Source organism: Macaca mulatta, chromosome 1, assembly GCF_049350105.2.
Source record: "Macaca mulatta isolate MMU2019108-1 chromosome 1, T2T-MMU8v2.0, whole genome shotgun sequence".
NCBI lineage: Eukaryota > Metazoa > Chordata > Mammalia > Primates > Cercopithecidae > Macaca > Macaca mulatta.
In genome coordinates, this window is record NC_133406.1 from 76,065,819 (window position 1) to 76,209,997 (window position 144,179).

General features: G+C 40.7%; 1 protein-coding gene across 3 annotated transcripts; it reads left to right on the forward strand.

The window, feature by feature from the left end:
- Positions 1 to 6,182: 6,182 nt before the first annotated feature.
- On the forward strand, positions 6,183 to 102,682 carry TGFB2 (transforming growth factor beta 2). 3 transcript variants are annotated; one of them, XR_001439574.3, is made up of 8 exons: positions 6,183 to 7,915; positions 23,437 to 23,520; positions 64,453 to 64,616; positions 92,406 to 92,538; positions 92,662 to 92,772; positions 94,401 to 94,463; positions 95,965 to 96,118; positions 99,888 to 102,682. XR_001439574.3 is itself a non-coding variant. In XM_015114984.3 (8 exons), the coding sequence occupies exons 1-8, from the start codon at positions 7,570 to 7,572 to the stop codon at positions 100,044 to 100,046; spliced, it is 1,329 nt and encodes a 442-aa protein (XP_014970470.1). In that variant the 5' UTR covers positions 6,183 to 7,569; the 3' UTR covers positions 100,047 to 102,682.
- Positions 102,683 to 144,179: the final 41,497 nt, after the last annotated feature.

Here is a 144,179-nt window from a genome sequence, read left to right on the forward strand (position 1 = left end):
GCAGTAACAACAAATCAATGCAAAACTATAAATTAATGAATAACAGTACAAAGTTGTAAGACATACCACAGCTTCCCTCTAGGTGGCATGATTTCAGCTATCATTGAATCAACTGATAAAAATGTTTTTTCCCTACAACCACATGTATGTAGTTTCTGAACAATCAGTATAAGTGTGACATTGATTAGATTTAATTGTTACAACTGGTTAAATAACCAGATTGACCTTATAATAGTCTACTGTTTAATGATCTTAAGTAACTTAAAATTATAAGACAAAGTCCTCTTAAAGAAACAAATACAAAACACTTGTTATCTCCAATAACCCAGCAGCCAAAATTATTTGTCTCCTCAGGTCACAATGACATACCCATTTCTGGATTTATTTATTTGGCAGATATTTATTTCTTATGGTAGATAGCTTGTTATTTGCTTGGAACAGTAAAGATACTGCCTTTTTACTTAAAAGGACTCATATAGATATAACAAATCTAAAGAGAAACCACAAATTATAGGATTCTTGATTACAAAAAATTTCACATTAACAGGAAACAGTCCCTTCAATTATGTGCAGGTAACTTTCCTGGTGTCCTGGTTTTATGAAGCAGTTACTGTGTGCTAAACAAGAAGGATCAACATGTGAAAAGTCATTATTATGTGACCTGCAAACACCAAACAAACAGAAACACTGTTCTTTTTTTTTTCTTTACTGGCACTAAAATGGGAAAGGGGCCCAAACTCATTTTTAGCTTTGAGATTATTTTTCTGTTGTTGATTTTCAAAAATTTAAAAATTAATTTCTCTGGCTATACACACAATACATAACATGCTTGTTAATCCCATTTTTGTTGTATTTATCTTCTTCCTTTCTTTGTGGGAGACTGCTTTCATGGAGCTCAAAAGAGCTTGACCAAGCACCTCTGGGGGTTCATTTTTGTGTCAGTGCAGGTTTGTATCAATGCTAAAATTGTGCAAGTAGCATTTTCAAAATGTATCTTGGATGGTGATTTTTAGAATATGCTGCATAGAGAAAGGGGAAAAAAAAGTCTTGGAAGTATGCAAAATACAGTATCACCATTGTAACCGAAAAAAGGTGAAAGACTAACAGATGTATTCTTACAGATTTAAAGTGGCTTCATTTTAAATAAGGTAATTATCTGAACAGTCCTGGTTTACCCCTATTGTCTTAATGTAGAGCGTTAATAAGAGACTTTAATCGTGAATGCTTAACTGAACTTTGGTAGTCATTTAACATTTTATTCACCAAAAGTGTATTTTCTTGTCATTTCCTCCTATAATTACTGGGGGCAAAATACTATAATATTTAAAATGTGCTCAATGACTGGCATCCTCTTTACCCCAAAAAATGTTTGGATTTGTGTGATAAATAATGTCGTTTCCCTAGTTATGAGAACTTTATTTTCTACTAAGGTTTAAAATAATCATCAGTGAGAGTTTGTGGTCTGTAGTCTCCAGTTTTATAAATTATAACCATCTATATAGCTGTGCTTTTAAAAATACTTATATACTTAGGCTTTTAAAAATACTTATTTACTATTTTTTTCCACTATCATAAACTACACTGAGGTTTTCCTTTTTTATGCAATTACTATTGACCCTTGGTTTTTATTTATTTATTTATTTATTTATTTATTTATTTATTTATTTTTTAATTGCAGGCTAATCGAGGCAGCAGAAGGGCAAAGTTGTTTGAAATGTAGGTTGGTAATTTTGGTAGTGGAAATTTAGACATTTGGAATTTTACCCAATCTATGAAGCCCACTGAGATGACGACAGACACATAAATTCATTTAAAGACCATGTATCTTTAAAAAAAAAAAACTTTTGTTATACTCATATTAATTATGAGAATACAGTCATATTTTTCTTTATCACTCACCTTCTCTTTTTTTTTCTCATCTTTCATTTTTATTTTTAGTTGGCTAAAACACTCTCTCCATTTCTCCCCAGCAACCTCATTCTGGCTTCTTGCTTTGTGAAGTCTGTCTGTGAACTTCTGTGGTGATAGAGTAAATGAAGTAGGAGTAGAGATTCTGTAAAGGTGAGTGTCAAGTACTGCCCTAAAAAATATGGAAAATTCTGCTGCTGGTTTCTTTTTGTCAACATTAGGATTTTGTTAAGCCCTGATCCATAGTGTTATGCTGTGTGCCAACTATTACCATATGTTCTTTTATTTATATCAGTCACTAAATGCTATCTTACTGGATGAATTTCACTAGGGGCAGGAAACCAGAGGCTGCAGCTACAGGGATGACATAGCGCAGGCCACTTTGAGACCGCCTCCCCAAGAAAGACTTTCCTGGAGAGCTAAAATTGTAGAGATATGAGTGGCCCAAAAGCCACAAGCAGTAATCAATCAACTAATCATAATTCCAAAGGATGAGATAATGTTCCCATAGTGTATCATTAGTGTGATGAGTTTATCTCTTTAAGGCCTCACAACCTGCTGATATACTGTGGTTTTTCTTGGTCCTATCTCTTTATTTTTTACCACATCTGATCTCTTTAAACCCACTCTGTTTCCATTTTCCTCCCTTCCCATTGTTTCCTCCTTTTTCCTTAACACTTCTTCCTTAGATTAATCTTTAAATACAAATGGAAATAATAATCGGATTATTTTTCATGAGGAAACCACCTTTCCATTTCACTATTCACAAATAGAATAATGAAATAAAGCTGTTTACAGAAATGCATATAGAAGATCAGACAAAAATGATATAGACCAAACATTGTTCTTGAATAGTGGTATCAAATGTAAAATTATGAATAAAATCTTAAAAGACTTTTGGTGTATTTTCATATTAAAGGGTTATTTTGCATTTATCAAGTATCACTGTTTGGGGGAAAATGTAATCAATTACAGTCGTTCAATATATTTCTTTTTTCCGCCTCCTGATTTTTCATGCTTGAAACCATCCTGGAAAGCTTCCAGAATTGTTACAAATGAAGTTATGCTTTGGTCAGTGTTAGTAAGGGCCTATGATCCATAGGCGTAAAACTCCAGGACAGGGATGAGTAGTTTTGTTTTCTTCAGCCTCTTGTAGAAATTCCACATTACTTAACTGAATAGACCCATTGATGAGTGGAGAATGGCTAAGAATGGAAACAGCTCCACTCTCTACCTCTGTAATTTCGAAACAAAAAATTCCATTTGAGGGCATTAATAAGAGACTTTAATCGTGAACGCTTAACTGAACTTTGATAGTCATTTAGCATTTTATTCACCAAAAGGGAATTTTCTTGTCCTTTCCTCCTATAATTACTGGGGGCAAAATACCGTACTATTTAAAATGTGCTTACAGAAACTACTAGGAGGCAGAACTAGAAGCAAATTCTTCTTGGGTTCTTCCCTGGCTTTTCAGAGAGAGAGAGAGAGAGAGAGAGAGAGAGAGAGAGAGAAGGCCAGATATTTTTATTATAAATTCCCTGACAGAAATAAAGACATGATAAGATAAGAAACTCACAGAGTCAGTAACTTGTTCAGGATCACAAAGCCAGAAAGTGACAGAAATCTGAACCCAAGAAACCATGACTGGAGCCTGCTCTTTAAACCACTGTACTCTCCTGCCTCCTTGAAGTAATCAAGATGGTGTATATCATTTAAATACCATTTTACCATGAAGACTGTGGAGACCCTGGCACATAAGACCTCCATAAATTTAGTGAATGTTTTGCCTCTTAAATATAGAGATGAAAAAACATTATAATAGTTATTTAATAGAAGAAAGGATTCATTTACAGTTACCAGGGATACAGCTCTAGCAATCTTGCCTGTTAGGTCTTCAAAGAACTGATCATTTGAGAGGTGGAAAGGGGCTCCTCCTCTCCTGCTATACTCACTTACTGCACTTACCCATTCCAGCAGCTTCTACCAATACCTCCCGTCTTACCCTCCTGGGCTTTGGGGAAATTAAAGTAGCCTTTTATGAGTAAGTCAGGGGTCTCAGGTCTAAGGAGCTGTTAAGCTGTTAAGTGAGCAATAGGTACTCAATAAACTAAGTATTATGAACAAAACTGTATATGTCTATGTAAGGAAGAGGGGTGGCCATCAGAATTTATGGTTTAGATGCCGTTTTCCTAGAAGTGATGTAAATGGACTCTTGCTACTCTATCTGCACTCTAATCTGAATCTACTTAAGGTGCATCAGTATCTGTACCAAGAAGGTTGTCTGTAAACATGAAAGATGCTCACTGGCTTGTGGGGAAGCTGAACCTATATCCTCAGCAAAATATGGTGATAGCTAACTCAGGTAACCAGCCATATTCCACAGCAGCATCTTCACTCAGTAGCTCTGGTTTGGAGCTCCTGCTCTGTGTCTATAATGGCCACAGATGTAGGAATATTCACTTTTTGTCCAATCTGTAGAGCTAGCCTACTGCAGTTCTCAAACTGATCTCAGAGGGAGGACTTAACTGGATGAAACTACTAGGCTGACAGTAGCACCTCTTGATTATCTTTTCCTTGGGCTATTGGGATGGTAGCTGGTTTCTAACTCCTTTCAAGTTGCTTCAATTCAAAACTGGTGTCAAGGAAAGGAACCTGCTGGTGCTGATTTATACATAATTTTTAGAATTATTCAGAAATGGTGAGTTGGACCAATTATTTTATTCCAGAGTTTTTCAATGTGTGATAATGGAAAAAATTCTGTATTCAAGGGAGTTCGGAAAATGCTGGGTTAAAAGAGTGAAAAGGTCTTCTCTTCTACACGAGTTTCAGAGCCTTTAACATGAAAATGTTCCGGAATGAGGAATCTAAGAGGACAGGAGAGTACCCAGTATCTCCCAGACTTGTTTGACCCCAGAATTCCTGTTTGTCAGAACATATTCTGGGACCACTGTTTCTCACAAGTACATAGTAGGTAAGAACATAGTGGATCCTGACTGCAAAAATCCAGCTCTACCACTTACTGTGGTCTCGAACAAAGTACTTAACTTCTTTGTACCTGTCTCCTCATCTGCCAAATATGGATAATAATACCTACTTTATAGGTTTATTGTGAAGATTAAATGACCATACACAACACACATCAAATTACTAAGTGTAGGATATGTTAGCTATTATTATTTTATTTATTCAATGCTCTACTAATAATCTAGGCCCCATATACATCTAAAGTATAAATTTCAAAAGTGATAGAAAGTTCTTTGTGACTTTTCTGAACTAGGGAACATCTGAATTGGGAATAGTATAGAGATCTTGGGTTTGGGGGTAAATTCAACAGAGTTTCCAATTTAAATCATCTGTCTAGTCAGTATGGCTGCAGAGTCATGCCGAAATGAAAATGTTGACTTTGAGTAACTAAAGGTAAAATAAAAGAAAAAGGGAAAGTGGAACAGTGGTAAGAGTTTTTCTTGTATTCATCTAATTTAGACTTGGTTGAAATTGAAAATGTCAAGTTATGAATAGTGTAGAACAGTAGACATCAAACACTAAAATTCCAGCTTCCTGGATTAATGCTGTGGAAAGAATGAAGTTGGTTGATAATGTTTAGCCTAGCAAGAAGGTGAAGAGAAAGCCATACAAGAAGTGGCTTAGGCAGCAAATGATAAAGGTGACCATTCAAGTCAGTGAAACAGACAAATATACCTTATTCTTTAGGTAAAATTGATGGATCTCTGTTTTCCAGCAGTTCATAAACAGAGGGCTATATTGTAAACAACAAACTAACAAAATAAACTCTAGGATGGCAACCTGTTAAGGCATCCCAGAAAATTAGAGGTAGGACATGAATTTAAAAGATTGGAAGGTATGTCTTCAGGACTGGCCTGGCCCTGAGTAGACTGGTGCTCCCTCCCACAGGGGTGTGTGTGCACACATAATACAGGAGGAAAGCCTTCCATTCTAGGGCAAGTGATTCAGTTTGGGAGGCTGTGACTGAGTTCCACTAAGTAAAAACGGGAAACTTGATTGTCCTTCAACAGACCTGTCCAAAATGACTAGAAAGTAAATACCGTAAATCACTATTGTCAGGGCGCACATTCCACCGCCTTCCTCCCTTCCCCACAGCGGTCCTCATTTCCACACCCCCTCAACGGTTAGGGGAGAGCTCGTGGTCTAAGTAACGAGAGGACTTCTGACTGTAATCCTAGCACGTCACTTTGTTGAAGGCAGACACGTGGTTCAGAGAGAACTTATAAATCTCTCCTCTCCGGCAAGATCGTGATGTTATCTGCTGGCAGCAGAAGGTTCGCTCCGAGCGGAGCTCCAGAAGCTCCTGACAAGAGAGAGACAGATAGAGATAGAAAGAGAAAGACAGCAGAGCGAGAGCGCAAGTGAAAGAGGCAGGGGAGGTGGATGGAGAATATCAGCCTAACGGTCTAGGGAGTCATCCAGGAACAAACTGAGGGGGCTGCTCGGCTGCAGACAGGAGGAGGCAGAGAGGGTCTATTTTAGGGTGGCAAGTGCCTACCTACCCTAAGCGAGCAATTCCACGTTGGGGAGAAGGCAGGAGAGGTTGGGAAAGGGTGGAAGTCCAAGGGAGCCCCTGCGCAACCCCCTCAGGAATAAAACTCCCCAGCCAGGGTGTCGCAAGGGCTGCCATTGTGATCCGCAGGGGGTGAACGGAACCGCGACGGCCGATCGTCTGTGGCTGGGTTGGCGTTTGGAGCAAGAGAAGGAGGAGCAGGAGAAGGAGGGAGCTGGAGGCTGGAAGCGTTTGCAAGCGGCGGCGGCAGCAACGTGGAGTAACCAAGCGGGTCAGCGCGCGCCCGCCCGGGTGTAGGCCACGGCGCGCAGCTCCCGGAGCAGGATCCGCGCCGCCTCTGCAGCCTCTGCGGCCCCTGCGGCACCCGACCGAGTCCCGAGCGCCGTGCGAAGCGCACCCTCCTCCCCGCGGCGCGCCGGGCTCGCCCCCAGCGCGCGCACACGCGCGCACACACACACACACACGCACACACGTGTGCGCTTCTCTGCTCCGGAGCTGCTGCTGCTCCTGCTCTCAGCGCCGCAGTGGAAGGCAGGGCCGAACCGCTCCTTCTTTAAATATATAAATTTCAGCCCAGGTCAGCCTCTGCGGCCCCCCTCACCGCGCTCCCGGCGCCCCTCCCGTCAGTTCGCCAGCTGCCAGCCCCGGGACCTTTTTTCATCTCTTCCCTTTTGGCCGGAGGAGCAGAGTTCAGATCCGCCACTCCGCACCCGAGACTGACACACTGAACTCCATTTCCTCCTCTTAAATTTATTTCTACTTAATAGCCACTCGTCTCTTTTTTTTTTCCCCATCTCGTTGCTCCAAGAATTTTTTTTTTTCTTACTCTCCAAAGTCAGGGTTCCCTCTGCCCGTCCCGTATTAGTATTTCCACTTTTGGAACTACTAGCCTTTTTTTTTTTTTTTTTTTTTTTTTTTTTTTTTTTTTTTAAGGAATTCAAGCAAGATACGTTTTTCTATTGGGCATTGATTAGATTGCTTGCAAAAGTGTCGCATCAAAAACAAAACAAAACAAACAAACAAACAAAAAAAACCCAACTCTCCTTGATCTATACTTTGAGAATTGTTGATTTTTTTTTCTTCTGACTTTTAAAAACAACTTTTTTTTTCCACCTTTTTAAAAAATGCACTACTGTGTGCTGAGCGCTTTTCTGATCCTGCATCTGGTCACGGTCGCGCTCAGCCTGTCTACCTGCAGCACACTCGATATGGACCAGTTCATGCGCAAGAGGATCGAGGCGATCCGCGGGCAGATCCTGAGCAAGCTGAAGCTCACCAGTCCCCCAGAAGACTATCCTGAGCCCGAGGAAGTCCCCCCGGAGGTGATTTCCATCTACAACAGCACCAGGGACTTGCTCCAGGAGAAGGCGAGCCGGAGAGCGGCCGCCTGCGAGCGCGAGAGGAGCGACGAGGAGTACTACGCCAAGGAGGTTTACAAAATAGACATGCCGCCCTTCTTCCCCTCCGAAAGTAAGTACTCATTTTGACTTCCATCCCCCGAGGTTTAGCGCTGCCCGGAGCTCTCAAAAACGCAGCAGCTCCCGGAATCGCCCTTCCCTCTCGCGGTTCCCGTTCGCTTTTTTCCCGTTCTCCTGTCCTTCGCCCCATCCACCTCCTTTCCAGTTGTATGCCTGAGGCCACTAGGCTTTAAAATGTTTACTTTGTACTTTATTTTCTCCATCTTTCCCTTCCCCCTAACAATTCAGCGCTTTAAAAGGCGTTATTCTCTTTTTCTCTTCACTGAAGTTCTTTAGTCCGCCACCAGCTAGGAGTCAGCCCCACTCTGTCAAACTGAGGTGCTCCCAGGGGCAGAGTTAAACTGGGGAATCTTGGTAGGTTTGTTTTCTTTGCTCCGATTGGCGTGGACCGCGCCGAACTGGTGCACGAAGGGTTAAAAAAAAAAAAGTGTCTCAAAGCTAGCCTCTCCGGAAAGCGCCCCCTTTCCGTGCTGACCTATCAACTGGTTCCCCAAGTCTTCTCTATTGTCTCTAACTCCCCTAAAAATGTCAGCATCGCCGAGACAAAACTCGGTTTGGAGACCCCTCGAGAAACCTACCTGGAAACCCTCAGTCCTTGATGTGTCGTTTGCTATCACTAGGTGTTTCATTACCCAAAGGCAAAATCCTATAACCACGTTCCCTTTTCGCTTCACCTGGAGTGTAGAAAGGACAACTCCGTTTCTGACTGTTTTAAAAGGTTTTAGTTCACGTTATTTTTCAGAATACACTCAAACCTGCCTTCTTCAGATCTCCAGTGTAGCAGATCTTTTTTCTTACGGGTCTCTTATCCTGCTCTTGCCTTTTCGTAGGCTTCCTGCACTTACTTCAATGCATTCCTAAAACTCAGAGTAGATGATAGCCGTTTTTTTTTTTTTTGCAAACTGGCTTCTCTGAGAACAGTGTCCTCAAAACCAGCTGGCATACGGTAGCAATAGGAGTGAAATGATTTATTGTAGAGGAAAGGAAGAGACAGTGTAGAATTATTTCAGAGTGAAAAAGAGAGAGAGAGAGAGAAGAAAGAAAAGAAAAGAGGCAGCATCATTCACTGATACCTGAGAGGGTTAAATACCAGGAAGAAGAAAAAGCAAAGTAGGGGCGGTGGGGGGTGGGGGGAACCTCTTCAACATTTGTGTATTCCAAATCGCAAGTCATAAACTTTTCATTGGTTGCTCATTTCTCTCCTCCCCTTTCCATGCCCTATATACTTGCTGGCTGCCTTTGCAAAGTCTCTGTGTCTTGCCTAAATAGATAATACAGCCATCTTGGTAATTTTATCTTAAAGGTTCTAATTGCAGGGTGGTGCTTTTCTTTTTTAATATTTATTTTTAATTTGGCAAGTGCTAGCTATGTGACCTGCCATGTCTTGTACTTGATGGTCTCGGAAGTCAGCCCATGTATCTAACCCCAGTCTTCCTAGTGACCTTTATTTTGCTGCAGCTTCTCTTGTTCTTGTTCAATAGCAGAACAGATGCAGAGAATTCTGGCAAGCAGGATGATTTTATTATTGTAATTATGGCGCTATCCATAACAGTGGTGATAAATACACTCCACCCCTGGGTATCCCCTTTGAGAAGTAAAGTTTTCTATCTGGGGTGGAGCCAAGGAGATATTAGTAAAGAAAGTTCATTAATTAGTCCAGAACCATTGAGACAAACAAGGAGTTGAGTCAGTTTGCTTTCTCTAGCACATGCATTGGTTCTACTGGTATTTGGGCAGAGCGGAGAGTATGTTATGTAGAACCTGAATAGCTCATCTTTCAATGTTTATATGCAAGAGGTCTAATAAACTCCCAGTGCTTTTATAACACAGAAAGGAGCTCTGATCTCATTACTGAATAGGTGTGGAGAGAGCAGGTAACCCAAGAGGGCATTAGTTCTTTGTTCTCTCAAACACACTTCAGTCTGAGGAGCTGAGATGGTCTAACCCGGGGTCATGATCATCAACAAACTGGAAAAATTTCTAGATTATTAGGAGGATTTCAGAGTATGGCATTTAACATCAATGTGTGGATTCTCCTCTCCATTTCACCCCAGCCACCAAATAAATGAAAACCTCCGATACATCCAGGATAAATAAAATATGCTGCCAGTTTTCATACAAAGAAAACAGGCTTTAAAAAGTCTGTATTCTGTGTGGAAGTTTAGGAGCAGAAAGCCATATTAATAGCAGGTTCGATACTACTGTGCAAGGACTGGATAATTTTATAGAAAATAGGTTAACTGATTTTCCAGCACTTTCTAGTTATACTGGAATATAGCAAACCTTTCCAAAAAAGAAAAAAGAAAAAAACGTATTTTTAAAAAGCAAATTGAAAGTACAGTATTGGCTTATATACTAGCTTTCCCTCTTTAGGACTTTTCTGCCTAACTTTTAACTCAGCTGTCACTGAAGTGGCTGTGGGGAGGGAGTGTGCCTGCCATTCCTTGCAGTGAATCTGGCGAGGGTCATAAGCCCCAGAGATGAAGGCATGGGAAAGATCACTGGTTCATTTTTTACCACCAACTTATTAGCGTTCAGGGAGTGACTTCAGCTCAAGTATTACAAATATGCTCTAATTATACTCAATGAGCTATATATCATTACAGATTGCTGATAGCCCTTTGTGGGACATTTTATAAAGTTCAGACTACATATTTTTAGCAATGTGGAGATTTAAAAGTAAAAATATAAGAGATATTGTATATGCCCTCAGGCATATTTTGTCTTAAATATTATCCTTGGCCAAGTGTACTATATAAATACAGTAAATATGAATAGAACTGGCCAGGTGCCAATCTCCTAGGATGAATTTTAGTCAAGAATGTATTTATGGGCTATAAATAATACTGTGTCAACATTTAAAGAAGGAGTCTGATTAGTTTTGAATTTATTCGTATTGATCTTTTCACGTGCTGTTAGTTTAAGACTCAAAGTGGAGTTATGCTAAGGTTTACCGATAGTTTGCCCACTGGGAATTAGTGGACCTCTAGTAGTTTAACAATCCATTTGAAGTTCGAGGCACATCTATTCGAAAGATGCTGCACAAGGTTTTAGAAACTTAGAAACGGTGATTCAGTTATACACAGGAAGAATTCAAATAATTGACATGTAAAAATCTGTAGAGAGTTGGACAATCAAAAAGAGGAAGAGACACAAAGTTTCATTGTCTTTCTTTTCTCTCCCCTTTTCACTGTAACCAGTCAGCACATGTTGTGGTTCTAACCCTGGTGATTTCGTACTGCCGCCATCCCCCCACCTCTACTCCCACTGGAACATTTGGCAATGTCCGGAGACACTTTGGGTTGTCATGACTGGAGGTGGAGGGGTGCTACTGGTATTTAGTGGGTCAGCCAGGGATGTTTCTAACCATCCTATAATGCACAGGGCAATGCCCCCTCCCAACACCAAAGAATTATCCTGGCCACCATGTCAGTAATGCCCCTGTTGAGGAGCCCTGGTATTTGTTTGGGGTTACTGAATTCTGTTAACAGTACCATTTAGAAAATAATAACAAAAATAAAATATCTTTATGATCAAAGGATATTCAAATGAGAATACTGAATAGGAGGATAGTCAGACACTTATCTTAATTAAATGGAGTGTGGATTAGACCATTGTATATGGTATGTACTTTATTTTTTGTGGTCTTAAATTAGAGACATCAAAACTTCCCATTTATTTAGCTTAAATGATGGTGTTGAGCTATCCATTACTAGCTTCAGTCAGCAGCAGTGTGATGTTAGAACAGAGAAAAAAGAAGTGAGGTATTATCATGGATTCTCCTTGCAAGGGAAATAAGCAGTTTGTGTTAATAAAGAGTGGAATCTCCAAGCTAGGCAACGGAAGAAAGTAAATAATCATCTCGATTTATTCTACCATTTTGAAGTAGGTACAATGAAAATATACAGCCTGAAAAATCGCAATGAGATTTCCTTTGTAGTTGTTTCACATGAATGTTAAACATTTAACATGAAGCAATCTCCTTTTCTATTTCCTCTGTAATTTTCCAAGTTAAATTGTGGAATGTAGAATGAATACCAATGACACTATGGTTTTGGGGAATGTGACTTAGCATTCAATTCATGAATATGTCTTTCTATATACAAGTTGCTGGGCTGTTGGCCAGTTGCCCAATGAAGGGAAATGTTAGCCATTGCTGGAACATAGTGGTATTTTTGCTTTATGTAGTAAGCATTTTTACTATTTTATTTTTTAGGATTCCCTGTGTGTGTGTTTGTATGTGGGTGTAAGAGAAACAGAAAGAAAAAGGAGCATATCAAAGACAGACTTGAACTCCTTGACTTCCAGAATGATTGAGTTATTAATACACAACAGACCAAACTTTAATTCTCCCTTTTTTATTGCATCGTTGCTTGTACTAACTCTAGTGCCTAATTGTGGTTACATTTAAGTTAGGCCACATGCTCCTCCTTCAGGATTTCCTCTTTTTTTACTTTTCAAAGACTAGAAAAACCTCTCAAAGAAGTATACTATTTATAACTAAAGCAGTTGGGTTGTCTGTGTTGCCAAGTGAGGCCAGCCAGCTTTATGCCTCTCCTGAGAAGACCCCACCCGATGAAAGAGGGGCTTTGCAGAGGTTGAGGGGCAGGTGGGGACCTCTCCACCTCACAGAAGGAAGGGGTTGGGGGAGGCCACTGTGTCTCCACAGCAACCCCTGTGGTCTACTCGAGGAGTTGCACTTTTTGAATGACGACTTCTCCCTGGAGAAAAGATGGTGATGTAACCTAGTCGCAGCATCTTTCATATAAAGATATGAAAGAATGACAGATCATTTTTCCTAGAGGAAACTGAGATGTGAAAAAAGGGCTAATGACTCACTGTTGAACCCACATCACATCTGGGTTAGAACCAAGGAGGTCACTGACTTGTAGTCCTTTGCCCAGAGATTACAACACACTTTAGGCTGCATATTTAGAAGGTTCGAGAAATTAGAGTGGAGGCTCCTGGACCTGGGAGAAGTGTGCAGGGTCACCACTGGAGTGGGACTCTGGCCCACTGCCACTCCAGCCCGCCTCCCCCTGCCCCTCACCCACTTCACCCCGCCCTGTTATAGGTTCAGGAGTAAGGTGAGCAGCGAGCGAGAGACTGCATGGAAGAGCTCTGGAAATAGCCCTTTCTGCTATCTTGATGTAGCATTTCCGGTACTGATGGGCTCCCGGAGAGAGGATTTGGATTTGCCCTATATGCTTGCTCTATTTAGGCAGCGCTTCTGCTCAAGGGTGTATTCCATTTTGCAGATTCTGCACAGCTTGATGAAATGTGGCTCTGCAAGATAAACAAATGTCCATTGTCATTTTGAAGGCATATATGTGCTTTCATTTTAAAAGATATCCTTTAAACAATGATAGTTTTTAACCTGGGAATTCAATGTTCTCCAGGTATTTTATTTTAGATTTAATAATATTTTAGGGAATTCTTTGATGGGTTTGTTTAGACTGAAAAGTTTGCTTCTGTCATTTGTTTAGAATAAATTTGCATCATGCTACAACCACAAGCTGCTTTTGATGGTTGGTTGTTTTGTTTCTTTTCTAAGCGCTGATATCCAGAACTGGGTGTTTAACTGTACCACACTCTCACCACTACCTTACTTCCTGAATTGGCTTGGTGGTCTTGACTCGGAATAAAACTGCCCCTTGGCCTTTTCCCCACCATCTCCTAATTGCCTTCTTTTCCTTCACTGTGAGGGAATGTCTGCATGCATGGGTGGTCGAGTGCTCACACATCATATGCCCTGAGTTTGTGGGAGATAGCACCCCCTTTACTTAACCAGGCCTCAGTTTCTTCCCTTGTAAAGATGAAGAAAGTAACACTCGCCTTCTAGGATTGTAAAGGATTGATGATGACATATGTGAAGAAACACCTAGTGCAGCTGCTTCTGGCATGGAGTAGGCCTTCTTTGCCTGGTAGCAATTCTCTGAGTCTCCAATGCCTTTGACTTTAGGGTGTACTGTTATTTTATGTGCCGCTAAGAAAAAAATATCACTCCAGTGAACATGCCATTGATTTTAAGAGAGGGTCTGGATTTTAGAGAGATGAAAATGTGATTATAAGCAATGCCTCGGACATCCCTTCCATTAACCTGGGATGTCTTGGAACCTCCAGCTCATTCTTTCCTTTGCGATAGTTCCACTCAGTGGATCTCTTTCCTTTGCTCACTCAGATTGTTCCTTAGGTGGCCTCTGCCACTTCAGGGCAGGGATGGGGTGGGGCTGGAAACACAGCACATAGGGTTGGTAATTCACCATGTCTGGCACTATCTAGTTCTCCTATGAGAAGGCCTTCAAGTCTAACTTACCTGTATTCTTATAGAACTTAGCATATTGTGTTTGATCAAGGAATGTTTGACCAATGAATGAGCATTTCCTTTAGAGAATAAGATTGAACTACAGGAAGAAGAAGAATCTGTGAGTTCAAAGAGGTGTCAGGGTCAGGAGATGTGGAGAGATAAAATGTTCTGACCTTCATTATCAGGGAAAATGTGTCTGATGGGTCATGTCACTATGCTAAAGAGCACAGGGCTTCTCATAACCATATCTTTTCTGTTTCCAACTCTCAGATAATAATGAAGGTGGTAATAATGATGATTAAAGCTAACCTTTATTGAGGACTTCTTATAGGCGAAGCATAGCTAACCTTTATTAAAGACTTATAGGCCAAGCATAGTTTTAAATATTTTACATGTATGTACTCTTTAATACTCACAAGCAATCCTATGAGGTTAATACTCATATTGTCCTTTTGACAGCTGAGGAAATGGAAATAGCTATTTCTATTAGTCATGTGTTATGGAAATTAGACTTTCAGCCACCACAGGTAATAGAAGACCTAATACAGAGCCCAGGAAATAGAGAACATGACCTTTCTTGCCATCTTGATAAATGATGTAATACATCCATGAGAGAATGGTGACTCTCCTCTGTTAACAAGAATTACATTCACAAGCTCTGAGAAAATATACCTGTGAAGCACACAAACTAGGCTTTTTTTTTCTTGCATCTAACACATTCAACTTTTATTTCTGCACTTAATTGATGCAAAAAGTGTGATTTATTAAGCCTTTGGTTGTTTCTGTTTGTTTGTTTGTGAGACAGAGCCTTGCTCCGTCACCCAGGCTGGAGTGCAGTGACACGATCTCAGCTAACTGCAACCTCTGCATCCCGGGTCCAAGCGATTCTCCTGCCTCAGCCTCCCAAGTAGCTGGGATTACAGGCATGCGCCACCATGCCCAGCTAATTTTTGTATTTTTAGTCAAGATGGGGTTTCACCATGTTGGCCAGGCTGGTCTCGAACTCCTGATCTCAAGTGATCCATCCGTCTCGGTTTCCCAAAGTGCTGGGATTATATACCTGAGCCACCACGCCCAGCCTTGGTTTTGTTTTTGAACTGCAATCATTTTCCTCACAAAAATTTTGATAAATTTTATTGATAGGGCACTCCTATTTATTGATAGGGCATTCCTATTTCAGAGAATTAATTTATTTGAGAAGGCAAGATGATGTACAATGAATGTGGACTTTGGAGCTAGACAGACCCATTAAATAAAGAAAGGAGAATAAATAAAAGGGAATTGTACCAAAGGAATCTCAGAGGCTGAAAAGGAAGCGGTAACATCAAAGACAAGAAATCCTACTCCAGGCCTGTGGCAATTGTTAAAGAGTGGTCCTGTTTTGGTTAGCAACTTGGCTCTCTCAGTGCAAGTTATTAAAATTGCCTCATTGATATTTAAGTTGCTTCCTACTGAATTCAGATCTTGGGTCTGCAGTTGTTGGCTTTGCAGCTGGATTTGCAACCCCTTCACTTAGCCCAGCCTCAGTTTCTTCATTTGTAAAGAAGAACATTGACTTTCTAGGGGTTGTAAAGGATGATGTGTGTGAAAAAGCACCTGGTGCAGCTGCTTCTGGCCTTCTTTGCACAGCAGCTAGTATTCATCGAATCTCATTGACTTTAAAATGCACCACTATTTCATGTGCCACTAACAAAGAAATATCACTTCCCATTTAACTATTAGTTATGACATTAACTAAATATCACTGCCAATTAACTTAGCCATTGATTACAAGAGAGAATCTGGATTTTAGAGATAATAGAATATGCAAAATATATAGAATCAGTGAAATCACATAAATGCTTGTGAAATGAAAGAATAGCGGTCTGTGTGCGCATGGTATAGAGTGCTGTAGCAGGAGTACATGGAAAATGAAATTAAGTGGAGGCATGACATCTGCCCTCAGAAATGTTTTCTAGTTAATGAATGTTAGGAGCCCATCTGTGGAATCAAGAACAGGAGATCCACATAGTATATACTCTTCCCAGCCAGAGTCTTGGAATCAAGATTTTTTTGTTTTTATTTTATTTTTGACATCTCAAGATTTGCCATTTGTTTCACAGGGTATATAAAATTTTAGAGGATTTTTTTTTTTTTTTGAGGCAGTCTCACTCTGTTGCCCAGGCTGGAGTAAGTGGCACAGACATGACTCACTGAAGCCGCCATCTCCTGGGCTCTAGTGATCCTCCTGTCTCAGCCTCTAGAATAGCTGGGACCACAGGCATGCACTACCATGCCTGGCTAATTTTTTCAATTTTTTGTAGAGTCAGGGTCTCCTCATGTTGCTCAGGCTGGTCTTGAACTCTTGGCCTGAAGCAATCCTCCTGCCTCTGCCTCCTAAAGTGCTGGGATCACAGATGTAAGCCACCACACCCAACCGGGAAAAATTGTTTAAACTCTTTGAACTGATCTCTGAAGGTGCGTATGAGTCACATAGTACTTGCCTGTTTGTTTTCCTGGATCCCAAAGTCCAAAATCAAAGAACAGAGGGGATGTTGCCTATAAAAGGCTGATATACAGATGGGACTTCTGTGTAATGCACTTCTGGGGCTGATTTCGCTTCTTCTCACAGGTGCCTTGTCTCTCATCACCTCCACCAGTTGAAAAGAAGCCAGGACATTTGGAGTCAAGGCTGTGGCAGGTCAGGCAGCTGTGGTTACACTCACGTAGACCTCATTTCACCTCTGCAACCAAGCACTGGCCACAGCCACCTCTTAGCTGTCAGACAATTCATTTTAAAGGAGGCTTTAGCAATAGTATGACATTATAGTGTAGAAATCTAAAAAAGGAAGCCTGGTGCAGTGGCTCACACCCGTAATCCCAGCACTTTGGGAGGCCAAGATGGGTGGATCACCTGGGTCAGGAGTTTGAAACCAGTCTGGCCAATATGGTGAAACCCCATCTCTACTTAAAATACAAAAATTAGCTGGGCATGGTGGCAGGCACCTATTATTCCAGCTACTCGGGAGGCTGAGGCAGGAGAATTGCTTGAACCTGGGAGGCAGAGGTTGCAGTGAGCCGAGATCGTGCCACTACACTCCAGCCTGGGAGACAAGAGCTAGACTTCATCTGAAAAAAAAAAAAAAAAAAAAAAAAGAAATCTCAAAGAGGAAGCTGGATGAGATGAAGGGGAGGGGCTGGCCAACAGTCACTGCAGAGGGTTTGAGGAGTAGAAATGATATCAGAGAGGGGAAGCCACACTAAGGCCTTGGATAGTTATTCACAGTGCAACATGTTCTCTCAGTGCGTTAGCATCCTGGCTTTCCTGGGGCAACCCAGTAACACCACTTCACTGGTGTGGAAAAACATTGCTGTCCAAGAGGAACTGAATTCACTGGCTTTAGTGTCTGTTAGGAGGGAAAGCCTCATCGTGCTGAGAAAGCGATCCTTCCTGGGCCGGGACCATCCCTTCATTCTCTCAAATGAAGGCTTGGATTTGTTACTGCCTGATAAGTCAGAAATGTTTGGCTTAGATGTTCTCTTAACCACAATGACTTGAGGAACTTAAGGCAAATGGAAAATGCTTCCTGGATATTGTGAAGTCCAAACCTTCTGGAAATAGTTTGAATACATTTCCATCCCTCCACAGGCAGCTGTTTTTCTCTCACACTAGCGTGTTCCACTAACGTGTCACTGTCCCTCAGGCCTTCCAAGCTACCTATATGTCAGTAATTATGAAACAGGTTATTTCTGAAGAAGAGACGCTGCGTTTCTGAAGAAAAAGTCACGAAGCAGCTATTTAAGAATAACGCTGGTCTTTCAGAGTTGTTGTTTCAGGAAGTACCATAGCATCTTTTCGGTCTTCTGAAAGAAAAAGAAAAACGTTGTGACTGTGACTTTGGCTCGGTTCATTTTCCTTTTCTTATCTAACCCACACCACACTGATAAATGCCACATCTGTCTTGACAAGCTAGTTTGCAAATAACTATTCATTCATAATTTTAGACTGTTGTAAAAATCCTTATTTGTTACTTCATCTTGTGAGCAAGAATGCAAAATTTGGTTTTGAGAAAGATACTAAAATGACCGCAGGTCCACTGGTCTTTGCAAATCTCTCTATCTGAAAAAGATGACTGTGTACTTTTTAGTGGGTTTTCAGAGCACTAAAATATTTATTGTTGCCAAAACATAAATGGGAATTTTCTGGGAAATATAATTTAATTTTAAAGTTTTGGATTCATTCCAGTGTTGGTAATGTCAATGCTTTTTAGACCAAGTTTATCAGGGATTTTTCTGTTTACACCAGATGTAGCAGTAAATTCGTCGTTTCTTCTATTTCGGTTTTAAAAAATATGATCATTTATTTCCCTATCTATTGGCTTAATCTCATTTTCACTTATTTTCACTTTTGCTTTGACATCTTATGGCAATATGACTGAAGTTGTTTCTATTTCCTTTATAGTGAACTCTTTTTTGTTATTTTTTTTTGAGACAGAGTCTCACTCTGTCACTCAGGCTGGAGTGCAGTGGTGCGATCTCAGCTCACTGCAAGCTCTGTCTCCTGGGTTCATGCCATTTTCCTGCCTTGGCCTCCCGAGCAGCTGGGATTACAGGCACCCGCCGCCATGCCCAGCTAATTTTTTTTGGTAGAGACGGGGTTTCAACGTGTTAGCCAGGATGGTCTCGATCTCCTGACCTCGTGATCTGCCCACCTTGGCCTCCCAAAATGCTGGGATTACAGGCGTGAGCCACCCTGCCCGGCAGTGACCTCTTGTAATAAAACTGCTGGCTTAGAAACTCCAAAAAAGTGTGAATGACTTATTCTGATTCTACTTTAGAAGGAGAAAGAAACAATCACAGACCGAGGACTTTTCTGTGCAAAGGATGGGTGGTTTGGTCAAGGAACAGTCCCCCCGGAGGTCAGTCAGGGCTTTCTGTGGGAAAACATTTCTACATTCAAGTTCATCCTTGGCATTTTGGGCTCTGCAGGTTAAAGAGAGGGAGACAGAGAAAGGAGTGATCCAAACCTTCTGACTCCTACCTGGAAGTAGCCAAGCAGAAGCAAAGTTGAATAATAGCCATGACCTCAGGCTCTGAAGCAGCAAGTTCCACCTTCAGATGTGTCTGTTAAACTTCACCACCCTGGGTTGCTTGTACCTGTCTTCACTGTTTTCTATCTGAGATATCTTGAGGCATTTTAAAAACATTAAGTTGTTTTGAATAATAATTTAGTCACTCATTTGTATCTCTTCATAGTATTAAGCCTTAGGTTATTATGTGTGTTAACTCCAGTCACTGATCAGATCTCTAAGTCCTGAACTGCCACAGTTCCACCTGCTAAACATACACTTTTCTTCTATGTAGAATGAGGTGACTTGTCCTGGAGAGAGAGGTATTTCAGAAGAATTCCACTGTCAGAAAATATCGCCATCAATAATGAAACTATGTGTAAAGTCATGTCTAATTTATTAACTGTCACAAGTACTCAGATTATAGAAAGAGGGTCTTGATCCAAGCTGACCCTGAAGTGTTATACATTTGGATCAGTTTTCCCTTTCTCAGTAACATTTGCTGAGAATTCTCTAAGAGTAGAAACTCATTGTAGTTCAGTGTTGGGAAGAATAATTGTACCTACTTACAGAGTTGCTATATCACAAGAGAGATGCATTGTTTGTTTGTGTGGAGAGGCTGGAGGGATTAGGGCAGGAGTTTATTTGATAGGGAGTTTAGTTGTACATTTGTAAGACATCTAATTTTGCTTAAGATACCATTGCAGTAAGAATGGTTTATCTCTATCCTATAGACACTCACACTACACAAAACCACTACCTACTCAGAACAAATAGCCCTTATGAGGGAATAATTTTTCCTTGATTCACCTGATTGGATTATTTTGAGGTCAAATGAGGTTTTTTGAAAGGCCTTGCTAACCTGTAAGGCACAATAACCTGTACCAGGGTTCTCAAATTTTACCATGCAAAATAATTACTGATGTACCTTTATAAGTGTAGATTCCCAAACCTTTGTCACCCATCCCAATTCAGATTATAATTCATTCATTTTAAGGTGGGCTCCGGAATGCATCTCGATAAGAAGGCTAGGTAATTTTTGTGCAGTTAGTTCAGAAACATACTCTGGAAACACTGTGTATTTTTGTTTTGTTGCTTTATTTCTTAGCTGTGTCATCGCAGGCAAAAATAAACCCCAACATTTTTATAGTTAATTAACTTCATAGTCATTTAATTACATTGTAAATTACCCATGCAAAGTTTTAATTCTAGGACTCTTTCTATTTTATGACTTGTGTTACTCATAGTCCCCCGTCATAAATTAGTGAGTGCCTGTGTTCTTCTAAAAATATTATGTTTCTCACATGGACACAGTGAGGGGAACAACACACACTGGGATCTGTCAGTGGGGAGCGGGGAGGGAGAGCATCAAGATTAATTGCTAATGCATGCAGGGCTTAATACCTAGGTGATGGGGTTGATAGGTGCATGGTACACATTTACTTATGTTGCAAACCTGCACGTCCTGCACATGGATCCCAGAACTTAAAATAAAATAAAATAAAATTTAAAATAAAAAAGTTATGTTTGTAAGACTATACATGCCTCAGATTTTGAGAATTGTTTATATTTCTTTGTTACAAAGCCTTTTTGCATATATCCAAAGCCTCACTGTTCTAAACAGAGTGTATCCATACCTCAGTGCTGCTTCAATGATGTAGATTATTGAAAACTGATTTTTTTTTTTCTTTTTTTGAGATGGAATCTTACTCTGTCGCCCAGAATGGAGTGCAGTGGTGTGATCTCGGCTTACTGCAACCTCTGCCTCCTGGGTTCAAGCAATTCTTCTGCCTCAGTCTCCTGAGTAACTGGGACTACAGGCACATGGCACCACACCCAGTTCATTTTTGTATTTTTAGTAGAGAGGGAGTTTCACCATATTGGCCAGGCTGGTCTCGAACTCCTGACCTCGTGATCTGCCCGCCTCGGCCTCCCAAAGTGCTGGGATTACAGGTGTGAGCCACCGTGCCCAGCCTGAAAACTGATTATTTTAAAACTAAGGTTTACTTTCTGTGGACTGAACAATTATTAGCATCCTTACATCTCTATCTCATTCATGGTCTTAACCTCTAAGGCATTGGATCAGCACTGGAGCTCCCTGTCCTCCCGCCTTGCTTAAAAACAAAAAAGAAAGGAAAGAAAAGAAGGGATTTTAGTACTGCTTTATAGCGAGTGAAAGTAAACCAAAGGTGCGTGCTTGAGAACTGCAGGCTGGAAACTGCAAGTGACAATAATTACCTCACGTTATTCCCACACAGACTTCCTATGACCTGGATGACCTTGGGATCTGAATTCTGTTTAATAGAATTGTCCCTCTTCTGCACCACGGCGTACACTGGCCTGAAGAAGGTGCTGTTTCCCAGGAAAAGCACTTAAATCCCCCCAAGAAATGCATAGGGCCATAGTTTCGAAGAAAAAGTATTGCTAACCAAGTGACTTACTCTGCATATTCTGCCTTTCTCTGGTTGTATTCTTTGAGATTTTTATTTAAGATAACTTTCAGCATATCTTTTTAAAGGTCAGATATGAATGAGAAAACTTTGTTTGACTTGTTAATCTTGTGACAAACAGTTTATATGCAGTGTAGCTTCCTGTCTTTGCTGACTGGTTATTTGAGGGAATTTTCTTCCTGTAAGACTGTGGAGAAGCCTCTAAAAATAAACAGCATGGTTTCTTATTGGTGGGAACATATGTGAGCAGATGTCAGCTGGAAGCAGCATATGGTGGCAACATGATAGCAGTATGTGCTTATAGAATCCCCACTGTTGGGTCTCCGTCTTCCATGCCACACTGGCCAGTCAGAGCCCCATATCTCAGTTCAAGAGTATTCCACCTAGAAGGTGTAATCCACACATTTGTGAAAAATCTGCCACTGGGATCTTGATAGTGGGCTGAATATTGGACATGGTAAGTTCCAGAGTATGGAAAAAGTCCCTGTTATCCATTTAAAAATTGAGTGATAAGAGGCACACATATAGAAAAAAAAATAAATAAATAAATAAAAATCAAGAGAAGAGTCCACAAAGCCTTTGTCTTGTGTTGAAAGAAGTTTTCAAGTCAGATCTGAATAGTGGCAGTGTTACTTCTAGAAGACGTGCCCTATAAAAATGGAAGGTGCAGGGACTCAATGCATGTAAGGAGCCAGGAAAGAATGACATTCATGCCAGGTCCTGAAAGGCAGTCAGGGCTTCTTTTGTCACACAAGTTTGACAACTGCTCATATTCCTTGACCACCGTTTATTTGTCAGTCTGTTTTAAATATATCATCTCATTTCAAGTTTATAAAAACCCTCAGGGGTAGGGTTATGTCTGCCTCATCTTACAGACTTCTCCATGGATTCACAGGAAATCAGTGACAGAACAGGGGTTTGAATTCACATCTTCTTCTGCAAAAATTCTATATTTTTATTGACCCTACCACCAATAGAAAAACTTTTGAACACTCAGCAATATTTTCTCTTCAATTTGAGGTATTTTGGGGGGAGAGAGGATGTGCTTTCTTTTCTAAGAATTTGGTGGACAAAATACAAATTGGGTTGCTCTTACTTTAAAGAAAGCAAAGTTCAGATTTTCCGGATGTAATAACTATCGTGGAAGATGTGTTTAGTCCGTTTCAGAGAGCTCTGGCTTTTTAAACTGTAGGTAAGTAGCCCCAAACCAATATTCACTTGTAGTTTTGACTGATTCAAGAAGGAATTTTCACATGCAGCTTAGAAATGATGACAGGTGGTTTTAAGAACACTGAATCTAGGCCAGCCAAATGAAAACCAAAGTTTTATTCTTAATAGGTAGGCTGTCTTTTGTCAAAGGAGGTCAAAGCCTGTCTTATTCATCTTTAATATAAATCAAGGTATTTATTTTACCGTTTCAGTTGTAAATTGTATGCTGTTATTTTAACATTAGAACATGCTAAAGGGAAAACTGAATTCAGGAGTCTGACTGCTGGTTAAGGGATGCCAGAAGATCTGGAACTAGAATCTGGAATCCTCCTTAGATCCTCAGTGTCTAATCCCCTGGCCCTAGGTAGCAGGGACTTTGTATCTGGGGAAATGATAAGAACATTCAATGAGTCCCTCTTCTACTTGAATCTTTGTATAGTTCTGTGCCAGGCATCTCTTCAGTAAAATAGCTAATGACTGTGCTTTTTAAAACTCCTAGCTGTCTGCCCAGTTGTTACAACACCCTCTGGCTCAGTGGGCAGCTTGTGCTCCAGACAGTCCCAGGTGCTCTGTGGGTACCTTGGTGAGTACACTTGTCTGCTTTATTCCTCGTTTGACATAGTTATATCAAATCCATCTTTAGTGTTTGTCTTCTGTGGGGAACTTGCCAGAGGCAAGATGAGATTCTGAAATGCAGCCTTGTAGTTAAGCGATCACTAAGGTGCCTAGAATTTTTTTTAGTAAGAGTTTACATGAGAAAAACTGATGAATAACTTTGAAGTAGTACAATGACTATATTTCAGCATGTAAAAGAATGACTTGTGGGGATGAGATCTGTGTTCTAGGGGTCACAGAGTGATTTGTCATACACCTTTCCTGATCCCCATGGAGGCCACTTTCTGGAGGGTTGGACAGCATGGCCTGAATGTCAAGAGGATGTTCTTTTTTAATATCTTATTTGTATCCGTGTTCTTGTTCTTGACACGTAGTAGTTGCTCAATTAATGTTTCTTGTCCTGAACCAAAGTTGAAAGGAGATTTTCTCTCCTTTAAGGTTCTAGAGCAAGCTTGTCCAACTCTCGGCCTGCATGCAGCCCAGGATGGCCTTGAATGCGGCCCAACACAAATTTGTAAACTTTCTTAAGAAATTATGGGTTTTTTTTTTTTTTTTGCAATTGTTTTAAAGCTTATCAGCTATCGTTGGTGTTGGTCTGTTTTATGTGTGGCCCAAGACAATTCGTCTTTCTCCAGTGTGGCCCAGGGAAGCCGAAAGATTGGATGCCCCTGCTCTAGAGGGAGACCTGTGGGGGAGTTACGCTGCGATTATCTGTGGCCTTTGTACTGACATGTCTGGGTTGCATGAGGAAATGGATTGTCGTGGGTAAGGCCCTCAGCTAACGGGACCTGTGAGCTTGCCACTTGCTCAAACCGCTTAACCCTGACCCTCAGAGCAGACGCAAGCTCCCCAGAGCCAGCACCAGGTGTTAGGCTGAGGGGTACAAAAGCCAGAGGTCTTCACCCCTTTCTCATTGGGAACACTGATTCATTCAGCCATTTATTGAATGCTTACTATATACTGGACAATGAGTCCACAGCAAACAATAGAGCTTGGGCGATCCCGACACTCAAGGAATTCAGTGGCTAAAGTTATCACTGAACCATGCTCAGGAAAAAAGGAAACAGACTTGCAATCGTGGCATTGGTTCACTGCATATTTTTGAGGCCCTGAGAAGGTTTGGATTATGTTGATTCTAAATGTGGGTGGAGGTCCCGGCTAGAGACAAAAGAAATGTTTTTATTATCCTAGGAAAAGCCTAGGTCACTGGATACCCTATTCTGCAATGTATCATGCCTACACATTGTTGCTTAGAAATCAGTATAGTTTATTTACAGTGGCCTAAGCTGGGGTTTCTTCAAAAAGAACTCATTCTGTTGAGAATATACATTGATTTTAGTACAGAAAGCCTCAAAGTGGCTAGAAGCTGCAATGTGAATAAAAAGAGTGAAAAGTTTAATCATGCCTTTAAAGCTCCCTTTTGTGAGTCATTATGTTTTGTTTTTATACTCTAAATTCTAATTTTATTTCACTAGCTAAACCAAGGAGTTAAACATCTGACTCCCACCCCCCCACCCCCGCTAACTGGCTATTTGGAAAGGAAAACAGGAGGAATTGAGAGAAGGAAAACATTTGTTGAATACCCACTATGTCCCTGGTACTTAAGACACATCATCCTAATTTTCCCCACATTGGTTGGTCAGGGAGGGCCGGAATGACGATCCCCATTTTTTAGGAAATTGTGGTTTGGAGAGGTAAACACCTTGTCTTTGGTCACAGAGCTGGCTAGTGACAGAGCCAAAATCTGAATTCAGGTCTGGCCTGGATGCCACCATACCACAGAGACCCCAGACTTCTCCCCCTTTCTTTGGCTTTTCCTTTGGAATCCTGTCCTGTTAATTTTGTAACTTTCTTGCCTACTACTTGGGACTAATTTCCTTTTCATCTTTTCCTCCCATAGTAAACAAAGTGAGAGGCCTACCCTGGTGTTTTGGGCAGTTTTTCTTCTCAGACACTCCTCACTTGGGGTTATTTTCGGTCACTTAATTTCTGCGAGCTTCTCTCTTCCTTTGGTGAAAACACATTGGAAACCCACCCTGCTCCTCAGCGAGTCAGGGAAAATCAGGAGTGTCTGAGGGTGTGGAAGGGGAGATGGGGCGCAAGCTCCACATAGATTCCCATACAGTGGGAGGCTTTTCCACTTTGCCCAGCACGCAGGCTCTGGAAGAACCCTGCAGACCCCTTTCAGACTTTCATGCAAGGCTGCCGAGCAGTGGGGCTCTGCATTTTTTTTGTCTCTGTTCTTAGAAATAGTAATTGAGTAAAAATGTAAGTGAGCGTATGCCAGGGGGCAGGCATCCAGGGTCAGGGTGAATTTCTCCATGCTGAGTGTGATTCTGAACACTCGTTAAGTGAAGTTGGCCTGTGCCAAGCAGCTCCAGGGCCATCCCTGTCACCTTGCGTGAACCGCCTCTCCATTCCAAGGAGATGTTGGGAGCGGCTGAAGGGAGCGTGAGGCCTGTGGCGCCTCTTGCTTTTCTCACTCTCTAACCTGGGTGTTGTTGATAACGACGTGTTCTGACACTGACAATTGGACTGGCAGCTCTGATGCTGCATCAGCTTTAAATTAAATACCCTGGAGGAGAAAATAGTCCATGCTCCTCACAGCCCATGTGACTGCGAAATAATTTTTCTCTTTTCAAGCTTATTATCCCCAGTAATATTGGTTAAGATGCGGTTAGCTTGCCTAAAGGTTTTTTCCTATTAAGACATAACAGTAGAGATAAGTTTCTCTATGAAGGAATGGATTAATAGTCATGAAGGCAAATATAATTTTTTTTAAAAAAGTATTTACTGAGTAAGAGGCTTTTAAGTAACTTGGTTAAGATTTAAAGGTGGTGTTTCTCTCTCTCTCTCTCTCTTTTTTAGAGACAGAGACAAGGTCTTTCTCTCTGTAGTCCAGGCTGGAGTGTGATAGCATGATTATAGCTCACTGTAACCTCTAACTCCTGGGCTCAAGCAATCCTCCCACCCCAGTCGCCTGAGTAGCTAGGACTACAAGTGTGCACCACCACACTGGCTAATTAAAAAAAAAAAAAATTTTTTTTTTTTTTCAGAGATGGGGTCTTGCTATATTACCTAGGCTGGGCTCAAACTTCTGACCTCACGCAATCCTCCTGCCTCAGCCTTCTGAAGTGCAGGGATTATAAGACATGAGCCACTGTGCCTGACCTGAGGTGGTGTTTCTTAAAGTGTGATCTGCATTTCTGTCTCCTGGGACATCCATTAGATTCCTTGGCCCCATTTCAGAGCTGCCGAGTCAGAATCACTGGGGTGGGTGGAGCTGAGAACTCTGCACATTTTAAACAGGCACTGCAGGTGCTTCTGACCTCACTAAAGTTTGCAGCTGCTCAAGTCAAAGGATGCTCTGATTATGCACATCTGTTTACTCAGTCCTACCACATGGATGGATTCAGATCCAGTGGACTCTCTGTTTGATCAGCTGGTCCTTCAAGTGTGACCCTGAACCTACAGCCCCTGTGGAGTTTTTGCCATGTGCTTTTCATTTTCCCAAATGCATGCAAATATTGAGGTAGTTATTAATAGTATCACACATACCCTCTGCTCACTGTTCTTCACAGAGGAACGAGTATGCAAGGAAGTAAATTAATCATGTGGGTGGATGTTGGATGCCTAGTTTGGAAGTTATGTATGGGAGTGAATTTCTGCACTCAAATGCCTTCAACTGGGCAACTGTGGAGTGGGGAAGGGACTTTCAAAGCTAGTGTTTAATGCATAAGTGACACATATCATGTATAAGATAATGTGTAATTCCCCGAGGTAGCATTTGGCCAAAGCGCTGCTGACCTCTTGATGGCCTGAATCCTGTTCTGAGACATTCCATGGGGTAAGGACCTAGCAAACAATGGAATGTAAACTTTACTATCTCAGCCAAACTCAGCTTTGGGTAACTGCAGGGTTCTCTTTCCAAATGGTGTTTTGTTCAACCAGAGGCATTACAGCAGGCAAGAATCTTACCAACCTATTAAGAAGCAAAGTTAATGATAAATCACCTGGTATTTTCTTTGTGCAACCCTGTGCTTCCTGGTATTCTGATGTTTTTGAACCACCTAATACTTTGAAGCCAACTGTACAGTATGGATATTCTATAACTACTGTAGATTTTTTGGCTATTGAACTATTTACAGAAATATCCAGTTCTCGTATGTGGTCTGCATCACTAAATAGCCCACATCGCTATTGAAGTGTGAGAAGAATGACATGATAGTATTCATTTTACTTCCCACATAAGTCTTCAGTTAAAAGAGCTGTACATTAACTACAAATATAGATATAATTTTAAGATAAATGTCAAATGCATATAGAGACCATTGGAAGAGAAAGGTGAAGAGAGGACATTCATTTTTTTCTTCTTCTTTTTGAGATGGAGTCTCGCTCCTCACTCTGTCGCCAGGCTAGAAGGCAGTGGCCCATCTCAGCTTACTGCAACCTCTGCCTCCTGGGTTCAAGCAATTCTCCTGCCTCAGCCTCCTGAGTAGCTGGGACTACAGGTGCATGCCACCACGCCCAGCTAATTTTTGTATTTTTAGTAGTGACAGGGTTTCATCTTCTTGGCCAGGATGGTATCAATCTCTTGACTTTGTGATCCTCCCGCCTCTGCCTCCCAAAGTGCCGGAATCACAGGCATAAGCCACCGTGCCTGGCCGAAGAGAGGACATTCTTATGATATATTAGTTCATTCAACTGTATTTATTGTATTTTATTTTATTTTGAGATGGAGTTTCACTCTAGTTGCCCAGGCTGGAGTACAGCGGCGTGATCTCTGCTCACTACGACCTCCACCACCCGGGTTCAAGCAATTCTCCTGCCTCAACCTCCCGAGTAGCTGGGATTACAGGCACACACCACCACACCCGGCTAATTTTTCTATTTTTAGTAGAGATGGGGTTTCACCGTTGTGGCCCCACTGGTCTCAAACTCCTGAACTCAGGTGATCCACCCTCTTTGGCCTCCCAAAATGCTGGGATTACAGTCATGAGCAACCGTGCCCAGCCTATTCAGCTGTATTTATTGAGTATTTACTTGTGTCAGATAGCAGTCTAGCTGCTAGTGAATTGAATAGCAAAAATCCTTGTCCTTGGGGAGCTTATATTCTGGTGGCATAAGATAGATAATTAATAATAAAGATGAAATAAGAATTTAGAATTGGATAAATGTTTTGCAGGGGAAGTAGAGCTTGGTCATGGGGATAAGGAAATGAGGTGCAATTTTATATAAGCTGGGCATGGATGTGTTTGTTAAGAAGGCAGTGCGTGTAAGCAGACACTTGAAGGAGGTTAGAGAGTAATCTGGGACTAGCTAGGGAAGGGCATTCTATTCTGTTCTATTCTGACAGATGGAATAGCTGGTTCTGTTGTGGCATGTTCAAGGATTGTGAAAAGGATCCTAGGGAGAGATTAGAGAGATAACGAGGGGTAAGTGATATGGGGCCTTGTAGGCCATCATCAAGTTTGTGGCTTTTCCTCTGACTAAAATGGAGAGAAGAGTGGTTTTAGCCAAAGGGCCATGTGGCTGTTAAGAATGTTATGTCAGGCCGGGTGCGGTGGCTCACGCCTATAATCCCAGCACTTTGGGAGGCCGAGGCAGGTGGATCACGAGATCAAGAGATCGAGACCATCCTGGCCAACATGGTGAAACCGTCTCTACTAAAAATACAAAAATTAGCTGGGCGTGGTGGCATGCGTCTATATTCCTAGCTACTCAGGAGGCTGAGACAGGAGAATCACTTGAACTCCGGAGGTGGAGGTTGCAGTAAGCCAAGATCATGCCACTTCACTCCAGCCTGGGCAACAGAGCAAGGCTCCGTCTCAGAAAAAAAAAAAAAAAAAGAAAAAGAATGGTATGTTGAATGGCCAAGGTGGAAGTAGGAAATTCAGTGAGGAGGTCTTTGTGGTGCATCAGGATGGCACTTTGCAACTGCATTTCTATAGCAAGAATCTCAAACAGATGTGCCTTATGCTGAGTTTTTTCTTTAGCAAATAGTTTGATAGGCAGGCTACAGTGGATTTTGTATTTAGGAAATATGTTTCTGTTTGATGGTTTTTAGTTAATAGTCCTTAGTTATTGGCAACTCACCCCCTTCCTTTCTGAGGAGAAGTCAGTTCTGCAGCCTTCTGTGTGTGAAAATAATCCCTTGGGTCTCCCAACTTGTGCTCACGCATGTGGGATGGCAGCTACTGGAGTTCATACTTGCGGTGAGGCCTAGTCATGGCCTTCTTTGACATGATGGCCAGGGACATGTGACACTGCACCCATAGCTGACCATACTTTGGCCTAGGAGAATGTCAGACTACCTTTTCCGGTGTGAAATAGAAAGTCAAGCTTGGAAGGATCCTTCTTTGGATCTGTCCAGCTGTGCTCTGTGCATGTAATAGAAGGGCTTTTGCCTAAACGTTGAAATGAGGTCATAAGCCAGAGAATTTGTGAAACTATGTCTCTTATCAGTCAAAAAGAATTTCTGTTGGACTCAAGTTTGCTTTCTAATTCTTAAGTTTTGAACAGGAAGACTTCACACTGGGTTGTTGATTTTATTTCTTCATCCATCTGTACAAGAAACATCAATTAAGCCTACTGTGTGCCAGGTGATAGATATAAGAAAACTGCATAGATCCTGTCCTCAGGGAACCTGCATTTAGTGAGGAAGTCAGGTGGACCAAACCAACCAAACAGAAACAAAAAGCCAACCCTGTGGTTAATTACAAGGAAAGCATCTTAGGGGCCAGAAAAAGAATTGTGCAACTTGGCCTAGTGGTGAAGGAAGCCTTATTGGGGGAGATGATATTTACCTCTTGAAAGATGACCTTTGAGATTGTAGTTTGGTAGTCATCAAGCAGCAATAGAAAACTGTTTATGTTTTCTGGAAGGAGATTTGCCCCTTCATGTAATTTCTTTCTCTTTGAGTTTGCATGACTACTATCTTAATGAGTCATGAAAACCAAGAAATGCTTAGTGTGGTCTTTGAAAAAATTGATATATTCTTACAAGGGAACAACTTTGAAATACTGAGACTAGAGAATAGGACAATATGGTTACATCAAGTATTTGTTATTCAAAGTTGATATATTAAGAAGACATAATGGACCTATTGTATATAAACATCCATGTGATGATGTGGTATACTGGGACTCTGGAATCTGGCATTGTTTTATAAGCTCAGGTTCACTATCTAGAGCTTTTCTCTCAATCTCAGTGAGCGATAAACAGCACAGGTTTCTCCCATGTTCATGTAGATGGCCTTGTGGGATGGCTGTGGCTCTGTTCCATGAACTCTTTATTCCAGGACCAGGGCTTAGGGAGCAGCCCCTAACCCGGGCATGCTGACCTTATGGCAGAACCAGGAGATGTGGCAGTTGTCTTTACCCACATTCCATTGGCCAAAGCAGGTCACATGACCACACATGATTTCAGTAGAGTAGGAATTGGGTACAAGGGAGAGAGGCTGTGGGGATGGGCCCAGGGGAGAGGGACAGCCAGCATTTTGAACAAATGATACAGTCTACCACAGTGTCTGTAGAGGTGGAGGAGTTGGGGAACAGAGAGAGGTTTTGCCCACTTTAAAAAAACTTTCTGGCTGGGTGTGGTAGCTCACACCTGTAATCCCAGCTCTTTGTGAGGCCCTGTGGGAGGAACACTTGAGCCCGGGAGTTTGAGACCAGCCTGGGCAACATGATGAAACCCCATCTTTACCAAAAATATAAAAAATAGCTGGGCCTAATGTGGCACGTGCCTGTGGTCCCAGCTATTCAGGAGACTGAGTTGGGAGGGTCACTTGATCCCGGGAGGTGGAAGTTGCAGTGAGCCGAGATCACACCACTGCATTCCAGCCTGGGTGACAGAGGGGAGACCCTGTCTCAAAAAAATAAAATAAAATAAAAATAAATAAATAAATAAATTTAAAAACAGAAAAGAAAAACTCTATTTTGTGGATATGACATGATTGGATCCACACTATTGCTGTATCTGTGAGAATATGGGGCACTTTATTGAAATATGAATATGTACTACATACTTGGTTGGTTTTATAAGACATGCATATTATTTCCCTCAATTTTCATTAATGCCATTCTCCTCCAATCAAGATAAGTTTATCTATTTTAAAAGGCCCCGTTGGCAGTACCAGGTTTCTAAAGCAAGTCCTGATACATTATATGGAGTTTATGTATGTCTGGCAAACTCTGAAACTCAGGCTTACCTCCAAAGCATGCAGGGATATCTTTTAGCCTTAGGTCCTAGATTGTCACTCTGGTCCTGGTATGTCTAGCAGTGTCTAATAGATGTTGTCCACAATAAGATTTCAGGCTGAGTTTCCATGAGGGTCTGTAGATGTTTAGCTGTTTGCCAGAAGGAGCGTGGCTTTCCTGTTTCTTATCTCTCTTGTGAGAGTTCAATGCCATCTTAAACATTGTGTACCGTGTAGTTCCCTAGAACCCCATCTATAACTTGAATCTTAGTCTCTTGAGAATGACCCACCAGGTTGATTGTTTAGAGTCATGCTCCTACCTGTTGTTTCCAGTGAGCAAACTGGAAAGTAACCCTACCTGGCACGGGGCATCTGCTGTGGAACCCTCAGCACAGTGACAGTGATCTGCTCTGACCGCCCCTGAGCGTGCTAGGTAGGTCAGTGCTTGCAAGTTCATAAATAATTATCCCCACAGCCTATTCTTAGTAGCAACAGATGCTGAGCTTTTCCAGCCTGTTCTCGGGGTCAGTGGTGGGAAAGAGAAGAAAAAAAATGAAAGCATTGTTTTGCACATGGCTGGACATCTGTATTTCTGAATTGCCCTGTTGTGTGTATGATGCAACTGCTGGAGCTGTTTTGCTGAATGTGAACTTTGTCGACCGACTGGAGTCTAAATTGGTTTTGGATCCCTCTGAAATCTAAATGGTCAGACCATATTTTTCTAATATTCAGCTGGATTGTATCTTTGCTCTGAAGTGGAGCTGACTTCGTATGTGTTCACAGTGGCAGCAGGGGTTGCTTCTCTGTTTTCCTGGTCTGTGTTGCTTGTTTTCCCAAGACTGCTGCGTACCTTGTCCATTGTCTATACTCAGGAGACCAGGAAAGTAACTCCCTGTGGAACTGTGGTCACTGGGACTTCAAGGATCATTAACTCTAGTGTTATTGTTAGGAAGAGAGCAGATTGTTTTTCAGAAATGAAACAGGTGAAGCACCAAGAATAGCAAACCTACTACATGGTGCACTGGTACCATGGCAAAGACTTGGACTTGGGATATCCAGGCACCTAGGTTCTTTGTTGGGACCTTCGACAGTCAAGGCTGATGTTTCTGTTTGGTAGCTGTAGTGCAGACATTCTCAACTTCACTATGTATCAGAATCACCTGGGGAGCACTCAACATATTACTTACATTACTCAGGCCAGAGTCCACCTCCAGAAATTCTGACTCCGTTGGTCTGGAGTGGGACTTGGTGTCTTTAGTTTTGAAAAGTTTCCCGGCTGGGCACAGTGGCTCACGCCTATAATCCCAGCACTTTGGGAGAATGAAGCGGGCGGATCACCTGAGGTCGGGAGTTCAAGACCAGCCTGACCACCATGGAGAAACCCCGTCTCTACTAAAAATACAAAAAATTAGTTAGGCCTGGTGGCACATCCCTGTAGTCCCAGCTACTTGGGAGGCTGAGGTAGGAGAATTGCTTGAATGTGGGAGGCGGAGGTTGCAGTGAGATCACGCCACTGCCCTCTACCCTGGGCCATAAGAGCAAAACTCTGTCTCAAAAAAAAAGTTTCTAAGGAGATTCTAATGTGCAACTGGAGTTGAGAACCTGTATTTTGGGGGCTTACAAAGCTTTTAATAAAACTGTGTGGCTCTGTCTAGATATCCATGTTATGTTTGAATGAATTTCTGCATGAAGAAAAGACATCTATTTGGGTGATGATGTTGATGGATAGGGGCAGTGGATCCTGTCTTTTATAACAATATGATTAGTAATAATAATACCTTTCAGTTATGGAATAGTTTTATTAGGCTCTGGGCTAATCTCCATATTAGCACTATATATAAACGCTATTATTATTCTAAGTTTTATAAATAAGGAAACTGAGGTTTTGTAACACCATGTTTAATTTCCTTATGATCACACAGCCGTCTGACTCCAAAGCTCATCTTATTCATCACTCCTCCAATATGATAAATTTACATTTAAATAAGGAAAATGTGGATTAAAGAATGAGAAGTCTAAAAAGGAGAATCCTCTGAGTGAGAACCATATGCATCTGTATGTGTCAGGGAATCATTCTCTTCTGATGAAAGGAAAAAAAGATATGTCTGGATGTGTTTCTTTTTTTCTCTTACATACAGTATTTTTTTTCCTAAGAACCTGTGAAAGTTCAAGGCAGGCAGTGGAACACAAGGGCTTGCATACTGGTATTGGAATTAAGCAGTGGTCTCTGAACTTAGTTCATGCATGCTCTTCATGTTCCCCATTAGAAGAATGAAAATAGCTTCTTATATGAATTTATATGGAGGATGAGTGTGTCTTTACAGTTATTTTCTTGTCTAGGCTGGGTGATAATTAGAGTGGGCAACATAAACTCCAGTGTTTTCATTTTGTTCCCTGAATAGGACAACTGTTTTGTTGTTGCTTTTGTTGTTGGCAGAGTACATACATCTTACTTAAATGACTGTGTTAATTCTCTAATGCCTGTTAAAAGATTAGAATAGTACCCGCACCTATCAATAGGCAGGATCCTGGAAATTCCATAGCCAATTCCTGATAGGCCCCATACTTATGAAGGAATGTTGCAGTTGAGGCATCCAATAAATATTTATTAACTGAGAGAGTGAATGAATTTTTGCATATGTGTACCATAACAGAAATAGCATCCTGCGTATAGCTAAGGACTTCTTGGGAAATGAGAGTGATTTTAGTCAATTGCTATGCTCCCAGTTTCTCCACAGGGCCCCTGTGTTCTGCTAACCAACTCCTAATTGCCTACCAGAAGCAGCTTTCTGTACACTAAACATAGCAATATTAGTAGGCTTTTAAAAAATCTTATCATCCCAAGCTTCTGTTTATATCTCTCAGCCTTGATGAAAGGAAGCTGACTTTTGCTTTACTCTAAGTAGCATTCTTCATATTACAAGTTAGAAAAAGTTCTGTTGTCCCCAGGGCACATAAGGAACAGGAGAGAAGTTGCTTGCCAGCCCATGTGAAAGATGAGAAGCCCAACTTGGATGCATTCATGTCCCCTGCTACAGGGACACCTGGATGAGACCCTACTCCCTCTGTGAGTTCAAACTGCTGTCACCGGAGTTATAAAGGGACATTTAGGCTTGTGTTCTTGGGTCTGTAGCCAGACAGCACAAGTATTTTTAGGGCTCTTTTTGTCTCAATCTGATTTCTGCTTGAAACTTTAACACACGCAGACTTCACTGAAATACTTTTAAACTACTCTCTGGGCAGTGTAGGAGGGGTTGGATTAGTACTACAGCCTTTAAACAGTTCAAAAAAAATTTTTTTTTATTGCTAAATATCCAACAGGCTGAACGGAGGAAATTCAAGTCTAACCCTGGAGGGACCCCTGTTTAGTCATCTGTCTAGACAGACGAGTTCATATAATGGGCCTCTCTGTTTCTTTCGCTTTGTATAACAGACGGTGGTCCCTTCCTTTAAACTTTGTGAAGATGTCAACCTTTGGTTCTTTTTATCCCAACCTGCTGTTGATAAGGCAAGAAAGTGACTCACACATGAGCCAACAATGACTCTTGAGTGTGACAGTCAGTCTTACAATCGAGTAGAAATAAAACATACGCTTTGCATACAGGGGACCTGGGTAAAATCCTGACTGTAACATCGGGGAAGTCAGTTACCCTTTCTGAACTTTATTTCTTCTTCTTTTTTTTTTTTTTTCCTAAAATGAGAGTTAATTAAAAAAAAAAAAAGACAAAAAACTCAACGTTACTTCTTAATGGTTCTTCAAAAGAAGAAATTATCTAACATATAAAAATGTTTTTCACATGGTAGAGGCTGAGTAAATGGTCATTCATTCAGTCAGTCATTTTAAGGTGATCATTGAAGCTTTTAACATTTTTGCTTTCTTATTCTGAAAACCATAGAAAAAATAGAAATTCTAGCCCATATTTTAAATTTCATGTCAGCATACATTGAGAACAGCCAGTGCTTTTTTTTCAAAGTCTAGAAAAGAAGAAAAGTGGTACCAATTTCTGTGAGAGGAAGATAATATTGGAGATAGTATTTTAAAATACGGGATATCAGGAGAGGAGGGAGAGCATCAGGAAGAATAGCTAATGGATACTGGCCTTAATACCTAGGTGATGGGATGATCTGTACAACAAACCACCATGGCACATGTTTACCTATGTAACAAACCTGCACATCCTGCACATGTACCCCTGAACGTAAGAAGTTGAAGCAAAAATATGGGATATGAATAATTTATATTCGTAAGTTGAATGTATAGAATCAAAGGGAGGAATGGTGGTTGCCAGGGGCTGTGGCAAGGGGGAAATGAGGAGTTACTAATAAATGGGGTAAACTTTCAGTTGAGCAAGATGAATAAGATCTAGAGAGCTGTTGCGCAACGTTGTACCCACGGTCAACAATAATAGATTGCACACTTAAAAATGTGTTAAGTGCGTACATCTCCCATTAAGTGTTCTTACACAATAGAATTAAAAATATTGTTAGAAGTGAATAAGGCAGAATGACATTCTTTATCTTGTTAGGAGGGCTGGAACGTCAGACCTTGCATGAAAGGACAACGTGTGTTAGTAACTATTTCTACAACTAGGCGGAACGTCAGCCACCTCACTTCCTTGTCATCTCACTTTAAGCTCTGCCTGGATGGTTCCTGAAAACAATGACCTATAAAATTTTGTTTTATTCTATTTAATTCAGTTATAATTCACCAGGCATATACTGCCTTAAGAATTTGGTGCCTGAATCATGCAAATGAATAAAAAATGAGATAGGTAGGGATGAGGCCCTCTTGGAAGAGGCATCACCAACAGGTCAGAGAGTACTAGGACCATACAACCTAGGTTTAAGTGGAGGCGTTACTGTTTCTAGTCCCATAGCACAGGGCAAGTTCCCTCTTTAAGCCTCAGTTTCTTATCCCCCACCTAAGTGGGATAAATCCAGGTGTGTACCTGACAGCTGGTGTGCTCCCAATAGCTAGCAACATTGTTTTTGCTGTTATGTTTATTCTTTTTATTGTTATTACTATATTATCCCTGCCCTCAAGTAACTTATAGCCTATTTGTGGAGAGCCATTTGTACACACTACCCTGCACAAAGCAAAAAATTAAAAAACTGCTGAATGGCATTTACAAGCAAAGTTCAATCTGAACACATAGGAAGATGGTTGGTTAATGAAACCAGCTTTGTTTATTTTGAGACACGGTCTTGCTCTGTTGCCCAGGCTGGAGTGCAGTGGTATAATTACAGCTCACTGTAGCCTTGACCTCCTGGATTCAAGTGACTCTCCCACCTCAGCCTAGGAGGTTAGCTGGGACTACAGATGATGCCACCATACCTGGCTAATTAAAAAAAAAATTTTTTTTTATAGAGATGAGATCTCGCTTTGTTAACTGGGCTGGTCTCAAACTCCTGGGCTCAAGGGATCCTCCTAAAGTGCTGGGATTGCAGGCGTGAGCCACTGTGCCCAGCTGAAACCAACTTTTAGGAGAAGCAGTCCCTAGCATACCTAGATCAATGTGTATTTCTTAAGTGCTTAGCCACAGCCTTAACATGAAAGGCAAAGAGAAAAATCAGCCTCCTCTTCAGCTGGTAGAGGACAGAAGCAAAACATAGATATCTATGTTGATAGCCTAACTTTTCACATTTTGTAGTATAGTTCATGACATTCTCAGACACTGAAATTCCATTAGAACCCAGTGCTTTACGTGGCTTTGAATATGGTATGTGTGAGTCATGTCTCTTTCAATACAACTGCAATCAATAAAAACCCCAGTAAAATGTGGTTAACCACAAGGGCATCCCTCCCCACCAGCTCCACCCCCAAATCAGCACTATGATTCATTCAATTTAGTCCTTCTCTCCCTAATATACTTTACATTGGGAGATACTTATGCTTTCTCAAGCATAAAAAACAGAAATCCTACTCTTCTGCTGGTCGCCTGCCCCTCTATTGTGCCGCCTTGCCCCACCCCTAACCCCTAGGAAGCCCAGTCGTGGCCTATACTCTGGGTAGCTGTGGCTGGGGGGAAACTCTGCCCAGTTTCATGGGGAAGCAGGACAGATGCTTCCAAAGGATGCAGTCTGAGGTCCCAGAATGCCTTACTGAGAAAAAAGTCTTTTCTTCTCTCTTACTAATATAACCCCAGCATCTTCCTGTATTTTCCTTAAAATGAATCCTGAGATAAGGCTTCCCATTTGCCACCACCTCCTCCGTTTTAATTCATTATATATGTTATAGTGTTTTTGTTTGTCTGTTTGTTTTTGAGACAGAGTCTTGCTCTGTTTCCCAGGCTGGAGTGCAGTGGCGCCATCTTGACTCTCTGCAACCGCCGTCTCCCGGGTTCAAGCAATTCTCCTGCCTCAGTCTCTCAAGTAGCTGGGATTATAGGCACCCGTCACCATGCCTGGCTAATTTTGTATTATTATTATTATTATTATTATTATTATTTTGAGATGGAGTCTCACTCTGTCGCCCAGGCTGGAGTACAATGGTATGATCTTAGCTCACTGCAACCTCTGCCTCTTGGGTTCATGTGATTCTCCTGCCTCAGCCTCTCAAGTAGCTGGGATTACAGGCGCCCACCACTGCGCCCAGGTAATTTTTGTATTTTTAGTAGAGACGGGGTTTCGCAATGTTGGCCAGGCTGGTTTCGAAGTCCTGCCCCCAGGTGATCCGCCCGCCTTGGCCTCCCAAAGCTCTGGGATTACAGGCGTGAGCCACGGCGCCCGGCCATTTTTTTTTTTTTTTTTTTTTTTTTTGGTATTTTTAGTAGAGATGAGGTTTCACCATGTTGGTCAGGCTGGTCTCAAACTCCTGACCTCAAGTGCTCCTCCCCGCTCGGCCTCCCAAAGTGCTGTGATTATAGGTGTGAGCCATTGTGTCCAGCCTGTTCCTTTTGCTGTTGAGACAGAGTCTCACTCTGCCACCCAGGCTGGAGTGCAGTGATCATAGCTCACTGCAGCCTGGAACTCCTGGCCGCAAAGGATCCTTCTGCCTCAGCCTCCCAGAGCGCTGGGATCACAGGGGTGCTACACCACACCTGGCCTGTTTTTTCTCTTATACAGAAGGGACCTGAAGCAACAGTATGCATTGTGGGTGCACACCAGAGGGATGGAGAAAGGCAGACAAGGAAAGGCGGGTAATGGAAGAAGAGGTGTGGCAAGGGCAGCAGCCTTCACATTGCTTCCTTGCTCTGTCTGTGGCTGTTACCCTACTTAGTAGCACCTTCTCAGGACAGCTCGGCCTAGAAAGCTGTCTGCCAGCAGATTCTAGTTGTCATCCCAGCAGTCCTTAAAACGTGACCTTCTGCCACCAGCAAGGGAAATCTGGTCTCATTAGTACCTTTACTTATAAAAGCAGACCAAGAAAACATGATACCTTTTTTTTTTTTTTTTTTTTTTGAGACTCGTTCTGTAGCCCAGGCTGGAGTGCAGTGGAGCGATCTCGGCTCACTGCAAGCTCTGCCTCCCGGGTCATGCCATTCTCCTGCCTCAGCCTCCCAAGTAGCTGGGACTACAGGCGTCCGCCACCACGGCCGGCTAATTTTTTTGTATTTTAGTAGAGACAGGGTTTCACCATTTAGCCAGGATGGCCTCGATCCCCTGACCTCATGATCTGCCCACTTCGGCCTCCCAAAATGCTAGGATTACAGGCGTGAGCCACCATGCCCGGCCAGTACCTTTTATTTTTTAATTTTATTTATTCACTTCTCTTCTGCGAGCCTGGAGCATCTTTTCTTTAACATGATGAAAATGTTGCACCTGTCTTTGTTTCTCTCTAATGCTCAAATCTGGCTTTCATATTTTTTTTCAAGGTTGCCAATTTGGCAGGAGGTTTTATTTAAAAGTTCTGAGGTTAAATACCTGGAAGATAAGATGAAGCCAGTTGAAAACAGTGTTCTTTTTCTGTTCTCATGCCTGAGAGAAGTTCAGTCAGTCCTTATTTTGAATTGGGGAAGACCAAAATTTAAGTCAGCTGGCTGTGATACAATCTCATTTTACCATTTTCTTTCACATGCTTCTAGTTAATGGAGGAAGCTGGGTCTTAAAATGTCCAGTTGCATTTAACTTCTTTTACTTACTTAAGGAACCAGTTACCCTTTGATAAGTACCTATGTCTAGTTCTTTTTATCCACAGTTGGTATTTAGTCAATAATAACAATAACAGCAATAATAATACTGATGCGGTGCTTCATATACTGCAGGCATTCTTCTAAACACTTTTAGAGACATTGATATTCATTTGATCCTGGCAATAATAGGTATTATTACTCTCTTCGTTTTGCATGTGGGGAAACCAAGGCAGAGACTGATTAAATAACTTGTCCAAGCTGTGAAGTGGTAGATTTATACCCATCGAAGTTGCCACCATCATCATCACCAGCATTCATTGGAAGCTCATGTCGGTTACCAATCACGTGTCCCTAAAGCAGCAGTATAGTGTAATGATTAAGGGCACAAACTCTGGAATGAAAATGGCCTAGGTTTGTATGTTTGGGGAAGGACATTCCACTCTAGAAGTAGATTCCACCTGGCCTAAAATATATAAATAATTGTGCTATCACACCAAGTTAGAAACTTACATGGTGCACACACATGCTACGCTCCTTGTGGTCTAAAACTGGCAAGAGTAATCAGCATGCAAAGTTCACTTTAGATGGCTTTTTTTTTTCTTCCTAGCTAACCCCTTTGATTAGCAAATAGTACAAATGTTTATAGAGTTGGAAGATTTTTAATATCTTTATTTGAATTGCACAAAGCAGCCAAACGTAGTTTGGCCCTAGGCTGCAGAGTATATGTGTCCGGGTGCCAAGAAGCAACTGCACTCCGCCTGGGATGCCAAGCATTCCAGACCTGTTACCTTGTAAGTGTAATATTTACCAGATTTTTGCTTCATCTGGAGATGAAGAGCAGAGATGAATAGAGTGGGGGTGGGTCAGGCTGCTGGGAAGGGAGCTCAGTGTTGAGAGGAATCCCTGAATGAGTAGGTAGCTGGGAAGGGAGCAGAGATTTGCCAGAAAAAGCCCTTTTGCTGGCAACTTGGAATCTAGGAAAAAATAACAGAGGCTAACATGCTGGGGTGCTTACCATGTGCCAGGCACAGTGCCAAATGTTCTGCTTTCACCATCCTGTCTCATCCCTACAATTCTATGAGACAGATGCTATTATTATCCCTACTTTGGAGATGGGAAAAGTGCAGCTTAGAGAGTTAATTACCCAAGATCAATTCTATTCTGTTCCAACGTCTCTTTGTTACTTTAGTAAAACTAGTACAGAGCAAGGAATGACAGTGCATCAAGCTGAACCCCAACAAGTCAAGGCACTTACTGTGTCTTCTCTTGGTTCTTCCTTTCTCTAACCTTCACAACTGCCCTGAAGATTAGGTGGTGTTAACATTCTATAGATGAGGAAACTGAGGCCTTAGAGCTTAAGACATTTGCCAAAGGCCACATTCTTTTTTTTTTTTTTTTTTTTGAGATGGAGTCTCGCTCTGTTGCCCAGGCTGGAGTGCAGTGGCGCAATCTCGGCTCACTGCAAGCTCTGCCTCCTGGGTTCACGCCATTCTCCTGCCTCAGCCTCTCGAGTAGCTGGGACTATAGGCATGCACCACCACACCTGGCTAATTTTTGTATTTTTAGTAGAGGCAGGGTTTCACCATGTTAGCCAGGATGGTCTTGATCTCCTGACCTCATGATCCACCTGCTGTGGCCTCCCAAAGTGCTGGGATTACAGGCGTGAGCCACTGTGCCCAGCTGAAAGGCCACATTTTTTAAGTGGTAAATCCAGGAGTAGAATCTGGGTCTGCTGAATCCCACATCTCAAATATCTTTGTGTTCAAACATGACATCTTCATTAGGCACCAGTGACAAGATCACAAACAAAACAAAACTCTAAGACAAGCTCAATTTTCTGTGATGGTCGTAAAAGGGAAGGGAATTGAGGCAGACCTCTAGGTAGTTGTACTGAATCCTGTGTGTGAATAAACAGAGCTAGTAAATGAGATAGTACTACCAGGGGTGTGTGTGTGTGTGTGCACGCGCGCACACGCATATGCACACAGTGGGGCAGTTGCAGGCTGGAGCAGGGAAGGTTTATTTTTAAATTGAAGAAATTAGCAGTTGCCAGAGAAGCACATGTGCAATGTCCTATGTTTTACTTTCATCGTAACCTCATCTGATGAATAAATTTTAAGGGGATTCCTGCGGGTCAGCAAAAAGAGAGGGTGAAATCTAGCTCTAGTTCTTTTCTGACCTTACCAGATGGAGGCCGCCATTAAAACCCTCGACTCAACTGAAAAAAAAAGTTTATGAAGTATTTTTGCGAAAATTAAGCGATAGCATTGGAAACCACTCTTTATGTCCCCCTCCCCACCTCCTGGAGTACTCAAAGCTGTCTTCCAAGGAAGCTGGAAATATAAATAGAAAAGATGTCTTGCCCAGAGGCCCCTGGCAAGAGCCCTTATTCAGCTACTTGTACCTTTGCTCTTGGGGACCATACTTTGGTTGAGTCTCACCCAAAAATCAATGTTTTTAGTTGAAGGCAGAAAATTATAAAAGCAAAGGTATGACGTGAAGCTCTTTGGTTAGTGTTGTCAGTGGAAGAACAGTCACCTCATTGGAGTAATCGGTGCCCCAAGACACATACACACGCTTGAGCAGGACCACCGATTCATCCAGGCGCTCGCTGATGTGATACTGATAAAGTGACTAGTTTTAAGCAGTTGATCATACTTCTGAATTAAACTATTCATAGTTTATTCAGAAATAATAAATTTGTTTTGTGGAAAGTGAGATTTTTTTCTCTACTTATTTCACGGCACCACCATGTCCCATTGGACATTTGGGCACAGGAACTGAAATCCAAGGGATGATTTTCTATCACTTGGAAATCTTAAAGTAGAAGACAGATGGAGTAATTTGGTTGTGATGAATCAGCCAGTCTTTGGGTGAAAAAGTCAGGACTAGGAAAACAAGGACTAAAGTCACCAACTTCTGCTCCCAACACAATCACTAAGATCTTCTTCAAATGCAACCTCTACTTTCCGTAGGAGTTCCAGTCTTTCATGAGTGTTCAATTTTAAGCACTGGTAGTGTATATGGAGGTATGAGGTGGTGTTTCTCTTTTGGCTACTCATCTGAAATTTTGAAAATAAATGTTCATGGGGGTAAGAAGATTGTTTTATGGCACAAGCCTACTGTAAATTCTTTTTGGAATCTTCTTGAAAATATTTGAGTTTTTAAATTAAACACTAGGTGATAAGGAAAGGTTTCAAGGGAGGATAAAGTTAAAAAGAAAGGCAATTCCCAACCAAGAGGAAAGAAACCTATGTGATGGAGTCTTAAGCTTTTGTATTCTGCCCTTGGATATTACAGCAAGGCCCTAGGACTGGATTGATGATGCAACCAGGGGTTTAATTAGAAGACTGTGAGCACGAATGGAGCCACATTTAGACAGAATCTGAAACCTCTGTTTTCTCAATGCATAATTCTACAGGAATTTGCAAGTGACCTTTAGGAGGGTCCAGAATTCAAGTCTGGAAAGCATGTGTCCTTTTTAATGTATAGTTCTATTGCAAATATGAATCTGCCTTAAGAAAAACACAAGACCATTTTAAAATGCAATAACAGGGCTGCTAATTTGCCCTTCAGAAGTCATTTTTCTTTTACTTTGTTGGGAAAGCAGGTACATGAGAAGTGTGTGTATCTTCAGTGTCACACAGCCCTCAAGTGGCTTCACAGGCAGATAGAAAGTATTAGCAAGAAGTAGCAGTCCTTGCAGAAGCCCTTCGTCCCTTCCATAATGTTTGTGAGTTTTTTTACTAAAGGATTTTAACACAGCTACGTGTTGAAGGACTTGCAAGATTTGATTATATATCCCATGAGTCAAGTTTCAAGGGGTTACAAATTGCAACAAAATCAACCACAGGCTTTGGAAAAACTTTTCATGAAAGACGTTTTAGACTAAGAAATATTGGCTTTGGATTTCCCCATCTAGAAAGGTAGAGAGTAAACATGTACTGACAAAAAAGCACCACATTTGGGATCCCGAAAATAATTGTGAAACAACACAAGAATGCTTTTCCTCCTCCCTTTCCTTCCTTTCCACGTCACAGAGTTTGTCATTTATGACGATTTTGTGGTTGTTTTAACAGTTCTGTGAAAATGAGATACAGAGAAAGTATTTTTAAGGTTTATTTAAATAGTATAAAGTCACAGATTCCCCCTCCCCCCTGCTTCTAGAACATCTTGATTCATTAAAAAGAAAAAAGAAAAAAAGGAATTAAATAGCATAGGTATTTTGAATGCATTGGTTGTGTGTTTTCTTTTTAATAACTATATCTTGTCACTCATTATTTTATTGGATTAAAAGTTATAATCATTTTCAGGTAGATAATTAAAGTAGCTATGTATGTTGGAATGGAGTTAGAATAATTTGGAATATTGTGGTGGAAAAAGCGTTAGCAGGTATGTGGGATATTTGAAAGCCTTAGAAAAACAAGTATGTTAAATGCTTCCTATACTATTAGGTGTCATAAGAGAGATTACATATAATAAAAGTCTATCTTACCTTTTAAAATAAAGTACTAAAAGTGGTTCATTACAAGTCACTTCCACTCTGGCTCTACCACCTATTAGCTGTGTGACCTTAGATAAATTATTTAATCCTCATAAGCCTTAGTCTCCTCATCTGCAAAATGGAAACGAAAATAGTATCTACCTCACAGAGTTCTTGTGAGGCTTAAACGAGATAATCCAGGTCCGACCCAGCTGCTGTTATTCTTGGCCCTGTACATATTGAGAGAGGCTGGCTTTCCAGGCAGTGGATTTAACATACGTTTGCTTCATCTCATTTTTCCTTAAACTCAGGGGCTATGGACAGTCCATTCGCACCCCTAGAATCTTACCAGAAAAGGACAGAAGGCAGAACTCAAATCTGCTGAGAATAGATGGTTAACATGAAACATGGGGGATGACTCATGGCGGGAGGAGGTTCAGTGAAGCCCGAATGTCTCTGACAGTTGAGGACAAAGTGGCTGCAGATGCTTCAGAGGCTGCCCCAGGACACATTGCAGCCTGTGCAGTTATTATTCATAAGACTGATGCCACAGTGATGTCGCATAACCACCCAGAGGATGGCTCGTATTATTATATGCATTGAAACCAGAGTGAACCCTTCCCATGTTTGGGATGGATGTGGTGAGTCAGAGGAACACCTGTTAGGAGGTAGGATCTGGGATTGATTCTATTTTTTCCCCCTCTCTTACTAGTACTTTCCGGTTGGTAGCTGTGAGCCTCAGTTTCCTATTCTGCAAAGGGGAGATGTACCTCAAAAGTTGGGTAGAAGGGTAGAGTAGAATTAGATAAGATAATGTAAGCAAATTCTTGTTATTTCTGAATGACCTCTGGGAATATGTGGACAGCATATTGTTATTCAATGATAATTAAGAATAAGTTGAAGTACAGTGATGCCGCCTTGCACTTATCATTTCGCATTTAACAAAAGGACGTGGACAGGCATTATCGTATTTGAGCTTGATGAGAGCCCTGTGATCACCAGTTCACAGAGCACAAAGGTTTTGGGCCTTCCCCAAAGTAACACGACTTCAGAGGAAAATGGGAATTCCTGCTAAGAAGTGGCCATCCTTGGTGTATAAGCCCCTTTATCCTTTTAACCATGATATTCGGGATATTTTTGCTGAAGAGTTTTAACATGACCCCATGTCAAGACTAAGACCAAGGTCTTCTCACATAGCTACAGAAGATCACACACAGAGAGTGTCTTTGGCGGGTGAGAGGCTCATGAGAAGGAGCGTAGCAGGGGCCTCCTAGTGTCTCCTTCCAAACCTAAATTAGGCTTTTCATAAGCTCAGTCTCTGAACTCAGTTCTGTCTGGCTGTTTCCCCATCTTTCCCCTTGGAGGAAAATTGAAGATTTAAACTCTTAGAACTAGACTTCTCTAATAAGCCTGTGTCACAGGTTATCACAGTGGTTGCATTTTATTTTGTTTTTATTTATTTTTTTAATTGGGCAGCCTCTCCCCCAACCTTTTCCCCCAAACAAGAATAAGTTCAGAGAGACTTCAATGGTCGCATTTTAAAGGTCATCTAGTTCTGTCACTACTCCTTGAATCTTGTCATAAGATCCTGGCTACTCGCAGAGATGTTGCTTGATCCTTTTGTAGGTAACTCTGTCTGAAGGCTCTTCATTGTACTGAGCTTGGGCTGTTCTGAGATTTATCACTGCCCCCCTCATCCTTTAGGTACTACAGAACAAATCTTTATCAGGAGAGGTGGGGACATAGGACAGTGGAAAGAGTGTGGACTTGGGATCAGACAGACTTGGTTTGCAATTTTCAGCTACCTTTCTGTGTCAGCTGTATGCTGTTGCACAAGTGACTTGTCTGCTGGAAACCTTAGTCTCTTCATTTATACAGTGAGAGTGGTGGGAATTGGAAATTATCTAGCCAACCTAGTAGGCACTGTCAATAAGATAGCATTTATATGAGATTGCCAGATATCATTAAAAATGACATTATGTCCAAGAAAGCCCTTCGTAAGTTGTTTTCAAATGTAGGCAGTGCTCCTCGAAAATCACCGGAAGTCTCTTTGCATAGCTGATTTATCAAGTAATCTAATGGGACAACAAAACTAATGACTCCAAGAATGACTTTCTAAGATGTGTCCTACTGAATCAGGCTCAAGCCTGCCCACAGGTTCCTGATGCTAATAGTTACAAACTGAGGAGTAGAGGCAGACTACAGGGCCACTCTGGTTTGTTGGATTCTGGATGGCAGAGAAAGGGAGGGCTTCCATCCACAAGCTTTTTGACACTGCTCCTCTCCTCAGATTTGTGACCTTTTCTATATTCCTGCCTAGAAAAGTCTTATTAACATCAGATTCTGAAAGTAGGTGCCCCCTTTCCTCTTTGGCTTCCAGCGTTCTGTTAATAATATAAGCTTATGTTTATTGAGTACTTACTATGTTCATATTTATTGCCTTATTTAATCCTTATGGCAATTCTTAGAGGCAAGTGCTAGTATTATCATATTTTAAAGATACAGAAATAAAGTGAGTCCCTGCTCTTTTGCTGTTCCCATCTATCAAGGTAAACACCTAAAGAGGCCACTATAATACACAGTATGATAAGTGTCAGGATGCAAAGAAGGGAGAATTCATTGTGCTCTGGAAGAGCCAGAGACACTTCTAAAAAGAGGTGACACTAGGCTGGACCCTCAAGTATGAATAGAATTTGCCAAATATAAAGGTTTCTAGGTGAAAGACTGACATGGTATGGGTGTGGTGGTGCTTGGCATATTTGGAGATTGGAAGTGATGTGGTGCACTTAGGGTCTGGGGCAGAGTCCAGTATGGCAGGGGTGAGAAGGGAGTGGAGGGGAGACAGCAGGGTGCCCATTAAGCTGGAAAGGGAGTTTGGGGTCAGAAGATACAAAAATTGACATGCCATGAAGTTGTCTCTTTGGGATATTTGAAATTTATTAAGACTGTGCACTTGTTAGAGGTTAAGAGAGAGGAACGGATGGTTAAGAATGGAAGTAGGCTTCCTTGGTACCATGTTGTCTATATTCCCGGAAAAGGCGTGTCCAGCTACAGAGGGTAGTGCTTTCTCACCTTGAACCCCAGTAACCACAAGGGCGGGTAGTGTCTTTCCTACCCTTGGATGGAAGAGTCCCATCCAAGCCCATTATTCTTTTAGACACGAGGGAACCGAGACCTGGGAAGTTGATAATACCCTGTTTGAGATCTACAGAGAAATCAGTTGTACTACTACCTTCTCTTAATGCTCACTTCTGAAAAACCCCTCCCATGGTGCACATCTTAAATCCCTTCACAGCTCAAGTGGTTACTGTACAAGGCCTGTTCCCACCTGACCTTTTTGTTTCTTCTGCCCAAGCCAGACTTGTAAGAAAAGGTGGTCTGATTGAAGGCTGGGGAATTAGGATTGATGACTCTATGTTGCCTGGCTATTAGACTTACAAAATCCTTTTAGGATTCTGGGATCCTTCTCTGAGATATTTTAAAGGTTCACCATGCCATGAAGATCATGTCTTTTTCTATGTCTCCCCACCCCCACTGGCATTATTCTACATGGAAATGACTGTGATCTGGAAGGCCCATAGACAGCAAGAACACATCTGTATCCTCTGCAAGAATAGAAGCTATAGTTAAAGGACCTGTGCACCCACAGAGGAATGGACATGGAATTAGGCATGGTATATAATTAGAGTAGAGCTATGGAGAAGGCACATTTTGGCTCCTAGAGCTCCCCAGCTTCCTTCTGACAATAAAAAAGGGTAATGTGCAGTCGGTTGCTTTCAATAAAAGGAAGCAAAAGGATCAGCTGGAGTTTTTTAAAGTCTGTCTGCGTTTAGACTGCACCGATTGCCTGTCCAAGGCAGACTGATCTGCGTCAGGCCATCCTGAGGGAAGAGAGGTCACAGTTGGTCCCCCCACATCCAGAGGGAAATTTTAAAAGTTCAGTAAACTACTGGGCAATTATGGATTGCTTGGAACACCAAAAAGTGATTTTGTCTTTGAGGTTGATGATCAAACAACATCTCTGAGTCTCTGCTGTGCCCACTGAGGTGGATAAGTGGCCCCCTCGCCCACCATGAAAGAAAGAGCAGGCTGTTCTGAAGACATCTTTATTCCTGCTGAAATACGGGAGACCTGGTCCTCTCCCTGCTTGTCCCTCTCTGGATCTTATCCCTAGGTCATTCCCAAAGTACCGTTTCTAAAGAAGGTCACCGTATGTCGGGAGCCACTGAATAGCTGATCCCTGAGTTGGCTGCCAGAACACCAATAACTTTCTCCACCCTGGTCCCTTCCAGACATTGTACCCTCTAAGGCTGCTGTGCATTTAGAGGAAGATACTTCTGCTCTCAGCACTAGTAATAACTATTCACAATCATAATGAAGAGAAAAACCGCTCTTGTCAGAGTATCAGTGCCAGTTGAAAAGGCAGCTTGTTGTATATGTACCACTCCACTATGGTGCTGTTTTAATGTTGCTGTATCTCTTCAAATTGGAGTATGATGGCAGTCTCCGAATTGGCCTTCTCAGCTGACTGTGCTTCCCTTTTAGAAGGCACTTTATATGGGGTTGGTTGTTCCACTGGCTACTTGATATCCTACAGGGGAGCCTATTCTTGAACCTGATGTCAGAAGATGAACGTTGAATTAGCACTGAGAAGTCTGGGGAAGTCACTTACATTGAATCATTTGGTCTCTGAATTATGGTTTTCTCAACAGTAAAATGGGGATAATCCTACCTGGCTTACAAGGTTATCATGCTAGGAAGAAATAGTATGTGGAGGTGCTTAGTGAAACACTATGAAGACCTAAAGGGTTGGGATTAACATTCATCATTGTTATGTGACTTAGCTGTTTGAGAGCAATTAATTTCCTTTTGCTTTGTGATACGTGCTGAACACCTATTGTGTACTAAGAGACCTTGTTCTGGGCCTGGAGCTGGGACACAGGAGTGTGAAGATGACAGATCCAGTGTCTGTGCTCTTGAAACTTACAAAGGCACCCTTGCCCAACACAGAAACTGCTCTTCCTGTACCGGTCCCATTTGCACCTGCTTACAAGTAAAGCAGACCTCTTCCTGGCCTTCGGTGATCTCTAATCCAGTGCTACAGTCAGGCAGCAGCACAGCTTGCTTCCGGCTAAAGAGCATTCTTGAGTGTTTAAGAGCACTGAAAAGAATTGAGAGGCGTTATCAATTTTCCCTGATCAAAACCCCTCTGGCCGATGAATGTACTCAGATAGTATCTCATAGGTGCTCTGTGGTACAGTGTATATGGGTGCTAATCAACTATTCAAGGAACATATGTTCTTTCTTGGTAACCTTTCAGGCACTACACACACAGAAGCTGAATTAGTTTATTCAGATGCGGTTGTGGAACTCGCTATTTTTTCACTTTTCTGACACAAGGAAATTTTTCAGATATGTTGTCTAACCTTTAAGAGTAGTCTAGTGAAACCAATGTAGTATGGGAGAAATAAACATCTTAAGTGACATCACTGAGGTACCCTGACATACGAAAAGTGAATCCACTGACTTTAGGATATACTTGAGTACACATAGGTAAGCCTCACGCAGACTTCGTGTAAAATTCCCATCTCTATACCTTCATTTGCTATTTGTTTAATTCTTGTTATATATGTACCACTCCACTATGGTGTTCTATTTACTTTCATCCTCACACATTTATAAACCACTGACTTTAATCAAGAAACACTTCTTTAAAGAGGACTTAGTAAATGTTTTTTAGGAAGCACAGGACAGCCATTGACTTGGGACTAACTAAAAGCATTTGTCCTGCCCCCTGGTCTACACAACCACCAGTGAGAAAAGAAAGCAGGAAAGCTTTGGAAACCATCTGAGTTTTTTTGCACCTCCATCGCAAGGGCTTCTTGAAGGTTCCTAAAGAAAACGGAGAGAGCTATATGACAGATCTTAAGCTTCCCCAAAGAAAAAAAAAAAAAAAGTACTTTTTTTCTTAAGAATTCTCCTTCCATTCTCAAAACTACTGTGCTTTCCAATAAATTGGGACCGGTTGGATTAACTCTTTGGAGACCCTAGCTGCCATTCTTCCATCAGTTTTCTCTCCCAGTGTCCCTAGAGCAGGTTAAAATTCGGACATTTCATAGCCTCTGTGCACAAAAATAATGAGATTGAAGGTAAACTATAGGGGTTTGCTCTCAGCTAGTTCAATTGAATTAAAATAACAGACGCTTAAACATTTTAAAGTACTTAACCAGGGTCTAGTTCTGCAGTGGAGATTCTTAAAGGCTGTTTTTCTTCCTCTTACAAACAGTGGCCCAACCTTGAAGAACAGAAAGCTGCTTAGCACCCAAATACACATGATTCCTTAAAACAAGTATAACACCCCTGGCTCCATTCCAGAACTCGTTCATGCCACAGTTCATCTGGATTCCTATAATTCCTGTATGTTCCCGTATCTTAATTGCCCATAGCTGTGTTGCCAGTACAAACAGGATGAGGGAAGAGTGCACACCCTTAATGAATACATCTACCAACCCTAAGAAAGCACCATCATTTGAAACTCTTAATATTCTTTCTGGCACTAAATGGCCATCTACTGAAGTGCTAATATGGATATCTGGTAACTTAACGTTTCTTCCAAGCAATGCTTACTCCCTACTATCTTTATATTCTACATAGAGGGCTACCATTTGGCATAAAGAAAAATTCAGACTTTCCATTCAGCTTTTCAAGGAAGTATATTTTGAAACAAATCCCTCAGAGTGCTCATTAATAGAGGATGGGCATTCTGGGCCAAGGTGGGTTCCAGAACCTTCCTGAGTTCTGTCCCACTGGCCATTTTCCTTGATGATTTGCAGTAGGACACAACTGGCCTACTGGTCCCCCTTGAAGAAGATATGCCGCTGGGCAGACTGGAAGACTCACTGTGGTGGTGGTGTGTGCCTGTACAGGTCCAGAGCCTCCTGCCCGTAGACTTGGCTGTGTCCCTCGTGTTGAGCAGCACAGTGGAAAGTGCCTGGTGCAGAGGAAGCACCTCAGAAGGAATAAGTTCTAGTGTGAATTCAGGTCCTTTTCCACCTAAACAAACTTGACTTGAGGACCTTTGTTCCTTATCTGTGAGTTTTGGGGATTGAATGAAATAACATCAAGGATCCTTCATTTTATTATACAACACTGTGCCCTGCAGTATCATTTAACACATGAATTCACAGGTTTACCAAATCAGACTTCAAATCCTTCTCAGCATATTTAAAATGAGGACTCACATCAAATAAGTATAGACTGAATAGGAGTATATTGTAAATATTGCACAGGGTGTAAGCGTAAGATGATGACATCTGCAAAATTGTTTGTGTGGAAAAGACCAAAGACTTGTAATTTATTAGACATTCAGAACACAGAGAATATGTAATGTGAGTGCAAAGATCAAAAAATAAAGAGAAAGAGTAATTCAGTGTTGGGATGCATTCAGAGAAGCATAAGTTCCACACTAAAGAAGGTGATAGATAGTTCTACTTCATTCTGCCTTGAGAATTATGTTCAGATGTAATGGTTCAGGTTTAAGATTGAGGCAAAGTAGAGAACAACTAGAATAAGTGAATGGCTTTCATGACAAAATGTGAAAGGAAAGAGGGGATGTTTGCTTACAGAAGAAAGGAGATGAAGAAGAGAAGATGCAAAAACTGGCTTTAAAAGCTGGCTTGATCGGCCAGGCGTGGTGGCTCACACCTGTAATCCCAGCATTTTGGGAGGCCAAGGCAGGCGGATCACAAGATCAGATCGAGAACATCCTGGCTAACACAGTGAAACCCCATCTCTATTAAAAAAAATTTAAAAAAAAAACTAGCCAGGTATGGTGGTGGGCACCTGTCGTCTGAGCTACTTGGGAGGCTGAGGCAAGAGAATGGAGTGAACCTGGGAGGTGGAGCTTGCAGTGAGCCGAGATCACACCACTGCACTCCAGCCTGGATGACAGACTCCGTCTCAAACAAACAAACAAAAAACTGGCTTGGTATAAGTAGGATTGAGTGGAAAGGGAATAGATCATCTTATGTGGCAGAATTAGACCCACTGTGGTGCAGCTCTTATAGAAAGCAGCTGTCAGCCCAATATAGGGAAGAACTCCTGTACCACTGGAACAATGGTCAGAGGCTGAAGTAGACCACCTATCTGGGTTCTAAGATCTCTGTCACTGAAGGGTTCTGAGAGAAACTGTCTTGTCTTGTCTTATAAAGAAAATTGCAGTAAGAGGAGTTAGATGCTTATAAAAGAGAGCACCTAATGGGTGCCAGGCAATCCCTTTGTGTGCTATCATTTCTAATTTCAATAAAGACTTGCAGAGAGACTGAACATCAGCTGTATTTGCTTTTCACTTCTCTAAAACTGGATAATCCAGACCATGTATTCCTCTTCATATTTATTCACTCTCGAGCCATTAATTTAATATGCTAGTAATAACAGCCCATGCCACTTGGTTAAGTTGGTAAACAGCTTGTAATCCTAGCAGGGTGTGCCCTGCCACTTATTAGCTTAAGCTTTAGGGCAGAGCAACAAATCAGCACAGTGCCTCAAAGTAATTAGGCAATTGCCTTACAGAAAAATTAGGCCACAAGCAAGAAGCTTACAGAAAACACAAAGAAAATCTCACAGTACAAGACATGCATTGGCCATTACATGCATCACTGCTATAATTTTGAAAAGATTAGAGAAAGATTTTTGGGCTAATAAGGACCCGCTACACCCATTAAGCATGTCAAAAGTCCATACTAGTCATTGCAGAGCTGCAGGGGAAAGTGCATTTGTTTCTGGAAAGGGGAATGTTGGCGTTTATTTGTCGTGGGATAAGAATGCTTTCTTTGCAGGGATTAGCAAGAATGTCCAATGCTGAGCAAGAATGTCCAGAGCTGTGGAGTTTAAGTCCTATCTTGCAAATGCTTGGTGTCATCCTGCAAAGATTTCACCTTCAGTTTCATAATCTGTAAAAGGGATCAAAATAACATGTGCTTCTAATGTATTAAAAGGTTAAGGATGAGATCCTAAATTTCCAAGTTTCGTTCATTAAAGGAATCAACACAGGCTGGCTTCCTTCTACTGATCTTGTTTGAAGCCTTTGCTACTTTCTAGAATAGTATATTGTTATCTGTATCATGGAGTCACTGGCCTCATTAAAAGCCATGAAAGGACCAAAAAGATGATCATTTTGCTCCCTGGATATCACAGCAAACGAAAGCACAGATTGAAGGGAAGTGAGAAAAAGAGGAGAGAAAGAAAATGGAGCAAAGGAAGGAGAAAAGACAGTAAGGGAGAAAGGAAAAGAAAAAGATAAATTTATGTGCTTTAAGGGATGAGATTATGGCAGAGAAGAGCTGCTTCAGTGGCCTGTTCCAAGTGTGAGAACTGCCTTCCCTATTGAGGCCATTGGGAAGGGACACATGACATTCACGTTTTACCTGCCCACAAACGTGGATCCAACTATACTCTTCATGCTCATGGGCTCTGAGACTCCTCTAGGTTAGGCATTGGCCTCTTAACAGCAATAGTCAGCCTGCCCTTTTAGCACCCAATGCTTTTACTGCTAACACCCAGTACACCCTACACAAACTGCCTGCACAGCCCTGAGCCTGATGAGAAATGTAGAGGAACTGAAGTGAAATAGGTGTCTCTGTGTAGGTGGGGTTTTATGAGGATGATGGAAACTTTGGAACAGAAACTGGAAACCCCATGTCTGACACAGTTCAAGAAAACTAAACACCATGGGCCGGCACCACTGTTATTTTACTTTTTTTGCAGTGTAAGAAGGAGCCCAAACACTCATGCTGACAGTACGCACAGTCTCAAATAGCAGTTAGATGAAGGCCAAGTCACATAAGCTGATGCTGACACAATTAGACTCACCATTGCCAACAGCTCGTCAAGTCTGATACCATCCCCCTCTCAGAGACTCTGTCTTTACATAGCAGATGCTCTGGTGCTGTGTTACATTTAATAGGTGGAATGGCCGGAGAGAAAATCAGAAACCACCGCTGGATGCGCTGTTTATTTCTCAGTCATTTTATGTTAAATTGCTGTGACTTGAATGTCAGCAGTGTTTGGGATGTGGTAGTGAAATAAAATCCATATCCAGTATGCCAAGACAAATTTCAGAAAACCCCAAAACACAATTGTCTTGGTTTCTTGCTGGCTGTGTCTGTGCACACACAAATAGTAGCTAGTTTATTGCCCTCCAACCAGTCGGTGGGTTGCTTGTCTTGTCACATTCTGGGGAATGGCTAATGAACCCCAAACAACTTCCTTCAAAGCTGGGGATGTCAGGAATGAGGGGCCACTACACACTCATTAAGCATGTCGGAAGTCCACACTAGTCACTGCTGAGCTGCAAGAAAACTACAGTCATTTCCGGAAAGGGAAAGGGGGGGGGTTGTTCTCTTCATTCTAGGGGCTTGGGAATAAGAGCCAGGGGATACCACTGAGAACAGCAGCACTAGGCACCAATGTATGGGGATGTGAAAGACCCTGGGCAATGCTGGTATTAATGACGTGCCTCTCACTGGGAAACTTTCACACTGGGTGAGCCCCCAGGTCTCCACATCAGGTTCATTCTCTTAGGGGGTATCTATGAAAATACTGTGGGCTTGCATTAAAGTTTTTCAAGCTGTATTGCAAGGTCAAACTTATCTCTAGTGGAGGAGGAACTGCTGCCTTGTTATTTGATTTGTATTTTGTTGCCAGCACGCTCCGTTGCATGTGTTGGTGTTTCTGCCTGGCGTGGTAGTCATGCCTTCAACTCAGATCTCCTTTGCACAGAAGGCAGGATACTGTGCTGAAAAGCTTTTGATTCCAAGGCCAGCCTCACTTTGACTTTGGCCCAAAGTTTTACTTTTCTCACTCTTGATTTCTTTATCTGTGAAATGGGGATTAAAAAAGGCCTTTGCAGTGATGAAGTTAGTAAAGCTATTATAAAATGAGACGAGGACATAAAATAGAATTCTGAGTCTGCAGTAAGATCAGGTCATTCTTTTTGGAGTAGGGAAGGTAGGATGGACATTTTTTATTCCTCTCTAGCTAGTTCATGACACTGAGTAACCAGAAGGGAAGCCTGGTCAAGTGCATTGTGGTTAGACCATCATAGTCTAGGGCAGAAGTTCTCAAACTTGAGTATAAAAAAGAATTGCCTACTATTCACTCAGTAGGTCTAGGATGGAACCAAGTAACAAGCATATTAATAAGCCCATCAGGTGATTCTGATGCAGGGGGTGAGTGAACAAATATCTAACATAGTGGGATTTAGGGGAGAAAAACAATTTTTGGAGGCTCCGTCAGTGGAGAGCGTGATGTAATGGCAGAGCTGGAAGTGGGCGGTAAGGCCATCTAGCTCACCCTGCCACCACATTCAGGAAGCCCCACTGCATCTTTTGGGACAGAATGTGCCTTGTGAGTACACAGGTTCTTCCAGGGAGACCAGTAAGGTGTGATCTCTCACAACCTTGAAAGAGAGTGAGTTGTTTGGTTTCTTTCTTTTTTTTTTTTTTTTTTAAATCTTCTAAATTATTAGAAAATTACTTTTATTATTGAGTCAAACTGGCTCCTTGGCTATATAGAAAGTAAGTCCCTGAAATATTTGAAATCCCTTGAGATTTGATATCCCTAAGTCTTCCCTTCTTCAATCTGAGTACTACCAGTTTCCTTCAGTGAGGGGTGCTGATCCTGGCTGTACATTAAAATCATCTGAGGAACTTAGAACTAAGTCCACCCCAGTCAATTAACTAGACTCTTAGGGACTTCAACCCAGGCATCAGGATTTTCAAAGTTACTCAGTTGATTAAAACGTGCAGTCAAGGCAGACTACTACTGCAAATCATAGAGGAATCCTATTTTTCCAGTTTAAGAGCTTTAGAACTCTTCCTCTTTTATCTGTCTTACTCTTTTTTTCTAGGTATAAAGCCTGATCAAAAGTTTAGGTGCTTGAGCCTCGTGTAGTGGCTCAAGCCTGTAATCCCAACACTTTGGGAGGCCGAGGCGGTGGGTCACCTGAGGTCAGGAGTTTGAGACCAGCCTGGCCAACATGGTGAAACTCCATCTTTACTAAAAATACAAAAATTAGCCAGGCATGGTGGTTGGCGCCTGTAATCCCAGCTACTCAGGAGGCTGAGACAGATGAATTGCATGAACCCAGGAAGCGGAGGTTGCAGTGAGCTGAGATTGCACCATTGCACTGCAGCCTGGGCAACAGAGCAAGACTCCATCTTAAAAAACAAAAAAACAAAAAAAAAGAAAACGTCAAACGCGGTGGTTCACGCCTGTAATCCCAGCACTTTAGGAGGCCGAGGCTGGTGGATCACAAGGTCAGGAGATCGAGACCATCCTGGCCAACACAGTGAAACCCCGTCTCTACTAAAAAATAAAAAAAATTAGCCAGGTGTGGTGGCGGGTGCCTGTAGTCCCAGCTACTCAGGAGGCTGAGGCAGGAGAATGGTGCAAACTGGGAGGTGGAACTTTCAGTGAACCGAGATTGTGTCACTGCACTCCAGCCTGGGCGACAGAGCAAGACTCCATCTCAAAAAAAAAAAAAAAAAAAAAAAACCTTTAGGTGCTCCTTTGTCTTTCTGTATGTCTTTGTAGACTTCTTTTCTTCTGTCCTATATTTCAGCAGTTCTCAAATGTGAGGGTACATAGGAATTGCTCAAGGAGTTTGCTAAAATGCAGACCACCTGCTGAGAAATACTGTTAATCAGCAGGCACCTGTGCTGCTTTGTAAGCCTCGTTTAGCTTTTCCCCTAGGAGGGGGACTAGCTTGGACTTGATGTTCAGGTAATTGGTGAGTACCTCAGGCAGGAGGATAAACAAAACCTCCAGGCCACTACCAATTCCGTTCATACCCACACCTTCTGTGTTTCACTTTGAACTACTGACCTTTCTGGCTTATCTTGGAAAATCCCCCACAAGGACACTGAGACCAGTGCTCATCTGTCCTTGAGGATTGTGGTCAGTGCTGACTCCAGGAAAGCTGGTGTTAAACACTAAGGCCTCCTTCTTCTTTTCCCCTGGACTTTACCAATCTGCTTTTAATTGTTAACTAGGACTGGTTTCACCAGCTAGGAGTCAACCAATATGTAGTCACTCATTGGTTCTCAAACTTTGATGAGATGGTGCATCAGACTTTCCTGGATAATTCACATTTATCACGGATTCCTAGTCAAGGCTGATGCCATGGGTTGGGAACCTCACTTTAAGAACCACTGCTTTAGCAAATACAGCAAATACCTGTAGGTTCTTGACCCAAGCACCTACAAGCAAGTTTAGAGACACACACTTTCTCTCTGCCAGTTTTGTGGTGTGACCAATCTAAGAGGGAATAAACAATAGATAGATAGCTGAAGCATTGCCCTCCTGAAGGGCTGAACCCTAGACATCATTGGGGGACTTCTTGCAAACCTCAAATCTACATTCTGTTTCAGAGCTCATCACATATGAGTGACGTTGTAAGACCTTTATTCAGTTTTGTTTTTTATTAACCTTTTCTTTAACTTTATTTTGAAATTATTTTATTTTAGTTTTTAAGACGGAGTCTTTCTCTGTCACCAGGCTGGAGTGCAGTGGTGCAGTCTTGGCTCACTGCAACCTCTGCCTCTCGGGTTCAAGGGATTCTCCTACCTCAGCCTCCCGAGTAGCTGGGACTACAGGCACCTGCCACCATGCCCAGCTAATTTTTGTATTTTTAGTAGACACAGGGTTTCACCATGTGGCCAGGATGGTCTTGATCTCTTGACATCATGATCTGCCTGCCTCTGCCTCCCAAAGTGGTGGGATTACAGGCATGAGCCACTGTGCATGGCTTATTTTAATTTTTTTTAGAGACAGATCTCACTCTGTTGCCCAGGCTTCAGTGCAGTGACTCAATCATGCTCATTGTAGTCTCACCCTCTCAGGCTCAAGTGATCCTCCCACCTCAGCCTCCCAAGTAGGTAGGAGTACAGGCACTTGCCACATTACCCAACTAATTTTTTATTTTTTAATATAGATGGGGTCTTGTCTTGCTTTGCTGCCCAGGCTGGTCTCAAACTCCTAGCTTTAACCAGTCCTCTCACTTCGGCCTCCCAGAGTGCTGGGATTATAGGCATGAGCCACTGTGCCAGGTCTGAAATAATTTTAGACTCACAAGAAATTGCAAAAATAGTGCAGAGAGTTCCTGTGTACCCTTCAACAGCTTCTCCCAATGATAATCACAACTATAGTACGTTTTCAAAGGGGATGGATACCCCACTTACCATGATGTGATTATTAGGCATTGCATGCCTATATTGAAGTATTTCATGTACCACATAAATATATACACCCTTACTAGCAAGGCACAAAAATTAAAAATTAAAAAAGTAGAACATATAAAAACTGAAGAAATCCAAGCCTAGTTAATAGTATTGTACCAATGTTGATTAACCTTTTTAATAAAAATAGTCCTAATATGAACATTGTAGTGAGAGGTGAAATTGCTTGATGCAGAGCTGTTTAGTGGAAAGTTAGGATTCTCTTGTCACCTTTTCTGGTGGTCAGGTTTATAGTAAATCAGATGAAATGTTAAAGGATAGTGGTGGGGAGTCTGTGAGAACTTTGGTGACTGGAATTTCTCCCTATTCAGTGGAAAGGAATTAGAGTATATAGCGTCATTTATAAACTGCCCCAGGACACTTAGCTCCTCCTGTTCTTTCTCTCCTCTTCTAATTAAGTCTGTCAGTTAGTCAAAGCATCCTCTCTCTTGGGGGCATTCACGAAAGGCCCACTGACCACTTGGCAGCTTTGTTGCGGGATGGGAAGGGAGGCAGGGAGGAAACTGTGGAAATTTGTGCTAGATCCAGCGCTCCAACTTTCCATCTGCTTACTTATATAATCCTGACAATACGATCCATTACATATGAGGTAGAAAATTATTTACTTCATTATATAGATGAAGAAACAGGCTCAGAAAAGCCAGATAATATCCCTGTTGCCACAGAGCTGGGAACTGGTTGATTCAGTTCAACCAGTTCATTCTTAACTGGATTAGAATTCAGGTAGCCTTGAAGGTCCTTCAGTACATAAGAATCCTATAACTATATGAGGCTTTGGCAGGGCTACCTACAAAACTTGCAGAATCCTTCTTCAGTATGAAAATATGGGGTATCTTGTTTAAAAAAAAAAAGGAAAAGTACTGTTGAAGATGCTAAAATATAAAACTTTTTCCTTTGTTCCATGGTCTCCCTCTCTGTCTCTCTCTCTCTCTTTCCAACTGTCGCGGTGTTTTTTTATGTGCTGTTTGATATTGTGCTCTCTTGGGCATGGGAATGCTCCTAGAGTGACAGGAGACTCTCACAGGGACTTGAGACCCTTGCCCTAAAACTTGGAACATGCAGCCCAGCAGCTGCTGGGGTCCCCCTGCCACAAGCCCACAAGATTGATGACACATTGAGCCAGGTATCTCCCTTCCCATGGGACTGCCACTTCAACCCATAGGGTTACAAACTCTGCACTGGGATGTGGTTTGTACCTGAATTAAGAGTGTACACAAAAATCTCAGAAATCACCCACTAAAGAACTCTTTCATGTCACCAAAAGCACCTGTACCCCAAAAAGTATTGAAAAAAAATTTTAAAAAGGAGTGGGTGAGAGACATGCTTTTACTGGGTTGCTCCCTAAACATATTGTGGCACTACCAGCTTGTGGTGGGGACAGCTGCCACCAGGCCCTGCCCTGAAATGGCATGGGTTGTGTGTCTGACCCCAGCTCTCACTGGGTGGAGGAAAACAGTGGCCACTGGGTGGGGCAGGGAAGGCAGGGTGAGACTGGGGACACCAGAGGGCAAGGGGTAAGAGGCAGAGAGTCCTGGGCAAGTAGACAGGTGACAGGAGGTGAGATGGCCTGGGGCTGAGGTCCCCAGCCCTCTGTGCATGCTTCATTGTCCTATAAGACCTCATTTACAAAGCATCAATTCAAAGATGAAATGATTGAGGATTTCAAGATGATGACTAGAGAGGCCACAGAGCACTAAATTCAGGTATGAGACCTTTCTGAGGATGGAGAGACCCTGTGCACCTGTGCTGGCTACACTCTCATGAAGTCCACCCTAGGCTGTGGAGAAAAACTATAAGGAAAGATTTGTGAGTTCAAAGTGCTTACATACAATAAGTTGGTAAATTTTTTGGAGCAGATACAAGTCAACATATAATGTACATACAGTATTATGTGATTAAGTGCTATATTTAAGTTTTTTGTATACTGTTACTTTGGAAATTAGTGACTAGTTAGATTTTCTCAGGTTTTTTTTCTCTCTCTTCCTTCCGCAAAATATGATTTGGCATGTGTGGCCAAGGCTGAGGTGAGGGGGATACCACTTGATGACATACTGGAATCTTCTATGTGCAAAATTTTCCCTGGGAGGAAGGCCCATGAGAAAGCCTGGGAGGAGGACCAGAATCAGCGTCCTGGTGTGAAATCCAAAGGGTTGAAGGAAAATCGATTTGATTGAACTGAAAAAGTAGGTCAGAAATTGAGAGAAGGGAGCGGGCCAGGATGTGAGTGTGGATAAGTTGGCAAAGGTCAAGCACAAGTACCTGACCACCTGGCAATGGAATAGCAACTGGGATGCGTATTACAGAGGACTTTAGCGAGAACTCCCATTCCAAAGGGGGAAATTAGTTCTTGGAGGAAGCAGAGGAAAAAGCTCCATCCCTCCAAGACTAAGTGGGTGGATCAGAGCTGCACAAGCCATTAAGCCCCTACCCCAAGCTCCCTCCGTGGAGGGCGGGAGCCTGCTGCGTCCCGACTGGGCATCGAGGGGCCTTTTTGGGTCTCCCTGCCGCGTGTATAGGGTGTTTATGAAGTAAAGGCAGGGTCAAAGGCTGCTAGCACAATTTACAGCAATTTTGTTTTTTTCCAAATGAGGAAACATTTGGCCAGTTGCTCACGTTCCTCAGCCAGCCAGGGGGCTTGTGACCCAGAGCAGATGACAGCACAGGACAGCTGGCATCGACCCCTGGAAGGGGTAGTCGGTTCTTCAGTTGACAGTTTTTACCACACTCTCACGCGCTGGAGCAGGAGTACAGGCAGGGAAGGCTGCCGGCTCCTCCTGGCCTGGCCGCTTCGCTGTGGTTACAAGACCAAAGCAGAGTGGCTGATGGAGGCTGCTCAGCAGTCCTTTCACTGTGTGTGTTAGCTACTTCTACTTATAAAACAAGGACCAAAAATGCAGATTTGTGTTATTAGACAGTTGAAATATAAACAGCCTAAATGCTTATAAGAGCCAGAGGGGAGGAGGGCTGTTTGCCAATGTATAGGAAGCCCAGCTGAACAACTGTACTTAACTAGCAAGCTACTCCTGTAAATATTTGCAAACGCCCTTTCAAAGCTCAAAAGCCTAGGACAGGATCATTGGATGATTTGCTTAGAAGAAGAAGAAACAAAATTGACCTCATGGTCTGAGGCAGCCATAAAAAGAAAGAGTGTGGATGGGCAGAGGACCAGAAAAGTGGGGGGGGATGGTCCAAAGTTTAATAAACACAAAAGAGATAAAAATAAATCTCAAGAGCACTTATTTACAAACTTGATGGAAGGATAAGATTGAGGCGGGCGGGTGTGAAAGATGGGTGCTTGTGAAAGTGGAAGAGGCCTGCAGGGATTCCACTGAAAGGGCGGAGGGCGGGGTGGGGGGAGCCGCAAATTCAGTGAGATGTTTATTCTTCCTAATGACAGGAAACACGCTGAATTAGCTTCGCTCTTCCAGGATGCTCCTTCAAAGAATGTTTGAAGCTTCTACTGTCCAATGCGGAGGCTATGCGAAGATGAATGCAGCATCAGCCTGTGGAAGGTTTTGGCCAAGAGGGTGGGCAAAGCCAGAAAGCCTGGCCCCAGACCGGCCTAGCCTTCTCTGGGTATCTGGCCTGTTTTCAGCTGAGCTGGTCAGCATAGGACAAGCTGTTCCAATCATGAGGGCGGGCATATCCCAGAGGAGAAAAAGTATTTGTTCTCAGCAACTACCTTGTCAAAATGCTGTGCTAGGGGACTCCAAAAGCCTTTCTGCGCGTCCCAGTGCTCCCTGGCCTGGAAGCCGCCCATCAACTAATTCGCAGTGGTGATGCAGTGGATCATCACCATGTCTGCATGAATACTTTTTTTCTTTGAAACCTGGATACTTTGGATTTTTGGGGTTTTTTTGTTTGTTTGTTTGTTTCTGAGACTTCTGACTCATGGGTTATAAAGCCTCAATTCACACAGTCATTTTATGAACCAGTATGGAGCAGACTGGTGTAGAAATTCCCTGCTTCTCCATGAGCCTGTGTGCTGAGAGTCACACATATATAGGGGAAGGAGATGGGTTGGGAGAAAGTTCCTATGAAGGAAAAAATTCAGGTGTCTTAAGATGAGAAAATGTTGGTGTGTTCCTAGCATCTTTTTTTCTTCAGTGTAATCGTCAGGGCATGGATTTCCCAATAAATCATGGAAGGTATTTACGTCTATTTTAAGATCGGCAAGATGGCTCATTTATTTAAAAAGAAGTTAGTGTTGCCAACAGTCAGATGCCTGAGTCTTTCAAGAGACTCCTGTTGATGACCAAGTATGCAAACGGGGTATTTGGTGAACTCCATGTATACAGAACCCTGTCCCAGATACGTGGGAAAGAAGAAAGACCTGGCAAATCCAGTCTCTGCCCTCAAGATTCTTAAAATTTCACAGGGGAAACAAAATAAACAAACACAATTCAGAAGTAATAAAAACATTTATAAAAAAACATGAACAACTGTGAATGATTATTTGTAATGAAGTCAGATAATTGAAGAGTGGGTAGAAAGAAATGGAGCCACTAGAGTTGGATGAAACACTCTGGAAAGGGGCAAGAAAGTGTATAGGAGATTTTGGAAGAAGACTGTGGAAACATACCTGTAACAAGTGGTCTGCACAGTGTAGGTGCTTAATAAATGGATATTGTATTTGAAAGCATGGAGTTAGAATAGGACCTGCTCTGGTCTTGGTTTAGCCTCAGTTGCACATTCAAAGACATTGGCAGATTCCAAAAAAAAAAAAAAAAAAAAAAAAAACCCAGCACAACTCTAAAGCAACCCAGGAGCTTAATTGACTGATTGATTGATTGATTGATTGATTTTTGAGATGGAGCCTCACCCTGTTGCCCAGGCTAGAGTGTAGTGTTGCGATTTCGGCTCACTGCAGCCTCCACTGCCAGGGTTCAAGCAATTCTCCAGTCTCAGCCTCTGGAGTAGATGGGATTACAGGTGCATGCCACCACGCCTGGCTAATTTTTGTATTTTTAGCAGAAACAGGGTTTCACCATGTTGGCCAGGGCTGGTCTCAAACTCCTGACCTTAAGTGGTCTGCCCACCTCAGCCTCCCAAAGTGCTGGGATTACAGACATGACCCACTGTGTCCAGTCTTCCTAGGAGCTTTAAATTGTCATGTGCCATCAGCAACTCTGTATTTTACATGGTTTAGAACTGAAGGAATTTGTGCCAATTCTTTTTATTCATTAGCTAGGATGACCTCCCTCCAACAGAGATTATCCTGCATAAAGAATTCTAGTACTGGATCTGGTATAAGTTAGTACGTGGGTTATACTTTTGTTTATTCAGATTTCCTCATCATAACTTGACTAGAGAATATGTTAAGTCATATGTGTGTGAAAAACTAAAATATTGAAGTCAAAGGAGATATGATATATGAGCCTGGTTAAAAAAAAATTTATTTGGATGCCAAACTTTCAAGGAAAAAAAAATACATGGGCAAACTGCTGGCCATTAGGAACTATTTTCTTGGCATATCTGATTAAAGTGTATGCAGGCCTGTCAGCTCTCTCCAGGCATCAACTGTCATAAACTTGTCCCAATTCAAAACCATCTATGATTTTCCACCACTCTGTCAGCCTTCAAAGGATGGGGTTAACTGCATGCTTTCAAATGGAATTGGAAGTGGTTTGTTAATCTCTATTAATTTGCTACTCCTATAACTAAATGCACATGTTTATTTTATTTCTTTTTTTTCTGGATAAGTTGTTAATGACATTAAATTGGCCGTCGGAAACTAAATTATTCTGTAGATATTTTCCTTATGGCTTCTTGGGATTATCTCATGCTAGTCTTTTCTGAAAGCACAATGGATTTTATCATTTTCAATGATTGCCCTAACTTTTTACAGATGCCATCCCGCCCACTTTCTACAGACCCTACTTCAGAATTGTTCGGTTTGACGTCTCAGCAATGGAGAAGAATGCTTCCAATTTGGTGAAAGCAGAGTTCAGAGTCTTTCGTTTGCAGAATCCAAAAGCCAGAGTGCCTGAACAACGGATTGAGCTGTATCAGGTAATGTTCATTTTTTTTTTTTTTTTTTTTTTTTTTTTTTTTTTTAAGACAGAGTCTCTCTCTCTCTCTCTGTCACAGGCTGGAGCACAGTGGCATGGTCACAGCTCACTGCAACCTTGAACTCCTGGGTTCAAATGATCCTCTTGCCTCAGCCTCCCAAGTCACTGGGACTGCAGTAGTGCACCATCACACCCAATTCTCTTTTTAAAAAACTTTTTGTAGATATGGGGTCTCACCATGTTGCCCTGGCTGATCTGGAACTCCTGGCCTCAAGCAGTCTTCCCACCTTGGCCTCAAAAAGTTTAGGGATTACAGACATGAGCCACTATACCTGGCTCATTTAGGTTGTTGTAATGGGCAATCAGTTTGAGGTCTTAACACAAAAGAATTATAGTGTCTTAGATTTTCTTAGCTGATATAAGCCATTCTATATAGTCACAATCATGATATAGGCCCTCATTTGCTATTACTGTTATAGTAATAGCTTGTTCCTAATCACTCAGGAGGGAAGAACCCTTTAGAATGCAGTATTGAAGTTCTGAGCACACTTCCTCGGTTGCATGAACAGCCGGAGTATGTACTCTTGAGAGGGTTTGGTTCCAGAATTCAACCCCTTAAACTGTAAAGTCAGATAAACTGTAAAGTCCGATTCTTTCCTGAGAAGCAGTCAGCTGACCTTCCTTTACTCATCCGATGGCTGTTTCTTTCTCCTTTTCTATGATTTTCTCTTTGTTCGCTTATTGTCTTCTCTCTTCCTGTCTTTTTCACTTTTTTCCTCCTCTCTTTGCAACCTCCTGTGTCTTTATTAACCTTAGCCCATTTCCTTTTCCTTTCTAATTCTACCCACAGTCTCCAATCCACCTACCCAATACAACCCCCACCCCCCCGCCCACACACACACACACACACACACACATAGTCCTGACGTCTCCTATTCTCATCTTTCTAGTAGAGTTGGAGTTGGTGGGCAGCAGCGTCAAAATATAATGATAATGATGATGAAACGCCAACTTGCTGAGATTTTCAGAGATGTTCTTAAAAGCTTGTTACCTGAGTGTAGTCTACAGGGCATTTGCATCGGCATCACCTAGGGGCTGTGAGAAATGTAGAATCTCAGGCCCCACTCTAGACTTTACACAGTCAGAATCCCCATTTTAACAAGATTCACAGGTGCTTCTTGTGCACATTAAAAAACCACTCGAAAAATCCTGAGTCTGGTGCAGCCTTATAAACAGGCAACTTAAATACATCCTGATGCCATATGAATAGTGGTACTCGCATATAGGGTATAGGTGGGGAAATTTCACCAGGGAGCCGACATTTTGGTGAGGCCTTGAGAAGTATCTATTAAAACGCAACGGGGGATCATCATTCTTGGCAGGATGGGCAGTCACTGCAAAGACAGTCTTGAATGGGCTTGCTGAGGGTACCTGGTACATAGTGCTCAGTGCCTGGAGGTGAGGAGAGACTAGGGAGAAGGTGACCCTCCAGAGATAGTGTGTAGAGTGACACTACAGAGGATTAAGAACAAACCCCTTGGGATCCCCATGATAAGGGATATATATATATGACAATATGATTAAAACATGGGACTACTTGAGAAAAAGAAATTGGCATCTATGTACAGAAACCTCTGGTTTTTCTGGAGTCTAATCATTTGGAATTTGTGATCATTAGGATCAAAATTTTGTTTGTATTCATTATGAAAATGGAGAACTACCATACAAATGAATATGAGACTTGAAGAAGAGTTTAAAATACTCAAAGCAGTCGTATTGTTTTCTTTTTCTGTTTTTTGAGACAGCATCTTGCTCTGTCACCCAGGCTACAATGCAGTAGTGCAATCATAGCTCACTGCACCCTCAACTTCCAGGGCTCATGCGATCCTACAGGTGTGCATCCCCATGCCTAGCTAATTTTTTTTTTTTAATTTTTAGTACAGATGAGGTCTCGCTTTGTTGCCCAGGCTGGTCTCTAACTCCTGAGCTGAAGCAATCATCCCACCTCAGCTTCCCAGTTTGCTGGGATTAAAAGCAGGGGCTACTGTGCCTGGCCCCAGTTTTAAAGTAGTAGTTCACATGTGTATTCATGAAGAATAATTCTTACTTATTTAAATAGGCCCTCGAGAACCTGTTTTTGGAGACTTTTAAATCCTAACTCGCATTCTGGGTAGCACCAATGGGCCGGCCGTTGCTTGTCACCCCAAGGTCAGATAGCATGCTTGTGTGACCAGACACTATGCTGAGCAAAGAGTTGGAAGTATTGTTTCCAGTGATACTCACAGCTATACTATGGAGTTTGTAAAATGAAGTGTTCTTTCTGCTATTCTATTCTTTTTCCATTTCATAGAGAATGATGCTAAATCCCAGAGAAATTAAGTAACTTGGCCAGGGTCACACAGGTAGGAAATGGCAGGGCTGGGATACAAATCCACCTCTGACTCCCAAGTCCTTCCATCTCCTCACCACATACTATGCTATTCCTAGCAAATTTTTCCCTTTCTCTTACCCTTGGGATAAGCCAGAATAGAAGAATAATAAGACAAACGAGGCTAGAGGATGAAGTAATATTTGGAGGGAAAGCAAAAATTGGTTCCTATGAAAAAAAGCCAGATTAAGGGTAGCCAGATAAATTACAAGATGATTTAAGCAAACAAACAAAAAATATGATTGTATCTCCTTTTTCTTTTCTTTTTTTACCAATTAAGTCACTCTTAAATTTCCTTCTGTGCTGACTATAGCATCATAGGTTGCTCTCTTTGGCCCTACTTTAGTTAGCTTCAGTAAATTGAAGGCAGGGTCACCTAGGTCCTGTTACCTGTAATGGAAGCTGCTAAGTCACTATTTTTCTGTGGCCGCTTGACCCTGTCCTCTGAGGAGTAGCCTCTGCCAACAGGCTTGCCAATGACTTTTTTCCTCCCAGGGCCCAACCCTTCTCCAGGAAAGGGTGTTTCTCTTGAGGCTGGCAACTTAGAGGACCTTAGTGAGTTCTTGGTAGATGTGTCTCAGAGGTTTCTGCAGCACTGGCTGCTCCATGACACAAGCGACACGATCTGCATGGCTTAGAGTCCCATGCTTAAAAGAGGAACGGCCCAAGATGGAAGCTTTTAGTTTGGAGAAGCATGGGCACGTTCACTGTCACTATACATGGGCATCTGGAAGGAGAAAGTTCTAGCAGAAAAATATAAAATAATGGCAATTTTTTATCTTTCTGGGGCTCACCTATACACCTCCTGAAACACAGGCAAGGTCCAGAGAGCAAGTCAAAGAGATCCTTGAACACCCGAAGAGAAGACTACACATACACACTTTTGATGGATCAGAGAGGCAGCCTCTTGCCCTTTATTGCTTCAACTGGGTTGACTATCTGTAGGGCCACAAGAAATTAGAAGCACTAAATTAAAAGAGGAGGGCTAGAGGAGGACACCGTGACATCAGCAGCAGGTCCTTTAGACCAGCAGTCCCCAACCTTTTTGGCACCAGGGACCAGTTTCATGGAATACAATTTTTCCACAGAGCGTTACTTGTGCAGTTTATTTCATTGAAATATATAATGAAAGAATTATACAACTCACCATAATGTAGAATCAGTGAGAACCCTGAGCTTGTTTTCCTGCAACTATACGGTCCCATCTGGCAGTGATGGGAGACAATGTCAGATCATCAGGCATTTGATTATCCTAAGGAACGTGCAACCTAGATCCCTAGCATGTGCAGTTCACAATAGGATTCTTGCTCCTTTGAAAATCGAATGCCACCGCTGATCTGACAGGAGGTGGAGCTCAGGAGGTACTGCAAGCAATAGGGAGTGGCTGTAAACACAGATGAATTTTTGCTTGCTTGCCTGCTGCTCACCTCCTGCTGTGCGGCCCGGGCCCCTAATGGGCCATGGACGGGTACCATCCAGGTTGGGGACCTCTGCTTTAGACTAAAGATTTTTACCAGTGTATCACAGTAATGCTATCTCAGATAATCAGACCACAGAAGCAATGCCTGTTGTGGACAAGTTTTCTAAAACTTACCCTGTTTATAGTTAACCCACTCTTTATCTCCTTGGCTTCCTGTCTGGCTTCTGACTTTTGCTTCTGACCTCTTTATTTGGAGTCCCATTTTTAGCATGGTGTTCTCCAACTTTCCTTTTTCTTCAGCTGCCATTTGGAGGTCTTTGTAGTCTTTGGTAATAAACTCCCATCTCTAGTCCCATTATAGGAATTGATGCCTATGGTAATAGCCTTGAATTATGAAGATGAGGCTAAATTATAGTCAGAAAAGTGAACACATGCAATAAATTTTACAGAGTTTAACATCCAAAATTGCTGAAATATTATTTTGGAAAAAAAAAAAGATCTGGTGCTTAAGTGGGCAGATCTTCAGCTATTTGGAAAGCTCAGCTCTTCAGAAGAACAAAGCCTCTGAAGTTCTTGGATACCCTTTGATTACTGTATTACTTGACACACAGTTGGCATCCTACTCCCTAGAAGAAGACAGGGTGACCATGAAAAGGTTCTCTGGTCATTTACATGGTTGTTTGGATGATTTATTAGGACTCTTCAGGATGCTGATATTCAGCCGGAGGAGAGTATGTATGTGTGTACATGTGTGCACACGTGCCTGTGGACTTACATGTGAGCATAGGCACTCCACCAGGTTTGGAATCCCTGGGGGAGCTTTTACAAAGACTAACCACAGTTTCCTTCAAGGAGATTCTGATTTTCCCTGGAAAAGAAAATGAGAATCGCCTCAGCACAGATGTTTGTTTCAAAGAACTCTCCTGGTGATTCACCTGTGATTGTTCAGATTTGGATCTTCCAATTGGAATTCACAGATTTAAAATATAGCCCAAATTTTTGGGTCATTCTGTCTCATAAAAATGCCTCCAGGTATTTGTTTTAGAGTCACAGTATGAGGCTGGATGGACCTAGGAGAGCAATTCCGTTCATGAATTCAGGATTTGTCTTGTCCAGAGCTGTAAAGGTTTATTTCTCTCCACCTGGGATAGTTAGGAAACCCATGCTTCTGTTGAAGTCACTCTGAGCTTATTTAAACCTAAAATCTTGTGAACTTAAGATTTTCATTACCCTGCTCTCTTTACAGAACAGTCTGTCAGAACATTAATGAATGATAGTAAAATAAAATCTTTCTTTCCTGCTTTCTCTAACCTCTTTCAAGTTAACAAACTCTAAATAGCATCTACTGGTGTGATCAAGATAGGCTTCCCATGTGTAACAATAATGGAGGGAATATGAGAGGGATAAAGTGTCTGACAGATGAAGGGAAAGAGGAGGAAACAAAGATGAAAAACAACTGTTATTAGATAGTAATGATCCTTGCCATATTTTTAAAGCTTTATGCCAAAGGCAGCCTTTATTGTGATACGTTCAGACAAAACTCCAGTGCTCTAGGAATATCTTCAAACCTATGATAGCTGTTATAGCTCTCGGCCAATTTATAAATTTGAACACACCTTTCTTTGATTACATTTTCCCTGTATGTATGATTAAAATCATGACCAGAATTATAAGGTAGAGGGAGAGAAAATAGGAAGGAGAATTCCCTTCAAGTTGAACGTCTCCTATATGGGCAAGAACACCTGCTATCTTGGAGTTGGATAAATCCCCATTTTACACATGAAGAAATGCCTAGGGAACTTAATGACTTATCTAAGGGTACCCATAACTTCGTGGCCCTAAATAATCCTTTGGGACCACCAAAGAATACTTATATTTAAATTTGCTAACCTCAGAGGACTTGGAGCTCTCCAGTATTTCTAGTTTCTTCTCACCAACTGACACCCTTTCAATACTCATTTCTCGTTTAAAACCTTACCACCTCCAGAATAGTAAGATTCATACCACTGTTTGGGTTATCTGTGTGCTGCATAACAAGCTTCAAAATTTTGTGGCCTCAAATGATAATCATTTTGTCGTACTTCACAAGTTTTTGTGGGTCAGAAATTTGATCAGAGCTTGGCTGGATGTTCTCTTGCTCCATGTGGCTTTGGCTGGGGTCACTTGCTGGCATTTAGATGACAGTTGGGTTGGTCTGGAGGATTGATGATGGCGTTGTGCCTATGCTTGGAACTTTAGTAGGATGACTGGAAGGCCGAGCTCAGCTGGGCTCCTCCCCCTAGATAGTCTCAGATGTCTCCATGTGGTCTTCCCAGAAGTGTAGTCTGGTTTCTTACATGGGGACTCAAGTGTGCAAATGTCTAAGGTAGAAACTGCAAGTCCTCTTAAAAACTAAGCCCACAGGCTGGGCGTGGTGGTTCACACCTGTAATCCCAGCACTTTGGGAGGCTGAGGCAGATGGATTGCTTGAGCCCAGGAGTTCAAGCCTGGGCAACATGGTGAAACCCCATCTCTACTAAAAATACAAAAATTACTCAGGCATGGTGGCACACCTGTAATCCCAGCTACTCAGGAGGCTCAGGCAGGAGACTCACTTGAGCCCAGGAGGTGGAGGTTGCAGTGAGCAGAGATTGCACCACTGCACTCCAGCCTGGGCGACAAAGTCAAACTTGGTCTCAAAAAAAAAAAAAAAAAAATTTTTAGGCCCAGAAATGACACATCACTTTTGCCTTCATCTATTGATCAAATCAACTACAGGGCAGCCCAGATTAAAAGGGAAAGGAAATAGATCCCATATATCAATGGGAAATGTGTCAAAGAAGTTGCAGCCATCTTTGATCTTCGAACACTAACCCACTGTGTAAAGTAAAGTAATAGTCAGCAGACTGTGAGTGTACACCTCCTGGCATCAGCATCATACCTCGTGCCAGCCATCTAAAGAAAAATTAGCCTCCACCTTCCGGTTGCTCAGGGTCTTGTGAAGAAATGTACATGTAAGTGGTATCTGTATATGAATAAAGATATACCCGAGGTACTTTTAGAGCAAAAGCTGGAGAATCCAGAGAAATGCTTCAGAACTCATTCCTGCCAGAAAGGGAGTTGTGAGAATTTGTGGGCAACTTGCCATCTTGGTTGGGCTCCTTTCGTGGGCAGACACATAATTCCAAGGAACTGAGCCATATGCCTGAATCAAGAGATTCCTTTGAACCCAACAATATTTGTTGCAGAGATATCAGAATAGACTAGATTGAAATAGGAGTGGGTTTGGTTAATTGGTATGCATAGTATTTTGTCAGAACGACCTTCCTCATGTTTCAGTGTGCACACTCATGTCCCAGGATTTGATGACTACGTCTGGCCTCCCCGTTTACCTTATTGAGGCAGTATGGCATAGTACGCAATGGTATGGGCATTGTGACCTAACTTTCTTAGTAATTCCCAATTAGCTTGGGGTTTATTGTGAGGGTGAAATGAAATAATGTTTGTGACTTCCAGGTGGGGAGTGCGTGTTTCACATGTGTTAGTTCCCTTCCTTTGCTGTCACTGCTTAGATTTTGACTTCTATGTCTTTGATTCGTGCAGTGGGAAGAGCTCTCTCCTGAGTTACCTGTGAAAGTCAGTTGCCAGGTTGTTTTTAAGACTGATTTATTAGCTTCAGACCACTGAATAAAATCATGCAAAAATAACTCCCTGGGGGAAGCAGAGTGATGTATTGGGTTCCTACATCTTACAGTATCAGGAGAAAAAGTCACTAAAATGTTGCCTTTTCCCATGGGGCTGATAGTCTCAGTTGTCTCCATGTGGTCTTCCCAGAAGAGTAGTCTGACTTCTTAGATGGAGACTGAAGTGTGAAAATGTCCAAGGCAGAAGCTGCAAGTCCTCTTAAAAACTAGATCCAGAGGCTGGGCGCGGTGGCTCACACCTATAATCCCAGCACTTTCGGAGGCTGAGGCAGGTGGATCGCTTGAGCCCAGGAGTTCAAGACCAACCTGGACAACATGGCGAAAAGCCATCTCGGCTGGGCATGGTGGCTCATGCCTGTAATCCCAGCACTTTGGGAGGCTGAGGCGGGTGGATCACGAGGTCAGGAGATCAAGACCATCCTAGCTAACACAGTGAAACCCCATCTCTACTAAAAATACAAAAAAATTAGCTGGGCATGGTGGTGGGCACCTGTAGTCCCAGCTACTCAGGAGGCTGAGGCAGGAGAATGGCGTGAACCCAGGAAGGGAAGCTTGCAGTGAGCCAAGATTGTGCCACTGAACTCCAGCTTCAGTTGAAGCCACCCCTAGGATGGCAAAGGAACCCCCCTCTCTACAGAAAACTCTCAAGACTTTGGCAAGTGAAAAGTACAGATGATCCCCTACTTTTGATTTTTTCAACTTTATGATGGTGTAAAAGTGACTCAACTTAATTTTGTTCATACATATGATATCAGGACACAATCCCGCTGTAAGTCGAGGAGCATCTGTAAAATAAAATCTGTCCTCCTATTTGCTCTGACCTCTTTCCTTAGGATTTTAATGCCTCGTCGAATCTGCATTGAAACAGTAACCAGCTTGTCAAATGTGATGAAATGTCATTTCTAGAGGCTATCAGTTGCAAGGATATATAAAACAGTGGTGAAATCCTAAATCATTTACATCCATTTAGTTTTGGCTTCAAGTTGTATAGTAAATATTAAATGATTTTTCAGACTTGAGGATGATAGGGTGAATTGATGTTTGTGGAGCAAAATAAGTAAGCAAAGATTGTGGTGGGGGGAGTGAATCATCAGCTACCTTTAATGGACATTCCATATGTAACATCTCTGCAACAGATTTTAAAATGCACATTCTTAAGGCTTCATAGTGAAGGTTCAGGGTAGATGGCCTAGGCCTACCGTCTAAGGGATCCTAATGCTGCAAAATTGAAAGGTGGGGTTTTTATCATACCAGGGAGCACAGCACTAATGGGGTTAATGAAAATTGTCCCTTTCTCCTAACCCTAAACACATACATGTGCTTGTGGTTGTGCATGTGTGCGTGCGCGTGCGCGCACACACACACACACACACACACACACACACACACACACACACACACACAGAGTTCAGCTTTCATTTCTCATATTGCCCAAGGGGGTGTAAAATAAAAAGAGGTCAGCCAAAAAAACTGTCTGTTAAATTAGACTTGCAAAAGTGCTACTGAAAAAAAAAAAATACCAACCAAACAAACAAAAAGCCATACTGTGCTCCTGTTGTACATAATTTTACAGCATACAATCTTCTTAATACTGATCCTAGCCCTGGCGCCACGCTGGAGACATACATAGCACAGTAACCCACCTAAAAAAAAAAAAAAAAAAAAAGGAAGTATAATAAACACTTTGTTTGCACAAGGCTATTAATATCTCAGGTTTTTTTTTCAAACTGATCAAATGGCGTGCGTGCCTCATAAGGAAACTGGATTGTTATCATTTGTATTAGGTTATAACATTAGCACAAGTGTGTTAACCTTGTCAGCAGACAAGACCCCCCAAAAAGTAGAATGAACAGCAGCCCTTCTCCACTGTATTCAAATAAATGTTAATGAATATCCAATACTAACTAATAATCTTATTCTTTTATCATAATGTGACTCAATAACAATATTGATAATTATCGCTAATACATGCAGTGCTTACTGTGTGCTAAGGTAGGTACTGGTCTCATCCTTATTTTACAAGTGGGAAAACTGGGACACAGTGATGTTAAGTAGCTTGCCCAGGCCAGGTAGGTAGGAAGAAACAGAGCCAGAATTTGAACCCAGGCAGTTTGACCCCAGGGGTCATGCTCTTGACCATGATTCCATACTAGCAGAAAGAACACAGACTTTGAAGTTGATCAGGGTGGGTTCAAGGCATAGCTTTGGTCCTTTGGGGAGTCTGAGGAAGTCATGTTACTAACACTATTTCCACACCAGTAAAATGCAGATAAAAGCACCTACTTGGCAAAGATTTTGTAAGGCATAGAGATAATGCATGGAAACTTCTAGCACAGTATCTGTATCCTCAACGGTTACTATTATTATCATTACAGTTTCCGAGCATTGAGTTTGAACTTTTGTAAGAAACAGTGTGAAATTTATGATCTGCTCGGAATCTGCTAAAAATGAACCACTTCCCCTAGCCCTTCTTGCTGTAGGGTCTGGGTTCTTGGTTGCTGTCCCAGGAGTTTGCGTCAGGGTCTCCTTCAAGAATATTTTCCACTCACTCAGCTTGTGGTCATCTCATTAAGTTGCAGATGAGCAGACCGGGTGCAGTGGCTCACGCTTGTAATTCCAGCACTTTGGGAGGCCGAGGTGGATGGAGCACTTGAGGTCAGGAGTTTGAGACCAGCCTGGCCAACATGGCGAAATCGCATTTCTACTATAAATATAAAAATTAGCCAGGTGTGGTGGTGGGTGCCTGTAATCCCAGCTACTCAGGAGGCTGAGGCAGGAGAATCACTTGAACCCAGTAGGCGGAGTGTGCAGTGGGCCCAAATTGCACCACTGCCCTCCAGCCTGGGCGACAGAGCAAGACTCTTTCTCAAAGAAAAAAAAAAAAAAAAAAAAAGGTGCAGATGAGCATCTCAGGGCGGGAAAGGAGAAGACCTTGGTAGCCAGTCAACCCTTTCTCTGAACCTCAGTTTTTCATCTGAAAACGGAGATAACAGCTCTTGCCTAATGAGTCCCTGTGAGGAGAACACCTAGGTTAAGTGTCTGGCACATAAGATACAGAAGGAGTAGGTTACTGTCAGGATTTTTCTTGTCATCTTGAACATGGTTCATATTTCCCCCTGAGGTTGGCTTGTGATTCTAAAACCACTCCACCACAGTGGTGTCCGTCATCTCTGCTTGGAAAAGGTCTGATCTGTTTTCTGTTAACAGTGGGACAGAGCAGGGTTTTGGTAACAGCCATTGTTTTATCACTGTGTACATTCGCTTTATCAAGATGCTAAGGGCTGCAGTGCTGAGCTGGGGCCTGTGCTCTGTCTTGCTTCTCTTTTTGAAGAATGATTACAATGACTGACTCCAATAGGGGTATCTTTTTATCTCATCTCCTGTCCTGTTACTACCTCTCCCTGCTCCACCACCACACAAATAGGCTTGATATATGCTTCCCAATTGATTTTTAATAAGATTCCTTTTGTTCTTCATGTTGTAAATGTTCAGTATGCCAATTCTTCTGTAACCTCCTTTAGGGCAAAAGCTGTTTCAAGGGAGCATGTATGTTTATTTCTCAATGCCAACAGTACCCAGGATATTTTTTGGAACCCCTGTTCTAGAACTGTGGCAGAGCCTAGCATACATACTTGAGAATTCCCTCAAAGGGGACAAATCCAGATTTGCGAAAGGTAGTGTTGATTTTTAAAGACTGCCAAAGTTCTATGGAAGAGGAAAATGATAAGTCATTCAGCTGATTTTACTGGTTCTTATATCTCTGAAAGCCAACCACCTCCCATGTCTCTGCTGTTACTATGCTTGTCCAAGCAGTTCTTGTCTGTCACCTGGGCCATGGCAGTGGCCTCCTGGCTGGTCCCCTGTTTCCACCCTGGCCCCTTGATATGGTTTGGCTGTGTCTCCACTCAAATGTCATCTTGAATTCCAATGTGTTGTGGGAGGGACCAGGTGGGAGGTAATTGAATCATGGGAACAAGTCTTTCCCATGCTGCTCTTGTGACAGTAAATAGGTTTCATGAGATCTGATGGCTTTAAATAGAGGCGTTCCCCTGCACAAGCTCTATTCTCTTGTCTGCCACCATGTGAGATGTGCCTTTCACCTTCTGCCATGACTGTGAGGCTTCCCCAGCCACATGGAACTGTAAGTCCAATTGGCCGGGTGCGGTGGCTCAAGCCTGTAATTCCAGCACTTTGGGAGGCCGAGACGGGTGGATCACGAGGTCAGGAGATCGAGACCATCCTGGCTAACCCAGTGAAACCCCGTCTCTACTAAAACATACAAAAAACTAGCCAGGCGTGGTGGTGACCGCCTGTAGTCCCAGCTACTCGGGAGGCTGAGGCAGGAGAATGGTGTAAACCCAGGAGGCAGAGCTTGCAGTGAGCTGAGATCCGGCCACTGCACTCCAGCCTGGGCAACAGAGCGAGACTCCACCTCAAAAAAAAAAAAAAACAATAAATATATAAAATAAAAAAATAAAAATAAAAAATAAAATAAATAAAATAAACCTTTTTTTTTTTGTAAATTGCCCAGTCTTGCAGCAGTGCGAAAATGGACTAACACAATAAACTGGTATCAGTAGAGTGGGTTGCTGCTGAAAAGATACCCAAAATGTGGAAGTGACTTTGGAACTGGGTAACAAGCAGAGTTTAGAACAGTTTTGAGGGCTCAGAAGAAGATAGGAAAATGTGGGAGAGTTTGGAACTTCCTAGAGACCTGTTGAATGGCTTTGATAAAATTGCTGATGGTGATATGAACAATAAGGTCCAGGCTGAGGTGGTCTCAGATGGAGATGAGGAACTTGTTGGGAACTGGAGCAAAGATGACTCTATGCTATGTTTTAGCAGAGGCTGATGGCATTTTGCCCCTGCCTCAGAGATTTGTGGAACTTTGAACTTGAGACAGATGATTTAGGGTATCTGGTGAAAGAAACTTCTAAGCAGCAAAGCATTCAAGATGTGACTTGGGTGCTTTTAAAGGCATTCAGTTTTAAAAGGGAAACAGAGAATAAAAGTTTGGAAAATGTGCAGCCTGACAATGTAATAGAAAAGAAAATCTCGTTTTCTGAGGTGAAATTGAAGCTGGCTGTAAAAATTTGCTTAAGTAATGAGGAGCCAAATGGCAACCAAGACAATGGGAAAAAATGTCTCCAGGGTATGCCAGGGGTCTTCACAGCAGCCCCTCCCATCACAGGTCTGGAGGCCTGAGAGGAAAATGTGGTTTCGTGGGCCCGGCCCAGGGTCCCTGTGCTGTGTGCAGCCTAGGGACTTGGTGCCCTGCATCCCAGCCACTCGAGCTATGGCTGAAAAGGGCCAACACAGAGCTTGGGCCATGGCTTCAGAGGGTGCAAGCCCCAAGCCTTGGCAGCTTTCACATGGTGTTGAGCCTGTGAGTGCACAGAAGAACTTGGGTTTGGAAACCTGTGTCTAGATTTCAGAAGATGTGTGGAGATGCCTGTATGCCCAGGCAGAAGTTTATTGTAGGGGCAGGGTCCTCATGGAGAACCTCTGCTATGCAGTGCAGAAGGGAAATATGGGGTTGGAGCCCCCACACAGAGTTTCTACTGGGGCACCACCTAGTGGAGCTGTGAAAAGAAGGCCACCATCCTCCAGACCCCAGAATGGTAGATCCACCAACAGCTTGCACCGCATGCCTGGAAAAATAACAGACACTCAACACCAGCCCATAAAAGCAGCCAAGAGGGGGGCTATTCCTTGAAAAGTCATGAGGGTGGAGCTGCCCAAGGCCATGGGAGCCCACTTCTTGCATCAGCGTGACCTGGATGTGAGACATGGAGTCAAAGGAGATCATTTTGGAGCTTTAAGATTTTACTGCCCTGCTGGATTTCAGACTTTCATGGGGCCTATAGCCCCTTTGTTTTGGCCAATTTCTCCCATTTGGAATGACTATATTTATCCAGTGCCTGTACCCCCATTGTATCTAGGAAGTGACTAACTTGTTTTTGATTTTACAGGCTTATAGGCAGAAGGGACTTGCCTTGTCTCAGATGAGACTTTGGACTGTGTACTTTTGAGTTAATGCTGAAATGAGTTAAGACTTCGGGGAACTGTGGAGAAGGCATAATTGGTTTTGAAATGTGAGGACGTGATATTTGGGAGGGGCCAGGGCAGAATGGTATGGTTTGACTGTGTCACCACCCAGATCTCATCTTGAATTTCCATGTGTTGTGGGAGGGACCTAGTGGGAGGTAATTGAGTCATGGGGGCAAGTCTTTCCCATGCTGTTCTCGTGATCGTGAATAAGTCTCATGATATCTGATGGTTTTAGAAAGAGGCATTCCCCTACACAAGCTCTCTCTCTTTGCTGCCATCCATGTAAGATGTGACTTTCTCCTCCTTGCCTTTCATCATGATTGTGAGGCCTCCTCAGCCATGTGGAACTGTAAGTCCAATAAACTTTCTTTTGTAAATTGCTCAGTCTCGGGTATGTCTTTATTAGCAGCGTAAAAATAGACTAATACACCCCCTCAGCAGCTGTTTACAGCATAGCAGTCAAAGTGATTCCTGATAAAATGTTGGTCAGATCAAAATCCCCTCTTTAAAGCCCTGCAGTGGCTTCATATCTCACCCTGAGTAGAAGCCAAGTCCTTACCATGACTTAGGAGGCTGGCTCTGACCTGTTCCTTAGTCACCTGCCCCTCAGCCATAACTTTCCCCTCATTCCTAGGGCTCCCCTGTGTGTCAATGACCTCTTTGCTCTTCCTCAAACACTGCACTCACTCCTTCCTGTGGCTTGTGGCCACTGTTCCCTCCACCCACAGTGCTTTTCCATCTACTCATATGGTTGGTTCCCTTTATTCCTTCAGGTCTTTCCTCAGAGATCACCTGCTCAGGGAGACCTTCTTTGGCCACCGTTACCTAAGATGTCAGAGTCACTTTTCCCAACACATCCTAGCCCCAGTGTCTACTGCGCTTTTCTCCTTGATAATCTTCATTATCTGCCATATTTGATCTATTCCATCTTTATGTTGTTTATAATCTGATCTCCACCTCTAGCCATAAACTCCTAGAGATGTGTCTGGTCCACAGTGGGTGTTCAATAAGTGTTTTTGAATGAATTTAACTAAAATGTCAAAATAAGACTACAAGGAACATCCTTCATATAAGTCTGTAACTTTATGCAGTGAGTCTATTGAGAAACATCACTCATTTTTTTCGGATTTGGAAATTCTGTTCCATTTGTTTTAAAGATATCTAAATATTGATGAAGAAAGAAATGTACATAACTATGCTGCTTCTGTGACTTATTCAGAGCTAATTCTGATAAAGTATTTAATATGAATAGATAATAACCATGTAGGTAAAAAATAAAGTGATGTAACAAATTAATGAAACTGATATTCTTGGGTACCCCATAAACTTGATGTTTTTAGAAAAAACAGACTCTTACTTATCTGGGCTTGTTGGTTTATAGTCACATGCCCTAAATTAAAGTGCTCACTTAAATTATAGTACAGACCACATGTGTTATAGGTGCCAGGAGGTAGAAATCGAGTGTTAGAAGTCTGTTCCCCAAGTGCACATATGTTAGTGTTAAAGTCAGAGTGGAGTTGGAAGGGGGAGGTCAAATAAAAATTAGAAGATATGGCTCCAGAGAGCTTGAGGTCTTGTGGACAGTCTTTCCCTCAATGGCAGGAAACAGCTAGATCATTGTCATAGTGCTGGGCTGTGTGGTACAGCCTCAAAGACTGCAGGAATTCAGCTAAGAAAAAGTCAGTATGGTCTTGATTTAATTCTCCTTCAAATTCTGCCATTACATATTGTACTGCACCCCTCTCTCTCCTGGTCTATACTGATGTGGCTTTAGTCCAGTTGAATCCTTTTCTCTTTTGTGTGATTTGTGACTGATGGTCTCATGAATGCTACTGAGCTGCAGCATCCAAGAGACTTTCTCTTCACACAAAGGACTCCTTCATCCCTTCGACCTGGAGAAATGTATTTACTTGCTATGCACATGTGCACTTAGCACAGAGGTTCATCTGTAAAGATTTATTTTTTTTTAATGAAGGAAACAATAGGGAATTATAAGGTGTTTTCATCACAGAGGAGAGACTTTCCTGTGTGTGTGTGTGCGTGTGTGTGTGTGTATATATGTGTGTAACTTGAAGGCACATCTATTGACATTTCCATAAAGGTCATCAAAGGTCTGCGTATGCCATATTTTATCATAATTGCACGTGGCTATGTATAATACAGGTATATATCAATGTGCAATACTCTGTACTGTAAAGAGAAAGAGTTCACGTTGTGACATAATAGTGTAGCTATCTGAGCTCCAAAGAGACTTGTATTCTCAGTCTTCTGAGGCTGATGTGTATTCCATGGGAGCTGACTGCAGGCCCTTATGAAGCTCTTGCCAGGTATACATTACTTACGACCTCTTAGACAGACGCAATTATAAAGGAGCCATGGCAATTACAGGACATGGTGATGGCAGAAGCAAGATAAGTACTGGGCGGGTTAAGTCACTTCTGAAGGATAATCATGCAGTGTGTCAGTGTGGTAGGCACCCCCGAAGTGACCTAGCATAATCAAGGAGGCTACAGTTAGACAGGAAGAGAGAACTCCGTTTGTGCCTCTGTGAAATAAAAGCCACTTTACCCAGTTCTGATTCTCTATAAGCCTCCACTGGCTATTAATTTGAAATTTTCTTTCTTGCTTTCTCTCCCTCATTTCATTCTCATAATGAAATAAACAGAAAGGGTAAAAAACAGTATTAAGTTGCTTATTCTGTCTGATGATGCTTTCTGTCCTTGGTATATATAATCTCTGTGGTGGGTTTCTGGGTGCATATAAAATTCCAAGAAGCAGTTTTTTGTTGTTGTTGTTGTTGTTTTTTGTTTGTTTGTTTGTTTTTATCACTAGAAAAGACTAATTGGGGGCTTATTTGTCACTTGATCAAATATGTCTTTCTAATGAAGTCTGTTAGTTAATAAGAATTTACCAAGCAGGGATTGTGTAAGCTGCCATGAAAAAGACTCTGTGGGGGTAATAAGAGAGAGAAAGAACATTTTTTGCTTTGAAGGAGCTCATAGATTCAGCATTATACTCCCCACAGTATGATTTATGAATCCGTACTGTTGGAAGTAGGATTGTGTCCCCTCCTCTACACCTGAAAAAGATATGTTGAAGTCCTAATCCCCAGTACTTTGGAATGTGATCTGATTTGAAAATAGGGTCATTGCAGATATAATCAGTTGAGATGAGGTCATCCTGCAGGAGGGTGGGTCCCTAATCCAGTAAGACTGGTGTCCTTATAAAAAGACAGCCATGTGAAGACAGTCACAGGGAGCCTGCCATGTGAAGATGAAGGCAGAGATTGAAGCTATGCACCTATAGCCAAGGAACACCAAAAATTGCCAGCAAACCACCAGATGCTAGAAGAGGCAAAGGATCCTCCCTTGAGGCTTCAGAGAGAGCATGGCCCAGCCAACACCCTGCTTTCAGACTTCTAGCCCCCAGATCTGTGAGAGGATAAGTTTGTGTTAATTTTAGCAACCCAGTTTATGGTACTTTGTTACTACAGTTCTAGGAAACCCATACACCTATCAAGCCAACTCTCCTTAAATCCTAGTATATATTGTTAGAAAAGATAAAAGGGGAGGATGCATTTATTTGTTCTCCTTTCTTTCTTTTTTTCTTTTTTCTTTCTTTTTTTTTTTTTTTTTTTTTTTTTTTGAGACAGAGTCTCACTCTGTCATCCAGGCTGGAATGCAGTGGTACAATCTTGGCTCACTGCAGCCTCGACCACCCAGGCTCAACAGATCCTCCTGCCCCAGCCTCTTGAGTATCTTGGACTAGAGATGTGCACCACCATGTCCAGCTAATTTTTAAAAATGTTTTCATGGAGATGAGGTCTCATTATGTTGCTCAGACTGGTCTCAAACTTCTGGGCTCAAACGATCCTCCCATCTCAGCATCCCATAGTGCTGAGATTATGGGAGTGAGGCACCACGCCTGGCCTTCTTCTCCTTTCTAATGAACCAGCACATCCCTATTACCTGGACTGTGTTCTCTTAGTGCTGGTTTTTGGATGTTCATAGTCATCCTTTTACACTCTCCTCTCTCCAGGAAATCTTCCCTGACCCCATCTACCTGGCAAGGATAGATGCCCTGCCTGTAACATTTCCTGGTAACCTATGAACACGTTGTTTTAAGTTTTTCTTGAGATGTCTATATTCCCTTACTATTCAATGCACTCCTTTAAGAACAAGGTCCATCTTATTGTCTCGGGGTGTACGTATAATGCAATGCTTTACTTACAGCCAGTGCTTAATATTCGTTGAACTAAACTGGGGGAAGTGAGGTATAAAATAAAATCAAACAAATGAATAAATGAGGACTCAGGTGCATACAAGATGCTCGGCAATGAATGAATGACTGACCAAACAAATTAACTGATCATGTTAAATATTTCAATATTATTAGTTATTATTATTATTACTTTGAATGAGGGTAAACAGCTCCTCCAAAGCCAATGAAAGCTTTCCAGAGTATGGATATGGGAATGATGTGTTGGAGAATCATTTGTTCCTACTGTGGTTAAGCCAAGAAATGCTCACAGGAGTGTGTTCTCTGTGCCTGTCTGCCTGAGAGAAAATCTTGGTTTTTAATAACAGGGTTTCGACCTAGAGAGTCAGATTCCTCCAAAATTAATCAATGAATATGTACTCTTTAAGCTACCAGTGTCAGCAAACCAAAATATAAGGGTTTGTGGGGATTTAAATAAGTTTGTGTTTCCCTCTATCTTTTATGGGCTTAATATTCTATTGGAGGAAATGGACATTTCCACACATCCAGGGTTACCCTTGAAGCCACTATGCACAAGGGACCAAATGCTCAGCAAACCCTGTAGCATTGAATGGGGAACTAGGAAAAGGGACCTGACTTTAGTTTAGAGTGAAAGTAAGCATGTCATTGAAAAACTGGACTTCAAGTTTGGATTTGAAGAGTGGAAAGGCTTGTTTTGTTTTGTTTTGTTTTTTTAGGGGAAAACTGGAGGAGAGAAAGGCATTCTGATAGGGTTACTAGTCAGAAGCCAAAGTTTGGAGTACATAATCCATGTTTTAGAGATATTGTTTAGATTAGGCTTCTAGGGATGAAAGGCAAGTCTGGGATGATAAGTTGGTGGCCAGTTGTGTTATCAATACTAAACTAAGGAATCTGGACTTTGTTCACTAGGCATTAGAAGCCTCTGAAAGTTTCTGACCAGGTAAGGAACATAATCATAACAATAACTCACACTATTGAATACCAGACAATGTGACTGATGCTCTTCCTACTCTGTGACACTTGACTTTCTCAACAAGCATCCAAGGTGGATTTTATTATTCCTTTTCGTTGATGAGAAAATTATAGATCCAGTAAGCCATAGTTTAGGCTTGTCTGACTCCAAAGCCTCTGGACCTTTTCACTATGCTAATGATTTTCAAAGGCACTTGGCACAGCCCTCATGGCTTCTTTGGAGAACTCTTAGGGACTCCTGAGTAAATGGAATGGATTGATTGTCAGGTGGCCCAGATGGTCAGGGCTCTTAGTCAATGAGCAAACTTCCACTTTTTTCTGCTGTATACAACGTACCACAGAGTGTTGATTTCAGAAATGACTACCAGGAAGGAGGTAACTAAGAAGCCAGCAACAGGTTCTAGTTTTGGCCTTATGATTTTGACATTGTTATCGTTAATGTGATGAAGACATTGGCTGCACTGTTGCTGGTGCTCTGTGGCTGGGAAGAGTAGCTTATACATTGAATAGCAAACTGAAGATTCAGAGAGATTCCAAGAGGCTAAAACTTGGGTCAGATAATAGAGTTCAACATTAACAGATACATATGTGTAATTTGCATTTACGTTCGAAAAATGAATTATATAAATACAGGCTACAGCAGTGGTTCTCAGAGTAATCACTGGTTAGCAGCTTCTGCATCACCTGGGAACTTGTTAGAAATGCAAATTCTTGGACCTCCACCTCATCCTATTAAATCAGAAGCTCTGGGGATGGGGCTTAGCAATCTGTGTTAATGAGCACTCCAGGTGTTTCTGAAGCAGGCTAACATTGGAGACCACTAGGCTAAAAAGACCAGCCCTCCCTCCCTTCTTGCTTTCCATTATTTCTTTCTCTTTATTCCACCTCATTCCAGAAAGGATTTGGAGTGGAAAAATCTGACTTAACAACAGTTTGTGGATAAGAACAAAGGTTTTATTTTACAAAAAAATTTCTCTGACTGAATGGTGTGTTGTGGCTGCTGCCAAAAGTAAATAGTTTGCATTAAAAGTAGTGACCAGAACAAGGGAAGCAATAGCTACTGCCCTCTTCACACTTGACAGGTTCTATGTATCTCCATATTCTGTTAGACTATATCTGGAGTTTGTTGAGGAACTAATTTTAAGAAGACATTGGAAAGGGGTTTAATAAGGATGGTGACACACCTTGAACTTTGCCTTAAAGGGATCAGTTGAGGGAAGCCGCTTCTTGTGATTGGGGCCTGCCTGACATGGAAAAGAGTTTTACATCTTGCTCCAGAGGGCGAAACACAATATTGGAAAGCCTTCTCCACTGGTATTAAGAGGGAAAGACATTAGTCCAGGCTCTTCCTGAAGGGTTTGTTAACACACCTAAGTGCTTCAGGCTTCTGCTGCTTCTTTTTTTTTTTTTTTTTTTTTTTTTTTTTGATGGAGTCTCACTCTGTCATCCAGGCTGGAGTGCAGTGGCGCCATCTCAGCTCACTGCAGCCTCCGCCTCCCAGGTTCACTCCATTCTCCTGCCTCAGCCTCCCAAGTAGCTAGGATTACAGATACCCGCTACCACGCCCAGCTAATTTTTTGTATTTTTAGTAGAGATGGGGTTTCACTGTGTTAGCCAGGATGGTCTTGATCTCCTGACCTCGTGATCCGCCTGCCTCGGCCTCCCAAAGTGCTGGGATTACAGGCGTGAGCTACCGCGCCGGGCCTGGGCTTCTGTTTCTTTAAGAATGCAGATAATAAGGACCATGATATTCATCCCACAGGGTTTCTGTGAAGGGCTAAAAACATGGCAAAATGTTCAAATATCTGAAAAACTACAATGGTTGTACAAATATGAGGCAATGGCGCTATTGTTAAGGAAGACTAGTTGACGGAAATTTTAAGTCCGAGGTAATGGAGAATCTCAACAATATGAATTGTCCAAAACGGGGATGACCTTTCTCATTAAATAGTGAGTTCACGGTCATGAGAGGCCTTTAGACAAAGAGATGTTAGAGAATGAACTGTATTGGATTGAAGCAGATGGCCTCCAAGTGCCTTGCCAATGCTAGTATTTCATAATGCTGAAGTGAATGACTTGAGGTCAGGCAGATCTGGGAGACTCATGCTCATAGCCAGCAGAGTGAATGTTTGATTCATCATTTGTTCATCACTCCTTGCAAGTCACTGCAAACATTTAAAACATTTAAATACATTTAAACATTGAATACACTTAAAGATATTTAATAATTAAACATATTTAAAGCGTTAAAAACATTAAATGCATTTAAAAACAAGATGGGCCCACACTAATGAACCTGGTGTCAATTTTTCTCTACAGCGCTATAGTTAAATTCCCTTTGCATTAGAAGTCTGATTGAATTGCCCCATGGTCTCCTGTGGGTCTGTTGATGTATGAATATGGAAAATAACATTGAATTCCCAATGCTTTCTTAATAACTCTTTGCAATGTCTCATAGATGTGTAAGAGATGTTGCCCTTAGTGTCTAACCCAAATCCTGAGTTGTTTTACAGCTTTTTTTTTTTTTAAGGTTAAGATTTCTTCTGGCTATAATTTTGCATCTAGACTTCTACTTGTTTTTTCCCCCTGAAACTATTGGGTAACATCAGTGAGTTTCACCTTTATCCACTCCCTGGTTGGCTGCTTTCCAATGGCAGAGAAATGAATGGATGCTTTTGTGTAGGGAGTTTGGTAATTCAATGAAGAGCTTAGAGCCTTGCTGAAGGCGATATGTGGGTATTTCGCACATATTATATCTAATGAGTATATATCAGTAATGTAATGAAGGTGACATTCAAACATCACTGTGGGTGGCAGCTAAGCCAGATACAGCTAAATCTCATTTTCAATACATGAGAAGCCCTCTTTTCTAATTCAGTCAGAAACAGTTGTTGGTCACTTAAAGATTAAAAAATCAGTTAAAGCAAGGGATTAGAAAAACATAAGAGAGAGAAACAGAAAGAGAGAGATGCAAACCTTAACTTTTTTAAACTTAAAACAAATATATATGTATGTACATATGGATGTATACATACACATTCACATGCTGAGGCTGAGTTTTTTTATGAAAGTCCAAGGACTTTTCTTTGACATGGATGTGCCAATCCATGTCATTTTTTTTTTTGTTTTGTATAAATCACATTCATAGTGCATCATCTACAATTTCTATCTTTAGTTTCTCTGAAGCAGAGAGAAACATTTAAGGACAATTGCTGAGCAACCTGAGTGCAGAATTCTTCTAAATTTTGTCATATTATTTCTTTTATAGCTGTCTCTCTCGCACCTAAAATTTGAAAAAAATTATTGTGATAAAATATACATAATATAAACATCACAATTCAACCATTCTTTAAGTATACAACTCAGCAGCATTAAGTACATTCACAATATTTTATAGCCATCACCACTATCCATTTCTAGAACTTTTTTCATCCCCAGCAGAAACTCTGTACCCATTAAACAATACCTTCTAATTACCTTCTACACCCCTGCTAACCTCTTCTGCCTCTTTTTTTTTTTTTTTTTTTTTTGAGACAGAGTCTTGCTCTTTCGGTCAGGCTGGAGTGCAGTGGCACGATCTCGGCTCACTGCAACCTCCGCCTCCTGGGTTCAAGCAATTCTCCTGCCTCAGCCTCCTGAGTAGCTGGGTTTACAGGCGTGTGCTACCATGCCCAGCTAATTTTTGTAATTTTAGTAGAGACAGGGTTTCACGTGTTGGCCAGGCTGGTCTCAAACTCCTGACTTCAGGTAATCCGCCCACCTCGGCCTCCCAAAGTACTGGGATTACAGGCGTGGGCCACCATGCCTGGCCTAGTCTGTTTTTTATCTGTGTGAATTTGCCTATTCAAAGTACCTCTTGTAAGTGGAATCACAGTGTTTGTTCTTCTGTGTCAGCTTATTTCACTTAGCATAATCCTCAGAGTTAATCCATGTCATGTAGCATGTGTCTGAATTTCATTCTCTCTTATGGCTGAAAAATATCTTAGTGGATGAGTGTACTATGTTTCATTTATGCATTCATCTCTTGATGAATACTTCAATTTTTTCCCCCCACCTTTTGACTATTGTGAGTAATGCTGCTGTGAACATTGATGTATAAGTATTGCTTGAGTGCCAGCTTTCAGTTCTTTTGGCTATATATGTAAGAGTGGAATTTCTGGATCATGGGATAATTCAATGTTTGCCTTTTTGAGGAACTACCAAACTGTTTTCCAAAAAACTTCTTTCCTACAGGAACTTGTCTTTATGAAGACTTTCCAAGACAGTCAACTTGACTTTCAGAGAAGAAACAGCTCTCTTTACTTTTGGTCCTGCATTTCATCAGTTTCTAGACCATTTAATTAACTTGCATAATTACAATAACAAGTCCAAGTGTCATAAACAGGTTTAGAAATGTATATCATTTCATGCTTTCTAGGGAAAAAAAGAACTGTGTATAATTGATATTTGTTAAGCATACAACTCAACTGGTAAGAATGGAAGTGCTTGGAGAGTAACTTTCCCCAATGATCCCCAGTGTGCTTTGGGCATCAGCCAATACATATTATAAAACATGGAATTAATGGAGAATGCTGGTTACTCTGGCCAGTTAAGGGGACGCCAGTTAAGAGAGCTTCTACTATTCAACTAAATTATCTTTGTCATGATAAGCTATGTAAAGAGGCCAGGAGTGGTAGTTCAAGCCTGTAATCCTAGCACTTTGGGAGGCCGAGGCGGGTGGCTCGAGACCAGCCTGGGCAACATGGCAAAACCTCGTCTCTACTAAAAATACAAAAAATTAGCCAGGCGTGGGTGGCGCACACCTGTAGTCCCAGCTACTCCGGAGTCTGAGGCAAGAGAATCGCTTGAACCTGGGAGGCGGAGGTTGCAGTGAGCCAAGATCATGCCACTGCACTCCAACCTGGGTGACAGAGTGAGACCCTGTCTCAAAAAAAAAAAAAAAAAAAAAAAAGGTATGAAGAAATTTAGAAGCAAATGACTCATGAATCTAGAAAAACAATTAACAGCTACATATCCACAACTGCTAACATTCAATACTCTTGTTGTTCAGAGACCGGAGAAAGACAGACAGCAAAGGCTAAAATAGAATGGGAAGTTGACTGATCTGGTCACTTCTTGTATAAACTTTTGAATGTAAGCAGCAGGTTGATTTTCCATGCCTTCTTCTCTTACAGTTCAATTTAGTGTGGGTGATAAATGGAAGATAAACAGAGACCAGTGAAGTCGTGCCTATTCTTAGGAAGAAGATACCTTTCAAGTTAAGATTCAAGACTTTACGATGTGATTAGAGGGTTTTCTAGACAGTTCTGAAGCAAAATCATGAAGCTGTAGGAGGAATACTTTTATATAGCATCATTCATCCTTGTTAGCAACCCAAATGATTAAAGGTTTGGGAAATTACCCCTCTAAATATGGTCTAAAGGAACTGGGTTTATTTAGTTTAGAGAGAGCAAGCAAGCACGCTGAGGGGGACTTAATCATAGTCTCCAAGAATATGAGGGATATTCTCTGAGTGATGGAAAGCAGCTGTTTCCTGTTTCCACTAAGGACTGGATAAGAAGAATGGAGTTAACATGCAACAAGTGGGTTAAGAACTCTTTGGCCATGAAATTCAAGACAACAAATCCACCAGGCAAAAGTCGCCACTATGTTTGAGAATTATGTGGCTAACTAACTGTATTTCTTGGGTGCTTCATATGTGGCCTGTTCTTGAATCTGGAGCTAGTGAAAAAGATCCAGAGGACCTTTCACTCAAGTGAGGGGATGAAGTTGTCCATTGTCTGAGCCTACCAGTGCTCTGTGGTTGAGGAAGCCCTTATCATAAGTCTCCTAGTGAGATTTAAAAGAGAAAAAGCTTCAGAGTCTCTTTGCTGCTCTTTGGACTCTTTCCAGGCAAGATCATCTAAATGTACTCTTTTTCTGTAAGGTGAAAGATTTCTATAGATTTGGCATTATGTGTCTTTTCTGCTTATTTGGTCGACATGGTCATAATTTTAAAAAATTCTGTGTCTCTAATGACACTAGACATATATATAGACATATATATATACACACACATATATACAATATCATAGACATTTGACATGTATATCATAAGTAATTAATTCAGCAATGGAGACAATGTTTAGTTCTAGGTAGTATGTCTAAGTGTGAGCTATAGGAATAAGATATACACTGTGCTAATCAGCGGTACAGAAATATGCAAAGCATTATGTAAAAATGCATTGTTGCAGATTAGCTACAGGAAGAATTTAAAGACAGAACAATGAGTTCTGTGAATGTTACCAGTTTTTAGTCAGTGAGGCAGATCAAAATGCCTGAAAACTTCTTCTCAACCATTGTTTTTATCATTGCTATTTCATAGTAGGTTAATTATACCACTTATTCAGAATTAGATAAGTGATGTTTTATTTTCCCAACTGGGAGTATTCTCAAGGCAAGATTTGATTCCCAGGGGATGGATTGCTATTAAGTTGTATCTTTAAAGCTATAGCTTTTTGCCAACATTCATTGTGTATACATTCCACCATCTTATATTTTCATCTTGTACCAATATTCATTTTAATCTTATTTAAAAATCTCTGCCTCTATCATTGAATGTTTTCTTGACTAGATAACTTGTTTGGTCTTTAAAAATCCAGCACTGAAGTGGGAAAATGACTCAGGATTGAGTTGGATCCTCTCTTCACACTTGTTCACTGGGAGGCATTGGGCAAGTTAACTTCCTTGAATTTGTTTCCTTAATCTACCCTACAGGAATATTTTGAGAATTAAATAAAATAAAATAATGTGTGCCAAGCTCAGAGAGTAGTGTACCCACCCCTTAAGTCATGTTTATCTGCTTTCTTTAATTCACAAAGAGCATTTTTGCCTATCATAGAGTCATTATTGCCTCCACATTCTCTTCTTTTAGTGGAATTTTTGGACCACAGGGGCAGGTCTGTAGAATAGGACTTGTGTAAAATTCATGAGGGCACCCAAGGGTCTAATTGTATGAATCTCCTTCCTTTATTATACTTACTTAATCCAGAAAAAAGTCAACCATTATGACAAGTATTTCAGGAAGCGTTTGTTGCCAAAGTACCTGAAACAAATCATGTAAACACATGGAAGGAAAGTGTATTTTCAAATCAGTGGGAAAATGATGCATTTTTGTTTTACAAGGATTAAAGGAGAGTTAATAAATCTTCTAGATACTGAAATAAACATTTAATAGACATTGATTCAATTGAGTATTATGGTTTGAAATGACATCAAATTGAAGACATGATCCCTGACCTGGGAAGTTTTATGAACTTACTGGAGAGACTAAGCCCATTGCTATGGAATGACCACAAAACAGTAAGAGTAGTACAAAAATCAGGAAGAGTAGTACAAAAATGAGAGAGCTTGAACCCCTAAGTACTGAGGAAAGGCACGATACAGGGTTTCAGTAGGGATTTACTATAGCTCTAGTAGACTTAGAATCATGATTTAGTTCCTAAAACACTATCATTTCAAAATAGAATTTAAAAAAAACCACCTAAAATATTCACTTCCTGTCGAAACCTAGGAACATACTGCAGTTGCGCTTTACTCATTTGAGATAAATACACCTTTCTCAAAATTTTAACTTTTTCTTTTCTTTGGCCAGGTGCTGTGGCTCATACCTGTAATCCCAGCACTTTGGGAGGCCTAGGCGGGCAGATCACAAGGTCAGGAGATCGAGACCATCCTATCTAACACGGTGAAACCCCATCTCTATTAAAAATACAAAAAATTAGTCGGGAGTGGTGATGGGCGCCTGTAGTCTCAGCTACTCTGGAGGCTGAGGCAGGAGGATGGTGTGAACCTGGGAGGTGGAGCTTGCAGTGAGCCAGAATCACACCACTGCACTCTAGGCTGGGCAACAGAGCGAGACTCTGTTTCAAAAAAAAAAAAAAAAAAAAAACACTTTTTCTTTTCTTTTTTCTTTCTTTCTTCTTTTTCTTGCCTTTTTTTTTTTTTTTTTTTTTTTTTTTTGAGAGGGAATCTCTCTTTCTCCCCCAGGCTGGAGCACAGTGGTGCCACCTTAGCTCACTGCAACCTCCATCTCCTGGGTTCAAGTGATTCTTCTGCCTAAGCCTCCCGAGTAGCTGGGATTACAGGCACCTGCCACCATGCCTTGCTGATTTTTGTGTTTAGTAGAGACAGGGTTTTATCATGTTAGCCAGGCTGGTCTTGAACTCCTGACCTCAACTGATCCATCCAACTCAGCCTCCTAAAGTGCTGGGATTACAGTGAGCCACCTCACCCAGCCTGAGATAAATACATCTTTCTAAAGTCTCAGTGTTTAGGCTGATTTGCTTTTAGACATTCATCTATGCAGAATACCAAACAACTTCTGCTTAGATTCATTCTGAGTCTACAGGAGATGGAATATCTTTATAAATCATAACAAGTAACATTAAGAGTAAAACATCCCAGCCAGGGACTTACCTCAAAAGCTGAGGCATGACACATATTTTAATGGCAGTGGATTCGGAAACCAAGGTTAGGACCGTTCTTTCTTTATTAGAAAGAGATTTATAATTCAGGGCCTTTGAGAGTGAGTCTGGGTCCTCTGAACTGGACTTCTCCTCTTGTCCCTTCCTGTACCCCAACTCCCCAAATTAAATAAGTAGGGAAGCAGAACAAGAAAACCATTAACTTAATAGCATAGAATTTATGGCTGAAATCTTGCAAAGCTTATGTCAGCAAAGTAAAATAATTACTGTCACTTTCTTTAAGACACTTGGCTTTATGGTTCCTGTCACCTTTATCATAACATGCAGCTGATTTAGTAGCTCTATTTTTCATGGCAAACAGCCTGGTGTTGTGTTTTTTTGCATGTGACCATGCTATTGAGATGACAATACATGGCTATACTATAGTAGAGCTAAATTTAGATAATGAATTAGAACACTGTTAATAGTTTTGGTTTAGTCATGCTGTCAGAATGCCAACTCAGCCTTTTCTCTTGCTCTTTTTCCCCTCTAGATTCTCAAGTCCAAAGACTTAACATCTCCAACCCAGCGCTACATTGACAGCAAAGTTGTGAAAACAAGAGCAGAAGGCGAATGGCTTTCCTTCGATGTAACTGATGCTGTTCATGAATGGCTTCACCATAAAGGTTACAGGCCACTCTCTCTTTTCCTCCCAAGATGTTTGGTATCCCTAAGTTACTTTAAATTGATTGCAGATTTAAGGGTATAGACACACATACAAATGACCTCCTTGACTTAATGTTTTCCAGACAGGAACCTGGGATTTAAAATAAGCTTACACTGTCCCTGCTGCACTTTTGTACCATCTAATAATTACATCATCCCAAATAAAAGCGAAGAATTAGAAGCAAGATTTGCAGGTAACCGAAACTTGGTCATATGAGGTGGGGGAGGGAGGGGTCTATATTGGTAATCTCATGGGGGATAAAATCAGTTTGCATGTGAAAATGAGACTGGTGAGGCCTGGGGAATTTCATTCATTTGGACAATGATATGGTTGGATATACATATGTGAAGGGAGAAAGGATTGGAAGAATGGGATAGGTTCCCCGTTTATAATTCTCAATGTCCAGTGATGACTTGGTCAATAATAACTGATTATTAACTCATTAACCCTCCAGTAGTAAGTTAAGACCTTTGTTCTTCATTGTAGCAAACCAACTTTCCATCTCTACTGATATTATAGAGAAAGATAGAATGTATTTAAGAAAATTCAATGATAATCCCCCAAGCCAAATGTCAGGAACTGACAACCATATTTCACAGAAGAAAGAGTGTCCTCATGCTACAGCTCCCATAACTAACTTTCCATGTATAAGAATATTCCACCTTTTCTAGCCCATACCCAATATTTCAAGTGGGTTCCTTATCAGAATTTTATAAACACATAAAAAGGTTTTGGCTTTCCCCATGCTCACCTTTAAGTAAGTTGGACAAAAGTCATGGAGAGTGAGGAGATACCAAGGCCTCAAGTCACTTCATGTATTAGATGATGAGTTGTTGGATGATGAGAGGTGAGAGGAAATCTCTGCCCATGTGCCAATGCAGCATCTGCCCACAATGCCAGGCCAGAGAATTGATTTCCCTGCCCTCCTAACATCACCCAGGACCTCCATCCACTTTTAGAAGACTACAGCAGTGCTCGCTCATGGAAAAATACTCCCAGAGGTCTAGAGATTTATTTCAGTCTCTAACCTAGTCATGATTCTCTGGAGTGTGGAGATTAAATGCTTAAACTGGCAGTCTCTTGAGCATGCTTTGGGGAGCTCAAGTTTCTAAATCTCAGATGGAATCAGGAAAGTGTTGAGGATGCCATAAAATAAATGAAAAAGCCCTTTCTTCACAGCTTCCCAAAATAGCATTAGGTAAGGGTGACTTCTGTTTCACTTGAACCTAATTCACTCCAATTCAGTTAAGTCTCAGTTTATGTTCATTAGGAAAGTCTTTTGAGTTTAGTAGTCTTAGGAAGAGTGTTAACCAGTGGGTGACAAGGCATATTCTATTGCCATGTGTTCAGTTGTCGAGGACTTGAACACAGCCTAAACTGAGGATTGACTAAAATAAACTGCCTAGATTGCCCTTGGACTATAGGTCAAAGACTGCTTCTGTAGTGACTTTCATAACCAACAGCCCTGGCTTTGACACTGAACTGCCTTCTGACAAGAGCCCCATTTAGAAGTGTTAATTGTCACATGGGTTAGTCGAAGTCCTGTTGTGCCATATCTATTTCCATGGGGAATGACTGTTGCCAGCTGATGCTGCTTTGGTGGTCATCACTGCTATTTGTGACAATATACAAAGGAAAAAAATATGGCTGATTATATTTGATGAAGGTGAAGCTAAATGTTTATTACCCAAATGCATTTTTTCAAGGTATTGATGGCACCTCCACATATACCAGTGGTGATCAGAAAACTATAAAGTCCACTAGGAAAAAAAACAGTGGGAAGACCCCACATCTCCTGCTAATGTTATTGCCCTCCTACAGACTTGAGTCACAACAGACCAACCGGCGGAAGAAGCGTGCTTTGGATGCGGCGTATTGCTTTAGGTAAAGGAAATAAAAATAAAATCAAGTAATTGCATCTGTTAACTCTTACACTGCCTTTGCCCTTTCTTCTACCGTGTATTGACCCGAGTGGAACTCATTACTAAGACCAGATAGAGTGCAGTACAGCTCCTGTATCTCATACCACCATTCTTCCCAGAGGCTTATATTCATCAGGTCTTTAGCAGTGAACCAAGTGTGAAGGGAGAAAACTAGCCCCCCTGAATTTTTTCCCCAACATTCCTCTGAAGTTCTTTGGCGCTGAAGAAGAAAAAAAGCCCCTCAGAACAAATAAAAGCTTATTGGAGGTGCGTGATGTCAACTCCTTAATCAAGAAAAACCCACCATCTGTATGATGCCTTCACCCTCACCAAGTTCGAGTGCTTATAGTCACACTTCTGTCATAGTAACAGAGATGAGGCAGCAGAATGCCATGTGTCACGCCTTTAGCAACAGCATATGAGAGAAGCAAGAAGAATTTATTTCCCATTCCCACATGAGTGCATGGAGGGAGAATGTGAATGTTCTTAGGTGGTCTCCGTGAGAGGAGGGCTCTTTCCTTATTTTGAGAGGTACAGGACAGGGAAGGGTCCTCACTGATGAAGGACTCAAAAGGTCAGAGGCCAGGAGTAAAGCTGCACTTTTTGATTGCCCGATCCAGTGGTTGCCCTCAGCAAGACTGCATGTTTCTTGATCTCTGGTTCATTCCTAGATTGGGGAACATGTGGTGAAATAAAGGATCGATTCTCAAAGGAAAATGCCTTAGACGGTTCTTTGAAAATTGCTGTTGTACTCCTTTCATTTTGTATTTGAAAGGGCAATAGAGGCTGGATGGCAGAACTGCCCAGTGTTGATTGGAAAGGGCTTCATCATGCCCAGCCACTCCCTGATTATATCTGGTCACTTGAAGGTAAAGGTATGATTTTCCAGGTCACAGACAAGGAAGTCAGGGTATAGAACTCATAGGGGCAAGCAGTCCAGCAAATCACCACACACAACACCCTATCATGAAAGTCACGTAAGATTACAGTAAAGCCGTTTAAACCTGGCCTATGGGCCAGGCACAGTGGCTCACATCTGTAATCCTAGCACTTTAGGAGGCTGAGGCGGGCGGATCACGAGGTCAGGAGATCAAGATCATCCTGACTAACACAGTGAAACCCTGTGTCTACAAAAAATATGAAAAATCAGCCGGGCATGGTGGCAGGCATCTGTAGTCCCAGCTACTTGGGAGGCTGAGGCAGGAGAATGGCGTGAACCCGGGAGGCAGAGGTTGCAGTGAGCCGTGATCATGCTATTGCACTCCAGCCTGGGCGACAGAGCGAGACTCTGTCTCAAACAAACAAACAAACAAAAAACACCTGGCCCATGGTGTTTGCTCATTAGATGTTTGTTGAATAAATGAATGAGTCATTTTTCTGGTTTGGGGTGAGGTGGTGGTAGAGTGAGGTGGTGAATCAGCTTTAAAATCTCCATTGCTTTTTTTTTTTTTTTTTTTTAACAGAAATGTGCAGGATAATTGCTGCCTACGTCCACTTTACATTGATTTCAAGAGGGATCTAGGGTGGAAATGGATACACGAACCCAAAGGGTACAATGCCAACTTCTGTGCTGGAGCGTGCCCGTATTTATGGAGTTCAGACACCCAGCACAGCAGGGTGAGTGTTCAGCTTACCTGTTGTCTCTGTTCTTGGGTTACCATGTGCACCTGCTGATAGTATTTCCAAATGAGTTGTAATTAACTTGGTGCCCTTTTACCATCACACATGTATGGGTACTGGAGAAATTCTTTTATTAGGTTGGTGCAAAAGTAATCGCGGTTTTTGCCATTGAAAGTAATGGCAAAATGGCAAAAACCGCAATTACTTTCGCACTCCCCTAATAGATTACTTTCGCACTCCCCTAATAGATGAGGAGGAAGAATGTAGGCTGTAGATGAAATCAGAAAGTGACACTGATCAGTTTCAAACCACAGGTCTCACCTGCCCAGTTATAAACAACTGGAGGGAAGTTTTGTTTGGTTTTTTCTTTATTTTATATTCTTTTTCAAAAATAATTTTTATTCATACCTACTTGCATATATTAATGAGGTACATGTGATATTTTGATACATGTATACAATGTGTAATGATGAAATCAGGGTAATTAGGATATCCATCACCTCAAAAATGTATCATTTCCTCATTTGGGGAACATTCCAGGTCATCTCTTCTAGTTATTTAAAAATATACAATAAATTATCGTTAACTATAGTAACCCTACTGTGCTATAAAACATTAAAATTTGTTCCTTCTATCTAACTGTATTTTGGTATCTATTAATCAGCTTCTCTTCACCCTTACCCTGTTCCCAGCCTCTGGTAACCATCATTCTACTCTCTGCCTCCATGAGTTTTATATTTTTAACAGCTATAAGCATAAATAGCCAAAAACAGCACACCCTTTTAAAATCAATATGTCACATAGTATCATTTATAGATAAAGTGTGACAGGACCCAGGTCTCCATCTAAAAAAAAAAAATCTGCTGTCATCTCCATCAGGGACTGTTACATTAGAAAGAACACTGGGGATTTCAGTTAATGCCAGTGAGTGTGTGATTATTAGTAAATACACTAGCAATTTACTAATGTATGACAGAATGTAGTTTAACATCTCTAAACCTCAGTTTCTTATCAGTAAGAAGGAATGTCTGTATTAAAAGTTATCTTTAAAATAATAATGCCAAACGCAAGAGTTGATATGAAGTACAAAAGATGATATATGTAAAAATGACTTGAAAATTAGTTTCTCTACTTTTTAAAAATGTAACACAAAGTAAATGAGAATCTGAGTATTTTATCAAGTTGTTTCAGTGAAGATAGAGTTAATTCAGAAGGTAATTCCCAGATTGGATGGTATGGGTTTCCAGCAAGATTAGAGAAGAGTTTTTCTATGTAATAATGTTATTTGTTCACATGCTTCCTCCTGATGGCTCATCAGGATTTTAGAGATAGAAAGGACATCTTATCCAACCCTTTCATTTTCTTAAAGAAGTTGGGGGCCAGGCACGGTGAATCATGCCTGTAATCCCAGCACTTTGGGAGGCCAAGATGGGTGGATCACGAGGTCAGGAGTTCAAGGCCAGCCTGGTCAAGATGGTGAAACCCCATCTCTACTAAAAATACAAAAAAATTAGCCAGGCATGGTGGCGGGCGCCTGCAATCCCAGCTACTTGGGAGGTTTAGGCAGAGAATTGCTTGAACCCGGGAGGCAGGGGTTGCAGTGAGCCGAGATCGTGCCACTGCACTCCGGCCTGGGTGACAGAGTGAGGCCCCATCTCAAAAAAAAAAAAAAAAAAAAAAGAAAGAAAAGAAAAGAAATTGGAGTCTAGATCATGTAGTCTAGATGATACCCAAGACCAAAGAGAAAATTAGTGACAAACCAAGGCTTGGCACGTAGGCCTCCTTGTTTTATAACCAGGCCTCCATTTGCCCTATCTTACTGGGTTTAATTCCCAAAATATGGTTAAATGTTAGGGTTTCTATTCTGCTCTTTATGCCTCTGTAAATCTCCCTATTAAAGAGGCATTAGAAAAATTGCCTTCACTGCAGGATAGGAAAATGGATCAGCTGCCAAGAAGATCACATACTACATTCAGCTGAATTCATGAGTTTGGGGGTTATCAATTATTTTAGACAATCTGTATTATAAAAATTCCTCTTTAGTTCATACGAAAAATCATGAGTTCATGGAGTATAAAGTATATTTATTTATAAATGCCTGCATATGCTGGAATTTAAATTGACAAATATGGCTCCCCTTCCTTCAGCTGTTTTCCCAACTCCCCTGTAGACTTTGGCACTCGGGGGCGACCGTGTGCTTGGCCATGTGAGGGAAGCTTGCTCATGCCTGTCCCTTTGTCTGAGCTCTCTGGCCAGGCTGCCTCCTCTGGGCTGCGGCAGCAGTAGCTGTAATGTGGGCAAGGCCCTGTTGCCAAGTAGAAACATAATTCTCCTCTCTGATACACAGAGGGAGTGTGTGAAGGCTGAGACCACGCTTGTTTTTCAAGGAGAGAGGAAGAATAACTGTCATGGTCACAAATATGTGGTTTGGACAGTTACCCAAGAAGCCAGAGGTAGCTAATAAAGTAGTCAGTGTTGCTGTGCTGAACAGATCTTCTGTCTTAGGCTGAAAAAATTGCAGTGAATCTCGAGGAAAAGGTCATTTGCTGTTTGACTAACACATTAATGGCATCCTTGGAAATGTCTCTGTATCATCAGTGGGGAACCTACATACTTCCATTAGTAAAAGTCGCACACCCCTCTGATACAGAATGGGGTTAAAGGTATAAGTCTAATTATAGAACCGTCTCTTCATCCTGTTTTCGGACTTGCCATTAACTCCTCCAACTCAGCAACTACTATTTACCACATAGAAAGTTAATGGAGGGTTGATTATGATTGTGATTATGATTATGACCGTTTTAAGCAAAATATAAGAAAATGAATAATTCTTTCTTATAGGAGATCTTAGAGATCACTTTTATGTCATTTCTAGCATCATTGTATCTATGAAGCAATGCTAAATAAAAAGACTTTTTTTTTAATGAAAATTGAGGATACCTTAAATTGGCCTGAGGAGACACTTAACGTAGAAAGATTTCATTTCCTTCCTTCCTTATTTATTTATTTAAAGAAACAAGGTCTAGGTGTGTTGTCCAAGCTAGTCCTGAACTCCTGGACTCAAGTGATTCTTCAAAGTGTTGGGATTACAGGCGTGAGCCACTGTGCCCGGTCTGTAGAAAGATTTCACATTGCTTGCAGGTGTCTTTTTCTCTACGCAAGGGTAGATTAAAGCTCTTATGAGAGCTTTGATAGAACTTTTTATTCTTCTACTTATTCATGTATTCATTTCTTCACTTAGTACATGAATCTCATTTTGTCCAGAGAAGACTTACTGGGGCTATAAGATAAAAGCAGAGTCTATAGAGTTCCTGACCTGGAGTGAGCTCTGAATCTAGATGGAATTGAAACGTATACTCAAGAAACAACTTCATTTACAGAGTAGTGTACAAAAAAGACCAAATACTACAAGGATCAAGTTTTGTGGGGACCTAGGAAGTATGTGCAGCCAAGGACTGATCAGAGCAAAGACTTATTGGAAAAACTGGGAAAATCTGTTGAATGAGCAGTTTTTTCCAATCTGACTCTTACAGAATCATTTGCTTAAGATGTGTGAAAAACGAGTTCTGTGTGGGAAAATAATGACTTTGATGATTGCTAAGGTCACATACCAGTTTGACTGCAATTTAGGAAATTCACGACAGAAAATAATTCAAATTTCCTACTCAGCGCGATGACGGATAACAATGCAAAATTGTTTTTTAAAAACTAATTGTGTTCATTTTCCATCTTTCCCTATGATGTCTCTCCTCTCCTGTCCTTTCAGGTCCTGAGCTTATATAATACCATAAATCCAGAAGCATCTGCTTCTCCTTGCTGCGTGTCCCAAGATTTAGAACCTCTAACCATTCTCTACTACATTGGCAAAACACCCAAGATTGAACAGCTTTCTAATATGATTGTAAAGTCTTGCAAATGCAGCTAAACTTCTTGGAAAAGTGGCAAGATCAAAATTACAATGATGATGACGACGACAATGATGATGCTTGTAACAAGAAAACATAAGAGAGCCTTGGTTCGTCAGTGTTAAAAAAATTTTTGAAAAGGCGGTACTAGTTCAGACACGTAGGAAGTTTGTGTTCTGTTTGTTAAAACTGGCGTCTGACACAAAAAAAGTTGAAGGCCTTATTCTACATTTCACCTACTTTGTAAGTGAGAGAGACAAGAAGCAAATTGTTTTTAAAGGAAAAAAATAAACACTGGAAGAATTTATTAGTGTTAATTATGTGAACAACGACGACGACAACAACAACAAAAAGAAAAAAAAAAAAAAAACAGGAAAATCCCATTAAGTGGAGTTGCTGTACGTACCGTTCCTATCCCACGCCTCACTTGATTTTTCTGTATTGCTATGCAATAGGCACCCTTTCCATTCTTACTCTTAGAGTTAACAGTGAGTTATTTATTGTGTGTTACTATATAATGAACGTTTCATTGCCCTTGGAAAATAAAACAGGTGTATAAAGTGGAGACCAAATACTTTGCCAGAAACTCATGGATGGCTTAAAGAACTTGAACTCAAACGAGCCAGAAAAAAAGAGGTCATATTAATGGGATGAAAACCCAAGTGAGTTATTATATGACCGAAAAAGTCTGCATTAAGATAAAGACCCTGAAAACACATGTTATGTACCAGCTGCCTAAGGAAGCTTCTTGTAAGGTCCAAAAACTAAAAAGCCTGTTAATAAAAGAAACTTTCAGTCAGAATAAGTCTGTAAGATTTTTTTTTCTTTTTAATTGTAAATGGTTCTTTGTCAGTTTAGTAAACCAGTGAAATGTTGAAGTGTTTTGACATGTACTGGTCAAACTTCAGACCTTAAAATATTGCTGTATAGCTATGCTATAGGTTTTTTCCTTTGTTTTGGTATATGTAACCATACCTATATTATTAAAATAGATGGATATAGAAGCCAGCATAATTGAAAACACATCTGCAGATCTCTTTTGCAAACTATTAAATCAAAACATTAACTACTTTATGTGTAATGTGTAAATTTTTACCATATTTTTTATATTCTGTAATAATGTCAACTACGATTTAGATTGACTTAAATTTGAGCTCTTTTTAATGATCACTCACAAATGTATGTTTCTTTTAGCTGGCCAGTACTTTTGAGTAAAGCCCCTATATTTTGACTTGCACTACAGATGCATTTTTTATAACATTTGCCCTACTTGTGCTTTGTGTTTTGTTCATTATTATGACATAAGCTACCTGGGTCTACCTGTCCTTTTTTTTTTATTTTACAAAAAAGATGGGTTCGAGTTCAGTGGTCTTCCTTCATCTTCCAAGCATCGTTACTAACCAAGTCAGACATTAACAAACTTTTATGTTAGGAAAAGGAGGAATGTTACAGATACATAGAAGATTGAGGTAAAATGTTTTAGTTTTAGCAAGGATTTAAGGTTCTATCTAAAACTCAGAATCTTGATTAAGAAAAGTTTCTCTACCTTCGTTTAATCAATATTTTCATAAAATCCTATTGTTATTACAAAGTGGACACTTCATAGGAAACTTCTTTTTCTTTAGTCAGGCTTTTAATATTCAGTGGGAAATGGAAACATACACATTTTAGTCGATTTTTCAAATGGGGGAAAAAGTCCAGGTTAGCATAAGTCATTTTGTGTATTTCACTGAAGTTAAGGTTTTATAAATGTTCTTTGAAGGTGAAAAGGCACAAGCCAATTTTTCCTATGATCAAAAAATTCTTTCTTTCCTCTGAGTGAGACTTATCTATATCTGAGGCTAAAGTTTACCTCGCTTTAATAAATAATTTGCCACATCATTGCAGAAGAGGTATCCTCATGTTGGGGTTTATAGAATATGTCAGTTTGTCACTTGTCACTTATTTAGCTTTATAATAAAAATTAATAGGTAAAGCAATGGAATATTTGCAGTTTCACCTAAAGAGCAGCATAAGGAGGTGGGAATCCAAAGTGAAATTGTTTGATATGGTCTACTTCTTTTTCGGAATTTCCTGACCATTAATTAAAATAAAGAATTGGATTTGCAAGTTTGAAAACTGGAAAAGCAAGAGATGGGATGCCATAATAGTAAACAGCCCTTGTGTTGGATGTAACCCAATCCCAGATTTGAGTGTGTGTTGATTATATTTTTTGTCTTCCACTTTTCTATTAATTATGTGTAAATCACTTTTATTTCTGCAGGTATTTTCCTCTCAAATAGGATGGCATTTTGTTTTGTATTATTTTGTCTTTCCTCATGAATGCACTGATAATATTTTAAATGCTCTATTTTAAGATCTCTTGAATCTTTTTTTTTTTTTTTAAATTTGGGGGTTCTATAAGGTCTTTATTTCCCATAAGTAAATATTGCCATGGGAGGGGGGTGGAGGTGGGAAGGAAGGGGGGAAGTGCTAGTATGCAAGTGGGCAGCAATTATTTTTGTGTTAATCAGCAGTACAATTTGATCGTTGGCATGGTTAAAAAATGGAATATAAGATTAGCTGTTTTGTATTTTGATGACCAATTACGCTGTATTTTAACACGATGTATGTCTGTTTTTGTGGTGCTCTAGTGGTAAATAAATTATTTCAATGATACATGGATGTCTTTTTCCTATCAGTACCATCATCGAGTCTAGAAAACACCTGTGATGCAGTAAGACTATCTGAAGCTGGAAAAGTCATACCACATTTCACATTGCCCTCGGCTTTCTCCCTTAAGGATAGTCACTTCAGAAGTCATGCTTTAAAGCACAAGAGTCAGGCCATATTCATCAAGGATGGAAGAAATCCCTGTGCAGTCTTTTTATTCCTTTATTTATTGGTATTTGGTAATTGTTTGAGATTTAGTTTCCATCCAGCTTGACTGCCGACCAGAAAAAATGCAGAGAGATGTTTGCACCATGCTTTGGCTTTCTGGTTCTATGTTCTGCCAACGCCAGGGCCAAAAGAACTGGTCTAGACAGTATCCCCTGTAGCCCCATAACTTGGATAGTTGCTGAGCCAGCCAGATATAACAAGAGCCACGTGCTCTTTGGGGTTGGTTGGTTGGGATCAGCTACTCGCCTGTCAGTTTCACTGGTACCACTGCACCACAAACAAAAAAACCCACCCTATTTCCTCCAAGTTTTTTGGCTGTTACCTACAAAACCAGACTCCTCAAATGAGTTGCCAATCTCTTAATAAACAGGAATAATAAAAATAGTAATTGTGACTCAATCTGGTTGTCTTGCTTTGTCTAGTGAAAAAACTAGTGTGTGCCTGTTGTGTTGTCTAAACACCATCTAGAAACAAACCATCAATTCGAGTATTGAGGGAGAAGAGAAAATGCTTCCCTTGTCTGCAATCTCATCTGTGTTTGATCTTTCATAGTAAACTCATAGAGAGAGGAAGTTTGTCACCCAACTCATTCATTCATGCTTCTGTGCAGCCTGGCTAGTCCCAGACCTATCACTGCAACATTATATTTAATTGATGAGTAAGAATAGAAGGTATCATAGAATCAGAGAGATGAAAAGAGCCACCTAACAGCCTTACAAACTTTGGCAAATTTGTCAGCAACTCTGGGCCTCTATTTAGCTTTAAAATGAAGATGAGAATACTTGCTCTATAGCATTTTGTCTGTGTGTTTTAGTGCCCTTGTCGTTGTTAAGTGAATGGACACGCGAAAAGGTTCCTTGCTTAGTGTTTTTTTCTGTAATTGGCTGAGTAAATGGCAGGCAAGCTTACAATATTTCCAAGCCTGTTCTGTTTTTGGTTTCTTGGAGATCTTGTAATGAACTTTTAACCTCCAGACTATAACCTGGGCTCGTATTTCTCCACCTTGATACTAAATGTGTAAAACCTCCAGACCCTTATCTCATAAATTGATCAGGACATCAGTAATTCCTGAGAATATTCTATAACTCTATATGTTAACCTTTTGGTTACAGGACTGACAGAAGTTATTTACAGGGAAAATGTTCATTTTAAGCTTTGCTGAAGTCCACCAACTAAAACTCAAAGTAAAAGAGAACAGTGGCTAGTTTAATGACCCACTCCCTAACATGATAATGCAGTATTGATAACTACAGTATTCTAAGTATCTACCAGACACTGCTCTCTTTTAATTTATTTAATCTCATATTTAATACTAGGATGTAGTTTTTTAAAAAAATATGACTCCATTTTAAAGGGAAGTGAGCAGACTCAGAATGCTTAAATTACTTGTCCAAGACCACTCAGTTTGTTGGTGAAGGGTCCGGAACTTCGTTGTCTGTTGTATTAGCCACTAGCCACATGTGGCCATCGAGCAATTGAAACATGGCTAATGTGAATTGAGATATGCCAGGTGTGTAAAATATACACCACATTTTGAAGACTTAGTACAAAAAAAGATTGTACTTTTTTGTATTTTTATATTGATTTCTATATTGATTACATGTCTAAATAATACTATTTTGAATATATGGGATTAAATAAAGTATATTATTAATTTTACCTGTTTTTTTTTCACTTATTTAATACAGTTACCAGAAAATTTAAAATTACATATGTGGCTCACATTTGCATCTTGTATTCTTGTGTTTCTAGTAGACACCTCTGGTGAAGAATTTGAAAGCAGCTCTGTTTATAAACAATGACTACATGATACCCATTAGCTATAATATTACCAATCTTTGTTTTTGTAATTTACATATGATTGAACTATATTAGGTCATACCTTATGAAAATGCAGTTTTTGTAGGTCAAAATTTGTTGAATATTCACATTCTATAGAATTCAACATAAAAGGTGGTGCTGACTGAAAAATGTGGTAATGAAAGTACAAATATTACCTAAGCCCCACTGGCAAAGCCCTTGATGAAACTGATGGTTATGTACAAGCAAAGCACCACTAAGTGGAACAGCACAACCTACTCCTAAGCAAGATGGGCTGTTGTATGAAATGATTTCAGCCCTTAGAAATCTTCATTAATGTACCTACAACAACATTTTCTACCATTTTTAGGGGAGAATAAAAAGAAAAAGCCAAAAACTCACTGTTCCTTGTAGTCACTAGTCTTGAGATGACATTACTTTTCTATCTGGGAATAAGCTGAGCTGTGCTCCTTTTGCTTAGACTTAAGCCTTAGACTATGGATAGACCTATGCTTTGTAAACTCCCTGAAACACATATAATGTGTGTGGGAGGAGGATTGCTTTAAAAAAAAATGAAGCAAAATTTCAAATACAAAATTAGATTCAAAGTCTTAGAAAGGGCCCATAAAAGCAAAAGACTAGGAATTCAAGCACATCATGGCAAAACTGTCTCTGAACTTTAGCTAATACATGCCATTGTTCTATCAAAGACAATTACCTTGTAATTCTAGCAAAAATTAGATTGCATCTCTTTTTGCTAATCTACTAAATCATCACTCTATTCTCTAGTCCTTCCTTTGTCTCTGCAACCGCATCCTCTGTGCTGAACAAAGAAAACTAGGACCCTGATTTTACTAACGTGCCAGGTCAGGTCAGAGATAGTAAAGGAAATGTTATTTTTGTGCCTCTTTTGGAGCATAATAACCAGATCTGATGAGATTACAGAAATAATATAAATACTAGGTAATTATATCAATATATACAAATAATTTCACTTAACATTGCAAAGGTAATGCTTTTTAATTGGCTTTTTTAAATGAAAGGGTTGCTTTAGGTTTTTCCCTGATTGAGTCTTTATTTCCCTGAAATACTTTGTAGTTAGTTTCTTTATTTCAGCAAGTAATGGTTGTTTGGAGAAGAGATGAGTGTGTTCCTGTAATTGGGCAGAGACCTTGTAAAAGGAACAGAATGTACTGAGAGAGACTTTGTGCTGTGTGATCAGAACTAGGAAAATCATTCAGCCTAAGAGAACAGACATAATTAAACAGAAAAGCAAAAAATTAGTGGTAAGGAAAGAGGCCCAATATAATCTCTTAGGCTTTCCCTCCAACATGGGATTTTCTCTCCTATAGATGCCAAACCAACTGAAAGAACACAGATGTGTTCCTCAGGTGACATCACCAAGGTCTGGCCAGCCCTGGAGTTGGAAACCCTCTCCTCAGGCCCAAATCTCAATTCTGAAAATCCTGAATCTCAGGCTGCTGGGAGCAAACAAGCTAAGAAGTTATGTAATTCAATACTGCTCTAAAAGCGATGTGAAGTCATGCAGTTTGGCTTGTCCTCAAGCATGGGTGTAACACTAATTTCTTCATTTGAACCAAATTAAACTCTACAGAAAACTGGGAGAATGTTAAATCAAGTGGCAGTTGTTCATTTAGTAAAGTATCAAATTTCACATCACCGTGTGTGCACATCTTCCACTTGTCCATAACCTGGCCTTCCAAGAAATCACTGGCTCCATTCAAATTTTTGAAAGTTGAAATTTCAGCAGAAACTGGTGGGAGAGGCACCAAGGAGCTCCAAGGAAGTCCAGCAACTCCCTGAATATTACCCCTTTGTTACAAGCTCTGAGAGTTTTCCATGAGGAATTATTCTTGTAAGATTTTTCCACAAGAATATACATACATTCATATATACAGTTTTAAATATGAATATCCTCAATGGGGCAGCACAGGAAACAATTTCAACTGAAACATGCTAGAATGGATTTTGATTTAATCTCCATCCAGGACCCAGAATAGTGAGACCACCATTGAATACCTCAGGGCACGATAGAAGTGGAAAGGCCGGAGGGACAAATGGAGTTGAGCCAGAAAGGGAGTTGGGGACCCTGAGCACTGACATTATGTGTGCCACACATTTAGTCAAGTTTGATGTCCTGTATATACCATCACAGCAATAAACAAATGTAGAGATAAAAACAGAACAAATTGGTCAACTGGGCTTAACTTCAAGCAAAAGATTCAGTCAAGGACTCTCATTGTGCCATTGTCTTTCAATAGGAGTCTTTAAAAGCCAAAAAGTGCTAGTTGCAGAAGTGATGTGACGGGAAAAAGTCACTCCTTGTTCTCAGTATCCGCCCTGTTGTGCTGAGTTTCTGAAATTGTCGGACCCCACTCCCAGGGGCCTCCCTAAAATCAGTGAGTGTTCCCAGTCCTATGCTTCTTATTTGAGACCATTCCTGATATGATTTGGCTCTGTGTTCCCATCCAAATCTCATCTTGAATTGCAATCCCATAATCTCCATGTGTTGTTGGAGGGATGCCATGGGAGGTAACTAAATCATGTGGGCGATATCCCCCATGCTGTTCTCATGATAGAGTTCTCACGAGATCCAATGGTTTATAAGCACCTGGCATTTCCCCTGCTGGCACTCATTCTCTCTCCTGCTGCCCTGTGAAGAGGTGCCCTGTGAAGAGGTGCCTTTTCTGAGGCCTCCCCAGCCATATAGAACTGTGTCAATTAAACCTTTTTCCTTTATAAATTACCGAGTCTCAGGTATTTCTTCATAGCAGTGTGAGAACAAACTAATACAACTCCTTATTTATCCTGTTTCCAGCCTCTAGTACACAATTGAGGCTTATGGCGATTTGACAAATGTTTGCTAAATTGAAAAAGGGCATGGATGGGACTATAGCTCCAACTCTGCCACTGACATACTATGGGACTCATTAAATCACCTAACTTTCTCAGTGCTTTCTTTGTCAATAAGACAAAAGCATTGGATTGGTTGACCTGTAAAGTCCTATTTTGTTTGTTTGGTAAATCTAGAACCTAAAATCTAAAACAAAATCTGACATATAGAATATGTTCAGTAGTTATTTGTTGAATTAATGAACAGATGCTTGCTTCCTGTTCATTGGTACAATTAGAGAAAAACACACCAGGGCAACCAAAGAATCAGAAACAAAAATTACAAATGACTTTACAGGTATTGAGAATACAGTCGTTCTGGGAAGACAGACACATGTAAATTACACTATTAGGTTGTAACATATGTGTGAGGTGCATTGGAAATATTGAGGTTACTAGTAACAAGAAAAAATGACTCTGGCTAAACCATATGAACTGGGGTTTGGGGGTTTTTTTTTGGTGGGTCAAAAGTAAAAAAATAAAAAACTGACTATTGATTATTTCACATGAAGTTCACAGAATGAATAGGACACAGGGAAAGCAGACTTAGGGATTAGCAGAGATCAAGGAAGCCCTGGAGGGACTAGAGGCAGAAAAGAGGAAATCCAATTGACTGTTGCAGGAATAGAGGGATGTCTTGGTACATTTAGGCTGCTATCATATAGACTGAGTGGCTTATAAACAATATAAACTTATTTCTCACAGTTCTGAAGACTATGAAGTCTAAGATTAAGGAACCAGCAGATTCAGTATCTGATAAGACCCTGCTTTCCGGTTCATGGATGGTCATCTTTTCACTGCATCCTCACATAGTAGAAGGGCCATGGAGCGTGTCACAGGCCACTTTTATAAGGGCATTAATGCCATCCATAAAGGCTCTGCCTCCAAGAACTAATTACTTCCCAAAGGCCCCACCTCCTACCACCATTACCTTGGGGGTTAGAATCTCAACATAAGAATTTTGCAGGGACAGGTATTCAGACCATAGCCTCAGGGGAGTCACTGCTGGGAGAGACACCACCGCTCTGTGGAGGCTATGGGCATGGTCTCCTAATACGTCCTTACTCAGTACTTCCCTCAGTCAAGATGGAAAGTTCCAAAAGAAAGAAATCAATTGGCTGAACTTAGGTCATGGGCCAGTTCCTTTGCTAGAACATGGGATTTTAGGGAAAGAATCTGAGTCCCTTGGCTTCTGTGGTAGGAAGAGCAACAGGGAGTAGCTACTCTCCCAGGAAGACTGCCTACGTAAAGAAAAAACGGTTACACAGGAGAAAAGTTAAGTTTATTAGGAAGAAACATGGAGGCTGGGCCACTAATGTTTAGGTGTTAGTTTGCTGGGACTGCTGTAACAAAGTACCACAAACTGGGTGGTTTAAATAACAGGGTTTTATTGTGTCAGTTCTGGAGGCTAGAAGCCTAAAATTAAGGTGTTGACATAGTTGGTGCCATCTGAGGGCTGTGAGGGAAGATCTGTTTCAGGATCTCTTTTCTTGGTTTGTAGATGGCCATCTTTTCCCTGCACTTCTTCACACTGTCTTCCCTCGATATGTGTCTGTTGTTGTGCCCAAATTTCCCTTTTATAAAGACATCAGTCATATTGGATTAGGGGCCACCCTAATAACTGCATTTTCATTGAATCTCTTCTATAAAGATCCTATTTCCAAATAAGGTCATATTCTGAGGTACTAGGGGTTAGGACTCCAGTCTATCCTTTCTAGAGAGGACATAATTCAACCTACAACAATTTAACTCTGAACTGCAGAAGAGAGTGACTATTAATAGTTATTTCTGAGGAAACTCAAGGAATAATAAACTGAATGAAAAATGGGTTGTACCAACCCACTAAAGGCCGGATATTTCTGCCAGTAATAGGAAAGAATTTGAGTCAATTAGATCAATCTCTGTAACCCGGTCTTCTTTGTAAGACACTTTGAAAATGTCTAGAGCTGTAGACTTTCAGAGCAAAGCTCGCACATTTCTGTATGGATGGGCACTTCCTCCTCTCCTCGCTGATCCCAAACCAGGGCACACAACAGTCATGTGGACAGCTTCTAAAATTATAGATTTTCAGGTGTATCCCAAACCCACTGGGTCAGGCCATTTGGGAGAATAGAAAGGGAATTTTATAGTGAAGAAGAAATATATTCCAGGTAAATCTAATGCAGTACAATGCTAGTATTTGTCAATTACTGTCTAACAAAGTGGGATATAAATGTACGAGGAAGTCTTCACAAAAATGAGACCATTTCAATGAAAGATATTTTCATGATAACTGCAAATATTTGAACTACTATCAGAAGATGAGAATCTATGATATGGTCTGGTAACAGACTCATACTCACTTCTCCAGGAATCTCAATCATATCAGCTGCATGCTCTGTTAGGAGATGGTTGTATATCTGCGCAGCTCTCTAAAAGCAATGTTGCCCATCTCTGAAAAAAGAAGCGTCTTTCTCCCCATTCTATTGCATGGCAAGGTCAGGGTTGGAAGTCTTGGGAAAATGTCAAATATCAAACATGAAATGTTTAGAAGATCACGGTTTGTCATTTCCCAAAAAAGACGTATCCTAGGACAAAAAGGAGAATTGTTCCTTCACATGATGGTGCCTGCAAAAGGTTGCCATGGAAGTCTGGCGATTGGGGCAGTCTGTGATCCATCATCTCAACTAGACATTTCCTGTGGGCCTGAAGTTTTCTATGGGAACTTTTTTGAATGTTTCTCTTGTAGAGAGCCCATCCCTGGTGGCAGCTTTTGATTATCCTTCCCCAGCTGATAGTTTTGGCTTTGCTAGTAGTCCCCAGCCAACTCAGTCTCTCCAGATAAAAAGAGCAATTCAATTCCGTATTTCTTTTCCAAAATTTAAATTAAAGAGTTGATTAGTTTTAGATAGCCAAAATAATAATTATTATTTTTCTATGTTCAACAACTGTTTTGGTAACTGCATATGCACCTTTAATGAGGAATGTTTCTGAGGTAAGAGGAACATTATCTGAGCTTACCACATTTGAAATGAATGTTTTCCCTACTATGTTGTAGCGTTTGGTTCAAGCATCTGTTTTCCTCCTCAGTACCTATCTGCCTGGTGCAGAAGAAAGGAGAATGAATAAGCAAAGAACTGATTCGTCTGCCTAGCCCAGTCTACTACTTAATTGGTTGCCAGAGACCAGGTTGCCACAATTTATTTCTAAAGAAAACAGACATTGCAATGAGAATGTAAGTAATATGGAGTCCTGCAATAAAATATGTGAAAATGTCAACTTATAGTGCCTAGCACACAATAGGTGCTCCACAGATATTCGTGTCCACTCTTCTTCTCCCTAATCATATTATATGCTTACCTCATGGCATCTTTCTTAAAGACAAATCTGCCCCTACAGTTAGCTTCTATGCTTTCCTCAAATCCATTCCAATGGAGCTTGCTTGACAGCTATTACCTGGCCATCAGGCAACACTTGTGTAAGTTACTCATCAATTAGGAAGCACTCACCAAAGCCAGCCCAGGTTCATAGATCCCTCATCTGTCCTCACAACTCACCAATTACCCACTTCTTTTGGAAAGCTGCCCTGGCTACAACTGTGCCCAGAGGGCAATTGGCCATTGTCTGATGTCCTTGGAGTAAGGAAGGCATCTGCATTTTTAAGGGAAGGGGAAGAGAGCAGTGTCCTGACTCCTGTTGAAACTTTGGCATCCTGGGAGTTCACTCAGCTGGTTCTTAAAGGTTGTCTGCCTCTTACCATGGCAGAACACAATTGCTTTTAAGGAATGTTTGGATAAAACATTTTCCAGGCCACATTTATCCCCCTGCAGGACTATGTTATATGTGACAACATTCCAATTTTGAGGCATGACTTGTGCCAATCCACACAGGCAATCAGAGCTGACACATTCCATGAGTTATTGGTCAAGTCCTCAAGAGACCAGAAAGAAAACCAACAAAAGGAAAACTTTACCAATAAAGGGAACCAATTGAAGTTGTACATGAAGCCTTCAAACAGAAGTTTCTTCCTCAACTTGTCTTGTCTTGTACCGTCTTCCTACGTCTTCTGCCTAAAACCTCCACAAGTCTAGGTGGGACATGTGTATTGGATGCTGTGCAGTGTGGCTAAATGAGGTTGATCGTAGTGGTGCAATACTTGAACATGGACCACCTGAGGTTGAACTTGCAAAACTCAGGGACCATTTCGGACAAATATAGTTTAAAACCTCAAGTCACCTCCAGTGACATCACAGCCTGAAAGCAGCCCTTACACTATAAAGTGCAACAGAGGTGCATGGAAAAAATCTGTCTGCCCCCACCTCCACGACAATCTACTAACCATCAGATATACTGCATGCACAAATTATGTAGTGAACCAAAATCCCTTCTGGAGAAGGTGCTGTGACATCATTTTCTAATTACAAATATCATTAACTCTTACCTAAGTCTCTCACACAAACAAAATGCTATTTCAAGGTTTTTATGATCTTTGGAAAAAATCAACCAGAAGTTCAAAAGGGAAGTCTATTCCATGGATGGTTGTGGAAATTTCCACAGTTCTAAGGGCCTGATTCTCTGATCACTGACCTATTTTTATCCCCTGATTATCTAGGCAAGTATAATTATAGGATGTATTCATTGAACCATTTGAATTAATAGAAAGTCTAAATGCAAGCTATCATTTAAGAATGCAATGTTAATATTTTCAAGTATTCAGTATGCAGTGACTCTAGAACAAAGTGTTATATAATAGAGGCTTTGGGAAATCACACAAATGATGTAGATAAGACACAGAAGAACTATTTTTAACGGTCAGCTTTTGGTATGTAAACAGCTTTTGAAGAGCTTTAAATTATTATCATGTATGTTTAATAAGTTCAGTGCAATCCTTTCAAGCTTTGTTAAAAAAATATTCTTTCTGATACCACAGTCAACATGCTGTCTTGGCACTATTTTAAAAATCCATGTTCTCTCCTTAAGCAGAATGAATTTATACATTCTCTCTATTAAGAAACAGTACACATTGTTGGGCCAGGCACGATGGCTCATGCCTGTAATCCCAGCACTTTGAGAGGCCGAGGCGGGTGGATCACTTGAGGTCAGGAGTTCAAGACCAGCCTGGCCAACATGGCAAAATCCCATCTCTACTAAAAATCAAAAATTAGCTGGGTATGGTGACACATACCTGTAGTCCCAGCTACTTGGGAGGCTGAGGCAGGAGAACCACTTGAACCTGGGCGGTTGCAGTGAGCTGAGATCGTGCCACTGCACTTCAGCCTGGGGGACAGCAAGACTCCATCTCAAAACAAACAAACAAACAGGCCGGGCGCGGTGGCTCACACCTGTAATCCCAGCACTTTGGGAGGCCGAGGCAGGCAGATCACGAGGTCAGGAGATCGAGACCATCCTGGCTAACAGAGTGAAACCCCGTCTCCACTAAAAATACAAAAAATTAGCCTGGCATGGTGGCAGGCACCTGTAGTCCCAGCTGCTTGGCAGGCTGAGGCAGGAGAACGGTGTGAACCAGGGAGGCAGAGCTTGCAGTGAGCTGAGATTGCGCCACTGCACTCCTGCCTGGGCGACAGAGCAAGACTCCGTCTCAACAAACAAACAAACAAACAACAAACAGCATACATCGTAATTATATATAGTAGCAAAATAAAATACTACATTAAACCACATAGACTATCCGCAGAAATTTAAAATATAAAACCAAAAACCCACATAGACTTATGATAAAGCAACAACAGATTGCTAAATTAAGGATGATCCATTGTATGTGGGGGTGATTTAAATTTGTTTTTACAAATATTATTCAATTTTAAAAGCAAATCATTATGCACTTGGACAGCATTGAGAGAAGATGAGAAATGGTTGCCAGAGAAACATCTGTTTTGGATAAAAATTTAAAATATAATCTCTATTATGTTCCTTATGGTCCCCCACATAATAATTTTTATATTACTATAAGAGTCAACTGTTAATAAAATATAAATCTTTCCTGATGTCGCAGGAAACTTTCTTTAGTGAGATTATAAGAATACAATGTCAGCTGGGCTCGGTGGCTCACGCCTGTAATCCCAGCACTTTGGGAGGCCGAGGCACGCAGATCATGAGGTCAGGAGATCGAGACCATCCTGGCTAACACGGTGAAACCCCGTCTCTACTAAAAACACAAAAAAATTAGCCGGGAGTGGTGGCGGGCGCCTGTAGTCCCAACTACTTGGCAGGCTGAGGCAGGAGAATGGTGTAATCCGGAAGGCGGAGCTTGCTGTGAGCCGAGATTGCGCCACTGCACTCCAGTCTGGAGGATAGAGTGAGACTCCGTCTAAAAAAAAAAAAAAAAAAAAAAAACAATACAATGCATCGATTATGTTTTATCTTGGCTGCCAGTGAACTCAGAGCTAAATTATAGCTTACCACAGGCGAATTTCCTTAGCCCAGCCTAGGTTGCCAGGTAGAATTTTCTCCTTCTTCCTCCTTTGCTGTCTGTTACTTAAACCCCATTCTGTTACCTCTCTTCTTGTTGCAACTCATTTTTTTCTGGAGATAGGCAAGGGATGGGTAATACCAATAAAAGGAAAAATTAACATTAATGAAAATGAAAACCGTGCCAAGCTCAGTCTCCATATGAAAAATCACAATTTCTAAATTAGTGTGTTCTTATTAATAGAGTTTTGCTTCATTTTTACATATTTGTATGTTTTTCTTGTATTTTATCTGTATTTCCTGTCTTCATAATCTAATTTTTTCCCCCTTGGGATCATAGTCAGTGAGTAACACAATCATAGAAATCAGCAATTTGAGGGCTGTGAGATAGTTTCTTTATGTAGAAAGGCAACATTTAACTTCTTTTTCCTTCAGCTGTAAAATAAGGAAAAGAGAACATATCTTTTTTTTTTTTTTTGCTCTGTTATCCAGGCTGGAGTGCAGTGGTGCAATCTCAGCTCACTGCAACCTCTGCCTCCTGGGTTCACGCCATTCTCCTGCCTCAGCCTCCCAAGTAGCTGGGACTACAGGTGCGTGCCACCACGCTTGGCTAATTTTTTGTGTTTTTAGTAGAGACAGGGTTTTACCATGTTAGCCAGGAAGATATCCATCTCCTGACCTCGTGATCCGCCCACCTTGGCCTCCCAAAGTGCTGGGATTATAGGCGTGAGCCACCACTCCCAGCCAGGAGAACATATCTTTAAGAATTACAGATTGTGTCTATAAAATAGCTAAGACAGTTTCTGGCACGTGGCAGAAAAGCATTTCAATAAATAGTAGCTTTTATACAAAGAAAGTGCTATAACTTTCTTCCAGTGATATAGTAGGAAAGTTCTGGACTCAAAGCTGTAAGACATTATTAGCCCGGTTTTAGTTTTGCTGTTCACCAGATACATAAATACTGGGGATACATCATTTAATCTTAGAGACAGTACTCTCCACTAGGAGTAGAATGAAAACTGCATATATAGTTTAAATATTCTAGAATCCTGCCATGGTTTGAACGTGTCCTCCAGATTTCATGTGTTGGAAACTTAATTTCCAAATTTACTTATGGATGGCGTTTGGAGGTGGGCCCTTTGGGAGCTAATTCGGATTAGATAGAGTCATCAGAGTGATGTCCCATGATGGGACTGGTAGCTTTATAAGAAGAAGTGAAACCTGAGCTGGCATGCTCTTGCCCTCACACCATGTGATGCCCTCTGCCATGTTACAGTGTAGCAAGAAAGCCCCACCCAGGTGCTAGCACCTTGATCTTAGACTTCTCAGCCTCCAGATCTGTAAGAAATAAAATTTCTTTTCACTATAAATTACTGAGTCTGTGGTATTCAAATATAGCAATGGAAAATGAGCTAAGACCAATTTATATTAAAAATATAAAAAGAAACGAGTGAATTTATTTATGTATGTATTTATTTGAGACAGAGTCTCACTCTGTCGCCCAGGCAGGAGTGCAATGGTGTGATCTCGGCTCACTGAAAGCTCCACCTCCTGGATTCATGCCATTCTCCTACCTCAGCCCCCCGAGTAGCTGGGACTACAGGCACCTGCCACCACACCTGGCTAATTTTTTGTATTTTTAGTAGAGATGGGGTTTCACTGTGTTAACCAGGATGGTCTTGATCTCCTGACCTCATGATCTGCCTGCCTTAGCCTCCCAAACTGCTGGGATTACAGGTGTAAGCCACCGCGCCTGGCCCACAAGTGAAATTATTTTAACAATATATTTTAACACAGTACAGCCAAAATGTTATCATTCCAATGTGTAATTAATATATAACTTTATTAGTAATACATTTTATATTATTATGTTTTCATCAAAAGTCTTCAGGATCTAGTGTGTATCTTACACTTACCACACATCTCAGTTTGAATAAGCCACACTTTATGTGGCTAGTGGCTACAGTACTAGATAGCACAGAACTAAACTTTCTGTTTCCTCTATTAAGAAATAGAAATAATTGTTAACACTCAGTACTGGTGAAGATGTGTGAAATGAACATCTTTCTGCAATGAAGTTAATTCATAAACATGCTTAACCCTTTTAGAACCAATTTTGACTATCAAGATTGTTGTAAACCCATCTGACAAGGGATTAATAACCAGAATACGTAAGGAGCTGAAACAACTCTATAGAAAAAAAAAAAAAAAACCTAATAATCCAATCAAAAAATAGGCAAAATATTTGAATAGACATTTCTCAAAAGAATACATACAAATGGCAAACAAGCATGTGAAAAGGTGCTCAACATCATTGATCATCAGAGAAATGCAAATCAAAACTACAATGAGATACACCATCCCAGTTAAAATGACTTATATCCAAAAGACAGACAGTAACAAATGCTGGCGAGGATGTGAAGAAAAGAGAACCCTTGTACAATGTTGGTTAGAATGTAAATTAGTACAATCACTATAGTAAACAGTTTGGAGGTTCCTCAAAAAGTTAAAAATTGAACTAACATATGATCTAGCAATCACACTGCTGGGTATATACCCAAAAGAAAGGAAATCAGTATATCAAAGAGATATCTGCACTCCTATGTTTATTGCAGCACTGTTTACAATAGCTAAGATTTGGAAGAAACCTAAGTGTCTATCAACAGATGAATTGATAAACAAAATGTGGTGGTACATATACACAGTGGAGTACTATTCAGTCATAAAAAGAATGAGATCCAGTCATCTGCAACAACATGGATGGAACTGGAGATCATTAAGTTAAATGAAATAAGCAAGGCACAGAAAGACAAACATTGCATGTTTTCACTTATATGTGGGATCTAAAAGTCAAAACAACTCAATTCATGGACATAAAGAGTAGAATGATGGTTATTAAAGACTGAGAAGGATAGTGGGAGGATGAGGGGCAGGTGGGGATCGTTAATGGCTACAAAAAAAATAGTTAGAAAGAATGAATAAGACCTACTGTTTGATACTACAAGACGGTAACTATAACTTAATTGTATATTTTGAAATAACCTAAAGAGTGGATTGGATTGTTCATAACTCAAAGGGTAAATGCATAATCTCCATAATGTGCTTATTTAATGCCTGTATTAAAACATCTCATGTACCCCATAAATATATACACCTATTATGTATTCACAAAAATTAAAATTAGAAAAAGATGATTATACATAGTTATACACATCCAGTAATGCTGTTTGTGGGAAATTATCTTAATAAAATAATCACAATAACTCCAGGCACAAATTACAGTATTAATTATAGTTACAGAAAATTAAAATAATCCAGAGGCCCAATAATATGGATTTAGTTAGATGAATTACTTATGTAATATATATAACACAGTATAACCCTATAGGGTAATATTACATAGTGGTTAAAATCACATTGCATTAGAGAGATGGAAGGGTTTTCAAGCTGTGTTTTGGTGATGGTTGCACAGCAGAATAAATATGTTAAAATTTGTCAAACTATAGACTTATGGTTGAGTGAATGTTATAGTATGTAAACTATATGCCTCAATCGAGCTATTAAAATGCTAAAGCAGAATATTTAGTAAAATGTAAAATGCTCACAATTGTTGATTAAATTTTGCCAAAATCTCTATATACAAAAATAATGAGACACATAGAAAATTTTTAACAGTTGTTACCTAAGGGCAGTAATATTTGGTGACACTGTCATTTTCTTTTTTGTGCTTTTCAATACTTTCTAAATTTTCTATACGAATATTTAATAGTTTATCATTAGAAAGCAGAAATGTTACAAAATTATGTTTATGAAGAATTGCTGATATACAAAAAATATATCTGGTTCGATTTGAAGTGGCAAGCAGGATAGAAAAGTGCATGCAGAGAACAGCTGAACCTTGAGAAGAGCAAACACTTCTATACTGCTTACTTTGTCAGGCACTGTTATTAAGTGTTTTGCATTTATTAATATACGTAGTCTTTACAACAGCCCTATGAGATAGAGTTTATTACAGTTCCCATTTTTCAGGTGAGTACTGTGAGATAACCAGAGAGGTAGATGGGCCAAAGTCATACAGGTCTTAAAAGGAGGAGCTAAGAATACAAAAGCAGGCAATGAGCTCCAGAGCCTATGCACTGACCTGCTGCTATGCAATACAGCAGAGAAATGGACCAAAAGGCTCATCGTTCTTATCTCTGTGTGATGCGAGACTAGTTTTATATCTTTGGGTTATTATTTTTTGCTTTATTATCTGCACATAGTAAACATACATTATTATACTGACAAATAAACTTTATGCAAAAGATAGAGTCATTAAACCACATCAGTAACCCGAAGCTAATAAGCACTGCGTATGTCAAGGGGTTTGGTAAGGATTCCATATAAACTGAAAGGCCCTCTCTGTGTAAGCTAATGTGACAATTTTGCTAGCATTGTGTCAGCACAGTGCGGGCCCTTGATTGTTCTTGCTGACTTTCTGAAGAGCCACGGGGTGGAGGGGATGAGGCCTGAAAGGGAAGTGCGTGGAGCTTACTTAGGCAGGCGGCCAAAATGGCGGCTTGGCGGCTGCAGCAGCAAAGACACCGGGCAAAAGTGCATCTAGGATGTTTGGAAATAAGACTCAATTGTCTCAAGTCCATTGCCTTGAACCCTGGGTCTATTTCTCTTTTGTCTGTAGCCTGTCATCTGAAAAATGTCGTGTTCCAAAAACATTTTATTCATTAAATTTAGCCCCTGCCTTCGTCTCCTGAAAGTGGATCTGTGTCGTCCAGGTTTCTGATGCTCCCCTTCCTCTCCTGGAAGTCCCCTGGGCAAGACAGGAGTAAGTGCAGTGTGCGAGATCATGGCAGCAAAGGTGACCTTGTCTGCAAATTGCACATGTCCTTCCTTGCCACAGAGATGGGATTCCAAAACAGACCCAGTAAAAGCCAGTTGAGGAGTTTCACAGAGTCACAGCAGGGTGTTCAGCTTTATACATAGTTGTGGGATGACTCACTACCAAATGCTTCCTAAAAGAGACTCCTTAAGTTACGGTAACATTTTAGAATGGTATTTATAGTGCCAATAGAAAATAGGAGGGGCAAGTTATTTGGAGCATTGCCTTTTTCTGCACACTCTCCTCCCTGCCAGCTATTTCTCTTTTTCAGTTTTCACATCTTCTTTGTCCCCTGCCTAAAGGCAAAGCCTGCAAGAGACAGCCTTCTGATGGCCAAGGGGCTGTGCAACTGACCCCATGTACTGGCAATAAACAACCTTTCAAGTGTTCCCGTTATATCCCCCTCTGTCCCAAATCCCCACCCTAGCCCCTCTAGCTAGACCCTCCACTCTGCTATGCTCCTTCCAACAGTTCTGTTCTCTGTTTATTAACAATTCAGATGTACTGTCTTGAAATGAGTGGAAATGCCAGAGGTTATTTGTTCTGGTTTCCTTCCACTGTGTATGCTCCGTTTCCGTGGTTGTCTGTTGGTTACCTAGGATATGGCTAGGGGAGGCAAAGGATTGGCCGGGAGCTTGGATGGATTCCCTGGGAGACTGTGGAACAGGGCTTAGTGGTCAGTAGGATGCCCTAATTGAGTGCCTGATTAACCACTCAGTGACCCCTTCTGGGCTGGGTTCACGGTGTCCTCTCTAGGACTCCGGGAGTTCCACATCCATACCCTTGTTTTGGCTCTTCTTCCCTGGTGTATAAATTTGTGTATCTGTCCACCACAAGGCTATAGGATTCTCTAAAACAATGATTATATATTATTCTGTGTTGAGCCTGGCACAGTTCAATGCACACAAATGGTGCTTAATATATGTAGGTCAAATTCATACCTAAATAAGCACTTACTCTGGTTTTTTTCTTTTTTTAGTTTGAAATAATTTTGGCTTTTAACATTCTAATAATGATTTTGATGGAAAATACACCTCGTATTTATTAATCACCAATTGCATCAAGACCCTTTTAGCTCCATTAACTTCTTTACCCTTCACAACAACTTTATGATAAAGTAGATATTATTATCATCATCATCAAATTACATGTAAAATCACCATGTTAAGGGAGTGTAAGTAATTTTGCCTGGGATCTCTGTTAGGAAGTGGTGAAGCCAGGATTTGGGTCTCTGGGTGTCTTATTGCTTACACTGCTCCATAAAGCCCCCATACTAGAGTTCTACCTACAAGTATGCTTTGGTTATGTGAATTAAACTGGAAAAATGTGCTTTTTTGAAAGTCACTCAAAGAGTTAATATTGGAAATAAATGAATGGCTATGTGGAAATTTTAAAAGTTTATTATCATGGAAAATTTCAAACATACACAAAAGTAACAAGAAGAGTACAGAAGCTTCATGTATCCTTTATTCAACTGCAACTGCTTTATTTGAATTATTCTTCACTTTCCCTTTTCCTCCACTGGATTATTTGGAAAGAAATCCCAGATAGTGACTCAATTGCCTAAGATCTTTAAAGTTGTTAACACAATGATATTTCTTCTCCTGGAACATAAACATGCTTAGAACAATTTTGGTAAAACCATCCAGAGAAATTGGAAATTTATTCCTTCTGGGTGTTAGAACTATTCAGCTGCTATATATATATATGGCTAACAGTTCACATTATCCTCAGACACTATTAGTTCTTTAGAGTACAAAATATACCCTACATAAGTGGAAAGAAAGAGAATCCACTAAAGTGTACTCCATATTTTAGATAGACTCACATTTGGGGAATAAACATGTAATTTTGCATGTCCCAAGTGGAACCTCAACAGAGTGCTCTAGATCAGCATAAATGAATTAAACTTTCAGGTGTTATTACTTTCTTTTCCGTTGCAGATTTTATATGCAATATCACATAAGTGAGCTTTTTCCATTCTTTTCAATGGAGTCTCTGTCCATTTTTTCAGAGGCTGGTTTTTGGTAGTAACAGCAGGAAGGATAACATCGCCAGCATTTTCCCATGATGCCCTCAAGAGATCAAGACTGGTTTGGAGAAACATCCAACATTTAAATGTGTATAGAAAAACTTGCAACCATCCCAGATATTTTTACAAAAGTTTTAGGAGAAAGGCTTATCAAGAATGGTCTTTTATCTGGGGAAAACTGTTACAATTCTACTCTTCAGCATGATTTGGGTTTTGATCAAAACTAGAGATTGTGACAGTGGGATTTCATGCAGAGCTCTGAGGTGTATGTGCGCATGTGTGTTTATGTTTGTGCACATGCACGAACATACCAGACCAAGCAGGTGGGTGGAGAGTGATTTGTAAAAGTGACAGGAGGGGCACATGAGTGAGAACCATTTTGGTGTCTGTAGCTTTATATACTTGGGGATGTCAGGTCTAAAAATAACTCTCCTTTGGAACCATTGTTGTTTATCTGTATCCTGGGTTTTCCCATTCTTAAAAATACCCTGACATACATAAAAAGACTGTATTCCAAAGGTTAATGCCCATTAATCCTGAAGGGAGTGGTGAGTAAATTCCTTATATATCAGTCTAAGAATAGGTCTTGGAGGTATTCAAGTGTGTGCCATCATGTGAGCAGTTTCTTCTTTTTTTAAAGGAAACAAATGGTAATGGTTGGGGAAGAAAAGGAATAAATGGTGAAAAATGGATAAAAGGGTTTGGATAAAATAAAATTTACCCTAAACATTTCTCTGTGGCTTGAAAGAATCACCGCATAGAAAAGGTTTTATCTGGGGCGGGGTTGCTGGGGGGAGAAATTGTCTGAGAATATTTTCCCCACTGTGGCATTTCCCATTGGAGCCTAACCCAAAACTCTGAAAATCCAAGGAAAGTGAGCGCTTTTATTTTATTTTTTTCTTTTTTAAGTCTGCTTTGCACTGTGATTTTTTTTTTTTTTTGACTCAAGGGATTCTGATTCTTTCCTCTGCATGCAAGGATAGCAGGCCCTAGCCATGTCCAGCTTGCCCCCTCAACACAGGTCAGAATCCCTTTCGGATTTCTGTTTCCAACAGAATGTCTGGCAACCAGACTTTCTGAATCAGCGTTGTTTCTGCACCGCTGCTCCTGACACGCTGGAGGCCAGGCAAAGAGCAAAATAAAAAGAATTGAAACTAATTCCGCAAGGCTGGTAAAGGTTTCAGATAGAGCCCAGTTTCCTCTCTGAATCCGTCGTTCTCCTCTGTGCCCTGTTATGCTTCTGGGCACCACCCTCTAGGCAAAAGAATATCCTGGGACCAACACCTAACCGGGTTTCCTCACAGTACCTGTTTGTATGGTGAGTTAAAAACAAGCAAAATCTAAAAACGGTGTACATCTGGACAAGTTGGAAAGGTCAACTGGATTTTTTCTTTTTAAGGATGTATTTCTGCATGACTCACTGGGCCTTCTCACTTCCTGCTAGAATTATTACAAAATATATCTGGGAGACAGTGAGCCTGCTGATGACTTCCCTTCACGGACTACACACAGGCCTGCTGTGGGATCAGGCTCCCCTTGGCTAGCGGCCCTCTTTCTTGGTCCCCTCTCCAGGGTCACTAGCAAAGACACAGACTGGCCACAGATAACAATTACTTCTCTCAAGCTGGCTTGTTTCATTAAGCATTTTGGGAAAACCAAATGGCTATTGATGATTGGGATTTTGCTCATGGGCAGCCCTAATGCAGGGGAAAAACACCACTCTGGAAAGGTATTGGATGATAGCTGTGAATGACATTTCTTATGACGATTGATATTTTGAAAAGTGCTTTGTAATAATATTTCAGGCACTCAGTTTAGATTTCAAGTTCTCAAGCAAAATTTTACATACTAAGGAGGAAACTCTCTGCCCCCCTTGCAAATTTTTGTTGGTAGCATTCTCATAATCCATTTTTTTCTTATAGTAAAAATTTACGTGTCTTCTGAGATATTATTATTATTATTATTATTTTTAGAGGGAGTCTCGCTCTGTCCCTCAGGCTGGAGTGCAATGGCACTATCTTGGCTCACTGCAACCTCCACCTCCCAGGTTCAAGCAGTTCTCCTGCTGCAGCCCCCCGAGTAGCTGGGATTACAAGCAAGAGCCACCAAACCCAGCTAATTTTGTAATTTAGTAGAGATAGGGTTTCACCATGTTGGCCAGACCATGTTGGAACTCCTGACCTCAAGTGATCCGCCCACCTCGGCCTCCCAAAGTGCTAGGATTACAGGGGTGAGCCACTGCACCTGGCCCTGAGATATTATTTTGATGTCTTCTGAGATGATCTCGACCCCTCCCCTTTATTTGTAGTGTTTTCAAAGAAAACTCTATTTTAAAATGTCACCAATTTAGAATAAAGATGGGAACTTTTAAGCACTTATAAAACATTAGTGTTCATGCAAAAAATAAATGTCATAACGATAATTATGCTATATCCAGTCCCAGGCCCACCTCTTCTCTAGATCCTCCTCTTGCCCAGTCCTTGGAATTATTTATTTGCATCCTTGTGTTGCCAACTCACCACTCTGAATCTTTAAAGCCCTAACCTCTCCCCTGAGCACTGTTCATCCATCTCTAAGGTCAGTTGAATAATTCACTTACATCGCTGGTCACCTAAACCTTATGGTTCTCACCTGGGGTGATTTTGCCCCTCAGGAGATATTTGACAATTTCTGGAGATTTTTTGGTTGTTGAAACTTAAGGGGAAGGTGCTATTGGCATGGTGGGTAGAGGCCAGGGATGTTGCTAGATATCCTAGAATGCATGAGAAAGGCCCCCATGACAAGGAATTCTCTGACTCACAATATCCATAGTGCCTAGACTGAGAAAACTTGCCTTAATCTAAGAAGAAATTTATTCAGTTTTCCTCCTAAATCCCACTTTTTCCATTAAACATTTTTTCTGAATGGGGGGCAGTGGCTCATGCCTGTGATCCCAGCACTTTGGGAGGCTGAGGTGAGTGGGTTGCTTGAGCCCAAGAGTTCAAGATTATCTGGGCAACATGGTGAAACCCTGTCTCTATTAATTAATTAATTAATTAAATTAGCCTTCTGTGGTGGTGCACGCCTGTAGACCCAGCTATGCAGGAGGCTGAGGGGAGGTGGGAGGGTCACTGGAGGCAGGGAAGTCAAGCCTGCCACGAGCAATGATTGTACCACTGCACTCCAGCCTGGGTGACAGAGAGAGACCCTGTCTCAAAACAAAACAAAAACTTTCTCTGAACAATTCTAGTTATTCCTTCCTTTGAACTTGACTACCTTGTTTGTCACTAAGTGATGTACTGAACTATATTATTTTTTTGAATGCGTGTGTGTATAGTTCATCTCCCTAAATGAATTTGAGGTTTCCTGATAGTAGGACTTATCTCCTGTTTTCTTTTTATGCCTTTATGCCCAACCCAGTGCTCTGCACTTAGCATGTACTCAATATGTTTCAGATAAATGAATATATCTTTAGTGAATGGCTGAATCCTAAAGATGATACAACCATTTGACCCAGCCATCCCATTACTGGGGATATACCCAAAGGATTATAAGTCATGCTGCTATAAAGACACATGCACACGTATGTTTATTTCAGCACTATTAACAATAGCAAATACTTGGAATCAACCCAAATGTCCATCAGTGATAGACTGGATTAAGAAAATGTGGCACATATACACCATGGAATACTATGCAGCCATAAAAAAGGATGAGTTCGTGTCCTTTGTAGGGACATGGATCCATCATTCTCAGCAAACTATTGCAAGAACAGAAAACCAAATACCACATGTTCTCACTCATAGGTGGGAATTGAACAATGAGATCACTTGGACACAGGAAGGGGAACATTACACACTGGGTCCTATTGTGGGAAGGGGGTAGGGATAGCATTAGGAGATATACCTAATGTAAATCTAAGAAGAAATTTATTCAGTTTTCCTCCTAAATCCCACTTTTTCCATTAAACATTTTTTCTGAATTGGGGGCAGTGGCTCATGCCTGTGATCCCAGCACTTTGGGAGGCTGAGGTGGGTGGGTTGCTTGAGCCCACACCAACATGGCATGTGTATACATATGTAACAAACCTGCACGTTGTGCACATGTATCCCAAAACTTAAAGTATAATAAAAAAAAAAACCTCTCACTCTTAAGAGTTCATATATATGTAGATTCTATTTTAGAAGGTAAGTTAGTTAGCAATTATTGACTGTCCTTCATCAAATACTCAAGAGAAAAAATAAATTCAGAATTTAGATTTAAAAAAAAAAAGATGATATATTGGGATGATGGCAACTTTCCCAAGAAACTTAGACATAGGGTAAAAAAGGTTGCTCTTAGAAATTTAAAGAAATTAAATAAGCGTGTAACAGAAATAGTAGCATGTCTGCTGGGGTTTATAGAAATATTAATTGGATGTTAATTAACAATAATCTTAAACTTTTCAATAAAGACATGCAGCACAAGAAGAAAGGAATAACAGAATTAATAATTTACCTTCAATCTTAAGAGGATTGAAATTGCTGAATTTGGGAGACACATATGTGTAGAGGATTGCTCCCTGTGATATGATGGAAATTTTATTGAACCCTATCTTCACTTAGATGACATGATCCTTGAGACATTTCCCTTCCATTTGTTTCAGTTCCATGCCAACCAAACAACATTCGGATTAATAAGCCAGTTTCCCAGCTGGGAAGATGGGAACGTTTCCATCAACGTGCACAAAGGGATGCCTTAGCTAGGAGGGGCAAACATTCAAGACTCTGGACAGAGATATCACCCATAATAAATTAGTAAATTGATCTTTTGGCTTATACATTAATCTCCTGTGGACTAGTGTGTGAGTGGCTCCCCAAGATGCTGACTTTGTCTGGGATTATTGATAAGGTCCATTTGCTGGGCTGCAAAGTCTGAGGGCCAGATCCTGGCTTGTGACTCATTCACTAAAGCAATGTCACGTTGAAAACTGCTTGACCAATAGCTAACTGGCTGTTCCTCTGTGACATCCCTATTTTGCCCCAAGCCATTCTTCTTGAGCTTCAACAAATCTTAATGATTTCATCCCAGATCCTGATATTATCACTTTGTTTCTTAATCTCCGAAGTACTTTGAAAATTCCATTCATACTTGATCTGGAAATATTTTATCGGAAAAAAACCAAAATGCCCACATGCAGCTTCTTTTTAATAAAGGAAACGAAAGGGGAAGGTCAAATTGCTTTTAGAACTTTTTATAGGCCTGGCAGCACTGGAGACATTTCATCATTGAAGAACGTGTGACAAGTAACTGGGACCATTTGCTGAGGGTTTCTCAGGGACAGACCAAGAATAGCAAAAGAGATCTTTTCTAAAGGACTCCATGATTCGATTCGGTTTTCCTGAGAACAGCTAGGACTAATTAGAAATAACTTACAGCTTGTATTACTTACATGTGAGCATTTGTTACAAGCTCTCATATGCGAAACAAAGATTGAGTTCAACTTGATTCATCACTCTAGTTCTCTTTCCATGTTCTGCTCACATCTTTTCATTTAATTGCAAGAGTTTCTTGTTTAATGTCATTAATTAACAGAGGAAGTTGGGATGAAAATATCTCAAGTGCTCCACCTAATTATATCCCAGTCATGAATGCTGGAGAAAATGTGGCTTCTTACTAAAAGGAAAACAGTCTAGAACAATATTATGCAGTTTAAAAATTCCACCGAACCGCTGTACAAATAAACAATGCTACTGAATCACACAACAAATCATCTCACAATTAGGCCACACAAGACCAGCTGCTTTATAAAGGAGCCTGTGAGCCAAAGAGAAGGACTTTGAAGATAAATATTGCCATATGCGAAAAAAGAAAAAATTCCCAACAAACCTTAATTGCACGGAGCTTCATTTTCAAATGCTATTTGCCATGGGAATAAAGGATTTTGTGTTGTGACCCGTGACTATTGTAAGCATCATCTAAAGTGTGGGAGATAGAATTACGAATCTGATTGGAGGCCCTGTAGGCCTGGCTACATGTGAAATGTGCCTCCTTGCTTCATCTCTTCTTCCCTTTTCTCATCCCACTGGCATTTCTCAACACTCAACATATACAATTGATTTTCCATTAATTTATGTGGATTGTCCACTTTGTACCTCAACTGAAGAAAAATGTGAAATGCAGGCTGGCCTCTCAGAACTATAAGTTGGTGGATATCCCCAGGGCACAGACTTATTTTAATATTTGTCAGAGTTCAGCAAGAAAGCTATCTAAATTTGATGATCCATTCCAAAGCCAAGCATTAATGCTCTGGCTTAACTGCAATTCTTAGATTCTCCTTGCATTTGACAGTAACTGCAGTTCTTGGATTATGCTTGTTACCACTTCCTTTTTTTTTTTATACCCTTGACAGTGACTGCATTTTTAACTTCATTTCTCATTTATGTCAACTAGTAGCCAGAGTAGGACAATCATATAAGAAAAAAGAAAAAAAATAAAAATAAAAAACCTAGAGAAATTCCAAGATACCAGAAACTAAGGGAATAGAGCCAAGATTTGCAGGTCACAGCCACCATCGTGAAGCCCAGAGAGTAAAAGTCACCTAGAAGACTAGGAGGAAAATTCAAGGGATAGCTGACTCCATTTTTAATATTTTAATCTTTATAAATGCAATACTAGAACTTTTTAGAAGAAAATTACTTCTTGTTATTCATATGTGTACAATGTTGATGAGGCTAGTGTCTCTTAATTCATAGGTGCACAACCTTTCCACTTAGATGGAGCCTTCCTTTGGTCCATGACGGGTGAAGCAGCAACATTGACATCACAACCATGCTTTTCCAGGGTCATCTTCGCACTCTGTTTCCTACAACATGGTTTCTTTTTTGTGCTTCATGAAGGAATTGTTTCTGTCTTTTTTTATTTTCTCTATATAAATTCAGGGATCAAACCTGCCTGAAACAAATTAGAACCTCCCAAAAGGACAACCAAGGTTACCAAATACCTATAGTTTATAACGTGTCAAAATATGATGCAGAACGTTTTGAGGTTGGTGATGGAATAAATGTTATGTTTTTTGAGCAATTACCATAATCTGTGTAAAGTTTTATTTTAGAAAGACTGAGAAGAAAATTAAAGAGTAAAGAAGAGACCAAATCCTTTATTCTTCTGCAATGGGAATGCGTTGTTAACAGAAAAAAATATTGTGAGACACTTATTTACTTTAAAAGATACTTAGAATTTAAATTATATATAATCTGAGAGATCTTTTCTCCTGTATAGTTAGTTATTAGTCACAGGTCATTATCTCCAAGAGTGTAAGTCAGACATCCTCCATTGTTATTTTCTCAGAAGCTGCTTAAGTCATAGCTCTTCCTTTAATTCTGCTTTATACTCGTAATTACAAGTGCTAACATGATAAATGTCTACAGTGATGTTGAAAAGAATGATGGTCACCTGACCTTTCCTTCTATGTTAAATATATTAGTTCCTGTTTGTTATGACAGAAGTGTAGCACAATAGTTAAGATTATGGGGTTATGTAGACACACATATTTGTCTCATAAAGTCATGTGTGTGTGTCTGGGCACACTGGCTCACACCTGTAACCCAAACTTTTTGGGAATTTGAGGCTGGAGGATTGCTTGAGGCTAGGAGTCTGAGATCAGCCTGGGCAGCACAGCAAGACCTCGACTCTACAAAAACCAAAAATAAAAATTAAGCCAGGCTTGGTGGCACATGCCTGTAGTTCTAGCTACTCACTACTTGGGAGAGGCTGGGGCAGGAGGATCACTTGAGTTCAGGAGTTTGAGGTTATAGTGAGCTGTGATTGTACCACTGAGCTCCAGCCTGGGCTGGGCAACAGAATGAGATTCCATCTCTTAAAAAGAAAAGTCGTATGTGTACAGAAGTGCTCCATTATTAAAGGAAAGTGGTATAAATGAGATCAGGTTGAAGCAGGTATTGAAGGCAAAGGTAAATTGCACATGCAAAGGCACAGATGTTGACTAAAGAAGGAACAATTTCAGCCTGGTTTATAGATCATTCTTGATGATGTGCGGTCAGTGCCCAAAAGTAGATAGCTACATCCCTATAGCCCCACTCTGGGGTGGCCCTAAAGATGGTGGTAAGGAAAAAACCTACCAGTAGGCAGAACTTCAAGAAGTGCACATGGTTGCTCATTTTGCTTGAAAGGAGAAAGGGCAAAAAGTATGGATGTACAGTGACTCATTGACTGTATCTATTAGTATACCTGCATCGTTAGGGACTTTGAAGAAGCCCTATTAGAAAATTAGTGACAAAGAGGTCTGGGGAAAAGATTTGTTGATGGGCCTCTTTGAATTTTAACCAAAGAGCAATCTAAGCAGAGGAGGATTTCAATGATCAGGTGGATGAGATGACCTGTCTTATGGACTTCAGTCAGTTTCTTTCTCCAGCTACACCCATCCTTGCCCAAGGGGCTCTATGAAGAAAGTAGGCATAAAAGAAAGAGTAGAAGTTATGCATAGGCTCAGCAACATAGATTTCTACTCATTAAAGCTGACTTGGCTTCAGCCACTGCTAAGGGTCTGTCCTACAACAACACTTGTATGACACCACTAGCTGGTGGGTTTAACAAGGCACCTGGTTGGAGGCTGATTACACTGGATCAATTCCATCAGGTTAGAGACAGCAGCAGCACTTTGTTATTACTAGAACAGACATTTACTCTAGATTTAGATTTGCCTTAACTTCTTCTAGTGCTTGTGCCAATACTACCATCTATGAACTCACAGAATGCTGCTATCACTACACATTGCTGCTGACAAAGCAATTCAGTTTACAGCAAATTAGGTGCAACATGGGGCTCATACTCATGGAATTCACTGGTCTTTCTATGTTCCCAATCACTGTAAAGCAGTTGGTCTTGTAGAACAGTGGGATGGCCTTTTGAAGACTGGGATACAGTGCCAACTGGATGTAAATAACTTGGAAGACAAGAGTAATATCCTCCAGGATGTTTTATTTGCTCTAATCACTGACCAATACATAATGCTCTTTCTGCTGGAGATAAGATTTACCCATTTATGGCTGGGCACCATGACTCACACCTGTAATCCCAGCACTTTGGGAGGGCGAGGTCAGGAGATCAAGACCATCCTGGCTAACATGATGAAACCCCGTTTCTACTAAAAATACCAAAAAATATCCGGGCGTGGTGGTGGGTGCCTGTATTCCCAGCTACTTGGCAGACTGAGGCAGGAGAATGGCATGAACCCAGGAGGCAGAGCTTGCAGTGAGCTGAGATCGCCCCACTGCACTCTATCCAGCCTGGGCAACAGAGCGAGACTCCGTGTTAAAAAAAAAAAAAAAAAAAAAAAAAAAAAAGCTTAAAGAAAAAATAAATAAATAAATAAAATTTACCTATTTATGCAAATGAACCCTTCGAATCCTAGAATGGCAAATCCTATCTACGGGAATAATAGTTATTATCCTAGAGATAAACTAGTGGAATTTTTGCTTCCTATTCCTGCTCTGCTGGTCTAGAAGTTTTAGTTTCCAAAGGAGTGAGCACAGTAATGATTTCATTAAACTGGAAGTTGAGAATGCTACCTGATCAGTATCATATGGAGCATTGTGGCAAAGTAAGCCAGTTCTTCTGCAGGTTATACACATATCATTGAAGTTGAGGTTTAGAGGTGAGAGGATAACACAGGTTCCAGTTCATCCTCATAGATTCCAGCTTATTCTCATGAATTTAGTTTGTCTTTGCTCTTCTCTACTTTATGTCTGTCTTTCTTTCCTGTCAGCCTGCTCTGTTGACTTTAAACCCAGCACCAAATGCAAAAGCAAAAGTAAATAGTTTAAACCATTCCTGTAACTGTATGATGTCAAATATATATCACTCTTAATAATTTTCTCTGATTGAATCCTAACTAACCAATCAATTGGGAATCCAATATCTGCCTCTAACTATACATGTGAACTTAGGCAAACACTCTAAGCCTAGGTTTCCTTATTTATAAGATGGGAATAACATTAACTACCATATAGGATTGTTGTGAAGATGTTATGAGCTCAGGGCTGAGAACTCTACAAGGCATGTAGGAAGCACTCAGTAAATAGTTATCACTACTTACAAAGCTTGGCTTTGACTCCAGCTGATCTTACATAGTATCACTGAGGTTTGGACTGTAAGAGATTTTGGGAATTCATATGAACCGGTAGCTTGGCCTAAAAAGTCCAAACTTCCCAGATCTTATCCTTCCTGGTTTAAAGTCACTATACACAATGTAATTTACAAGATGTGCACTGGAGAGCAATTCACTATTGTTTATTACCACTGAGAGAAAGGTTTTAAAACAAACATTAGATTTCACAATTTGAATGTTCTTCAAAGTAACTTTTCTAAATTTGTTTCCTTCTTCTTCTATAAATAAGGAAATTGGAAAAATTTATTTTCAAAGTTCCTAAATTGTAAATTCTAAAATTCTATAAAAATCAATTAACTGAAAGGCTATTTATTCATCTAATAAAGATGTCTTTGCTTTAAAGATATTTTGGGGGGTGTTTCTGCTTAAACATTGTCTTCAGAATTGGTTTTTGAGGCCCATCCAGAAGAAATATCTCATTACATTATCGCTAAATCTTGTTTGTGACTCAAATGAAGTTTACATTATGAGATGGCATGAGAAGATTTGGGGCCATTTCTAAACATCTAAGGATGAAGATAGACTATGATTAAAAATATTCTGGTAAACATTACCAAAAATGAGGTTCCAAAAATCTTTTGGGTGATATCAATACTTGAAATATCATTAGAGTTTAATTTAATATTTAGTAAATCAGAGGAAGAAGAGACTTAATATATTCCCTAAATTGGAATCTACTTAACAGCTAAGAAGTCCAAATTCAAGTCCTGGTTCCAACATTTACTTGGTGTATTCCCTCAGGAAGCCACTTCATTGGTGGAAGTTTTAGGAACTTCATCCATAGGGTGGGAATAAGGTATCTAGCCAGGCTTCTCATAGAGTTGTGGTGAGACATAACTGACATAGTAAATGTAAGAACACTTTGCTCCTTTGAAAGTACTCAAGACTCTAAAACAGGGGTTGGCGAACTATGGCCCATAGGCCAAATCCAGCCTGTCACTGGTCTTTGTATAACCGCTGAGCTAAGAATGATGCAAATGAACATTTGCACCAGTTTGCTAATGGGAAACATTACATTTGAACCCCAACTATAAAAAATATCACTTCCTCCAGGCCCCCTTTAAAGAATTTCTTTCTTTTCATCAGTAGATTGGTATTACAAAAAACTGTGCTAAATTACTATTACTATATTTTGCATTTCATTAGTAAAAATTTTGTAGATATTTGTATTCTCCCTTGTATAAGCTTTTATTTAATATCCTCTATTTTACCTCTTAGTTCACAAAGCCCAAAATATTTACTATCTTATCTTTTACAGAAAAAAAATGTGTTGATCTCTGCTATAAAGTGTTGTGCTTAAAAGGAATTTGTGTTATTAGTAATAAATATAGTCATTGTTCAGAAGCAAAGGTTGCTGTAAACTATTTGTTTGCTTTTCCTCCTAGTTATATTAAATCTGTTTGTTTATACTTTTAATGAGTATAATACAATATTCTTTCTTACAAATTCTTACAAATAGTAAAAAAAAAATGAGAGAGAGAAATCTGTTACTTGCCTAATTATAACTTGAATTTTGTAATCTTTGTTTTCATAAACTGAATTGCAAAATTCTAGATTTGTCTAAATGTGAAGGAAAAAATTCAATTAAATTAAAACATAAAAAGAATCTGAATAATTAAACCTAGAGTAGAGATGCTGGTGTGCCCCATGCTCTGAAAGACCATCTGAGGGCTTCTGAGACTGGTACACCCTGGGGAGTTCTCAGAGAGCGAGGGATGTTTAGATCACGCACTAGAGGGCCTCATGCAAGCAGGTACAGATATAAGAGGTCCCTCGCCCAACTCTGATGGTAGATACGGCAATAATAACAATCTGATGGGTAGTACAATCTTAAACACGAGACAAAATTAGTTTTGTGTGAAAATGGTTTCAAATGTGGGTGTCTTTATTGGAAATGCAAAATATCAAAGTAATCTTCAGGGGCCACAGCTTCTCTTGTGTCATTTCATAATATATGCCGATGTCTTCACGTAGGAAAAGAAAAAAGAATAGGGATCAAAAAAGAGGGAAGGTACAAGGAAAGGAATAAGCGATTTTCAAATGCATGCCACCTGTTTTTAATGTTGTTTCAAATATGTGTCTTACAGTATGCCTGGTGTGCCTTTGTTAGAGATTAATTAGACAAATTTGATTTTATAGATGATAGGAGCCAGAATTGCAAAGGTGGTGTTTCTCCTCTCATGTGAAGAGGAAGTCAGGGGGAGATGAAAGGGAGAATAACCTTTACCTCATAATTTCCTTTCCCCTCCTCTCTGTGTAAGCCACATTAGTCTCTCAGTAAAGGTACTTGGAGAAACTTGCTAAAATTTTCCCTCATGCTTGAAATTTACTTACCCTGGGTAACAGGAAATGTGGAGTCTTGTGATGTAGATTGTTATACCAGATGGTAATCTTAGCACATGCTATTTATGTAGATCAGCCATGTGTGTGAGTCATCCATGTGAGGCTGACCTCAGCCACTGTGAAATCGGGTTCCATGCCGCTGTTATTAATAAATAATAGTATTGGTACTGATTAGGCATCTTTTTGATGCACACCTAATGAGGCCATTACCTTTATACGATATTAAATTTGGAATTGTTTTCTTTTTCTAAATACTACTTTATTAACGACTGGCCGCATTGTTAGATTGCTAATTTTCACTGGCAAGGGCAGGCACACAATTTAACTCAGCTAAGATTAGGTAATTAAGACATCTGCCACTTGCATTGCGCTATTCATTGAATGCCCTAACTACTTTGTTCTTTCTTTGAAGCAAAGGCCTATCCTTATTTAAATCATCCTCTTCTGGGTCCTGTGATTTGAATTATTATTTTACTGATGATAAATTTGAGTGGGTAATCCACATTCTTTCGTCTTGTCTCCCTTTTAACCGTTACCTAATTTAGCGATGGAGAATAGTTTTGCTTTTATTACAGCTTTGATTATCAGGTGGTTGCAAATAATTCAGAGAGTGAAGCCTGTGCAAAGATAAACGCTTTAAAAGCAGGAAGTATGTTTTGTTTCCTTTCAACTAGCCATATGTTCCACCTTCTTGCCTTTAATCCTTCCCTATTTTCTTTCTGCCTTCTTTTCTTGCACTTTCCCATCATAGTGCCTAAAACTGTGCTCTGCACAAAACAGTCAATATCTTTGTGGCTTCGTAACAACTGCAGAGATTTTCTGATATGACCCACTTATCCAGAATATTTCCTGCTTGTCTCTTTGAGAGACATGCCATCACTTTTTTTTTTTTCTGTTCTCTTACCCAAAGATAACATTTCTTACCCAACATCATTAGTGTAAAGATTCTAAGGTTTTAATGGTAATGAATTACATGCATTTGTTTTCTCTTGGCTTGTGATTGGGACTGGAGTCCTTCATTTTCTGACTGAATTCAGATCAGAAAACAAAGATAGCAAGTTCATTAAGGGTTTTAATTTGCACACAGTTCCCCTGGAGCAGCAAAATGATTAAGGGTACAAAAGAGACAGATTTCAATAAGAAATAAGAGGCATTGATTTACTTCTTTCTAGTGGGAGTTAGGGAGTGAATTATTACTGCAATTGTGCTGCCAATAATACTTAACCCGAATTTTAGGTAATTTTTTTTCTTAGTTGCTGTCCTGAGTGAGGTGTACAGCTATGAGATGTATGGAATTCTTTAGAGCAATGTCCTGTATCATCAAGAACTTGCTAGGCATAGATTTCCCTGAGGGCCTACAGTGGGACCCAGGAACACATCCAGCTCTGTCTTGGCAGTTCATCCTTTCTCTCTCCTGCTCTATAGCAGGAAAAAGTGAAAAGCACCCATTTTTCCTTCAGAGGAAACAACTCTTACAAGTTTATCCAGATCTAAGCAGGGACTCATCTGAGACAATCTCATCTCAGCACTAGTTAAGTGGTTAAGAAATGAGGCTTTGGAACCAGATCAATGTGGGATTGAGTTCCAGCCCCAGTGACTGTAACCTTTGACAAGTGGCAAAACCTCTCCTTGCCTTGGATTCCTCATGTCTTACATAGGAGTAATGTAGCACCCATCTCATAAATTGGCTGTGAGTATTCAATGAGAGAATCATGAAAAGTACCTGGCACCAGCAGATGGCAGCTATTTTTATCTATGATCCACTAGGTAGAACATTTCTGTGCTTTCCCCAGTCTGAAATGGAGATGCCTTTACATCATCCTTCATGGCTATTCTTAATTACTCCTGTCATTTGACTTTTAAGTGCCCATCATTAGCTTTCTATCAAGCCAAATGCCTATGAAACAATAGGGATAACAATGATATAAGCAGTCTTTGCAGAGCTTTGGAATACTGACATTTTTTCAGAATTTCTGGATCCCTGATTAAGATAAGTAAAAAGCAGAACATTTCTGGTCGAGGATTGTTATCAATATTAACCACTACTTCTGTTCCTGACCCTCTCCCCATCCCATAAAAAACTAAACTCTAATTACACGAGATGCCTAGGTAGTAACAAACGCAAGTAGAACTTAAGAGATCAAGACTGGAGTCAGAGGAATTTTCAGAGCTGGCTTATTCAGCCCTAATATCCCATGATATGTGACTGTGAACTTTTTAGCTAGATTATAAACTCCTTGAAGGGCTTGTTGATTTCTGGAGGGAGGAAGGTGGGGTTAGAATTTGCAGTGATCTGAACTAGGATAACTTCCCATATGTCTTCCAGGGCTTATCTGAAAATTCCATTCCTCTCTGAAAATGAACTTCTTATTCCCAAATACTTAATTATTATAATCTCTATACATAGCAAGCATCTGTCTGGTGCCTAACAGATCTGTTACTGTACAAAGCTCACATTTCACATATGAAGAACTTACCTACTAAGTTTAAGGTGATTATAATAGCCTGGTTAAGGAGATAAACAATTCAGTCTTGAAATGTGAAGAATACCCATTATAGAGATTTTAGGAATGTAGACTGTACTTGCCTCCTCAATTTTCCTTAACACATAGAATAAATATTTGAGGTTGAGTTATTTTGGTCTTTTCTGCAACTTTTAAAATTCATTTATCAAACTCCTAAATATCATCTTTATAAAATACTGTAGGAAACAAAAATTAGAAAACTCTTGAATACGATTATCATTGGTGTCTATTTTAAAGGCTAATCGTTTGTTAGTTTGACATTCTGTGTCAACGGATATCAACGTGACAGCTAATCAACATGATGATCCTGTTAGAAAATGCCATGAGTCCAGAGACACTTTTGTAATGAGTCATTGCTATTTAGCTTCTTCCACAAATGGTCTTAACTTGAGCAGGACTCTTAAACCAACAAACGTTAGTTGCTAGAAAGGCATTTGTATTTAACAATGAAGATATTAATTGTTTTGTAGCTTCTATTAGCAGCTCTTTAATCTACAGCATAAAATTTGAAATCTGAAGGGGACTTAGAGACTGAGCCAAGTCCTTATCCAGCATGTAACTCGCATCCCAAACTATCTAGAATTGTCTAGCCTCTTTTACTAACTGTTCACTAGAGATAGACTGTGAGCCAAAAAAGCAAACCACATATGTAATTTTAAATTTTCTAGTAGTCATGTTAAAAAAGTAATCAGACATAGGTGAAATTGATTTTAATACTATATTTACCTCAATATGTTCAAACGATTACTACTTCAGCATGTAATCATTACAAGAATTAATGCTTGTATTATTTTGTTCTTACATTGCTGTAAAGAACTACCTGAGACTGGGTAATTTATGAAGAAAAGAGGTTTAATTGACTGGCATTTCTGCAGGCTTAATAGGAAGCATGGTTGGAAGGCCTCAGGAAACATAATCATAGCAGAAGGTGAAGGGGAAGCAAACAGTTCTTTACTATGGCAGAGCAGGAGAGAGAGACAGAGAGTGCGGAAGCGCATACTTTTAAACCATCAGATCTCCAGAGAACTCACTCACTGTCACAAGAACAGCATGGGGGAAACTGCCCCCATAATCCAATCACCTCCCACCAGGTCTCGCCCCTGACACATGGGGATTACAATTCCAGATGAGATTTGGTTGGGGACACAGAGCCAAACCATATCAGCGATACACTTTTTTTTTTTTTTTTTTTTTTTTTTTTTGAGATGGAGTCTCAACTCTATCGCCAGACTGGAGTGCAGTGGCACGGTCTCGGCTCACTGCAACCTCTGCGTACTGGATTCAAGCGATTCTCCTGCCTCAGCCTTCTGAGTAGCTGGGATTACAGGCACACACCGCCACACCCAGCTAATGTTTGTATTTTTAGTAGAGACGGGGTTTCACCATGTTGGCCAGGATGGTCTCGATCTCCTGACATTGTGATCTGCCCGCCTTGGCCTCCCAAAATGCTGGGATTACAGGCGTAAACCACTGTGCCCAGCCATCAGTGAGATACTTTGTATTTCTCTTTTTCATACCAAGTCTTCAAAATTCAGAGTGTTTTTTCACAACTAAAGTACATCTCAATTTGGGCCAGTCATACTTCAGGTGCTAACTAGCCATATGTGGTTAGTGGATACCATACTGGACAAGATAATTTTATATAGTCACAGAGGAAGAATTCACTGAAGTACCCTCTGACTTTCCTCCAGAAACCCATTATGGTGTTAAATAGTTCTCGATATCAGAAAGTTCTTCCTTGTGTTGCACTAAAACCTGCATACTTTCCATTTCTACCTTAGTCTTTGTTCTACCTTCTCAATCATATTTTCAATACTACTGAAAATTTCATATTATAATAGTTTTCAGTAGTGGCAGTATATTGTGATATAACTCTCATTACTTTCAAGTGGTCTCTTCTTGAATCTCATTTCACCCTGGTTTACTTTTGAAATTGGAATTTTTAGATCAGCTACAGAATTTTCTACTCAGAGCTATTATACCCATTGCTCCAGAGTGACAAAACTTCTTTTGGAACAGAATTCTTTCAAAGAACTAATCAGGTATCCCTCTCAGCTTATTTTTATCTATGTATGTAGTCAACACACTGTCAGGATTCTCGTTTAATTCAGTGGTAAACATGTTGACTGAGATAAAGCATAAGACAGAGGAAGAGCCATTCATGGCTCACTCTGAGAATTCTTCTAGGTTAAATGCCCTCCATAGTCATCCCACTTAGGTTACAGTCATTCGACCAGTTACAAAGTCACCAATGGACTGGTCATCTCAGCCCACATTACTTCATCTTCCCCACAAGGACATCATGACTCACATTGTCAACTGTCCTTCCCAGGCAGTCAAAGTTCTTAGTTGTTAGAACAGGAAATAAGTTCCTATTTCTTGATTAATTTGTGAACTTCATGGTGGGCTTGGTCTGGAACCGCATTTTTTCTTCTCCAATGTTCTGCCACCCTTTGAATTCTTCATACTTCCTCAAAACAATTGCTAATGGTTCGTGGGTCTCAGCTTTTGGTTTTTTATATCAGGGATCTTATATAAAATAAATAGTTTTCATTCTATTTCAGCATAAATTCTTTTCTCTTGATATTTATTCTATGTTTTGGGTATAAACATTATTTTCATACATTCTGGTATAGGTTATATGACTATCAGTTTTCAAACAGTTTCCATGGTTAGTTTATGGAAACAGGCTTGTGTGTGTGTGTGTGTGTGCGCGCACGCGCGCACGTGTATGAATTTTCCTGTCATAGCAAATTTCTACAGTTTCAAGTATCTTGTAATTAGGGTCATGAGAAAGTGTTTACTTCCTGGATCAGAGGCAGAGAGAAAGCAAACTTTTTGCCATGGAAACCATGATTTCCAACAGTCTACCAATACCACTTTCTTTTTTCTTTATCTTTTCCTCCCCTACCAATTCACTTTTGTTTGGCAGCACTGCTTGTTCTACTGTTATCTTTCTATTATTCCAACTTGCTGATTCTCTTCAAGTTAAAGGAGCGGGCATCAATTTCTACTAACACGACCAATGGGTCTGAAGCTCTGTCTTTTTGGAAGTACAGAAAATCAACCACTCAGAATCCCAGTGGAAGAATACAGTCTATTTCTCCTGCTCCTTTTGAAAACAGGTCTTATGTGTGTCCCAAAGCTGGGTCATTTTGTTAGCTTATTACTGACTATATTGTTTTAATGTTCTGCTTTGGTGTGTGTCTCATGCACTATTCTGTGAACTCCTGGATGTTTGGGGCTATATTTTATCAATCTTTGCATTCTCTGTACCCTATGATTACTTAATAAGCACTTCATAAATAATGTGTTATGGGTGAATAAATTAATAAATGAATTGCTTATATGACACACACACAGTTTCCACTGGAAAGCTTCCTGTTGTGAAATACTTGCTACTTTGCTTCTCAACCCCATCCAAGTATGTTGGATAGCTCTAATGATAGAAAGCTTTTATTTTGTATTAACCTAAATCTTACCCTCAGAACTTCCATTTTCCCATAGAAAACATCTTCTGTTTCCCAAGTATTTATTTTATGTATTAAACTGAAGGCTTCAGGCCTGACAAAGATAGCAATTTTGTTTTCAACAGGAAGTACTGTGCTTATTCCTTTGCTTGTTCAACCATCTTCATTCCAGTGGCATTCCAGTGGCAAGCTTCTGGCATGCCCACCACGCAGGTCATTTAGGGAGAAATCCAAATTCCACTTAGACACATTTTGAACTCCTCTAAATATTGTACTTTCTCAGGCTTCCAGGGATCCAGTGTTTATCACTGGATGAATACAGTTACAGAGAGATCAAGGACTTAGTTTATTCTGGGTCACATCCATTATAATGGCATAGTTTAGGCCAAGGAATCCTCTTGTCCCCAACAACTTTCCCAGGTCTAAGATTTACATTTTCTGCCGTGTTGCCCTCCTTTGAGGGATAAACCCATGTGGCCAGGCTGGGACTGCTCTTTCTTTATTCTAGAGCAGCAGGACTGCTTTGCATAGCTCTTCCTCTCTCCTACACCCATTGCCAGACAATACAGTATGCAGAACCCAGCATCTGACACTCATACTTGGCTCAGGGCTGCTTTGTGAATCACATGTCAGAGCAGGACTTCAAATCTCATGTCCAACACAAAGAAAGATGACGCCAGTGCTTTGAAATGTCTTTAAACACAAAATATGTCAACTTAGTGACCCCTCAACTCAGTCCCCTCTCTCTCCCTTGCACATTTTTTCAAGATGTTTAGAAACTGTGTCATCTTTGTTTGTGAAATATTATTTTATTTTAGGATAAATGTTTGTCAATATTGTGAATCTGCACTAAAAATACTGCAAGGAGCATGAGACCATAATTATATCAGCTTTGATCACATTGATTCCACTAATTAAAAATTCCACTGAGGAGAGTGCTGTGGAATCATGTAAACCCTGTGAATTACCTAATAATGATAGAAATATTCAAAGCATTAGTGATTAATGAACAGATGTGAAGAGGCAATACAAGCTTATGGGAAACCATTTCTAATGGTGATGTCAGCAAGGAACAATTTGCAGACATAATTACTAAAAAATTATCAGAGACTTCCTTGTCAAGTATTTTGTATGTTTATAAAGCTGTTGGTGACTCATTTTAGAAGTCTGGGAGACTTATTTGATTTGGAATCAGGATTTTATTATAGCTTAGCTGTTATGTAATAGTTTACTCAGACTGATGGGGAGATATTCTTCCATGTCAACATAACTTGTATGGTTTGCAATGAGATTTCCTTGTAGTTATTTCAGCAATTCATATCTGAATGCTTTCCCATATTTTCAGTCCTGAAGTATATTCTCAGTTTGTAAAATGGAGTGCAAGACAGGCTGTGAGATAGATTAATTGTTCAATGGATTATCACGAACCCTAACAGTTTACTACATTGAGACAAAGTTGCTTTGGTTTATAAAGCTGGTAGTGTCATATGGAATGGCTATCTCTGGCATGCTATAAATTCAGTATATGAGTGTTTTGCCATACATATGTGTGCTTTACAGTGGTCAGTATCATAATTAGCCAAGCTTTACCCACATATCCCAAAATTCCAATGCTTGAGAGCAAAGTCATCTGGGTACAACCAGTTTTTATGTTGGCTGGGGAACTATTGTTTGATCAACATCTCTAGTTGCTAACTAGCAGTATTTCATTTGGAGTTTCCAAAACACTAATAGCAACCAGATAGATATTGTGTCTGTCCCTTCCCTCAAATTTTAATGATGTTGTTGTCTCCAGAACAATTCCAAAAGAAACATAGCCTGAAAAATGTGGTGCTTTCCAAGAAAGGTTGGGTGTTATCATTGCTCTGAAGGGGATAGTGTGGGGAAATAACAGGATAAGCAGGGAGGGCTCCTGTATTCCTTTCCTGGCTCTTCAGCTGCCTAGCTGCTACTGTACCATTGTTAGTTTTTCTGGTTTCTCTCTAAATAAGTTTCTTTATCTACTGACTAAAGGAAGAAGAATGAGACTACATAATTAGCTTGAGTATTTACCTACATGGGTTTATATGCAGGTATGTGCATCTCATTTAAAAACTTTTAAATGAATTTTATTTATTTATTTATTTATTTTGAGATGGAGTCTTGCTCTGTCACCCTGGCTGAAATGCAGTGGTGTGATCTCAGCTCACTGCAACTTCTGCCTTCCAGGTTCAAGTGATTCTTCTGCCTCAGCCTCCCAAGTAGCTGGGACTACAGGTGCATACCAACATGTCCGACTAATTTTTGTGTTTTTAGTAGAGATGGGGTTTCACCACATTGGCCAGGCTGGTCTTGAACTCCTGACCTCACGATCTGCCTGCCTTGGCCTCCCAAAATGCTGGGATGACACACGTGAGCCACTGTGCCCAGTCCGAATTGTTTGTTTGTTTGTTTGTTTATTTTATGTTTTGAGACAGAGTCTTGCTCTTTCACCAGGCTGTAGTGCAGTGGCATGATCTCAGCTCACTGCAACCTCTGCCTCCGGGATTCAAGCGATTCCCCTTCCTCAGCCTCCCAAGTAGCTGGGATTACAGGCACGCACCACCATGCCCAGCTATTTTTTTTTTTTTTTTGTATTTTAGTAAAGATGGGGTTTCACTATGTTGGCCAAGATGGTCTCGATCTCCTGACCTTGTGATCTGCACACCTCAGTCTCCCAAAGTGCTGGGATTACAGGTGGGAGCCACCGCACCCGGCCCCGAATTTATTTTATCACTTTATACTCTATTTGATAGTCATTTCTGCCTATGCTGTATATATTAACATAGAGAGGAGGAAGAGTGGAAGTATGGGATAATGGAAAGTAGAATTTAAAGCAGCAGAAAAAAGAAATGCATGTTTTCCATTGGATAAATGAAGGTCAATAATATATTTTGGATGATAGGTACATAATTCTTCAACACTAACAACAGAAATGCTTCTGTTTTATAGCAATAAATAATGAAGAGTATTTTATGGTCCAGAAAAGTCACAGTACAAAGGCACTACTTCCTTTTGACTGGTTTTTAGTTTTCAATCAACAAAACTTCTATTTTAATTCCTGAAGTACATATTGTGACACAAGAAGGTCCCAAGAGGAAGAAATTCTGCTTCTTTTTGGCATCTTTTGGAAATTCTTTAATGCAGTAATGCAGCTCTATTATTTCATGGTGAACATCTGTAGATCCACGTAATACTTTGTGGCACAAGGCTGAGTGAGAACAAGTGTCCAAGGACCACTACTAAGTGTTCCATATACACAGTCAGAAATCAAATGTACTTTGTTGGCTGGGCGCAGTGGCTCACTCCTGAAATCCTAGCATTTTGGGAGGCCGAGGTGGTCTCATCACTTGAGGTCAGGAGTCTGAGACCAGCCTGGCCAACGTGGTGAAAACCTGTCTCCACTAACTATACAACAATTATCCGGGCATGATGGCGCATGCTTGTAATACCAGCTACTTGGGAGGCTGAGGCAGGAGAAGTGCTTGAACTCAGGAGGTGGAGGTTGCAGTGAGCCACTGCACTCCAACCTGGGCAACAGAGCAAGACTCTGTCTCAAAAAAAAAAAAAAAAAAAAAGGAATAAAGAAATAAAATGTACTTTGTAACTTAGGAGAATGGGCTGACGAGGTAGGTAACAGCATAATCATCAAATTTCAGGAGCTGTTAGAGAACTGAAGTTCAGTCTAGAACAAAAGAGAATAGCTAAATTAGTGTTGGAGACAAGAAAGGAGGTTCAGTTTATTGACTGTGTATGAATGCGACTCTGGCTCCCAGTGGTTTTTGTTATCCATTTGCATGGATATTGCCTCTTTCTCTCTGATGATCCCATTTTCACTTGATCTTTGTTTAGGGATGAACAAGACAAATAATAATAATAAAAATAGCAGTTAACCTTTCCTGAGTCTTTACTATGTGAGCAACATTTTATTAAATGATTTAATGTGTAACTTCATTCAGTCCTTTCAACAGCCTTATGAATTTGTATTATCACTCCCATTTTAAAGATGAGAAAACTGAGGCTTAGAGAGTGACTTGCCCAAAGTCACCAAGCTAGCCAGTGGCAGAAAGGGATTCAAACTCATGCACTCTGACTCCAGAGCTGATGTTCTTGACCATTATTCCTTATAGTCCCTTGCATATGAATTTTGAAAGGTTTGATACCAGAGAAGATTGATGTTATTGGCCAAAATGGAGAAATAATTTGAATAATCTGTGGATTCCAGGCCTAGCATGTTTGGTTCATGCCTATAATCCCAACACTTTGGGAGGCCGAGGTGGATGTATCACTTGAGACTAGGAGTTCGAGGTCAGTTTGGCTAACACGTTGAAACCATGTCTCTACTAAAAAATACAGAAATTATCCAGGAGTGATGGCACACGCCTGTAATCTCGGCTACCTAGGAGGCTGAGGTGGGAGAATTGCTTGAACCTGGGAGGAGGAGGTTGCAGTAAGCCGAGATTGCACCATTGCACTCCAGCCTGGGTGACAGAGCGAGACTCCATCTCAATAAATAAATAAATAAATATAAATAAATAATCTGTGGATTCCAAAAGCATATCTTCCATATTACATCACTGAGTTTCTGCTTTGCATTCCTATTGCTAATACCAGAGCTCAGGTTGCTTCTTACTTCTTACTACTTACTCAAACTTCCCTTGAAAAATGTTATTTCTTACTACTTAATATAATTGTATTTTGTCAAAATTATGGAAAATAAGGAAACATTGGCATCAAAAGA

Bases quoted from the DNA above. Each gene is read 5' to 3' on its own strand.
- TGFB2 (XM_015114984.3), top strand. From the start codon at position 7,570: ATGCACTACTGTGTGCTGAGCGCTTTTCTGATCCTGCATCTGGTCACG. The intron at 64,617-92,405 runs GTAATGTTCATT...TTTCCCCTCTAG, and splicing joins AACGGATTGAGCTGTATCAG to ATTCTCAAGTCCAAAGACTT. The intron at 94,464-95,964 runs GTAAAGGAAATA...TTTTTTTAACAG, and splicing joins GATGCGGCGTATTGCTTTAG to AAATGTGCAGGATAATTGCT.